At 29.5% G+C, this 113,853-nt stretch overlaps 10 protein-coding genes and 1 pseudogene across 13 annotated transcripts; 10 read left to right on the forward strand and 1 right to left on the reverse strand.

The window, feature by feature from the left end:
• The first annotated feature begins 11,915 nt into the window (after nucleotides 1-11,915).
• LOC107013056 lies at nucleotides 11,916-13,527 on the forward strand (annotated as a pseudogene).
• Nucleotides 13,528-14,133: 606 nt separating this feature from the next.
• Nucleotides 14,134-18,910, reverse strand: LOC107012844 (ribosomal RNA small subunit methyltransferase G). 2 transcript variants are annotated; one of them, XM_015212788.2, is made up of 7 exons: nucleotides 18,615-18,908; nucleotides 18,342-18,534; nucleotides 17,854-17,963; nucleotides 16,789-16,867; nucleotides 16,634-16,701; nucleotides 15,274-15,340; nucleotides 14,134-14,798 (listed from the first exon to the last, which is right to left on the reverse strand). In XM_015212788.2, exons 1-7 carry the CDS (start codon nucleotides 18,849-18,851, stop codon nucleotides 14,686-14,688), a joined length of 867 nt encoding a protein of 288 aa, XP_015068274.1. In that variant the 5' UTR covers nucleotides 18,852-18,908; the 3' UTR covers nucleotides 14,134-14,685. The 2 variants fall into 2 exon arrangements, with proteins under 2 accessions (XP_015068274.1, XP_027771133.1); XM_027915332.1 differs by lacking the exons at nucleotides 14,134-14,798; nucleotides 15,274-15,340 and adding an exon at nucleotides 15,377-16,298 and having other exon boundaries at nucleotides 18,615-18,910.
• Nucleotides 18,911-32,466: 13,556 nt separating this feature from the next.
• Nucleotides 32,467-34,597, forward strand: LOC107015440 (U-box domain-containing protein 38-like). Its single transcript, XM_015215705.2, has one exon. The coding sequence runs from the start codon at nucleotides 32,658-32,660 to the stop codon at nucleotides 34,272-34,274; it is 1,617 nt and encodes a 538-aa protein (XP_015071191.1). The 5' UTR covers nucleotides 32,467-32,657; the 3' UTR covers nucleotides 34,275-34,597.
• Nucleotides 34,598-37,506: 2,909 nt separating this feature from the next.
• Nucleotides 37,507-42,084, forward strand: LOC107012202 (putative DNA glycosylase At3g47830). 2 transcript variants are annotated; one of them, XM_027915896.1, is made up of 6 exons: nucleotides 37,508-38,011; nucleotides 38,447-38,647; nucleotides 39,510-39,566; nucleotides 39,665-39,794; nucleotides 41,141-41,740; nucleotides 41,824-42,084. In XM_027915896.1, exons 1-6 carry the CDS (start codon nucleotides 37,598-37,600, stop codon nucleotides 41,829-41,831), a joined length of 1,410 nt encoding a protein of 469 aa, XP_027771697.1. In that variant the 5' UTR covers nucleotides 37,508-37,597; the 3' UTR covers nucleotides 41,832-42,084. The 2 variants fall into 2 exon arrangements, with proteins under 2 accessions (XP_015067463.1, XP_027771697.1); XM_015211977.2 differs by having other exon boundaries at nucleotides 37,507-38,011; nucleotides 41,141-42,084.
• A 1,660-nt stretch (nucleotides 42,085-43,744) lies between these two features.
• Nucleotides 43,745-49,449, forward strand: LOC107012723 (alpha-mannosidase I MNS5). Its single transcript, XM_015212636.2, has 15 exons — nucleotides 43,745-43,957; nucleotides 44,273-44,315; nucleotides 44,402-44,467; nucleotides 44,549-44,610; nucleotides 44,704-44,803; nucleotides 45,022-45,204; nucleotides 46,334-46,382; nucleotides 46,517-46,696; nucleotides 46,900-47,020; nucleotides 47,330-47,411; nucleotides 47,599-47,684; nucleotides 47,841-47,941; nucleotides 48,079-48,220; nucleotides 48,340-48,490; nucleotides 48,994-49,449. The coding sequence occupies exons 1-15, from the start codon at nucleotides 43,815-43,817 to the stop codon at nucleotides 49,219-49,221; spliced, it is 1,737 nt and encodes a 578-aa protein (XP_015068122.1). The 5' UTR covers nucleotides 43,745-43,814; the 3' UTR covers nucleotides 49,222-49,449.
• Nucleotides 49,450-52,736: 3,287 nt separating this feature from the next.
• Nucleotides 52,737-55,192, forward strand: LOC107012695 (gibberellin-regulated protein 10-like). The gene is made up of 4 exons (XM_015212604.2): nucleotides 52,737-52,864; nucleotides 53,018-53,089; nucleotides 53,331-53,373; nucleotides 54,659-55,192. The coding sequence occupies exons 1-4, from the start codon at nucleotides 52,802-52,804 to the stop codon at nucleotides 54,919-54,921; spliced, it is 441 nt and encodes a 146-aa protein (XP_015068090.1). The 5' UTR covers nucleotides 52,737-52,801; the 3' UTR covers nucleotides 54,922-55,192.
• Nucleotides 55,193-73,677: 18,485 nt separating this feature from the next.
• On the forward strand, nucleotides 73,678-79,923 carry LOC107014583 (calmodulin-binding protein 60 A). Its single transcript, XM_015214551.2, has 7 exons — nucleotides 73,678-74,180; nucleotides 74,594-74,672; nucleotides 75,698-75,750; nucleotides 75,848-76,335; nucleotides 78,131-78,291; nucleotides 78,705-78,911; nucleotides 79,055-79,923. Exons 1-7 carry the CDS (start codon nucleotides 74,083-74,085, stop codon nucleotides 79,652-79,654), a joined length of 1,686 nt encoding a protein of 561 aa, XP_015070037.1. The 5' UTR covers nucleotides 73,678-74,082; the 3' UTR covers nucleotides 79,655-79,923.
• A 1,894-nt stretch (nucleotides 79,924-81,817) lies between these two features.
• Nucleotides 81,818-82,706, forward strand: LOC107013837 (22.0 kDa class IV heat shock protein-like). The gene has a single exon (XM_015213715.2). The coding sequence runs from the start codon at nucleotides 81,926-81,928 to the stop codon at nucleotides 82,499-82,501; it is 576 nt and encodes a 191-aa protein (XP_015069201.1). The 5' UTR covers nucleotides 81,818-81,925; the 3' UTR covers nucleotides 82,502-82,706.
• Nucleotides 82,707-88,687: 5,981 nt separating this feature from the next.
• On the forward strand, nucleotides 88,688-91,549 carry LOC107012837 (calmodulin-binding protein 60 A-like). Its single transcript, XM_015212781.2, has 7 exons — nucleotides 88,688-88,824; nucleotides 89,020-89,089; nucleotides 89,779-89,804; nucleotides 89,888-90,309; nucleotides 90,385-90,545; nucleotides 90,643-90,840; nucleotides 90,945-91,549. Exons 1-7 carry the CDS (start codon nucleotides 88,757-88,759, stop codon nucleotides 91,248-91,250), a joined length of 1,251 nt encoding a protein of 416 aa, XP_015068267.1. The 5' UTR covers nucleotides 88,688-88,756; the 3' UTR covers nucleotides 91,251-91,549.
• Nucleotides 91,550-94,913: 3,364 nt separating this feature from the next.
• On the forward strand, nucleotides 94,914-97,973 carry LOC107012836 (calmodulin-binding protein 60 B-like). Of its 2 annotated transcripts, XM_015212779.2 has the most exons (7): nucleotides 94,914-95,066; nucleotides 95,148-95,217; nucleotides 95,824-95,870; nucleotides 95,997-96,436; nucleotides 96,510-96,670; nucleotides 97,219-97,416; nucleotides 97,504-97,973. In XM_015212779.2, the coding sequence occupies exons 1-7, from the start codon at nucleotides 95,008-95,010 to the stop codon at nucleotides 97,765-97,767; spliced, it is 1,239 nt and encodes a 412-aa protein (XP_015068265.1). In that variant the 5' UTR covers nucleotides 94,914-95,007; the 3' UTR covers nucleotides 97,768-97,973. The 2 variants fall into 2 exon arrangements, with proteins under 2 accessions (XP_015068265.1, XP_015068266.1); XM_015212780.2 differs by lacking the exons at nucleotides 94,914-95,066; nucleotides 95,148-95,217 and adding an exon at nucleotides 95,246-95,416.
• An 11,102-nt stretch (nucleotides 97,974-109,075) lies between these two features.
• On the forward strand, nucleotides 109,076-112,654 carry LOC107013889 (calmodulin-binding protein 60 D-like). The gene is made up of 7 exons (XM_015213767.2): nucleotides 109,076-109,194; nucleotides 109,572-109,623; nucleotides 110,772-110,824; nucleotides 111,411-111,835; nucleotides 111,906-112,066; nucleotides 112,233-112,370; nucleotides 112,484-112,654. The coding sequence occupies exons 1-7, from the start codon at nucleotides 109,109-109,111 to the stop codon at nucleotides 112,634-112,636; spliced, it is 1,068 nt and encodes a 355-aa protein (XP_015069253.2). The 5' UTR covers nucleotides 109,076-109,108; the 3' UTR covers nucleotides 112,637-112,654.
• The last annotated feature ends 1,199 nt before the right edge of the window (nucleotides 112,655-113,853 follow it).

Raw genomic sequence — 113,853 nt, forward strand, 5'->3', positions numbered from 1 at the left:
TGCGAACGGCGGCGGCACACTCCTTCCTGCACACAGTTCTTCACACAAGAACCCTAGGTGACAATTTCTCACAATTTGTGTTACAGTGTTGTTGAAACCTCGCTCTGATACCAATTGTTGGGAATTAAACACACAACACACACAAATAATCTAGAGAAAAGAGAAACGGAACACAAACGGGACACACAAGAATTTAACGTGGTTCGGTTTCCCTACTCCACGACTGTAACAGGAGGATTTTTATTTCACTTGTGCTACTACTTGGAATTACAAATACAAGGATCATATTTATAGGAAAACCAAATGGTTAACCTAGGGTTTCAGTAATGGGTCGGGCCGGCTCACAAGCCTCCACAAAGCCCAACACAAGTACCCTTCAAATGTTAACAAAAATATTCAAGCAATTTTCAATAAAATCTCTTCAAATTTTTACACTTTAAAAACCCAAAAGGCTAAAAATGTCTTACCAACAAACTTTCAAATGTGTTGCTATTTTAAGTTTCAACACACAAAGAATGACTCAAGAATTTTTTATAATTATTCAACTTTGAAATAAAAAGTTCATCCTCAAATTCGATGACCCTAAATTCCAAACAATGAGCTAGATCCTTCAACACGACAGCTACAACCTCAAACAAATTTCAGCACACTTCAAAATTGGAATTTTGAAATCCAGACAACAACTTAAATAAGAACAATGAAAGAACTATTTTGATTAATTTTTTTTGTGATAGGGCTCACCAAGAAAGAACAACATTATTAAAAGAGAAGAGATTTTTGCTATGATGGACTAGCCAGGTGAACTACCATGTCAGGTTCATCGATAATATAACGTTTAAAAGACAGTTGTCTAAAATATGAATGCATCACTAGTTTTGATCTAAAAAATAAATGAAAGATAAATATGCGTTATTTCAAATAATATGAGGGTAATTTTAACAAATTTTCTTTTTTAAATATATCTCTTAAATTGTTAATTATGATGACTTGTAATAATAATTGAATAATTTTCAAATATTACGTATACCTCCCTTAATACTCTTAAGCATCATTACTGCTTTTCTCCTTGTTGCTTTAAAAAATATTTACACAATTAGAAATTGCGATAAGCTAGTAGTTGAATATGGTTTATAAATGGTCCTCCATAATCATTTTTTTTCCTGGAAAACTGGTAGAAGCAAAATTGACATTGCCATAAACTGAGCTACTGAAAAATATTTTAAGTGACGTTGAATTCTACGAAGATTTTAGTTTGCAGAACTCATATTATCATCCTAAAAGGAAACATATCGTTGATTTTGTGTACCAAAAATCGAAATTGTTTTCTTAACCTGTTGCTAAAAGTTTTGCCATTCAGTATTTTCACATTGTGAACTAAAATGGAAAAACTATTTGAGAATTTTGAATCTGCAGTATCTTTCAACATTTCATACATTGATACATACATCCGAGATTTATATTTGAGTAGTTGATTGAGGGCTTCTTTACTTTCAACTACCTAAAAGAGTAAGTGTTGGAAAACAAAGTATAAAACGCAGTCATCGAATTATTCTTTATTTATTTATTAGTTTTTAGAGAGTTTCATCCTAAAATATAATTCATTTATCTATTTTGGTTATTCGAAGAAAAAAAATTAATATAGTGATGCTTCGATACTCTTTCAATTTCTGAATTTCTTGATTGGATGTTAGCTTTCTTTTCATTTCTTATCATACGTTTACATATAAACCTATAGATAATACATCTCTTTCTAATCATTTTTATCATGCATTTACTTATAAATCTATAGATAATTCATCTCCTTTTAAAAAAATTATCTAATTTTTTCATTTTTTCATCAAATTCTTTTTAAATAGTTTAGTAAGCACCGAGATCTTACAAATATAATTGAAAATTGTTATTAAAATCAATTATGTGTCGAATCCACAAAGATACGAATTTGTGTAGGGTGTATGTGTTTGGTATAAATGGAGAAAAATAGTTTTTATATGTCATATACCACTTGTTCTAGTTCATTTGTTTGTAGGCCTCTCTTTTCGCAAACTTCATGTAACCGTCACTCAATTTTTTTTGTAATTATTAAAATATTAGTTAATTTACTCGCACTTCATGCGATAAAAAACATAATGTTTGGGCAACGAAATTAATGGGAAACATCGAAAAAAAATTAAGATTTCAATTATAATAGTACCGTCATCTTTCTTTTTTGGTGGCTTTTTTCTAGAACATACCTACTTTAATTTATCAATCAAGTTGTTTTAGTGCTAGATTTTTCTTTATTATATTCTGAATTTGATTGTTAAGTGCATGCTTCTCAACATCCCTTTTCTCTGATGTAATGTAGGGAACAATTACCTTAATTACATACTCCACTATTAATGTAGATTCAATCTGTCTCCATATCTTTATTTTATGTGGAAATTAAGATTAATTTCTAAAATTAGTGTATTTCGTGCTTATCAAAACAACGCTATCCTGTTTTTTCTTACACTCAATCGGCAATTTTCTTTTTTCTATATGATTTGACTTATTTCATTTTTGCAAACTTAGCTAGAAAAAGTGAATCATCCCAAGACGAAGATTAAACATAAAAAGATGGTGGATTAAATTCATTAATCTCTCTCACTCACTCTTTCAAAATAGAATAAAATAAAAGATAATATGCATTCATACGATTCGACTCTTTTAGGCTAGAATATAAAAGACTTGATGGCCCACATTAGAGGTGGGAAGAAGAAAATGAGGGATTAGCTTTACAAAATATTTCCCTTGAGATAATAAATATAGTGGTTATGGTAATTTTTTAGGAAAAATGATAGAAATCCTGCTTTTAATTTCTCTAATTACTATTATCTCTTATTAGTTTTATATATCTCTAAGTTTCTTATTTTTACGCATCAGATTAATGTATCATGATATCAAATTAATGTATCTCGCTCATCAAATTAATGTATCTCGCACATCAGATTAGTGTATAATGTATAAAATGTACATTATAGTGTGTATCATATATAAAATGTAATGTATCTTACTTAATGACTAATGTATCTCGCTTATCAGATTAATGTATCAACTTTTATATTATTGTATCAGTTTGAGGGATTTCTATAATTATTAACTTATAAGGGACAAATGATAATTTTACCTTAAAAGTTTTATACTTGTGTTGGTGAGAAAAATTGAAATTAGGGTACTTATGTTACCACAAAGAGAAAAAAAAACATAGGCAATTTTTTTCATTTATTTAAGTTTGGTGGATATGGTACGATAAAATGTTTATTTTTTCTTCATTTTATAAAAGTAATAAATGAAATAAAGAAATATATTTTTAAAATAGTAGACAAATAAAATTAAACGGAAGGAGCAATATAGTAATTTCAACAATAAATGAGATGACACAAGAGTTACTTATAAATCGTAATTAATGAATGCATTTTATGTCTTATCTCCTCACCTCTTTGTATTTAGGTATCTCAAAAGCGTTTTTCAAGTTTTTAACGATATGCAATTTTTTAATAGATACAATATTTATCTTTTCTTCATTTTGTGAAAGTAATAAATGAAATAAATAAATAGATTTTAAAATAGTAAACAAATAAAATTAAAAAGAAAGGGTAATATAGTAATTTTAATAATAAATGAGACGACACAAAAATCTACTCATAAATCGCGAACGCGTTTTACGTTTTATCTACTCATAAATCGCGAAACGTTTTTCAAAATCTCAACGATATGACCTTTTTTTAAAAGATAAAATATTTATCTTTTCTTCATTTTATAAATGTAATAAATGAAATAAATAAATATATTTAAGAATTGTAGACAAAAAGTAAACGGAATGGGTAATATAGTAATTTTAACAATAAATGAGATGACACAAAATATAAATCGCATTTGGTGCCTTATCTTCTAAATTCTTTTTATTTAGGTATCTGATAAGCGTTTTTCAAGTTTTCAACGATATGACATTTTTTTAAAAGATAAAATACTTATCTTTTTTTCATTTTACAAAAGTAATAATGAAATAAATAAATATATTTTTAAAATGATGGACAAATAAAATTAAACGGAAGAGATAATACAGTAATTTCAACAATAAATGAGATGACACAAAAGTTTACTCATAAAGCACATTTGGTGAACACGTTTGAGCTCTTTGGTTTTAGGTATCTCAAAAGCGTTTTTCAACTTTTCAATGATATGACATTTTTTAAAAAGATAAAACATTTATCTTTTCTTCATATTATAAAAATAATAAATAAAATAAATAAATAAATTTTAAAAATAGTAGACAAATACAATTAAACGGAATGGGTGATATAGTAATTTCGATAATAAATGGGATGACACAAAATATTACTCATAACTCGCATTTAGTAAATGCAATTTATGCCTTATATTCTCAACTCATTCTATTTAGGTATTTGAGAAGAGTTTTTCAAGTTTTTAATGATATGACATTTTTTTAAAAGATAAAATATTTATCTTTTCTTCATTTTACAAAAGTAATAAATAAATATATTTATAGAATAATGGACAAAGAAAATTAAACAGAAGGGATAATATGGTAATTTCAACAATAAATGAGATGACAAAAGTTTACTCATAAATCGCATTTGGTGAACGTCTTTTATGCCTTATCTTCTTAGCTATTTATATTTAGGTATCTCAAAAGTGTTTTTCAACGACATTTTTTCAAAGATAAATATTTATCTTTTCTTCTCAACTTTTTCTATTTTAGTATTTGAGAAGCATTTTTTTAAATTTTCAACGAACTTGTATTAATAAGAAATTTTGAAAATAATAGCATTCAGATCTAAATAGTTGAAGTATATGCAAGCTTAGCTCTTCACACCATCTCTAGAAAAAAATTATTATTACTTCGAGATTTAAGTCGAGTAATTTTACTCTTTTATATCTGATTATTTTTCCACACCATCGCGCGTAGCCTTCTTTAATTTGAAAAAGAAAATAAAATGAATAGTACGATGAACGAAGAAAAAGTTGTGCCCCTACCACAAAGAGGAAGCATGACTCACCCAGCTATCACAAAAAGAAGAGATTGGTCAATACCATAAATGATAAGAGACTTTTGGGGTCCTTTGGGTGCCCTAGCCTCCTAGTGCATAAAATGGCAATATCGATCATGTCACATTTTATAGGTATGTTGATAAAAAAAATGTATATGAATATATTATCACTATCACGCATGTTTCATTTATTTATCAATGGTTAGATATATTTGCGAATCTTTTAAATTTATCAGAATGTTTCATTTTAGACATGGAAATCAAGTCATGTTTTAGTTGAAAATAAGAATTTTTTATTTAAATTGCGCTATAATTTTTTTGTATATTTTCATTCGTCTCATTGATAGTTAATTTAAATACATAATAATATATAAGTTATAATTCTAGTTTGCTTGACCAAACTTTTGGACATTCAAAAATATATATATGTGCCTTTTCGAAATCACTTAATTTAGGAAATTGAGATTGACCAAGCTTTTAGGGGGAGAAAAATGTTTATGAACAGCAGAGAAACAATTTAAACAATATTTTAGAAGTTACAAAAAGTATTTTTTTTTTTGAAAACCACTTTTGAATATTGGTCAGGCACAAATTAAGTAATGCCTCTAATATCGATAAAAAAATGTATTTCAAAATTGATTAGTCAAACATAAATTGCTATTCTCAAGAAATATTTTTTTTAAAAAAAATTCCAAACAAAAACAATTTTTGAAAATTTAACTAGACATACTAGAAAACATTGACACCTAATGTCATCCAAATTTTGGGAGTGGATTATTTGAAAACTAATTATGAAATCCTCTTCTTTCCAATGAAATAACTGTATAATTAGTCCACGTAACAATGATTAATTAATAGGTTTACGTATGCCTTCATTATCTAACACTAATATACTTATCTAATTTTACCCAAGATAACAAAACCAGGGGCAGACCTATATAGGTCAAGTTAATTTATATGAATCTATTTTGTTGAAAAATAACATTGTACATATATATGTACGTTGTCAATCAGTTTTTGAAATTATATAGCTATATATTAAATTTCATTTCACTCACACAATTGCAACGTTAGCCTACCGGTAAAGGGGTTCAATTTTTTCCATTAGAAATATTTAAAAAGTTGCATTTATTTTTCATATCTTGAATTCAGTGAAAATTCTAGATCTGTCACTGAGACAGAGAAAAAGAATTGCTCCGATAATTGTATAATCTACTTGTATACTACTTGGAACAATTAGTGCTGTGTTTTCGGTAAAAAAATAAAATAAAATAAATATAAGCAATAATATAGAGTGTTAAAGAATGACAAAAGTCCCACATCGGTGATTAATGAGATGGGTGGACTCCTCATAAGGTTTGGGCAATCCTCCTCCCTTTGAGCTAGCTTTTGGGGTGTGAGTTAGGCCTAAGACCTAATTTTACATGGTATCAGAACAGGGTCCGTTTCACCCGATGTTGAGATCCCCAAAATCAAATTGCCCACGCACCAGATGCTAAGAAGTCCCGGGGTGTTAAAAAATGACAAAAGTCCCACATTGGTGATTAATGAGATGAGTGGACTCATTATAAGGCTTAAGCAATTGAACAAAGCTTATTAAACAATTGAAAAGACAAAAAAGAAAAAAAAAGTTTCGTATGAATATTCAATTTTATTTAGTTTCCTGAAGTTGTGCAATTTTAATTGTTTAGTATAAGTAGAAAAATAGTGTTCCGTCTATCGTGGAAGGAATTTATACAATTGTGAGCAAATTAAATAATTTTTTTAAAAAACACAATTTTTTATGGATCAAAATAATAATTATTTGTTGTTTGATTTTATTTCTCTTTGTACCAAGATCTGCAGGAATAACATTTAACACCAACAATACAATACGGACTCAAGGGCCCTAGAAATGTTTATAAATAGTGTGACATAAAGCTAATAATAGAGGACAGGTGTTTGGCTAATTCCAATGGAATAATCATATCGATCCACCCTATGAATGAAAATAATGAGCCTGGGGTGATACAGGCATAATTTTTTGTACTATTAAAGAAACCTAACCTAAGACTTAACAAAGTAGAAACAAATTGAGAGGCAAGTGTTGTTTTTTGTCAACCTATCTCTTGATAGCTAGGTTACTTGTCAAGACCTCATCAATTCATTCATATCTTCTTGTCCGTTTGTCAACTACTTGCCAGGCCGGTGCGTTTCATCATCAAGTGAGCGAATTTCGCTGAATATGAACGAATTAAAATGAATTGTACATCAATTATAAAATAGGGAAAAAGGTTAATTATATTTTTAAATTATTTGAAAAGGTCTAGATATATTTTTCGTTTAAAGTTTGGTTCACTCATGCCCTTACCGTCCAACTTTTGATCTGAATATGCCCTTATGAGCGTTAGTTGCCATGTTGAAAATATGCAACTCATTTTTTTATTTCTTTAAATGTCAGATGAAATTGCCATGTCATTTTAACCTTATTACATGACATTTATATGAAAATGGAAAGATATTCGGACTCATAAATATCTAATCCAACCCATAAATCAACTCCTTTTAAATTTACTATCCGACCCATTTTTAACAATTTTGTTTAATTTTTATTTTTTCGGTAAATCTCGAAATGAGTAATTGATTAATAAAAAATAAGAAAAATATAAAATTAACGCCAAAAATTCACAAATAAATATAGTAACCTTAAATCTAACATTTTAATATTTTTTTAAATTTTTTATTTTTTTCGGTAAATCTCGAAAATGAATAATTTGATTAATAAAAAAAATATGAAAAGTATGAAAAAAATATAAATTAATGCCAAAAGTTCACAAATAAATATAGTAACATTTCATTCTATAATTTTTTAAAAATTTTTATTTTTTCGATAATTCCCGAAAATGAGTATTTTATTAATAAAAAGGGGAAAATATGAAAACAAAATAAAAAATTTACGTCAAAATTCACAAATAAATATAGTTACCTTAAATTCAATAATTTCAACAGTTTTTTTATTTTATATTTATTTCATATTTTCCTATTTTTTATTTTGTGAATTTTTTATGTAATTTTTATATTTTTTCATATTTTTTGTTAATAAACTCATTTTTGGAATTTGCCGAAAAAATAAAAAATTAATAAAATGTTGAAATTGTTGAATTTAAGGTTAATGTATTTACTTTTTAATTTTTGGCGTTAATTTATATTTTTTTCATATTTTTTATTAATAAATTACTCATTTTCGGGATTTCTCGAAAAAAATAAAAAATTTTAAAAAAGTGTTTAAATTGAATTTAAGGTTACTAAAATTATTTGTGAATTTTTGTTAAATTTATCTTTTTTTCATATTCTTCCTACTTTTTATTAATCAATTACTCATTTTCGGAATTTATCGAAAAAATAAAAATTAAATAGAATTGTTGAAAATCGATCGGATAATTTATTTAAAAGTGGGTTGATTTATGGGTCGGATTAGGTGCTTATGAGTCCAAATATCTTTCCATTTTCATATAAATGTCATGTGGTAAGGTCAAAATGACATGACAATTCCATGTGACATTTAAATAAATGAAAAATGAGTTGGATATGTCCAACATGTCAACTAACGCCCATAAGGGCATATTTGGACCAAAAGTTGGACGGCGAGAGCATGAGTGAACCAAACTTTAAACGGAGGGTATATTTAGACCTTTTCGAATAGTTTAGGGGTATATTTGATCCTTTTCCCTATAAAATATTACTTGAATCGAAAGGTACTGAAATATATATTGTTCTAGATAGAATTCATTCCAATTTTTATTAAGTTTTATAAATTACTTTGTTTATTCTTTTATAATTGTTTAGTATCAATTAAAACTATTTCTTTATTCGTCAATTATGGTTTTCGTGGATTAATTTTGTTACGTTTATTTTATTAGTTTTTTTTTTTTTTTAATTTTCGTTTGGATAAGATAGGCATAATTTCGTACCGTTAAAGCAAATAACTGTTGAAGATGTCTAATTTGTGCAATACAATATTACTAAATTAATCCCACTTTTATATTTAGCTAGCTAAGATGCCTAATTTTTGTGGAATACAATACCAATCTGTTAAGTATTATATCCTATAAAAGTATAAATCATGCTAAATTAGATCCTGACCAGTCATCTCATATAAATCACTTACTTTTTTGTAAAACATAATATATTTGTTTGTACCTAATACACCCCTATAGTATTGATTCTATAATTTTTTTTTTCATTCGCATTGAAGTTTCAACTAAATTGGTATCGCACGGTAAGATCATTTGGGGGTGACTCTTCCAACTGAAATTCTTCATATTCAAGATTCAAATCGAAGATTTTTGATTAATAGTGAAGAAATACTACACCACAATGTAGATGACTCTATAATACCAGTCTTACATGTTACTTTTTTGTATTATTGGTTTCACAAAAAAAAATTAAAATAGTTCCGACGACGTTTAAATGCTTACTACTACTAATAATAAATGTGTTATTTCAGAGAATCTGTTAATGTGGTACGGTTAAGCAAAAGTTTACTTTTTCTTTGATGAGTCAATCTTCATGTTTGTCGCATAAGCAGAGAATCCTAATCCATTTTCTTTGGAAAAAGAAGCTTACGTGTGAAGTCAAGATTTCGATTCCAGGATTAATTATTATTATTAACGTTCGATATTCATATTAAATTACGAATAATTTAGATTAGCACCTGCACGGTATAAGCTCACTCATAGGAACTATTCTAGTAAAAAAAATCAAATACATCAAAGACACGAAATCGATATCTCTGAATAAAGGAATGGTTTAGTATTCCTAATACAAAAATACTTTTTACGGTGTGTTTAGTATAGAGTTTTTAATTATTATTTTTTTGTGTTTAATTAGTCGATTTTTTTTATTTTCTTTCTTTTGCTAGAAAAGAAACTTTTTATTTCTTAAAAGGGACGAGGAAAATTACTCTCCTAATAAAAATAAGAAAAACAAGTTCCACAAATAACATTTCACATTTGATTATATCTTTTTCGTCCTCCAACACACCTCATCTTTATCTTCGTCACCCTTTGCCACTTCTCGTAGCATTTATCTAGATTATAAATAAATATTATTATGATAATTGGTGATTTATATATGTTACTTAATTCAAACAATCAATTCTCTATATTCCTGCAAACAAGTGAACACAGATCCATAATAATTCCAATTATTACAATTCATGTTTGATAAATATAATCTAAACAAGAAATTTTAGTAGTAGTGTAGTAGTTTTCCTTAGGAGGTCCTTTAGGTAAGAGACATAGTCCCATAGAAATTATTGTCCTGTATTTTTAAAGCAAAAACCCAATTTGGCAGGTAGGTTTCCTTCATTGTCGTATATTTTGAATCATATTCAATTCCATGCCTTCTATTATTATATATATACTACTACTATCCTATAGTTAGCTATTCATTGACTTCTTGCTTCTGTCTAGCCAAGCTTTTGAGAGGCAAAAAAAAACTTAAATTCTTTAAAAAGCAAGTTTTTGAGGAAAAATATCTGTTTATGTGGAATAACGGGAACGTTTGAGAATCATTTTTGAGTAACGTACGCTTAGAAACACTTTTAAAAGTTTGGTCAAGTACGTACTAATTATTGCTCTTTAGTATTTTTAAGATTTACTCGTTGAACACTTTACTCCTCGTTGAAAGTATTTTTTTAATAACACTTTTAAAAGATTGATCAAATTTTTTCAGAAATTCCAAAAATAAATAAAAACCATTTTCTCTCCAAATTACTCACAAAATCCAAAAGCAAACTCTAATTCATTTCTTATATAGTTAAGCACAACTCCAATTTTTAAATTATAACATTTTTTTATTTTAAAAAGAAAAACCATTTTTTTTTACTTTTACAATGAAACATGATCAAACGATTTTTTGGAACTGAGTAAATCATGTGATATGTTAGAAAGAAAATATTTTTAATACAGAAAAGGTAAAACTAGAAAAATAAGATAATGTAGGTGGGTTCATGTTCCAGGATTATGATTTAATTAAATGCCACTTGAGAAGCTGGCAAATTTTAGTGCCTAGCTAGGCACATCCAGATAAGCAGAACTGTCCTCCATAATTAAAATCAGATGCTGAGCAGAAACACTCTTATGGAAAACTTTTCACATAATAATTTATCATGACAACTAAGTTGGCAAATTCTCCATATATTTTGTTTGTTATAAAAGATTAAAAAAATTAATGAAAAAGAGAACAGAAAGATTGGTGGATTAATAAGAGTACCTAACTTTGCTGCTTTTACCAATCACTTTTTTTAAAAATGAAAGGCAACTAGCTAAGTCCCTTTCATTGAATAGACACTAATATTACCTTTGAATTCTGCTGGACGGAGTCGAATTCAGGATATGAACATTATGAGTTTAAGTACGCATTTTAACACATTACATTTGATTTGCTAGGTTCGAAATTTATTATTTGAATCAAAGTTATTGAGCTCGAGTGAATACTATATTCGCCCGTGTTTCTAGAAGTACACATTTTGACCTTGTTTTGGCACACCAGCATTCTAGATACAAAAGACAACAATCATCATCCAAATTAGAGGGAAAATAATAATGAAATGGCTAAATGGTTTAGCTTTAAAAATTTGCCAGTCAGCTATTTGATTGTACCTAATTCATACTATATATATTTTTGTTGAGACTATACTGTTTCTTGTTCCAACAAACCTTGCTTCATGCAAGTTGAGAACTTTTGTTAAGACAATTAAAGAAGTAACTTTTGTATAGTTTATTTTTTGTGGGCCAATTCTTTTAAGTGTCATTGATGTAGACAAAACATTTCTCAATCAACAAAAGTTACACAATATATAGAACTTTTTCAAGAAACAAATAGTAACAGTACCTTTCCATTTTCTATTAAAGAAGCCTATTTTAATTTCTCTACTCCTCACTCCTCACAATTCACAAAGTAAGATACACCAAATATGTATATTTTATGATCAACCAAACCTTATTGCTTACATAAAATCGAACTCATATACTATAGTTTAGGGGAATGAAGAATGATGCCTTTTTACCAAACATCATGTTCAAGAAGTAGCTCAAAAGCAGAACAAGAAAAGCCAACTTCTTTAGATTCACAGTTGAGTTTTCGTTCAGTTCCTTCAATCAAGTCACTATGTCATGATCAGAGTTTTTCGCGTAATCTTGAAACTCAACATCAATGCATAGCTAATCTTAAGGGACAGAATTCCTATACATCTTCCCTTGTACTTGGTGGGAAATTCCTTTTTACTGGCTCTTCTGATAAAGAAATTTGTATGTGGGAGCAAAAAGCTTTAACTTCCACAATAGATGCTAGTATAATCGACACGGTTATAGCAGGGGAAGGTGCAGTGAAGTCTCTAGTAATTTTGGCTGATAAGGTCTTTAGTGCTCATCAAGATCACAAAATCAGAGTCTGGAGAATCGAAAACCATGATACGGATACTCCTAAAATAGTTCATTTGGCCACTCTACCAATACTTAGTGACAGAGCCTTTAAGTTTATGTTACCAAAAAACCATGTTCAGATCAGGCGCCACAAGAAGTCTACATGGGTGCACCATGTTGACACAGTGTCAGCACTAGCCCTTTCGAACAACGAGTCATTCCTCTACTCTGTTTCATGGGATCGAACACTTAAAATCTGGCGAACCAGTGATTTTAAGTGCCTGGAATCAATAGCAAATGCACATGATGACGCGATCAACGCACTAGAAATATCACAAGATGGGGATGTTTTCACCGGATCAGCTGACAAGAGAATCAAGATTTGGAGAAAGGAAGAGAAAAAACATTTACTAGTTTGTACACTAGAGAAACACAGATCAGGTGTAAATGCACTAGCAGTGGGGAGAAGTAGTACTAGTACTCATTCTGTTTTATATTCGGGTGCTTGTGATAGGTCGATATTAGTATGGGAGAAGGATGAAAATGGTGAAATGGTGCTGGTGGGTGCACTCAGGGGTCATAAGAAGTCCATACTATGTCTTGCTGTCGTCGCAGATTTGGTGTGCAGTGGTTCAGAAGATAAAACAGTAAGAGTATGGAGAGGGGTTGAGAGATGCTACTCTTGTCTTAGTGTTATTTCAGGGCACAGTGGACCAGTGAAATGCCTAACTGTGACTAGTGATCAACAAATTCCATCTGATACAACTTCTTCATATGTCCTATACACTGCTAGTTTAGATGGTGAAACTAAGGTTTGGAAGATTTTTGTTCCTTTTCTCTAAAGCTGTTTGCATGATGAACATGGTCAAGATTTGCCAGTTAACATATCTGTATACTATATTTTGCATTATAGATTGTTGGGCAAGTGACCTAGAGAAGAAAATATCTGCAAAAATTTCAACTTTTTTTTCTTCTTTAGTTGGATTGTATTGCAGGTTTATTCTATTGAAAAAGGCTACCATTATGAAATGATTATGCTTCTTAAACTGGAAACCACTTTGATTGATCTACTCTATAAAGTACCCCACATTAAGTCCTATATTTTGTGATCATTTTTTAGCTTAAGATTCAAAAAAACCCTCCGTGCCTAATAACTTTTCTTTTTGGCCTAATTCTGCTGCTGGTCATCCTAATATTAAGTTTTTCTATACTTGAATTTTAGAATTTCGAGAGAGACCAAAAGTACATGTACCATCTTTTCAATATGGTTTAATCAAATGTTGGCATAGACTAAGATATTCATGCTTTGACGTGACTATACAAAACTAACCATAGAAAATAAAAAGAAAATGCAACTAACATGTCTTTTTCTCAGATTGAAAGTTGAAACCCTCTCCCAATTCAATCCACACGGCTGGGTAGGTAAAACCTCTTTGCCACAATTTCAACCTTAATTATCTTATTGATGGGACATTGATATCTTTGCACCTACATAACGGCAGTCCCTTTTTTACACCAACCTAGCACTGTATTCAGGAATAAATTAAAAGAGTTTCCTCCAAAGACACAAACAAATACACCATTCGTATTGAAAGGGCGAATAATATTTTAAATAAGCAGAACGAGCAAAGGTTTTTTTAATACAAGTGGGGAAGAATGTTAGGTAAAATACATAGTTAAATTTAAGGACAACAATATCCAAATTCCAACTACAGGTCCACATGCTCCACAATGTGATGCAACAAAATTCTAACAAAGTACACAAATTATATTCTTAGCGACAGTAACACAATTTCCTATGAGCTGAGACTTGTTCAATTCTTTACATAATTACCGCAGCCACAAGTCAGGTAACCTACTGTGAAATATTTGAGTCCTGAATATGTCAAACTGAAGCTATCTCAGCTTACATCACAAAAGAAAAAGCAACAAAAATGTATGACATTGAATCACCAACTGGAACATGGCAACTGTTAATGCCTTTATTTGGCTACAAAATAATAGAAGTATTATGTGGTTGTAATATACATTCATCTTAATGGATGGAATTTAAGCCAAATCTGTGTGGTGTACCTTCTCAAATAATGAGGTAAGCAATTGACAAAGGAACTAGTAGTACTGTGTCTAGCCATCCATGAGTATAGTGTTTCTGCATCTAAACTCAAGAGAAAGGATACTAAAAAACAAACTTCCCTCTATCATACATTAACTGTACAATTGGGAGATACGGAGCCATGACAACATTCCTCTCAAAGTGGAATCTTAGCTGGAGTTCCTGGATCTCGAGGATATTTCTTGGGGGTAGGTTTAACTTTCAAACAAATTATGGCAGTTCTCTGTCCATGTTTACTGTGGGAATCAACTGTATTACAAAATAAACAAACAAATGAACGAAGTGAGAAATGAGAGGACATTTTAGAATGTAATTGCTCATCTGGAAAACTACCCAAAGCAAGTTAACCTAGGTCAAGTGTAAGACCAGGACCAACCATACTGAGAAATAACAACATGATATCAGATGTCTTCACTTTCAAAGTGATAATTAAGAAGATGAGAAATTGCTTATAATTGAGAAAGCCCGACACATTGACCTCAAACTTTGAAAATGATCAATTTTCAGAAACAGAAAGATTTGGATCTGGAATCCCAACAATCACAAGTTAGAAATAGTTCACTTTCTTTAAACAGAAACTCATCGGCCATTATGTAGTTCTTCTATAATTTCTTTTAAGAAGCTTATTTTATCACATATAATTACATGAAAATTCATAAACTTAGGAACCAGTCTGAACCATGGTCACATCCTTTTGTAACTACAATGTGAAAGAGAACAATACCACAACTAATGTGCAATAGAGATGCTCCCATCAGTTGTATTGCTCTCTCTGCTCTTTGCACTTCCTCCTGTCAATGAGTAGGAAAGTCAGAGAGCAATTATCGTAAATACATGCCAATCGTTTCTCTTCTCAAATGCAAATACATCCTACAAATTTATACTGAGTTATATTTCTTCAATGATACACATTGCAGTTCAGTAGATTGCCACCGCAGATCCACTCTAGGTCTTAAGAAGAAAAAATAACATTTTTGAACCCTCAAGTGTAGTGTTCTGCGTTTTGGTACATCAACCATATATTCTTGATCATTTGGTCTCTAAAATTATAGGCATTAGGAAAATTTCATCCTTTAATCTTTATGGGGCAAAAACTGGACATAGATAAGTGAAATATAGTGCGTCCTGAAAATTTTGTTATAAATGCATATGATATGATATACCACTACAATCATTCAAATTGAACAAAATCCCACTACCGATTTGCAGCAAAACCCATACCATGACATGATGGCTAGAGACATCCATTCACTTTGTAAATTAACCAGAAACAATAGGTTTGACATATTCAGAACGGATTACGCTCGAGAGTTTTCAGAAAACATTTCACAAAAATTTTCAAAATGCCTTTTAGCCAAAGAACCAAAAGAACACAATACTCAATGTCCAAAAAATGCAGAACATGTCAGAGTCAAGGAGCCAAAAATGTCATTTTTGCTATGGGACTGTGATATGATTCTCTAATATGGCAAACCCATCTAAACAACATATATTTTTAAATGTGTGTTAGTACTTGTATCTGGTATTAAGCAGCAGACCTAAGTTAAATAGTTTTTGGGTTAGAAAACACTGCAGCAAAAGGCTCATTTAAGGCCTAAAATCTTGACTTCGTGAGCCTGTAATGCAAGAATATTAATTTCTGAACTAGCACAAAAATTAACATTTACCTGCTTCTTTTTTCTGTAAACCAGTAAATGTTACATGCCTTATTTGGGTTTCAACTTTCAAGGAAGACAAAGTAAACAGGGACTACAAAAAAAATGCAGAGTATATAAATACAACGAAACATGGAAAGATATCAAAAGACCCTCTACTTAAAAAAAAATACTTTAAATCACATACAAGTCTTGCAGAATTTTTTTATATAGGGAGAACAGAAAGAAGAAAGAGATGAACAAAGTACAATCATACGTTCTCAATAGCACCAAAGGGTGTGGCCTACTAGTCAACAAAGTGGGAGGAGAACCATGAGGTATCATGTTTGAATCCCAGCAACACATTATTTTATTAGAGCTAAGCCTTTTGCTCATCTGTCTCAGACAAAGTAACTAAAACTATTACTATAAATCATAAGAGAGACAAACCTGAGGATCATGACCTTTCGCAGCTACAAAGATACCACCAGTTCGGACTAGAGGAAGGCAATACTCAGCTGCAAAATGACAGAAACAGATAACCGTCTCAAGGAATATTGAAGAACATAAAGCACAGAGGAAGAAACAAATATGTACCCATTTACCTAAAACTCTCATTTCTGCAACTGCTCGGGCAACTGCAACATCAAAAGACTCTCTGAAGCATACGTCTTGGCCTAGCTTCTGTCCTATTCCAATGTTCAGAATGTGCATCATGTCCACAAGTTACTGAATATTTAAAAACTGTACTACCTGAAGAAAATCTAAAAGATATACTAGTTTATAATAGGAGGAACAACAGGCATGAAATTCCAGCAAATTTTAATTTGTCATGCATCACAAAATCACAACATAAACTAAGGGAATGCATAGCTAGCAGGAGGCAGGAAGAGCAAGAATGTAGAACTTTTCTCCCAAGACATTGATACGTTATGTATCGTACACAAGGAAATAAACCCATTAGATGTTGTCACTAGACAACAGAACATATGGACTGAATAAAAGAATGGACTCTGCTGTACATATTTGACACAAGAATGCATGTTATACCAGAATTTAGCCTATTGTACTGTGCACAACCTAATTTGAGGAGAGAATTAGATCATGTGAGAATTCAACTCCTTAAGAGAAGAATACAAAAAACAGTTCGGTAAATGTGTCGATATTTGACAGGAGTAGATCATACATTAGTTCCCTAAAGTTTAACGATTCAGATAAGCTACAGTATAAGGAAGTTAAATGAGGGATCAGTTGCTCTTTTTTCTTTTTTTATTAGAATGGTAAGATTTAAAGGATCAATAGCTCCTGATGAGTTGGAAAAGAAAAACGATCAGGGAGAACAGGAAACTACTCAAATTTGACGAAAAGTATACCTTCTGTACTTTTTTAAAACATATTAGCATTAAAGAGAAATAGAGATAGGAGTCGAAGAACGTAATGATTAAACCGAGCCCATGGAACTTAACATCCATCTGGTTTCAGGAAATAAAATAAATGTGACCTTGCAAGGAATACATACAGCTGATGTTGCAACAATGAAACTTTGAACTCAATATGGACCAAAACATCTTATACATATTGACTAAATTAAGGAAGACAAATATTTTTGACAAAATTACTAAATGAATAGTTAAAAAGACATGTTAACTGATGATTGGAGTTTTACTAACCTCAGCTCTTTCTCTTTTAACTTGAACATTTGATAGACCAATCTGACTAACCACATGCTCCAAAAAGGAACAACGCTTATTCATAGACTCCAGAAGGGTCACTTTCCAACCTGCACATACAACTTCATTAAGGAATCATACTAAAGTTCTACATCGATGGGAAATTAAGGAAGATAGTGAGAGAAGTATGGAAAGAATAGAATGAGATGAATTTAAACAGGCAAACCTTAACGTTTATAACCCTGTAAATCAATTTCTTAACAAACTACTCGAGCAGTAAAAGCAACTTGTTCCATTCCACAAAATGAAACCTCACATTTTTTATTTCTTCATTTGATGATCCATCTCTTTTTCTTTTCTTCCTTTGCTTGTTTAGTACCAAATAAGTGAATATCCAGAAATATAACATATTCTACATAGCTAATTTCAGTTTATTTTTGAGAAGTTGATACTTCACATTTTGATTAAAAAAAAAAGTGAATAGCTACCTGGCGAAGCAATGGCCAAAATTACTCCAGGAAGCCCGGCACCACTTCCAACATCAACGAGATTGAGATTCTCAGACGAAGGTCCACAATGTGAGAGATACGAAGTCCGAATCGGTTCAATGATTGAAAGCGAGTCTTCAACGTGCCTTTCCATAACCTCGCTCTCCTCCTTTACGGCAGTCAGATTCATTTTCTGGTATAAAACACTTAATATGACTAAACACAATATGGTAACACAAAAGTATACATAAAACACGACGGATAATGACGAACCTGGTTCCATTCAAGGAGGGAATCAATGTAGAGATGCACTTGTTCTTTCTGACGCGAACTTAGCGCTTCAAAACGGGAGGAACAGAAGACTTCTGAGCTTGCGCTGGCGGTAAACGATTTTGCGGTCAGTGAAAGACTGGAGGATTTTGAAGCTGCAAGGTGTTTGATGAAAGTCCCAAATGAGAGTGAGATTGTTGGCGCCAATAAATTGAATCTACGGCCTCCGCAAAGTAACATTTTCGAAATGCTTACTTGGAGGGACCTAGACAGGAAGCGACTAATTTTATGCGTTTCAGCCAGATTTGGACTATATGCCAGTGAAGCTTATCTTCACTAGCAATACTCATTTCCTATCTTGCCCCTTCCCGTCTCGATGTTTTAAAAAGATTGATTCAAATTAACAAGTCATATGATTACAAGACGGAATCGCTCGAACGATAAATATTTTTCACTTCTAACTCAAGCTCTAATTGTGAGTTTAAGCTAGGAGGAGTTAAAAGATTATTTGACTCTTTTTCTCAATTTTTTTCTTAATACATATTTAGTACTTAATTTAATATATAAATTTAATATATATATATATATAAAGGGTATTTTAGTCAAGGTTCCTTTTACTCCTCATATCCAAAATGAATAAATTAGTTAATGACATTAATTAAGATATATTATGAAAATATAATTATTATTTTTTCTTATTTTTTTAAAAATTAATTATTTATTTCTCAAAATCTAAGATTATACATTAACTAGTGTACTTAGCCGCGTTTTGCGCGGTTATGAAAAAGATTAAAATAAAATTACATATTTAATATCAATAATTACTTTAATAAAAAGAATTTTTTGTTAATCACATAATTTTATAGAAGAGAAATTATGAAAAATATTTAGATTAAATATGAAATTTATTAAGAAATCAATATATGTGAACTTCAAAAAGTTAAATATTAGAAATAAATTTTATAGAGAAAAAGGGAAGGTAATAAGAATTGGGTAATATTAGAACTACTTAAATGTAAACTTGTGATCATTTTTTTTTATTTGAGATTTTCTTAGTATAATTTATATATATTTATGTAAACTTGAAATCTAATCGTTCTTTTATGCTTATTTGTAATTTGATAAATTATATTCTTAGTATAATTTTTTGGCCATGTATAACTCAGATTGCTATTAATAGTTAGTATTCATAACTATATAGTTAGCCAACACTATTATAAATCATTATCCACAATTACTATTACTTGTCCTCGTCATGACCCAATCATCACATGTTTTAATTATTTTTATTGTACAATATTAGATTAATTTAATATTTGTATTAATAACTTGTTAATAATTAAATTTTAAATAAAAAAAGTTTAAAAATCTTAATTAGTTAAATTTCATTATTATTATTATTATTATTATTATTATAATTATTATCATTATACTTAGGTTTAGATATCCAATTATTTTTGGGATAACTTATATTGGGAAAAAATATAAAATTTAAAAATAACATAAAAGAGAATAAAAGAGAGAATTAACTACGAAAAAAAGATTCAAGAAAATGACACATACACTATTCCTATTTCTTTTAATTTTGTTTGGCTTAAACACAAAAAATTAAAAAATATATTTCACATTTTAAATAAATATTACATTTAACATAATAAATTCCTAAGAATAAAAAGTCACAGTAATTAAGAGGATTAATAATATGACTTTGAACTTTTGTAACATAATAAGAGTAATATTTGTACATTATTACACTAATAAAGAACATTAATTATAGAAAATGAAAAACAAACAAATTACAGTTATTGAGACAAATATTTTATTATAAGTAAATAGAAAGGTAAGAAACCAACTAAATGTTTAAAATTATAAATTAACCATAATTTTGAAATAACTTTAAAACTCCTGAAAAATAACAAAAATGAAAATATAAAAGACTTATTAATAAACAACTTGAAATATTTTAAGAAAAACAACAAAAATTTAAAATTTAAGAATTGTAATTTTACATATTAATAAATAATTTATTTTTAATAAAACCATGTGTATTTTAAAAACAATAAATTAACTTTACATTCTTATGTTCTATCATTTTTGTTAATAAAAATTGTTTCACCGGATTATAAAAGTATATGTACATATTTCTTTAAGTAGCATATCGATTAGGAGTGGACATTCGGCATTTCGATTCGGTCTCGTGTTTTTTCGATTTTTGGTTTTTGTAAATTGTGTACCGAATATCAAATCAAAATATTTCGGTTCGATTCGGTTCGGTTTTTATTAATTCGGTTCGGTTTTTTTATTTGTTTTTTTAAATGGGCCTGCTTAGTGGGCTTTTTAAAATTTTAAACTTTACAATTTTTTTGTTTAATTTTTAAACTTTACAATTTTGGTTTTGTTTTTTTTTGCTGGCGGCGGCTGCTGCTGCTACTGCCTGAAAGAGGAAGAGGAAGAACAGGAAGAGTTGTTGTCTGCAAGGGGAAGAGGAGGCTGCAGATGAATATTAAAAATTAAATTAGGAATAGGGACATTACATAGGGTTTCACATTCTTTTTTCTTTTTTTAAAAGATTATTTAACATTAATAATTATTAATTAACATAACATAAATATAATATAAATTATAGTATAATATTTCGGTTTATACCGAAATACCAAAATCAAAGTAATACGTATCGAAAACCGAAATAACGAAATCGAAATTCTGAAAAAATTCGGTTCGGTGTTTCGGCTTTCCGATGTTTATGCCCACCCTTAATATCGATTTCTACTTCTATGTTTTAAAATATTATAAGCCACAAACACAATAAACCAATATTATCAATAAAAAAGTGAGAGATGAATTTACCTAAACAAATAATTATTTTTGAAGGTGTTATCATTATATATAGTTAAATTATCTAAGAATCATATAGAGGTCTAAGGAGAATAACTTAGATGTTTTTTTAAAAAAAACTCAGGATTTCTATCTTCATGAACATAAACAAATAATATCAAATGTATGATTCAACAAAGAAAGAGTTGTAATTAGATTAGACATATCAAATTATTTTTCCTTGTAAACTCAAATTATGCAAGAATGTCTAACCATTTTCATTATAGATATATCTTCTATAATCGGCAAATCTGATTAAAAGTTAAAAAATTATCTACCAAAAGAAGAAAAGGATAAAGAATAAGGAGAAAATTATTTAAACACATATAATCATTTTTGACAAAACATAAATAATTCAAAAGGAAATAATATAATAGAAACATTATTTCTTAAGGACCTAAAAAAATAAAGAATAATCACTATATATCTCAAAATCCATTAATCTCCATCTCTAAATGTTTTCATTTCATTCTATATACAAGAGTCAAGAAAAATAATAACAAATAAATTATTAGTCCTAAAATGAATCTCAAAGTTAACAAAATAAAATATTATATCTCATAAAGAATAAGGAAAATTACATTTAATCATAAATTCTCCTACATAATCATTTTGGACAAATAATCGATATATATAACTCAAAATCCACTAATCTTCATGCTTGATGTTATCATATTCATCCTATATACAAGAGTCAAGAAAAATAATAACAAATACATTATAGTCATAAAATAAATCTCAAAGATAACAAAACAAAATAATTTATCTAGAAGAAATAAAAATATGATGACATATTAGCCTTACTTGCTAATTAAAAGTAATATATGAAATAATATTTGAAAAAATAATGCACCTCAAAGCTTACAAATATTGTAACATTTCTTCCACTAATTCTCTACCCAAAGATGATTACAAAATAACACACAATTTTAGTGTGATTTTATAGTGTTAATATAACCTTTCACATTAAATAATTAGAAGTTATGAATATGAAAGGTTTAAGAGGTTATGAATATGAAAGGTTTGAGGGATATGAATATAATTAATACTAATTTAAGAATAGAATTTATATAATTAAAGAGGTATAAGTTTATAAGAAAAAACAATTGAAAAAAAAAAGAAAAAATGTCAAGTAAAAGAAGAAAAATAAGAAAAATGAATGGAGGTCATAGAGAGGTGCCACATCACCTCCTCTATGATCCTCATTTATATATATATATAGATTAGCATGGGAATTATGGTAAAAGTATTTGTATTAATTATTGCTTTTAAGAACATATAAAGTTCAAAATGAACAAGTAAAAGTAAACGGAGAGAGTAACAGATAATTACGACTCCTCTTACTAGATCTAATTAAAGAAAAATCAGTAACTTGCATTCCTCAATCTATCTCAATGTTGATAATCAATGTCTTCACGAAAAAATTGCACAATCGAAAACATATGGGATCTTCTCCAACCTTTTTGAACAACAATTTGTAAAGCATCAAATCACTAATCGACATTGTTTCAACAATGTATGGCGCCATAACATACAATCGTCTACCACTTGTATAAATATAAATACTATACTCGTAACTTTTCAAAATTAATATGTTTTTGAGCGCACACAAGAAATTAAAACTCAATGATTGGTCATGTATTCATAACAAAAAAGAGTTAGGCCTCCCTTGTTCTTTTAATTTAAAGATTAAGTTGTGTCAGTTAAAATATATATATATATATAGGTATGATTATTAAAATATTCGTAGTACTTGATAATCGGGTTTAATTGTTTATTGTTATAGAAAGAATAAACAAAAACATTATTTTTTTCACAATTTCAATTAATTGAGTGACCTTGTGGATAATCAACTCAGCAATATTGCATCTTAAAGTTAACTTTGGTTAGACACTACAACGATTAATTAAAAAAATGAGCTAAAATTAGCAATGCGCTTGATTAGGAAAAATGCATGATCGTATCAAAAAGATCAAAAGTCTGAGTTCTCTTAAATATATTTGAAGTTCATTCGAGGTGAACCAAATCAAAAGTTCATTTCTTAATTATTATGGCATGAGAGATCGACGTATTTATTTATATTTTTAATTTGCTCGATATTAAGCTTTAATATTATATTATTTATATTCAAGATATTTTATCAAACAAACGTACAAAAGACAAAATTTTGAATTTGAATTAGGATAAGATTTACTTCTTTATTACATTGTTTCAACTTTTGAATAGTTGAAATTATGGAGTGCAAAATATTAGTAAAACAGTAGAAATTCTAAAATAGAGACTTCGCTAGTTATCATTTTTAGTTACAGTTTCAAGATCGACTTATGTTTTGATGGCCCTCATCTAGAAATTTGTGAAGGGAATGTTGGTGGAGAATAATTACTTCTATTTAGAGGCGAAATCAGGTTTTATAAAATACACATTTACAAAATGTAAATTTTTATAATTTCTTGATATATATTTTTATATATTTTCGAACCTCTTAATAAAAATTTGAATTCTATCACTATTAAATGTCAAATGCACTACCAATTTTAAACTACACTTCCTATTCCATATCACGTGACACAAGTTTCATTAGTTTCGTTCTCGTGACTCAAATACATGTTATACTCTCCTCAGATTTTTTTTTTTTAAGTAAGCATTTTTAGAGTTAATCTTTTAATATTATACTAAATTTAGACATAAAATCGTTAAATTGAAATAAAATTTATATATGTAGAAATTACATAACAAATATCACAAGTCATATATTTCTTCCTTCCCATTTTATGTGACACTTTTCGCATTTTGAGATTCAAACAAGTTTATTTTTTACCATAATTTTTTCATACAACCTTTGAACATTTTGAATTATAATAATTATTGTGATTTATAGTACTCTTTATGTAGTTTACAAATATTTAAATTTCATTTCAAAAATTTTAAAAATTGCGTAGGAAAATTTCCAATCAAAGTTAAACTGTTTGACTCCCGAAAAACGAAAAATGAAAATGCCACATAAAATGGAACAGAGAGAGTAATTAATAATTCAAAGTAAATAAAAGTTGTATAAATCTTATCGATTATTTTAAATAAAATGAGACCGAAAACCAGTTAATTACTACAAATCAAGGTCCCTATTGGCGCTTTCCCACCATTAAGATAATCAAAAGAAAATGATCGGACAGGGATGCACATCAGGAACTTGAAAAGCAAAAATAAAAAAAAAATCAATAATCAACAAAAAATTAATTGTTTGATTCTCAAAATTAGAAGATCATATTTTGGAGCTGCTTATTCCTTGCTGTTTCTGAAGAATATAATAAAAAAAAGTTTCAAAGCAATGTTTGATATACATTGGTTTGATTTGTTTTTTTTTTTCAAAGATAGATCAGTTTTTCAAGAGATCTTTTGCATTCACAATTTTTTTTCTAAAAAAAAAAGTTAAATGCATGTTCAAACACAATTTAACTAATATTCAACCATATACCTTCGCAATTTAATTTTAAAATATCACATTTTCTAAGTCCAAAAATTACAAATAAAATTCCATAAGTCTTGATCTTCATTTGATTATAGATTTTGAAGTTGAAATTTGAAATTTAAGTCTTTAAAATTGCGATATTTGAAACTTGAAGTTGTTTGAATGAACAAGTATTTTATTTGAAAAAATAAATAAAAAGAATTAAGTCGAAAGTGAAATCTCTATCAAAAATTTGAAGATTAGATTGTCAAAATCTATGATCAAACACATATTTTGACGATAAATTTTTAAAAAATTTAGATCAAACACTAGTTTATGTAGTCTCAGAAAAATTAAACTATGACATATTTAAAGTTACAAAAAAAAAAAACTCTTTTGCACCCTGGCCTAGGAAAAAAGAGAAGAATAAGAATAGAAAGTTATAGTAGTATAGTACTGAATATTCAGATAAAAGAAACAAATATTCTCTACAATCTCTGTCCATGAAAAGGAAAACTCATTTTTTTTTTGAAGGGATGAGAGAATATAGACACAGTGAAATTAACAGTTTACATATAAAAGCCATGCTAACGGTGCCAAATATAAAGTACAAAACAATACGTTTTCTTGTTTTACCATATGAAAACATGTAATATATTTAATTTTAATTACTAATATCATAGTTTCTCAAATCTCAAACAGATCGATACGAATACAAGAAAGGGACTTTAATTTTTACATGTTACTAAAACCCTAATAAGTAACATGGCAACTAGATCCGTAGGTTGCTCAGATGGTAAGTATAAGTAAAATAAGATTTTCATTAATTACTAGGTTTAATGAAATAACAAGATACTCATGATGAATTATGTTTTTGCTCTCAATCTAACAATAATCCAAAATTAATAAGAATAACAAAAGAAAAGGAAGAAAATTTTTGGAAACAAAACAAAAAAAAGGAATACTAATAAATTGCTTAATTAAAATTAAAGAGTTGAAGGAACACACATATGTTATCAATCGGACCATGATGCTTGATTCCCCATAAATAGGAAGATCTATTTTGGAGAAGATTTAAGAGTACTTGATTAGGGTTTTCCAACTAGGAAAGTAGTAGTACTCTTGTTCATTGTCAACTTCAACTACATCTTCATCTTCATCTTCGTCTTCGTCTTCGTCTTGGTCTTGGTCTTGGTCTTGTAATGTTGTTGATGATATGAAATGATCATGGTGATGAGGTTGGTGAATGATAAAGAAAGAGTAGCAATGATGGTGGGGAAGAGTCAGAAGAGAGAGCAAGCTGGAATAATAAGACATTATGATTGCTCTTTATGTTGTTGCCTGCCTTTCTAAGCATGATGAAGAGAATTCCAATGTATTATTAATAATATATACTCCTTCTCTTTCAAACCTAGCTACGGCCTCCTTCCGCTTCAATTTATATGACATATATAATTTAAGTTCTTAATATTTGGGGTAGTCGTGAAAATATATACATAACAATAGTAAGGTATGTATATACTCTATTTTATGGGATTTCACTTCTATGATGTTGTTGTGGTTTTAATAATAAGCCATAGTATTTGTGTGGTCATAAAAGAAATAGTTCGAAATATATTCGAACTTTGATGGAAATTTCTGTAACAATATGAAATTTTGGGCAGGGACTTATTACCTCCTGCATTATTTAAGTAGTGTATTTTAAAGATATATAGATGCACACGTGAACATCATAAATAGTGCATCATTATAATAGTAACTTGATCAGCTAAACACTTGTATCTTTAAAATACAATATTAAATAGTGCAAGGGTAATAGGTCCTTCCAAAAGCTTGAAATTATTACCGTAATTTCGATCAAAATTCAGATATCAGACATTTTACCCTAAGAAAATCTCATTAAGAATAAATGAAAAATCAAGATAGTAATGTTATTTTAACCAAAGTGTGTATAGATATCATTCATTTACAAGCTCTCACCATGCATTGAGCATTATATTATTAAAAAGAAATGGTTAAAATTTTGTAGTCTTAATTAGTTAGAAATTTCAAACTCAAAATTTAGAAATTAAATATGGTGTGAGTAGATTTAGTTGATGCAAATAAATCCAACTTTAGCAAAAAACATAAAAACAAAACCCAAATGGTGGAGGTCCCTCTTTCTCAAAAATAGAAAATAATCAGAGTGCACATGCATATTTTGACCCTAGCCAGACACTATACCATCAAGAGATGTAACATCTCTATGCAATTATTCCTTAGAAATTGCAGCACAAGGACACATTTTTTTCACAGGGGAATCAGACAACTACTCATGCAAATATTTCCACTATATATAGTACAGTTGAATTTGTAATGAGATCAAAAACACGTATTTTGATTTAATTTTATTAAATAGCAGCTAAATATGATCGCGAAAAGATGTAAGACGAAATTTTTTGAGCAAGTAAAGAGAATCATATGTGCTAATTTATGTTCGACTGATCTTGGCTTTAGATCCGGAATCATTATAATAAGTAAATGCTATATAAAGTAAAGACTTGGAAAAATTTTAATTAAGACTAACGAATTTAAGTATATTGCTATTTATGTATTGTTTGTGTTAGATTTCTCATAAACTATTTATAGCCTATACGTTGTGAAGATAACACATTAACCAATAAAAAATCTCCACTCAAATCTAAAAAAAATTCAACTAATAATTATTATTCATGTAAAAATATCGTTAGTAATGTCAATTAATATTTTTTATTTATATGATTATATCGGATGTATCTGTTCTTTTTATCCTTCTTGACACGTCATTTAGCCCAATACATTACTTATTTGACTGCTGCACAAGCCAAGTAGCACAAGGTACAACCACACGAGTTTTTTCTTTATTTTTTTAAAGAAAAAATTAACAACATAATTGGGTGTTGAACATGACTGGATATATATCAAAAAGCTATTTCAATTTTTGAAAAGATAATACTAGTAATTATTTTATTATTTTATGTATAATATATGATAGGCAACACAGAAAAAGGCTGTTTCTGGACTGTATATGAATATGCTCTAATACTAACTTTATTGGGTTTTGATAAAGATTTTAGCATTTCGAATAATAAATAAGAAAGGAATCATTGAACTTCGTAATAACAGAAATAAGAGAATCAATGGATTTATTTATCAATTTAATTGCCTCAGCTCTGTGACTTGTGACAGATTAAGCATTTCCACAAGTATAACGTACATTTTTTTCATTTTTACCCAAGAAATTATTCAAAGTGTATTAGGGAAAATACTTACACTACTCTTGTTACTTTGCTAGTTTGAATTGTATCAAAGCGTTCACTCAATTTTCAAATATGAAAATTCTAAACAAAATCTAAAATGAATTTAAGTGAAGGTTTTTTTTTCTTCTCAAGGTGCACAAAATAGTTCATTAAAATATTAAAGGGTAAAGACATAAATTTCACCACAAAAAGCTGGGGATGAACAATAATTAATGACTAGGGAAGGGCATGAATACAATGAGAGTGGCCCTAGTAATGTACAACGTACAAAATGAGAAAGGTCAGATTGAGATAATTCGTACATGTAAAGAGTAAATGTATAAAAGTATCTTAATAAAGAGGTTTGCTATCGTGATTATTTTTATAACAAGTAGAAGTAGGCCGAAGAAGTAATGCAGATTGAGAAGTGATTAGACAGGAATTGGCACATCCACTGAACATGATCACATAAGATTTCATAGAAGTCAAGGATTAAGATAGAAGATTAGTAGATAGTTACGTGTTCTCTAATTAATTTCCCTTCTCGATAAGACAATAGAATAAGACTTGTGGGTGGTGAAAAAAAAAACCTGTGTTTTGACCGTGATAAAGTTAGGTCTACTTTAGGCAGCCATCTTTTATTCCACTTTCTTCTACCTTTACAGTGGATTATTTTTGTGGCAAACATGTTCGTTGAACCACGAGAGATGAAGCATATTTTTCTTTTGCAGATTCCAATCTTGTTTTTTATACAAATATACTTATATCCCTGCCAACACAAGTTCTTTCTATATTATATATTATTATAACTGTTTAATGTTCATATGTTTATATATATATATATATATATATATATATATATATATACCCCTAACATCAAAACCGTTACACCATCGGTATCCCTAGCTGTTTATACAATTTATACTAGCTTAAATGCATGAATTCGAACATATTATTGTGGTTTGAATTTGAAAATAGGTCAGAGTTGTAGTGACATATATTACAGTATTATTATTGTACTTGAATTCGATCGTAGGTCCATCTCTTTATATATATATGTATATTTTTATTTTTTTTGCAATATTATTGTATGTTTAAGGCGTAAATATCTCAAAAGGTCACTCAACTCTGAGAAATAATGTGACATCAATAACTGAAAATATCGAGTTGGGTATGCTTGGAGTCAGAAGTTTTATATATTCTTCCCAACCAAATAAGCTCTTTTACAAAGTTCACCTTCCTGCAGTAAAAAAACAAGACTTACGGATAAAATCTCTAGAAGGAAGGCCTTGGTTTGACTTGTTTAATTGATTCGTACATATGTGGGATTTTTTTGGGATTCAAAACGAAATAAATTTCGATCATAGATTCTCAAACAAAATGAAATAGGAAAAAATGAGCATTCGTAGCATTCATTCCTTTTCCTTGCTTTCTGGAAACCTTTTTGAAGTGGGCAAACCAAGTCAAAGAAAGAAGCAACGCTCCCTGGACTCTTCTCTTTGAATTGCCTATTGAGTCGGGGTCGATGCTTACAAAAATGTCGAGCTGCCAAGTTCAACAATAGGTAGTCGCCCTCTCTCATCACGCCTCAACAAAACGGAAAATATTCTTTCTTCCCGTTAGTGGGGGTGAAACTATTATAAGTTCTGACAACCAGGTTTAGAAGATAATTTCTTTGAAAAAAGCAGTTCAAAATCATTCAATTTAACGTTGTATCAATAAAGTCATTCAACTTAAGACTTTTATTTTACAAAATCACTCACCTAATTTATAATGAAAAGAATCCGATGTAACAATATAAATTAGTATTTTTTAATCTCCTCTAGACATGAATCTCACTTGACCAACCATCCCATCTAAAATTTGATTTCAACTAAAATAGAATTGAAGATATTTTTTTTTTCTTCAAATAGAGACGAAGATTTGCAAACTATACACACTTCCAAAGCGGAAACCGGAGCAAAACTCATGAGAAAGTCTTGATGATTAAATTGGCTTACTTTTTTTAATTAAAAAGATGAAGTCAAAATGATGTTGAATGAATGGGCTGATAAACTTATTTTACACATCACTAACATATATTATACTTACTGAATTGAATCGTGAACAATTCTAATGGAGCAATCTTAGGATAATTAAAAAAAGAAGATAGTTGAAAGGAGATAAGATACAAGAACATAAAAGGGAGATGAGATGATATTACTGGATAGTGTGACGAAGGTAAAAGAAGAGCAAAATATAAATTTCAACATGATAATATAAATTTAAGTCCAATGACCTTAGAAATGACTAGTCTTGATCATTTGACTCCTCTTTTTTCATGGGAAGGTCAAAAAAATCAAAATTTGTCCATAAAGAAAGTAGGTCAAAAAGTTTGACCACCCTATTTCTACATTTTTGTTAAGCACCATTCAAAATGGGCTATATGTGCACTTGCCCAGTAACTTTTAACCAACAAAGCCCACCAATTGGAGATAGCATGTTAAAAAAGGTCCAAATTGTTTGTAAATCTCTTATAGCCTGTAGGGGCATGGAGTAGCACATGAATACAACTACAAGGACTTGTGAGTCCAGACACCTAACTTCGACTAAAAAAACAAGAAATTAGTCAGACTGTTACATTATAATATAATTCTAATAATAAGTTATAAGAACAAGATTACCTATATTATAATCCAAACAAACAATAATTATTATCCCAGAATAATAGTCACTTCTTAAACAAATATTATTAGCGGTAACTGAGTTAATTGTCATTAATTATATATTTTTAGCGGCAATTAGTATATATTCCTAAAGTCTTTAGCGATATTGGTTCTAATGACACTTAACTAATGCCGGTAAAAACTTTAACACCCTTTATTAATATCAATATTTATCGCCGCTAAAAGTTGTTTTTATTGTAGTGAATTTAGCTCCCTTTGACCTCTGAGAGTAAGAGGCCGTTTGGATTGATTAATAAAAGTAGTTTTAAGTCAAAAATAAAAAGTACGGGAGATCTACTTTTGGTTTCTAACTTATTTTAAGTCATTTTTTACTTTGTACATAACTTATTTTAAGTCATTTTTTTTATTTTAAGTTATTTTTTATATTTGTCAAAAACTTCTTAAAAGTCAAAAACTGACTTAAAAATAGATTTGACCGACTTTTAATCCAATTCAAACAGATTCTAAGAGCTAACACACTTCTTAAAAGTTGTATCATTCAATCTGATGACTGACACAATATATATCGTCATTTTAATAATGTATTAACCCGTACTTTGAAATCATTAGCACTCTAAACATGCTCTAAATATATCAATTTAATTACTTCAAAATACATTTAAACTTTTCTATGAACTCTTTTCTGATTTTTTCCTCACATCTACATACATTCCTTCCCCGCAAATTTTATTTATGAAATTGCTTTGAGTTTATTTCTGTTGTATCCTTTATTTGAATTTTCTTAATAATTATAGTAAAATTTTATTCTAACATACATATAATATAAAAAATTATTTATTATTATGAAATATAGTTATTATATAGTGGATAAGTACCATAGAAAGTTTAAATTAAGGATATGCGATATGGTTGATCCATTTAGAGGGAAAAAGGAAAAGCATACGTCCATCAGCAGCGGGAAACCAATTATTGGATCACAGGATAAAACTTCCCACTTAGCCCTTCAACTTTTCTAAATATGCAATCTTAAACTATCTATTCTTTTGACTTCATTATTTTTTGGCATAATAATAAATATATTTTTTAATTTTTAATTTTTCATAAATAAAATTAAATCTATAGAAAATTAACAAAGTAAATACATGTATTTTATATGATATGATACACATAAAATACTGTGTCGAATATATGTGTTTACTTATATTTAATTTTATATAAATTTAAGTATTTATTTGTGCATATTTAAATTGAAGTTTATAGATATTAGCTGAAATCAAATTCAATAACATGTTTATGTATTATATTTTATTTAATTCCTCAAATCCATTTTACTACAAGAAGATATTTATTTCATATTAAAATGTGAATAATATTGGATATCATTTAATTTAACAACATGTAAAATATTTTTATTTCTTATATAATCATTAATTAATTATATAGAATTTAACTTGTGATCTAGAAGCATTAAGAATGATTCAAAGAGAAGTAGTAGTGGTGGAAAGCTACCAAAACAAAAAGATGGGTGGTAAAAGGACTGAAATGGCACAAGTGAGCTGTCAATGTTAGACCAAATCTTAAGTGGTAACTTAAGTAAATAACTAAAGAAGAAAGCCCTTAAAACTAAAACCATAGAATACCAAGACTCAGTTTGTTTATCCTCTGTCCTACTGAAATCTGACTCTGTGAATCTCTTTCAAAAATATGAATCTCCGACTTTTTCTCTTTTCTTTCATCATCGTCATCCTTACCTGAATAAAATCGATTTTACAGCAAATCTTATCTGTGTTTTCGCTTCGCCACCATGTATTCCCCTTTCAGAAAAGCTAATGGGGATACAGGTAGACATGGCAGAAGCAAATCCGTCTGGAATATCTTTGTTTACAGGTCATCTTCTAAATTTGATAAAAGGGATCCTCCAAAAGAACTAATCTGCCCCATTTATGGATGTTTGATGTTTGATCCAGTTGTGGTGTCTACTGGCCAGAGTTTTGAGCGGACTTCTGTTCAAGTTTGTAAGGATTTGGGGTTTATACCCCAACTTCCAAACGGTTTAAACCCGGATTTCACTAACGTGATACCGAATTTAGCTTTGAGGACGACAATTCTTACCTGGTGTGAAAAGTCAGGGGCGGAGAAGCCGCAGCAGCCGGATTATTACGCTGTTGAGTCTGTTGTTCGGGCTTCGATGGCTTCGATGGCTTCGACTTCTTCTTCTTCGATCTCTAGAGAAGATTCTACAATACGGAGAGAAGATTCTAGTATACGGGTGTCAGAGAGGGATTTGTTCAAGGGGGGAACGGAGAATTCACCTATGCTTCTCTCTCACGACGCATCGGAAATGAAATCGAGGGATAGTCATTTCTACTCTTCTTCGAGCTCTGAAGAATCTGTTATCGCTAACAACTCGCCGCTACTCCCATTTAAGACTCGTCTCTCCAGCTACTCTTCTTCGTCGTCGCAATCGACTTCGTCGGAGATAGTCTCCGGTGAAGTCCCGTCGTCTGCTTCCACGTCATCGGAAGATGATTATTACGTTGTTCAATTTAAGAAATCGGACGTTTATGAACAGGAACAAGCTGTAATTTCACTGAGAAAAAGTACCAGAACGGATGAGGAAGCTAGGGTTTCACTGTGCACGCCGCGGATTTTATCGGCTCTCAAGCCGTTACTGCTCTCGAGATACGCCGGAGTTCAGCCAAACGCCGTGGCGGCATTGGTCAACCTCTCGTTGGCAGATATCAACAAAGTGAAAATTGTTCGAGCCGGAATGACCTCTATGCTAATTGATCTTCTCAAAAGCGGCTCCGAGGAGACCAAAGAGCACGCAGCCGGTGCTATATTCAGCTTAGCTCTGGAAGATGACAACAAGACAGCAATTGGAGTGTTGGGCGCATTGCAGCCGCTTTTACATGCTCTGAGGTCGGGGACGGAGCGGACTCGTCACGACTCCGCATTAGCCCTTTATCATTTGACCTTAGTGCAGAGTAACCGAGTTAAGCTCATCAAACTCGGAGCTGCAAATACACTCCTGGGATTGCTGAAAGCCAGCGATATGGCGGGTAAAGTAATGCTGGTGATATGCAATTTAGCAGTGAGTGAAGAGGGTAAATCAGCATTACTGGACGCCAATGCAGTGGATGTACTGTTGGGGATACTGAGAAATTCGAATAAATTGGATGAGTGGACTCGGGAGAATTGCGTGGGGGCTTTGTACTCACTGAGTCAGGGGAGTTTAAGGTTCAAGAGTATGGCGAAAGAGGCGAAGGCGGGTGAAGTATTGCAAGTGGTGATGGAGCGAGGAAGCGAACGGGCGAGGGAGAAGGCAAAGAAGATGTTGATCGCTATGCAAACAAGGGTTAAGGAGGAGTATGAGGATGAAGAAGATGAAGTAAACTGGGAAGGAATACTGGAAGGATGATTGAGTCGAATTCACCTCTGAATTTTGGGTTGATTAGTAAAAAGTGTAATTATAATTATTTGGGGTTCTGGGACTGTTTATCATGTTCATGATTATAGTTAACTTGTTTATTTAGCGTTTGATTTTGCTTAATTTGGGTCCTAACCTTCTTTTCTTTGTTCTAGGTGTTGTTGTTAGTGATTTAAGAATGTAATTTGGAGTACAATTGTGTATATAATTAGGACTGAAAATGCAGTTTGAAGGTTTGTTTTATTAGTATATAGTTTTATACTTTTGTTGGCAAGTTGCCATGTTAGGAGAAATCAAGAGGCGTTTGTGTCTGACAATGTGATAAAGAATGACCAAGTTGACTCTACTTTTCTGCCAAACCAAGCTGTATGGATTATAATGAAACTTTTTTGGTACTATTTAATTATAACTTCAATTATTATGATTTTTAATTATAGCTTCAACTAGGTTGGATTATTTTTTTAGTGGGACATAAATTTGCCCTACCACTTAATCTAGTGTTCTGTGGACGTAATTGTCCCTATAATCCAAATAGAAAAAAGTGTGTTGATTTGGATGATTAGATCTGTTTTTGGAGTCCTCACCTTAAAGTATAAAACAGAATATGCTAAATTGCTAGAACCATTAAATTTTGTTGTCTTTATCGCTTTTCTGGAATTAAATATCAAAGATTATTTTGGGAAAATTGCCATAAGATATGGAGTGTGTTTGGTACGAAGGAAAATATTTTCATGTTTGGTTTGGACAAAAGTTATGGAAAATGTTTTCCAAATCAACTCATTTTCCTCAAAATTAAGGAAAATGACTTCCCTTCGAAAATTAAGGAAAACATTTTCCAAAACTCTTCTCCAATTTCAAATTATATTTTTTTTTGGAAAAACATCGATTTAAAAAAAAAATATTTTCAATTTCAAAATTTTATTTTTTCACCTGATCCCTGACCCCCACCCCCTCACCCTCACCCGAACCCCTCCCCAAAAAATTAACCCACTACCCCCACCCCACCCCTAAAAAATAATAATTTTGATTTTAAAAAATATTTTCAATTTCATAAATTATTTTTTATTCTAGTAAAAATAAAAGATGTTCTCAAAAATATTTTTATTCATAAATCAAACACTAAAAATCATTTCCGAAAAATATTTTCTACTCACCAACCAAACATGAGAAAATAAGTTCAAAATCTATTTGTTTTCCAGAAAAACATTTTTTAGGAAAACATATTTTTCATGGAAAACATTTTCCTTCGTACCAAACACACCTATGGTGTTTTCTTTATTTGCTTAAGCAATATTGTGCTAAATTGATGAAATATTTATTACATTGTTGCTGAAAAAAAAAAAGATGTTAGTGGTCACCCTTTAAATGAATTTTACCAAGTCAGAATTGTACCGGGTGAAAATAAGCTTTCTCACGTGACTAACATTCATTAGTTTTGTCAATATTGAATAGAACTTTCTTATTAAATGATGTTTTCTCGTAAGGACTTCTAATTTTGAACATTAAAAGAATACGATATTTACATTCTTGACCTCCAAAATTCCATTATTCAATAAGTCTTTATCCTAGAAGTTTTATTATTGAAAATCATAATTGGATTTAAGGCTAGCATTTGCAGACTCGGTGTTGATAATGTTATCGAGGCCAAAAGCTTAACATGGGCCTCTCTCTCTTTATTTGTTTAACATTACAATATTTAACGATTGAATTATGTAACTAAAACTAAGACTCATGTCCTCTTGATCGATATCATGCAAATTAAACTGTATTCAATCATGTAAATAAGTTTATTAAAAAATACCATATAGTTATTAGTTTGTGTACTAGCAAATACACTAGAAAGATGGACTACTCTCTCTCTTTTTCTTTCTAAAAGCATTATGGATATATTCTAAAAAATACTTGTTTGGCTTGTGGTTGCTACTTTACTTTTTGTTGCGACGGCAAATAAGTTTAGTAGAGAGTGGTTTTCTTAAAAGTTTCATCTTGATAGATGAATTAAACACACCAAAAAAAGTTCATGAAAACTTCAGAAATAATGTTATGTTTTTTTTTTAACTTGAAATATAAAATAAATTTTCGAACCACGTTATTGGAAATGAGTAATATGATAATATAGATATAAAAAAAATACAATTGTGATCCAAAATTGTCACTGCAGTACAAGCTAAGGTGTATGATGAAGCTTTGGATGTTTCAAGAAGAACCACGAAAAGATGTCCAAGCAAGAAAATTTTAACACAAACTCAATGAACTAAAATTATAATGTGGAGAAAGTGTAAAAATACATACGTACCCCACCCCACTATGTTTTGTCATCAGTATTATTTTTATCTCTTTTTACAGAATTATTTTCGCTTCAATAGCTCCCTTTTTCATATTGTACATAGAAGGTCCCAGTAATGAATAGTTCTTATCCAATTTCTTCAACAATGTACATTTTCCAGAATTCATAGTGGACTTAATATGTAATATCCAGACCTAATTCACTTTTATACGGCTCGTGAAAAGAAGATTGTCAAAGTTCACATAAGCTAATGTTAGTTTATTCCGAAGACAATATAGTACTTTAACTCACCCTAACAACCTTTTCATGTTTAGGCTCAATTGGAGCATGAATCAAAAGCTCAAACAGACTAAACGTGACTCTGATACTTTATAAAAATCTGACATTTGGACTTAACTGAAGCTACATTTTCACCTTATTGGTGATGTTTTTGATTTTTCCATACGGTAATCACCACACTTGTTTACCTTTCGCTATGTTGTTCAAAATCGATAATTCGAACTGAAAAAAAGTAATTGGTCTATCAGTATTGGTTATTGGTTTAGCGATTTTGATAACGATTTTGATTTTTTTCTTATCGAGTTATCGATTCCTAATGATTTGAGGTTTTTTCTTCGCGACTTAACCGATAACCCTATAGAAAATTGAATAATTTATTTATACCATTTTGTATATAAAGTCTTTGATTTATAGTTTGATTTCTGGTTATCTCAAACACTTGATTATTCTACAATATATTATTTTTTAGCAAAATGTAACTTGTGAACTTATGTGCGTCATTTGATTTGTGACCTTATTTCCAAGTGATTTTCAATGTCTTTTTTATATCAAATTTAACGATTAAATCGATAACCAAATCATAAAAGATAAAAAATCGCTTATATAAACATACCAATAATTAATAAATCAAATAGATAAACTTTACTATCAAACTGAACCGATACACAGCCGTGCTCTTGCCCTACCCCGTTTTATTGAAACCATAATAATATTGGGGGCCTTTGGCACGGCTTCACTGTCGAAGAAAATGACCAAACTGACAAAGACGCGAAAAACCCCAAAGAGGAAAAAAACCGACGGCCGTTGTTCTCCTTTTCCATGTCCACCATCCAAATCGTCGAGAAAGGCAAATGTCACCGCTGGTTCCTCCAATGACTCTGAGCCATTCCCCGATTATTCTCAACCCACGCCGGAGGAATGCCGAGCCGTACGGGATGATCTTTTGGCTCTCCATGGTTTCCCCAAAGAATTCATTAAGTACCGCAAGCAAAGATCACTCGATCACATTGAATACGAAGAAGATGATATTAGTGGTGCTGAGCCTTGTAAAGAGAGTGTACTGGACGGTCTGATAAACACAATTTTGTCCCAGAACACCACCGAAGCTAACTCTCAGAAGGCTTTTGCTTCCCTCATATCCTCTTTCCCAACCTGGGAATGTGTATGTTTTTTTTGTAAATTAATTATATTTCTTCATATGTGCTTGCTTTAGTATGGCTAAAATTAACTCAAAAAGCTATTTTGTTAAGTTTATTGTATTATAGTAACTGCTTTTCGTCTATTTTAGGGTTTTAGCGTTTATTATAGACTGTTATTTCGGCTGATGGCGTTTATCTGTCAAGTGTTACCTTTCAAGTAGTGACTGATTCATTATATGTGGTGTTTTCTTGCAAGTGATGAACAAGACTGATATTGATATTTGCTTGTGATCAAAGTTCAATGGCTTTTTTTGGGCAGGATTTTGGTCGCAAACCTTGTTTAAAACCAAGAATGTCTATGGATTTTCACAATTTACTCTGTAATCGATTTGTTGTTGACTGATGATATGGATAGACTCGACCAACTTATTCATGTAATTTTATCTTCAAATGCTTAGGTTCTAGCTGCTGATGCAAAACTTGTTGAAGATACCATAAGATGTGGAGGTTTAGCACCCACCAAAACTTCTTGTATCAAGGGAATATTAAGTTCATTGTTACAGAAAAAAGGAAACCTGTGCTTGGAGTATTTGAGAGAGCTATCTATAGAGGAAATCAAAAGGGAGCTCTCTTGTTTCAGAGGAATTGGTCCCAAAACGGTAAATTGTTTTCAGACCGTGTTTAAGTCTAACATGCGTTGAGTTTGGAATTTGGATATTGATAATTGATATGCGTGCTTGTCACATATCAATAAGTGTTAGTAATTTTTTTGATATACTTGTCTGTAAGAGATATTGCGAGTTTCTATTGCATATTGATTGAACAACAAAGCCTGGATTCAAATTAAAAATACCATATTCAGATTTGTTCTATTCATGTTGATAACCAGTCAGAAGTATCTCAGTAAACAGAAAAGGAGGATATCATGCCTCTTTGTTATTAGCTCTCATCTGTAAAAAATTACTATGACATTCTGTTGTATTACAAGGAAATATTATATTTAGTCGGACACTATTTGACATACCCTATTTGTGCTCTGTTCTTTTCATGGTAAAGAAGAAGAGCATGAGGGAGGAAGATAAGAAGAGAACCTGAAGCAGCTGAGAGCAATAGCAAAACTTAGTGTTTATTTAGTTTCCAATTCTAGTGCACATGCGCCTATTCATGGAAGATATGTTCTTCCCTTAAATTGAGGACATGGGTGCTATTGCCTTACTTTTATTTTTAAAATTATGTGTGTGCGGAAAGACATAGGAAATAGCAGATCACAAAATGCTTAAGACGCGTGATAAAGGTTTACCCAACATTTCCTGAGAAAGTCCAGACTCCCATACCTGAATTTTAAAATGTAGATTGTACTTGCCTGAGATGGGGAAGAAATTAACCTATTATCTGAAAGATGTCATTAAAAGGAATAAGGCTTATGGTGGTGCTTGCAGATTGAAAGATCTTATCACCAACAACCTTTATAATTGGCATTTTACTAGCTTCTATGATTCTAATAATATGCAATGGATGCAGGTGGCATGTGTCTTGATGTTCCAACTTCAGCGAGATGATTTTCCGGTGGATACACACGTGAGTTTCACTTTAAAGGGCATAGTGCCTGTTCAAAGTACTTGGCTAACATCTTTCTCAAAAAGAAGTACTTGGCTAACATGCAACACTTATTACAGATTTTTCAGATTGCAAAGACTCTTCATTGGGTACCTGCTGCAGCTGATGTGAAAAAGACATATATTCATCTGAATCGACGAATTCCAGATGAACTAAAGTTTGACCTAAATTGTCTCATATATACCCATGGTAAGGTCTGTAGAGAATGCTCTGGAAAAGGTTCTAACAAACCCAAAAAGGAACAATGTGACAAACTTTGCCCATTACTGGGCCAAAGTTCTAATGCAATATGAAATCAAATTATGAACTCTGTATCTTTTCATGTACATGAGGTCTTTGCTTTCTTTTTGTTCTCTTTCATGATCCATGAACTCTACGTATCTATTTGTGTACATGAAGTTTTTGCATTTTTTTTGTTCTCTTTCATGATCCCTTCACTTTTGGTGCTGCATTTGGGTCTTGTACACAAAGATGAAACAAAAATGTGGTGGATTGAGAACAAAATTAATTACTTCATGTCTTTGGATCACTTCTTAGAGAAAACCGGCTACATCTTATCTATTTTCACTAGTCATTTGTAACGCATCTATGCATAGTGTAGGCTTAATTATTTCCTTTTGGTTGTGCTTTTGTTGTGTTTTTCACCCCCTTATTGAGGAATAATCTTTTTGTTAATTGAGTTAGAAGAATGAAAATGGGGTTTGAGATGATTGGAGATAAGCACCAAATGACAATGTGGTATTACAACACATTCCATTATGCTTCTGAATTGGCAAAAAAGCTTTAAAAATGTGGTCCAATGAGCCAACTTGGGTAGATGGAAACAAAGAACCTTAGCTGGTTAATGCCAGTACATGCCAATGATTTGTTTTAGCTTAAAGTTATCTTCCTAGGTGCTGGATACAAACTTATTATGCCGAAACTAGATCTGCTCAGATCTAATTGGTGGACCTTTAATTAAAAGATTTGCTCGTCTCATTATCCACTTCTAATTTTATTTTATTTTTCTTGTAATCAACAAATAACATTTGCTTTTGACAAGGATTAATAACCATATTTTACAGTAGAAATTTGAATTTATTCTAATCTTAAGTTAGGATGGGAGTTCAGATGAAAACTGTTACAGCTGCTTAGCAGCTGTGGTGCTGGTTTCTTTTTCAAGGATGTGGTCCACACTAGTATGAGCCTATAAGTAACGACGATTAACAAGTTTGCTACGTTCTGGTGCAAGTTTTTGTGCTGTTAAGGTAACTTAAAGAGGTGATATTTCTGAGTGAAGAAACAGATTTTCTTCGCGAGCTTAACTGATGTCTTGGGGAAAAAACAGAAAGAAGGAACTAATGAGATGTACTCGAAATTAAAGATAAAGTGGAAAAAGTCCCAATTTAGTAATGCACTAGGCTCCCTGTTCTGGCTTTATGTGAACCTTTTTATTAAATAATGATATAGTTGGATATGATGTTGGCTATGCATGACTGTGCCATTTTCTTTTGGTGGTGCTACTATAATAATTTTGCATCTCCTATAAAATGTAGCATTTCAAACCATTTGGCATGCCAGGATGGATGAGGCACTGTACCAAAAATCTACCTACTTAAATCTCCTTTCAACTGGACTAAATGGAACAGATAATGTCTGTTGCAAAACTACTACTTCAGATAAAAAGCTTAGAATTTTTGGCTTTGAGGTAAGTCCTTGTTCAAATGATATCATTTGTTCAAAATCTGAAAGTGATGAGAGTATTAGCTCCTCTGAAACATTTGCAGATGGAAGACTAGTGGAAAAAACATCCATCTCTATGAGTTCCTCTAGCATAGTCCTTCCGAACCCAAATGAAAACCTCAGAAACTTGAGCTCCTCAGTTGTCAGTAAGTTTAAATACGAGTGCCACTTCTGTTTAAAGAAGTTTGCAAACTCACGGGCACTGGGAGGTCATCAGAATGCCCATCGAAAAGAGAGGCTGAAGAAGAAAAGAATGGATCTTGAAGCAAAGAGAGCTAGCTCCATGCTCCATTTTTTCTCTTTAATCAGAAACGCTGGAGTTATCTACCCTTACTATTCTCTAAGTCATCAAAACCTCTTTGTTTCTGGAAGTTCAACCATCAATTTCAGCTCCGTATATCACTGTCAGAATGGTACACATCCCCTATATGTTGCTGTTGATGCTCATCCCCAAGGTGAACTACAATTGCAGAATAACTGTTCTACCTTGTTGCAGGGTGGTGAGTCCAGAAAAAGAGACCTGTTGTCATGAGCAGTAGTTCTTTTGCTGGAAATTGTCTTGTCATCTAAACATAGGTGCTAGTATCCCTGGAAACGAATTGAGTATTTATTTCACTTATCAGACAAGGATATATCATTTATTTCGACTAATACTGCTTATTTGAATATCTCCAGTTTTGGATCTAATATGTTCTTAATTATTTTAGAGCATGTTTGGATGAACTTATTAGTCAAGTCATAAATTAGGATTTCTAAGTATGACTTGTTTTTGTTATTTTGGCTTGAAACATGTATTTTGAATGTGTTTTTAAGTACTTGTTTTGGCTCAAAAACAAGTCAATCCAGACACGCTCATGGTTGAGACCACACCTTCAAAGTTACACTTCCAGAAAATCCTCTGTTATAGAGTCTATTTGGATGAGCTTATAGTTAAAAGTTAAGCACTTAAAATGAGTTAATCCAGGCTCACAATAGCTTACGACTATCGAGCTTTCCTTTTGCTTTTTTTTTTTAATAAAAAATATTATTTAATTTTTACGAGCAGTGCACGATAGCTGACATAATACTTAGGTTGTAAGTTTTTACGATGCTTAAGTATGTATGTGAATTAGTTTAGTTTTTGTTGTGTTTATGTTAAATTGATAAAGGCGTATTTTTTACATTAATCATGTTTTGAAAAAACTAAGAATGTATCAGAAATAATTTCTACCTCGAAAAAATAGAAATAAAATCGAGTACATCGTACATTTGACCTCACAAATTTTGTGTGATAATATTTGATATGTTTTTTACTTTATATGGTTAATTAATAAGTTTGTTCTATATGTGTCTTAGTAGTTAAGAAGTCTGAATTAAAAGCACCTTGATTAGTAGAAGCAGCTCGTCTCATATATCAATTATACTCACCTTATTCATAGTCAAGCTAGTCGTGAAACATTACTGATGCTTCTGACTAGTCATTTTAGAGTAATATATTACTAATCATGAATCGATAGTTATAAGGCATGATGCGTAAGTTTTAAGAAATTTTATTAAATATTTTACAGGTAGTAAGTAATATATGCACGTGAAAATATACTATGAAGTCCAAAAATTAGAATTATCAAAGTATATCATAACAAGACATAATCAAAGAGTTTAAAACAATGTTCCATGATGCATAATTCAAACAATTCAAGATAAAATAATTACATTTTTTAAACTACACAAGACAAATATAACTACAAATAAATGCACGAAACAAGTAATTAGAGATTTAATCGCATGAACATTCTATCTATAATGACATAATAGTCATAACACCTTCCATTTGGGCGAACCCCAAATAATTCATCCTCTTTAAAGATAATTATATTATATTATTTATTATTTTAAAAGTTTAAAATAAAAATCAATTATTATATTTCTATTATAATATTTATTAATAATTATTCATAAAGACTATATATTCTTTATTATGGAATAATTTTATATTTATCAATAATTATTCATCAAGTGAATTCTTAGGCTTTTTTTTTAATTATTTAAATAATTAAATTATCAAAGTTTAAAATAAATATTTAAATTTTTTTCTATATTTAACGTTTCTTTTAATATTATTTATGTTTTCTAGAAAATGAATTAAATTAATTATAGAATTATTTCGATGAAATGTTTTGAATTATGTCTTTTTTTAGACAAAGGGAGTAATATTTTTAAAAAGGTATAAAAACGAATAAGGACAAATGATTAGACTATTTAGCAAAGAGTTTGACCGTTTGTATAAATAATTTGGATTCGACAAGAAAGGAAACAAAATGAATTAGTGATATGTGGGCTTATGATTGGTTCATCCAGCGAATAAATGCTGACGTGGACATTCAACACAGCTCAGATTTGATCCCTAATCCCAACCTTCATAAAACTTCAATTCCCCTTTTCTTCTTCTTCTCCAATTTTCCCTCCATTATTTTTCTCTCATATCTCAAAAAAAAAAAAACATAAAAAATGTTTCAATCAACTGTTGTGAAATGGATTCTGCTATATCTTGTTATCTCTCCCACCATTTTTATCATCTGTTTATCAGACCTCCACTCCAACAATCTCTTGGCAGCTAAAAGGAAGCGAATGAGCGAAAGAGTTCGCAAGATGTAAGCTATCATTCTTTTTGATTTTACAAAATGCTATGCAAAAACTTGAAAAATGCTGTTCATGAACTTTGATTTCCTTGAAATTGATCCTTTTGATTAAATTCTGATAATTTAATCGCCGAGTTGATATCTTGTGATCGTTTGTGTATTCCATTGTCATTGATGAGTATATATAAGAGGGTAAAGTTACTAGGAGTGTTGTTTATGTTTTGTGTTTTGGTGGATTATGAAGTAGAGGTGATAACATTTGGAAATTACTTGAATGAGATTAGTGAGATGGTTTAAGGGAATATGTTTTTTTTTTTGTTGTGACAGGTTTTATCATGCTTATGATAACTACATGATGTATGCTTTTCCGGTAAGAATTAGCTTCTACTATTGAATAAAGGTCCGGAGAATACCAACTCAATGTGTTCACTTTTTTATGTCTAATCTCTGTTGCAGCATGATGAGCTAAAACCTCTGACCAAAACCTTTACAGATTCTTTAAGTGAACTTGGAAATTTGAAGGTAACTATGTCTTAATTTAGAAGAATCATCATTGAAGAAAACAGGTCTTATTATCTTTGTATAACGGTTGCCATATTTTAGCTCGAACATCTGCCACAGCAGTACAATGGATCAGCTCTTACTCTAATTGAATCATTGTCCAGGTTGGTTACATTGGTTGTTCTTCTTGCAACTCAGAACCAATTTAATACGAATGTTTATTTTGCACTACTTATCTTTTTACCTTATTTTTCCAGCCTTGTAATATTGGGTAACTACACTGAGTTTGAGAAGGCTATTATTTGGCTATCTGAAAATCTATCATTTGATGTGGATGCAAGGGTAAATCTATTTGAGGTAATATATACGTTGTTACGTTTACATTTCTGTGTGTGATCTAATTGGGTGATTGTGCTTGCCTATGTGCATCGTCAAATTGTTCTCTCAATAAATGCTTTCAATGACCACATTTTAGTAGGATTTCTCAGCGCTCAATCAAGGGAAATCTTACTTTGGGTCACATTTTATTCAAATTCACTATATAATTTTTCTTTTTTCCTGATCACCAATTGTAGTGCAACATAAGAGTTCTTGGAGGACTTGTTTCTGCTCATATTCTTGCCACTGATTCTACAAACAGGTTGGTTCAACTAATTTATAAGAATCAACTCCTTGACTTGGCTGAGGATTTGGGACGACGCTTTCTGCCTGCTTTCAAAACCCCAACCGGATTACCTTATGCTTGGATCAACTTAAAGGTATAATATATCGTATAATATATCATTTGCTGCTTTTGTAAGTGATTTTGGTCACAATGTATGCAAGAGAATCTCCTCCCTGAGAGGTAATCCTAGACAACAGAAATAGAAAGCCAGGAAATGTTTGATGGAACTACATTCAGTTGAAGAGATCCTTCTTTGGGTTCATAAATTAGTTTATGCTTTTAATGGAATTGAAAGTCAAGGAATGATATTGTAGATTGCTATTTTAGCAAGATATTCAATATCATGATGGCTGTCTTGTCAGGAAGGAAATAATAGTACGAAAATGTACCCCTCAATTATAATGTTTGGCATCTTAACTAACTACAATGAGCATAATGAAGGCATACTATTATTGGAAAACGAAAAATGCAACGTTTGGTCAGAAAAAGAAAACCAACCTTTTGTGTAAATTTACTGTTGCTAATAGGTCAGCCACTGGAGTTTGGACAAGTTCTTCATCAAGTCACTTAATTTTGTTATTTCTTAATTGAGTTCATTAACTTCTTGATGTGTTAATTTATCCTGCAACTCATAGTTCTTTATTATTCTGGCGTCCTAATTAACTACAGTTTAGTTCCTGCCAGATGTCAGTTGTGTGTGATGCTATGAAGTTACAATTTTCATGATAAAAACTCCCATTTTAGAATTTGTGTTCCAACTTTAGATCAACTCATCCAATTTAGATGTGCTATGAATTAACCTGATATCCGAATTTTTGCGGGGCTGAGAACCAGTTAATAAACTGTTGGAGTTTTTAGATTCAACATGAAATAATCCATTAGCTTGGCGGGACGATTTATGTTATTCACTTGAGTTGGTCTTGCCTGCATAATCCCTTCAATATTTGAAATAAGAAATTAATATATTGCTACACTCTGACAGAAATATGAGGATAAAATTCTATTGATTTGTGGGAAAATTTTTCTTGCACCTTATTTGTTTTAGAATAGTTTTAGTAAAGATTTTCAAAACTCACATGCCACTGCTCGGTTCATGAATTGCTCTCCTGGTATGCCGCATCAGTTTTTGCATACCAAGTAGAACCCTTTTTTGGTAGTATCATATGTTGCATTGACATATTTGGAAGAGGATTTTATGTCTCATTAAATGCAAAATGTGACAGCATGGTGTAATTGTGGACGAGACAACAGAAACAAGCACATCTGGATGCGGTAAATTACTTCTTCTTTCCTAACTTACCTTTTTATCTATTTCCTTGAATTTTGATACTTCCATCAAATAGATTCCACTAGCCTTCAATGAAGTCTTATAAAATATTATCTGGATCATTTTCTCATGTAATCAGGTTCTTTAATCCTTGAAATGGGTGCACTATCACGTTTAACTGGTGATACAAGATTTGAGACGGCAGCTTTGCGTGCTCTACGTAAGTTATGGAGCATGCGGAGTTCTCTAAATCTTCTAGGAACTACGCTAGATGTAGCAACTGGAGACTGGATTGAATATTCTTCTGGCATTGGAGCTGGTATGTTTCTATTGTTTGAGAACATTTAGGAACTCCACAACAATTTTCTCGATTTAGTCACGTATACTTTGTCTAAATGTCTTCTGATTCCATGGTTCTCATTTGCCTAGATGAATAATGTCTCTACCCTTCCTTGATTATTTGTTTCTCTTCACAACATGCAGTCTCTTGATATTTTTTAATTTTTTATTTGCTGTTTACAGGTGTGGATTCTTTCTATGAATATCTAATGAAAGCCTACGTTCTTTTTGGAAGAGATGAAATTTGGAAGATGTTTCAATCTGCTTACATTGGTGTGCAGAAATATTTTAGACACGGCCCATGGTACTATAATCACACCTTATTTTGTATGTGTACCCATCATATTTAGCAGTTAAACTGATTCTTGGTGTCTTGGCCTCGGTAATCCCATTTCTGGTTGTGGCAAACTGGCAATTGCCTAGAACCGGAATGTAAAGTGCTGGAACCATATCTTTTGATCTCGTCCTTTTATTTTTCATCTGTCTCCTCACTCTAATTCTTCTATTCTAGTCTGTGCTTCACCAAATTTACTGTCAAGAATTATGTATGATGCATTAGTTTGTCCTAGTTTTTAGCAATCAGAACAAGATCAGAACATCTTATTTGATGTAGGTATCATGAAGCTGACATGAGAACAGGAACAGCAACATACTGGCAGCTGACTAGTCTTCAAGCATTCTGGCCTGGTCTGCAGGTAAGAAGGAAATCTGTAGTTTATAAGTTCTTCCTGAAACTGATATAATTTTTACTCTAGAATGAGGACATTTTGTCCTCTTCTGTATATCCTTTTTCTTTTACATGCTACTGTTGCCTACGTATCTAAAAGAATAACCCTAAGGGAAACTGTAAAGTGGCAACCAACTTGATTCTTTTGGTTTCAGGTTCTTGTTGGTGATATCGAGGCAGCTAACTCATCGCATCGTGAGTTTTTCAAGGTGTGGAAGAAATATGGAGTTCTTCCAGAGAGGTAAATATGTTTTCCTCCATTCTTTCCTTTGTTCTCCAAGTCTTATTTCTTACTGCCGCCTCTGCTTCCATGCAATAAGCTAGCTTTAGTATAATTGGTTTTTACCTGTGATGGTGTTTTTCACTTTTTCTTATAGGACCCTTTTCAATAATTTAGGTATCTGCTGGATCATCAGGTGTTGCATCCTACTGAAAAATACTATCCTTTACGTCCTGAATTGGCAGAGTCCACATTTTACCTATATCAAGCAACCAAAGGTGTGCGACTCTTCTTTTTAGATTTTTCCTGGTCATAATTCTGGCACCTTCAAAATAGCTATTGTTTAGCTTTTAAATTTTTTGAAAACCATCCTTTTCTTGTACCTTGAATAATATTGTAGTATTCTCGTTAACAGATCCATGGTATATGGAAGTGGGTGAATCAATAATGAATTCTCTGAATGCACATACAAGAGTTAAAGGTGGCTTTGCCAGCATTCGGGATGTGACTACAATGCAATTAGAAGACCATCAGCATAGTTTCTTCCTTGCAGAAACGTAAGACCGTTGCTTCTTCATCTTAAGGAAGCTGACTGCTGTTTGATAAAGTCTCCCTCCTAATATGACTGATCATCCATGCACTTATAGCAATATAATTTTTCGTATGATTTCTACAGGTGCAAATATTTGTATCTACTTTTTGATGACTCATTTCTACGTAATCAAAATTACATATTTACAACTGAGGGTCATCCCCTGCCGGTGAGAATCAATTGGCATGAGAAGCTTCCCAGGGTGTATAATCTAAGTGACGGAAGTTCTATCAAGGTACATTTCCCTTTCCGTTAACAATTGTGATTAGTTTTTGTTCACTAGTTCTAAGTGAAGTTGTTTCTTCTTTCAAGGCCTTATGCCTTTTCCTTTCGATGCGCTTTTTCTTCATTCCCGACGACAAGTAAGTCCATCCTGAGTTATCCATAAAGAGAACTAGTTTTATCTGCTGTATCAGATCAAATACTTGCACATATTAGTGCTGCCCCTTCAGTGTTCATACTCTGTCTGTACCTGTATCTTTGTGATTTTTCTTTTTCAGTTTCTTAAGTATTACCTAGAGATGGAAAAAGAGTAAAGACTCGATAAACCATCCTATGCCAATCATTTTAAAATGAAATTCGATGGTTAAGATTTTGTAAGTTTGGCATTTTCTTAAATGAAGACCATTAAAAGCTTCCCTTTTTTCCTTTTACATTAGACAATACTTTCTAAACATTATTAGGCTGTATCATCTTAGATATGAGTTCAAGGGATGACGAATTATTCAATTTGTGCAGACTGGTAAGCAGAGAAAACGAAGCAGTGCCATGTCGCTTCAAATTTGTCCGGCTTCTATGATTCACCATGAACCGAATGCAAGGCGACTTGAAAGTGCTTGCCACATCCCTGATACTGGTGCTGATCATAGATGTTTCAGTGATGATGATTGTGGTGTTGATGCCAACACCTGTAGGCGGAGATCATGCAGTCTGGCGGGATATTGTGGCCTCTGGTCGTTGATATAGAAAGATGTATATCCTCAAATTCATTTGCAACAGATCAGATATACAGGTTTTAGGTAAACGGTACATTTTTGTATACTATATCTTAGAGTTAAAAGGTATTTTAAGAGCATTCTCATGAGATATAGGTCAAGATGGAAATGTAAAATACACATGAAAAGCTTTTGTTATATGCTTACGAGCATACCATAGTGAAATTAATCAAGCACTTTGCTGGTGATTTCTTTCTCATCTCCCCTAGCGTTTGTTCTATTAGCAATACTTTGATAAGATAACTTTCATATTGCTCACTTGGATAAATAGATACAACGCATTCATGTTTATTTATACCAAAAATACCTACAAGGTGCTTTTTATCTTATAAGCATTACATTAATTATGTATCAACGTAAATGGACTAATTAAATTCATGTTTTTATAATCAATTCTATCGGGAAAAACACTCATAATTTTATTGACTGACCCGAGATTTATTAAATATCGAATCAACGGATAAGATTGTGTCACGTGTTCCTATTTAGTCTTCGAAAAGGACATATATATTTTTTGGTTTTAGGACGTCAGGAGCATCAATGTCGCTAAAGTATGATGAAGTGTATTTGCATATCATTTATTATAGTTTAAAATATATTTTTCCTTTTTCCCTTCTTTAAAGAGTAAATTTCGAAAAATACCTTTTTGACATTGAACAAATCTATATATTCGTATTATCATATTCTACCAGTTTGATAAAAGGCATAACAAATATTGTTGTATGTCATAATGTATAATCTAAAACAAAAAGAAAAGCACAAACTCAAATTTGTTTCTTATTAAAAGGATAGAGGACATATAGCTCGTAAAAAAAAAAAAAGGAGCATAATTCCAGATTCTAAACATGTGTACAAACATATTTGAATCCACCAAATTTTCATTAAACAAACTATAAAGATAAAACTAAGGAAAGAGAGTCAAAAATATTTTTAACAACGTAAAAAGAATAAAAATATTTTCTATTTATAATTTGATTCAAAAATATTGTTATAAATAATATCTTATTTAAAAAATACTGTTAAATAATATGAAACTAACAAAATACTATCAGTTTTTATTAAGAAATGCCGTAAAAAAACTAGAGCGGTAAGCAGTGGGCCGTATGTGCACGATAGAGTGTCGTAACAGGTAAATACAGCTGGACTCCAATGAACTGTATGATAGGATAGTGAAATGACAATTCTCTACCTAACCTCATCCTATCTGACATTTGTTTTTTTTCTCTCTCTTTTGAGGTTAAAAAGAGTATCTACACGATAAAGAGTTGTGATAAAATGATAAGTATTTCTTCGTTTTTAATTAAAATATCTCAAATTTGAATTCTTTTAGATACAAAGTCCAATTCTAATATATAATTTTGAATTTAATTAATTTATAATATGGATATAGAATACTAGACGGAAAATTAAAAAAAAAACAGAATAGCTACATTTAGACCCTCATTTTAAAAACAAAGAACCACCTTTAGTCCCTATTTATTGGGCTCCATTGTCGTTTTCATTGATCTCTCTGTTGTCCTTACGTGATATCAAGACTAGTAAAGGCCCAATTGTACGGCCCATAATAGGACGAAGTGACCGCATATTTTTGGATCCAAAGATGATGACTCTCACTGCAACTTGCTTGCTGCCTCTAATTTTTTAAGTTTTTTATTAGTTTGTAAATATATTATTTTTATATTGTCATTGTTTTAGTGTAAATATTAAATTTGAATGAAGTTAAACTGAATTTCGACAGACATGTAATTAGAAAAAAAAAGCTTTTGCCTTGCATGGGATACTAATCTTTCTCTATTCAAAAGAGTTTAACTTATATTCATTATCATTATAGTAGTATAGGATAATGTTTTTATTATAATCATGTGATGTTTGAATGTTAAAGTAGATAATTTGTTTCACTTTTAAAGATTATATGTTTTATATTTTAAGAAAGCAATAGATAATATGGCAATGTAAAGATGTTCTTATACTGATTGTGAAATTTAATTAAATTTTATATTCAAATTTTGATTGATCAATGTAACGCTCATCTCGGAAATTTCATATTTACGTTTTCTTTTATCACAAGGAAAATGAAAATGAAATGACATTAGAAAAATTTCCGTTATTACTTTTTCTTTTTTTTTGGGGAATTTGTATCGATATTCAAAAAACACATTGAAACTGACTCCGTTTTTACTTTTTCCTTTGATCACGAGAACACATGTTTTCTCATATAGTATGTATACAAAAACACTCTTATTGCAAATAGATAAAAGGAGAAGATAATTTTTTAAAAAATTCAATATATTAAGAGGATCATTGGTAATTAGAGCTATATGCATATATTAATTCAGCATTATTTATTAAGTTACCAAGAATTCAGCTATTTATACATTAATAATTTAATTTTTTATCTAATATAAAATAATATCTAAATCAAATAGTGCCTTTTTGGTATACATAGAAAAACATATATTATCAAACATTAGTATTAGCAATGCTTAACTACAGTTTGTGACTGAACGAACACATGTTTTCTCATATTTCTTACTAAATCGCAATTGTTATTTTTAGTACATGTTATTATTTTTTAAAAGTACTTAGCAAATTATGTTTTGCTTTCTACACCTACTACAAAGAATTGAGAAGGTACGTACTTAGAGGTGACACAAAAAGAGGAGCAAATATCACATGACTAGATAGCTAAATTTTATTTAATTAATGTGATAGAAATATTGTCGTCCCTAAAGCCGTCTCTAAGTAAGTGAGAAATTGAAATTAATTTTAGGCGGTTTTTTTTTTTTTGGGCAAACTTTTAGTTTTTTATTTATTCAAAGATCAGTACAAACTCAAGTTTTCAATTAAAGAATTTGAATTAATTTATTTTGCTTTACTAAATTAACTAATAAACATAAATCATTTACTTAATTTTTATAAGTTGGTAAAATATAAATTTTCAAAGTTAATACTCTCTCCGTCCGGTATTATATGTCATGATTTTTATTTTTAGAGTCAAATTATAAAAATTTTGATTAACATTTTAAGATGTATTTTTTCATCATATTAATATGCAAAAAATTGTAATTTATAGTACTTTTCATATAGTTTTAGAATATCTAATTTTTTTGTTTAAAATATCGAATTAATGTGATTCAATTTACCTTTGAAAATTAGTCAAATTGACTTTCGACAAGCGCAACATGACATACAACTCCAAAATGAGGAAGTAATTCACAAGGATTAAAAATATTTATTTATTAACTTTATGAAACAAAAAATATTATAAACCAACTATTTATAAAAAAAAATAACAAATATAAAATGAACGTAGATTTTCGTTCTAAGTTTAAGAGGTATGGAATTATAAGTAGCTCGAAATTCGAAAAGAGGTACAGAGGAAGAAACAGCTGTATATTAGTAATGCACACAGCTAGATCATCCTCAGAGTTTACTATTAACCAGGGTCCCCCGCCCATACATTTTTCAACTATAAAATTAAACATGGACCTCAAAATTTCATTAACTAGACTTAAGCTAAGTTTTAAGCAGGAGCTGCGGTTATAATACTCATGCCGATGGCGCTTCGTGTACTGCTTCTTTTAGTTTTATTTTTCCTTACTGTTAAGGCACAGGTAAATATTTCAGTCTTCGTCGATTTCAATCAAATGATTACTCAACTAATAGTATATATTTAAGTTAGATTTTTTATTTATTTATACTTTTACTTGTTCATATTTTGAATCTGATAATAAAAAAGTAGTTATTATTTCTATGTATGTGCGCAGGATTCTATTATTGATCTCAAGGAAGTTGAAGAAGACAGACAACAACATGTTGGTCTCAGCCAGGCACTTCGTGTTCGTCTCTGTTCATTTTTTTCTTTTAATGTATTAAAATAATATAATTTTTCCGTTGCTATTGAATTTAAATATGTCATAATATTTGTGCGACATAATTTTTTTCTAGAATGGACTGATAATGATATATTTGTCGAATGTACTTAGACTTTGTTATTTTTGATGATTTCAGTATGGTATTATAGGAGAACTGTTTACTCGTTACCTGAATTTATTTTTATTTTATTTTTAACCTTTTCAGGTTTTCACCAGAGGAGCCAATAGAAGGCTAGTTCAAGACATAGGTAAGTTATAGAATGCTTATTTGTTTTGTGTATTGTTTATATTCATGAGATATATCTTTCTCTTTTTTTTTTATGTTATTTTACTTTAATTTATGAATTTATCACTGGATTTTGAATTTATTTTTCAGTTAATTAAGCGCTATAAACACCATCTATTAAATGATAACACATTTTTCAAGTCAGTGGCCGTAATCAGTAATTATTATTTTAATTAAATAAACGCACCTCTGGTGGTTTGGTTGACCGTCACATTAATTGAATCTGCAACACAGAAATTTAATTTGCGGTTAAATTAAATCATATTAATTCGATATTTTTGATTAAAAAATTAAATATTTTAAAACTATATAAAAAATACTATAAATTTCAATCTTTTGCATATTAGTATGATGAAAAACTATAACTTAAAATGTTAGTCAAAATTTTTATAATTTAATTTTAAAAATAGAAAATATGACAAATAATTTCGAACCGAGAGAACATCCTATTCATATTACTAGCTCTTTTTATTTTGACAAGTATTTTAAATCATATTTTTCTTTTAGTAATTTGAACAAAGTAACATGGGATGGACGGAGGGATTGTGTGTTAAATTTGCTATTGAAGTGAAGAAATGTAGACAGAATAATTTATTTTATTTTAATTTATATATACAGTTTAATTTGGTAGAATGTCTAAGAAAAAGAAGTACTCTTTAACTATTTGTGTATTTATAATTCAATTTATTAATGATAAATTAGTAATTTCTAGTTAAAATTGTTTCATATGTTCAAAATTGACAATCATTTTAAGACGATTTGTACAAAAATAAAAAAAGTAAGTTATATAAATGATTATTAATTTTAATCAGTTCTATCTTTTATCATTAAATACTTCAAAAAACTGTTTATTTAATTGTATACAAATTTAAATATTAAAATATAATCAAAAGATTAAATTGATAAAGTGATCTCTAAATTTTTTTTCTCTCTTTTAGGATGTGTTTGCCAGATATTATCCGATAAATATATATATCAGTCGCTGAAAAAGAATAGCTATGACTCTAAAAGAGACTAGTCAAAGTCATTACTAGTGATCATGTCTTTTTATATACACACCATGCTTTTATATCAACTTAAAATACTCAAATTCTTTTTGAAGTGTGATCTTTTTTAGTTAAGGTTAGTTGTGGTACAATATAATGACATAACGTTTCAATCTTGATTCTTGACCATGTAGTTTTTCGTCGACCACTTTAATTTAGAGTGTTAGATATAAATATTCATATTTATTATTATCGTTGCAGTTTTAAAGGTTGCGAAATACTTGAACAATGGGGATATTGCTCTAGCTCCAGCACCAGCTCCACCTCCAAGTCCATTGGATTGTGGAGGATTGTGCAAATACAGATGCAGTTTACACTCGAGGCCCAATGTGTGTTTTAGGGCATGTGGAACATGTTGTGTTAGGTGCAAATGTGTGCCACCAGGGACCTTTGGGAACAGAGAGAAGTGTGGCAAATGTTACACTGAAATGACTACCCATGGCAACAAGACCAAGTGCCCTTAATTTATTACTAGTAATTATTTCACAAGTGTGTATGTGGACCTTAGCATATATATTTTAATCATATCTTTATGAGATATTACTAGCAAATCATGTCTGGCTACATTGCAGTATATATCTTGCTGCTTAGCCATGTGCAAGTTGCTGTGGTTTGAAAAATATTGTATGATTATGTTTTACCCATGTTTACGTTGATATGTTATCACTTGGTTGCTATTTGTTCCGGTGGCAGAGTCAGGAATTTAATAAAAGATGTTTAGAAATAACAATTTGTTATGTTAAGTGTGTCCAAAATATGTTATTTAATCAAGGGAAATTTACATAAATATACTATTATAAAAAAATATTTACCGTTTATAACAATAACATTTTTTTCACTTGACCACTTTTAATTCACTTATAATACAAGTTTAATACATATTACAAAGATAAATTTATTATTCAAATATAATGCAAGTTTTACTGATGGATAGATAAATTTATTATTCACATATAATACAGGTTTTAATCATGGATAATACATTTATCAAATATTTTAATACACTAATTATACAATGTGACAATTTTTTACCAAACAAACATAATATATTTCAAAAACAATTATAATTCAAATATCTTGCATACATAATTCACTTTTAATACTTATTATAGATTTATCACAATATTGCTATAAATGGTAATAAACAAAAAGTATCACTAAAATCAATAATTATTTTTAAAAATATATTTATTCATGTAATTTTTTCATTAATCAATGCGTATATATTCATTTATATATATGATATTTTTTCCGACGAAGGGTGTCCAATTGGACACTCCACTCTATATGTGGCTACGCCACTGATTTGTTCTACGTATTTTCCCGAATTGAAACTTAACACCTTGTGTTATTGGATCAACGTATAACATAAGTTTAAACGTATCCTTAACATCTATAATTATCTAATTTGGGAAAAACTCTCCGACGCTTTCTACAACAAATAAATTAAAATCTTAACTTAAATTAGTTATTATGTTCAAACTAATAGTAATATATATAAATTTGACTTGATTTAACATAATGCTAGAAAGAACTTTCAAATATGATGACACATCGCCTCTATTTCCTGTGAAGTAGTCACTCGTTTTATTTCATTATAATATAAAGTCCTAAGAGTTCCTTTAACACTATGGATCATTGTTATCCATTGTATTGTATTGTATTTGTTACTATACCTACAGTATTTGTTTTGATTGTTACTTAAAATGTATTGTATTTTATTGTTAAATTTCGTTGTTACGTAACAATGAAAATTCCTATTTTATAGAACAACCAATTTGGTGTGTTTCCATTGTTATTTAATTTTTTTTCCAATTAGATATTTACATAATATTTCAAAATATTATTTTACCCTTTATCTTAATTATTATAATCTAGTTAAACCTCCTGCCCTAGAATAATTAGGATATTTTAGTAAATTTATAAATTACAATGCAGTACGATACGATCAAACCAAACAATTAGATGTTATTAAACAACAACAAACAATATAGTCTAGTCAAACATTATATCTACTATACAATACAGTACAATAGAAAACAATACAATATAATATATTATCAAACAATGGATAACAATGATCCAAACAAAGTGTAAGAGTTCGTCACACGAGAGTGTAGATAATGTAGAGGAGCAGCAATAGTGTTCGTCAATACTGGCTACCAGTTAAATATTATCAAATAATTGATTATAACTTAAATAATACATACTTATATCAACAATTGGCTATGGGATGCAATTCTTACCATTTCTTCAAGGCTTCTGGCAGAGTAGTGCCTGTGCTAGACTTCTTCAGCCCAAAAGATTTAATGGCCCAAGTTCTGTTTGTAGCTGATTGGTACCCCTTTAAATTTTCCAAATCCAACCTTTTCATTGATGAAAAGAAATGCATCAAATTCCAAAAATATCAACAAAACTTTTGTTGAGTAAAACTATCAAGATTAACCTATACCACACTATTTCTCAAGTTAAATAATTAACTCTTGTGATTAGCAGTTAATATTTTAATTCATATCTACAATTTTTGTTTTAAAGTATTATATTCGTTCTAGACATCAATAAATGAGGAATTATTATAGTTCAATGACTTGTGGTGATATAGTTTTTACAAAATAGTCCACAAATGCAAGAGTTATATAGATTAAAAAGTGTATACATATACTATACATTTAATATACATAATAAGTAATCGGTAAATAAGTATGACCGAACAGTAGATATTGGTAAGTTTCCGGTGCTATATTTGCTATTATTGCATGAGGCGCCTTATTCAAATGGAGAGAGGCGCAGCGAGGATTAGGAATTTGAAAGTTTTAAATTTCGTTATTAGCCATTAATCAATTTTTTTAGGGTTCACAAATTAATATACATGAATATTTAACTAAGTTTCTAGTACAAATTAGGGTCTAACTAAAGCTACTGGGTTCGTCCAAAACCATAAACCCCCACCTAGCTCTGCCTCTGCCTATAGACACAGAGGTTAATATGTATGTAAGCAGGTGTGAACATAGAGGTTGCCAAGGGGTTTACCTGAACCCCTCGGTAAAAAATTATATTGTATATTTAAGGATACATTTATTTTGAACCTCGTTAACTTAGAGGTTGGCTTAGTTGTTGAGGGTTCCAAACACAACCTTAAGGTTCCAAGATCAAATTTTTAGCACTACTCTTCTTTCTCAAACTCCCCTTGATGGAAATCCTGGAGCCGCTACTCTGTACGTAACTATGTAAGGATTATGTAAGGAAAAGTAAGTCGTACGTCAAGAATCATGACACTTTCTGTTTTATGGAGATACGTAACACTATAGTACATTGTTTTGTTCTCCATTTTTGTTTTTGTCAGTACTAGATAGTTCATGAATCACGGCTCTAACCCCCCTCATGAACCATGCCACACATTGTCTTACTATATATTTAACATCACACATCATCGAAGTTGACATATATATTAGACATATATTTTGCCAATCGCATGATTGCATATGCATCATCTCTATGCAAGAAATTCGTCTTCCATAGCACGAGTGCATTTTACTAAAGAAAAGAGGAGAAAAAAATACATATAGTACTAATAAGGAATCAACCTCTATTTATTTCAGTAATATAAATAACTTAACATTCAATCAATTATAATGTTCAATCATTTTATAGTTCAAGTGACAGGTGCTAATAAATCATACTAGATCAATTTTAGGGAATATATAATTTTACTTAAAAGCGTGATGATACCTAAAAACACCCTAACCTTGATTTATTATTTCGCTAAAACTTTTTATTTCACTAAAAAAAAAGATCACTAATCATTTTCTTTTTAATATTTATAGGTTTCGCCTAAAAATAGATAAAAGTTACCGTTGAAATAAATTATTATTTAATCTAAAGAAAGAAGTACACAATTGCAATTTCGTTATTTTGGATTAATCTTTTTATGTGACTCAAAATGAAGGAACTCAACTTTTTAAATTGTTTTTGGCTTGAAAAGTGAATACATCGTTAAAATAAATAGTCATTGCATCTTAAACATATTCATAGTCCGTATTTTCATTATTTTTTACAGTTCTATTTGACTAAAATAGTAGAGTTTGTACATGTTTTTTTTAGTTGTCCTTTAAAAGACCATTGATAATTTACGATAGAAAAATCTAAAAGAAAAGAATGTTTCTTCTTAATTATCTCATCTTCGTTGTGCAAAATTAATTAATTTGTTTTGTCAAGTTAATAGGGATTAATACTCAGACGATCACATGAAATTATTTGTGGGAAATATACCGTACGATCGTACTAATATTTAAATCGAGACATATAATAAAGAATATATAACAGCCACAGGATATTCTGAAAAAGATAGGGAGAATTATTAAGACACAGAATACAATGTAATTAATTGTTAATTAATTATTCATTCATTCAGATTCAGGTATAGTATTTTGTTTAGTTGTAAAATAATTGGTAGCACAGAAACATTCTTTTAGGATGAGATCAGATAATTAATTTGATATGAAAATTGAGTGACAAGTAGAAGCCAATGAACATGTTCCATACAATATTCTGCCCATGCACATGCAAAGATAGACACTTCTTTATATTTAGTGTCACAGACTCACAGTACCAGCTAGTTAATATCCCTGATAGGCCTCTTTCAAAAGCCATGCATAATATATGCAATAGTGAAGCAATATCTGATTAAATTCGATATGTTAGTTGTATAATTTTTAAAATATATATAGTATAGTATTATCCGATGACACATCAAAACACTGCTGATATGTTTTGTGATAATATATAATTAATTATCTTTTGCTCGTTAAGTTATTATTACTATAAATATTTATATGTTATATTTTTAAAAAAAATGACATATCTTTCGTTTTGAAATCCTGAATTCAACTCTGACTAGACGTATACCTGTATGAATTATGCAAGTATGGGGACCTCTTAGCACATGCACAATGAAGACAATATGTAATGTAGGCTCCAGAAGACCAACGATTTTTTCAAGATTATTTTCATTAGGAAGATGCCTCTCACCTTCCTAGGTAACGACATCCTTCACAAACCCTAACTTTATATATCTACCTTCTCTACTTTTCTATTCTATATATTAAGACAAATTATTATAATAATAAATTCATATTTGATACTGTTAGAAGTTCAAGTTATGTATTCCATAATTTAGGATATATAAGGACTATGATCGAGTTCTGAATAAATTATTTATACATGTTTAGTCATTAGTGGATCATATTTTTAAAGATATAAGTATATTAGCTAATTTGAACTAAAATTACTGAATTTCATCGAATTTGTTATTTGTGTTTTAAATATGCGGCCATGATACTGCCATTATTTTAGCGTGTAAATATGTGATGTATATAGTTAAGCTATAAAATTGGCGTAAACGCAATGAACATAATTAGTAACATACCTTTCTCCTTATTAGTTGATTTTATAACAACAATGGAGGCAATTAAAATAATACTCTCTCCATTTCATACAAATTGAGTTATTGAGGTGTTTCACACGCTTTATTAAAAGAAGATTAAGACATAAATTAGATTTAACTTTCCATTTTTATTCTTGTTATGATTACAATAACTAAACATTAATTAATAACTAATTCTCATACTAACTAATAAAGGGTAAAATTGGAAAACCATTCTAAAAGTAATACTGAAAATTGAATAATTAAATTAATTTAAAAAATAAAAAATATTTTAACAATTCAATTAATATGAAAAGAAAGAGTATTAATACTGGAATTTCAAATTATAGCTAAGAAGGAAGCTATCATTATTAAATAGGTTGATGGACTAGTGATTTGTGTTTAAATATGTAATCATCTCAAACTGTATTATTAGTTAGCGACTATGTTTAAATACTTATCATTAATTAAGCAGAACTTATTTAGGGCCCGTTTGGATGGGCTTAATAAAAGTAGCTTTAAAAAAGTACTTTTGAAAGTGCTGAAACTTATTTTTAAAATAAGCAGTTATGCGTTTTGGATAAAATTGCTGAAGTTGCTATGTCAAACGTGAAAAGAGAAAAATGGAAGAAAGAGATGTTAGGTTATGTGGGTAATTTGGAGATTGTATAAAAACATTAAGGGCAAAAAGATAAAAATATGGTCAACTTAAAACAGCTTATAAGCTAAAAAAAAAAGCACCTCTACCCCAGCTTTTAACTTTTGGCTTAAAATAAGTTTTTTTTAACTTAAAATAAGTTATTTTGAGTATTGCCAAACAGCTAAATAAGTCAAAAATCAGCTTTTAAGTCAGTTTGACCAGCTTTTAAGCTGAGCCAAACAGGCTCTTAATTATTTTTGGTTACTAAATATAAAAATTTACGTACTTAAATATGGTAAATTTGGAAGAAAATAATTACAAATATCTTTTTAATGTGTGAAACATCACTTGAGTTGGATCAAAAACGAAAAAGTAAAAGCACCATTCACAAGGATCAGAGTCATTCACTTTTACGTGTTCATTTTAGATTTTACCTTTTCATTAAGAAATAATTATCAATATAAATATTTTGTCATAATATTCTTATACATTTATTTATAGTTTTAATTTTTTCTCACTAACCAAGTGACAACTCAGATAGCCAATCAATTAAGCTATTATATTCCAATTAATTATTCTACTTTAAAATAGAACAGTTTGCCATTTAGAAGTATCTTTGGTTTAAAGTTACAAGTTACAACCAATTAAAAGGAGAAATCAATGGAAGTTGGATGAAACAAACTAGTGTAATTATTTACGAGCAGTACTAGTTTGTCAATTATAATTGTTTTGACAACTTGAGCAGTACTTTATGGTGTGTAGTGATTATCCTCGTGATGAAAAGATAGGAATCATTTTATACTTTTTGATTATCAATAGTAGCATTTATTTTTACGGTTTCTAAGTTAATATAATTTTTGATAATTCGAATTTATAATCTTAATAACGTTAGAAGTGGATGATGCTTATTATCTCAGTTGCAACCGGAAACTCTATAGGCAACCATTAGTGTAGCTAGGTTGAAGCTTCAAAATTTGAAAATTGTTTTTTTAAAAAAAAAAAAAAAGAATCTATGTTTCAAGTGAATTTTGTTATAAAATATCGAATTGTATTGAGGAAACTAAATATGAAATTTAGGTGATTTAATGTAATTTTGTAATGTTTTTGATGGATCTAAAGACGAAAACAAATTTTTATATAATAATATATAATCTTGTAAAGTATATTATATACGTCCGTTTTTATAAATATCTCTTGTAATTTTGTATAAATATTATATATTGGTATATAACATTGTATATTGAATTTTTAACATCATTATAAAAAAATTACATCAAAACGTTGTAAATTATAATATATATATATATATATATATATATATAATATTAGATATCGAATTTTTTAAATATCATTATACGAAAATGGTGAAAGAAAAATTGTATAACGTATAGTATTTACTCTAAATCAGGATAACAACATGACTCACAAAACAAATAAAAAAAAAAAACTAACTTGTTTTTGCAATGTGTCAATATTTTTAATATTTATTTTAGGGGGAAAACCTAACTTGTTTTTGTTTAATATATCAAAAACTTTGAGTCAACAAAACCCATCAACAATGGGAGTGGAAATGTGCTGCACAATTAGGAGGCATGTGATGCTTGTACTGTGTCTGTACTGTTTTTTTTCTTATTTTGTTAGGAGCTTATATTAAAATTTTAATTAAATTTAAATCGTGTATTATTGAAGTTGTTTTGTATTTGCATAAAGATACTTTAACTTTAAAAATGTCCTATTACGTTATTAAATTATTTAATATCTTTGTAAATTGGTCATTTTGACCCATTTTCTCGTCTGGATTGTTATCGCGAAAATGGGGCGCGTGACCCAATCTTTTCACTGTTATAGCCAACTATAAAGTGCTAAGTGTCTTTTTATTTCTTTAATATTAATTATTTAATTAATTTACGTTATATTCTTCACCCAAATTCAAAAATCCAACTTTTTCTTCATCTTCTTCAATTTAGAAGATCCATTTACTTCATTCATTTTTATCACTTTTTTTTCTTGTCTCTTGCTTTTCTTTGTTTCTTTTTCTTCTTTTATCTTTTTCTTTTTTTTAAAAAAAAGAAGTTCATTGATTAGAGAATATTATGAAACTCCATCTTTTTTTTAGTCTCATTACTTTACTTTAGTAACTTGAGAGTTGAATTGATTTTATTTAGTGATGTTTTAGTGAGGAAAATAGTGTTACATGGAAGCATCATGGAGGTTACATTGAAGGTGACTATGGCTGCTACTTTTGAAGGATTTACAACAAGGAACAAATGATTTGAGTAATGAAGATTTAAGAAGAAACAGGGAAAAAATGAAAATAAAGTTATAAAATACAAATAATAAAATGAAAATGAAAATGATATTAAAAATTAAAAATTAAAAATTAAAAGAACTTATTACGTGTCAAACAATTATTCGTGCGTGATTTCACCTCTTTTGTTGCAATTAAGGTTGGACGAAAAATGAGATATTTATAACACTCTTAAATTGTTCAATAGGGAAATAGGACACCCACAAAATTAAGATGCCTTTTTAAAAATTCAAAATAATTTCAACGATAATTTTACTTTTCTCCTTATTTTATAAAAATGCTCATGTGATGAATGTACTGTGCAAAAACTGTCGCACATTTGCATCATTCCAATAACTGAACAGCCCCTTCGCTTACTCAAGATACCTCTGTTTTACATAATATACGTATCTTTTTAAAACCTTTTCATTTTTATTTTATCTCTCACGGGCCAATTTTTTTTTTTGTTACATGACAAATGGGTCGATGTTAGTGTATTCACCGAAATTACGTGGAATTACATAAGATAATTCAGTTTCACTTTAGGTTTTAAAAGCTATTCCACCCGAAATTCTAGTTAACACTTATATAAAGTGTAATAAGAAATATTTATACAAAGATTAATAAGACATACTTATCGGGATAACTCTTCTTGACAATCAAATATTTTAAGATTATCCATAAATCATTTCAGGAGATTAAAGAGATTTCAAGAATATGTCTACGTGGTTTTAATTCGAAAAATACATAAATACTGATCCTCAAAACACAGTAAAATCTCAAGTGAGAAGAATAACAACATTAGCGACGGATAAATTTCGTAGCTAAATACATAAATTCCATGCTAATCCCATTAAGCAACGGATTAGCAAGGAATTGTGGATAAATTCAATAATTAAATCTGTATTTTCTTAAATGGGAAAAATAAATTTGTTCTCACAATCTTGATGAATAAAATAAATGTAAAACATACATTAAGTTAGCTAACCTGTAATCATGTTTACGAGTCATCAGTAAATTTTGTAACTTATTATAACAATTTTTTTTTAATTTCACATCAAAATTTACATTATAGATGCATAAAACGATCCATAAAATAAGTATAAATTAATTTCATAGCTGCATACCCAAATTATATATATTCACTTGAATACTAACAAAGTGTTTGAAAAATCTTACTGCAAATTACTTAAATATCAAACAGCCTAACTTGCTAGTAACTTAAACAGGCATCTCGTAGAATAATGCTTAACAAAACTTTAATATATTGTCATATAAAATACATTTTCAAACTAGTTCTTCAAATATTATTTTTTAAAGCTAAAAAAAAAAGGAAAAATAACTTAAATACACAACTATAAGTTTTATATTTTCTAATTTTCCCTTCTTTTTTTAAATATTACATAATTCCCTTTTTTTTAATTTTAGTGTAAGTTTATAGATACATTACATTCTCTCTCCTATAATACACAATTACCCATTTTAATGCCTATTTTTTCTCCATTAAAACACTCAACCTTTTAAATCAGTTTTTGAATTTTGAATTTTCTCCATTTAAACACTCAACCTTTTAAATCATTTTTTTGATTTTTGAATTATTAATTTTAATTAATTTTAAATAAAAGACCCAATTTTAAAATTTTGAATTTCAAAATTCAAAAATTTTGAAATTTCAAAAATCAGGACAACTTCTCTTAACTTCTCCCGTTTTGTTCTTACTCCATCAAGTTTCAGTTCTTTTTTTTCCATAATCATCTTCCTTCTCTTAAAGATTAATTACTCCGCCATTGCAACTTCAACGTAAACCCACATGCTTAACAACTCCCAAAAATAAAAACCCTAAACCCCCAAGTTCAGTTACCGAAGAAACAAATTCCAATCAGAGGAAAGATTAAACGAACAACCAAAAAGCAGATGAATTTGGTAATCTTCTTGTTCTTGGAGGCAAGCAGATGAAAATGAACGGTCACCTTACAAAAGGTTCAAATGATATATATATATATATATATATATATATATGATATTCACTTTCATAAATCAGTAAGGTATTAGTTGTTTAGTTGATGTACTGATACATGTTTTGAAAATTGTTATAATGTATCATTCACTAAGTTTAATAAATGTGTCATCCACTGTACTTGATGATACATATAAAATTGTTTAGTCGATGTTTCTGATACATGTATTAGATATGTATCACATGTTATAATGTTTTAGTTAATTCACTGATACATGTAGTAGACATGTATCACATGTTTTTCATGTAGTATGAATTTCTGAAAACTGAAACCATGTATCAGTAAGTTATTAGTTGTTTTATTTAGTATTTATATTTCAATATCGTTATAATTTGCTGTTTTATTTTCAAATTGCAGCCACTGAAGTACAAGATTAAAAAGATACCAACACACCATAAGGTTTGCTGTCAATTTTAACAACAATTTCCTAAAGGACTTTGAAAAATATATAGGGGAGAATGTTATCCAAATGTTTAATGATCTGTTACCTTATACATAGGGGAGAATGTTATCCAATTACGTGCTGATTTTATGGTGATTAATGATCTGTTACCTTAAATTAAGCTGTTTTAGTAACAACATTAATTGTACCGTTTTTTCCCCATTTTTTTCTCAACAGTTTAAACTTACCATGTATCATTTACCATGTATCACTAGAGTCTAAAGTATCACGGAACAACAAATTTAAGGGATTTTTTGTAAATACTAATTTTGTCGGGACAAAATGTAATTATTGAATTAAACTATGGGATTCCTTAAACTTTTACAAAAAAAAATGCTTGCCCAATATCTCCCTTGGGCCCAGTTAACCCTAGCTACAGTAAAGATATTCATGGATTTAAAGAAATTGTTGGACCATATTTTTTTTTGTTTTATGAAAATGATTATGACACTTTACGTAAATAATGGCTTGTCTTGTCTTTATCAATATGCAAAAATCATTTAAATACAAGGAAGTTTCGCAGAACCCTAGTTTTTTTGTTTCTTTCTTTGATTTATTCTTCAACAAGCTACGTGTCAAATTAAATCAGTGGCCTTCGTCCTTTGTTGCTTTTGTTCAATTGTTCATTAAAGAGGGAATGTGATATATATACGATCCGATCCGATTCGATTCGTGTCCTTTTCATTTTTTCTTTCATTTTTCCTAAGTTCTTATTCGGACGGAACATATGACATATTGACATATGAGATTTAATATCATATTACTATAATTGAATTTTACATATGACACGTGTCTTCAATCTAAGCAAGAACTTGAAAAAAATAAAGAGGAGTGAAATTCATGTATGTTAAAAAAAATAAAATCGAGAGGACTTGGAATGCATTTTGAAGGAAATAAATTAAACTTGTAATTTGGTATTATATTAATTGATGTATGTTGTTGATTAGTTTGAAGTGTAATTTGCAAACCCTTCTAACTCATTGTTAGATTTGGAAAATACGTTACTTTAATGAGATGTTGATGAACATTATATCATATTCTTAATTCTTAAATAAAATATTTAAATTGTTCAATGAATTGATATATACGAAAGATAATGCTCTCAATTAGGAACCTAATAGTCTAGTATAATTCAACGAGAGAATGTTAACATCAAATCAAATAATTGAATTATTAATTAGATAAAGTAAATACGCGGTTTCACATAGTCTATATCTATGAAAAGTATCTTTGAATACAATTCTTATGATCTTGATTGATATACGTGAGACATACATGAGCAATTTGATCCCATTATGTTGTGCGGAAAGAGAATATCAGTTTGCGTGTGTTATCACGATAATCCATTAGAGATGAGAAGATCTTTCTTTATATGATTTTGAACCATTAATTTTTAAAATTGAATTCGGCGAATTGGCGCAACTCCATTCCTTTTTAACACTGTGAAAATTAGTCCACACGTTGTACTTTCAAGATAGTACGTGAGTTGTATGCTAACAAGAGAAATTTAGTACGAAAAAATTATATGGAATGTGTTGTTCCACTCTACATTTAAAGATTTTTTTTTAAAAAAAAAAACTCTACCTTTAAAATTTTAAATTGTGTGACTTGTGCTAAAATCTAGAATGGAGCCCTCTAAGATATGGAATTCTACACTTTAAACGTACTAGGTGATATATATAATTCACGAAAAGCTTATAGTATAAAAAGTTTGATGAGAAAGGCATATTTTGAGTTTGAAAATAATTAATGATGAGTAGAAGATTAAAGTTTTATAATCCACTAATTAATAACAGGCTAACAGCCACACGTGTATTTACACAATCTAACTTATATCTGAAAAAATGAAAAAGTGGAAAAGAAATAAAAAAAAGGTAGGTGCTATTTTTTTTTATGTTAGTACTATTACTTATGAAATTCTCATGAGTCATAATTAGCTTTTTTGTTTATTACTAATTGTATTCCTTGATGTTACTTTTACCCTATTAGGTAGCTTTTGTTACTACCCCAGTTCTTTTTTTATATATATAAAAAATTGAATCTCAAAATATAAGTGGGGCCATAATCTTTTGAGAATGCAACATGGAAACCATAGAAGAATCCAATGTCCATGGTTAGGCCAACGAAATGAAAACAAGACCTAACTTTGTATGATTGTGAGAGGTAGAGTTACGAATATATCTATATCTAGGGAGTGATTAATAATGATTTGATTTTGTTATGATTGAATTGTGAAAAACTTTTCTACGCTTTATATTTGAGCCGATATTTAGTATTACATTATTATTATGAAACAATTAGGAGATTTTTTAGAGATATAATTAACATACTTGATTATAGTGTTAACTAATTCTAAATATTCTTCCACAATGATGATCTTTTCAAAGAATTTACTCTCTTTTCCTTTTTATAGTTGTTTCAAATGTGAAATTGGTAAATGAAAAAAAAAAAGATGCAAACTTGAGCCTTAATTTTCCTTAAATTTGAGCTCTTATAATTTGAATTCAATTAATGTTGAAATTCGTAAACGTGATAGATATTTCCCTACAAACTTAAATACTTTACTATCGAAGACATTTTTCATTTCGGATAAAATGATAATACCGTACTTAAATGATATGATACACTCGTACAAGAAACGTATGGTGAGAAAATATGTTAAATATCTCTATCAACATCTCAATGTTTTTTTTTTTGGGTAATAATAATTAGAGGCGGTACCAATATTAGAAATTTGGAGGTTCTAAATTTCCTTTTCTTTCTTATCATTGAACTGTCAATTGATTTTTAGAGCTTTGCAAGTTATATACTTAATTCTTTAATATAAATATATGATCGTCCAAACCCACGAATCCCTACCTACCCCAGATAATAATGTGGCACTTGCAGCTTACCTTCTTAAAAACAATGACTAACGCTTGAGACATTCACAAGAATGAAAGGTTCCAAAAAAGAGTGAAGCTGGCCTAGTGCTTTAATAAACAATATTTATCGATCAACCTCGAATATAGTTATATACTATGATATACGTATCTTTGTTTGTTTCTGATTGTCGATTTCTGTATTTAAAACATTCCTTTTCAAATATTTGTTCTTATTCTGACTCTTGCAGAGGTGGGGGTCAAAATTATTTTTTTTATCACAAGTTATCAAAATATAGACAACAACAACGGCTATTTATTTATTTATTTATTTATTTTTACTACATAAGTTTGTGGAAGGTAGACAAAGTCTATATCTAATGTATCTCATAAGGAGATTTTTCAAGTTTACGTGACTTTATACTTCTCTTAGATGACAACAATTGTTGCATATTTATTAAGATTTTTACAAAATAAGGTTGAGAAAGGTAGAAAAAGTCTATAAGGAGAGATTTTTCAAGTTCCCGTAAATTTACGTTTTTCACTAAAATTATATATAATATTGTTATATCTTCTTCAAAAGATTAATTAAATATAGAGAATAAAATTTATTTATTTTTTCCTTCTAAAATCAGGCAATAACTTTTTGTGTAGTTATTAGTAGTACTTTTGAATTTTGACATTCTAATGAATGTAGTATTTTAAAATTTTTTATTCATACTTCAATTTTTAGATTTTCCCAAGTTTGTCACATTGAAATTTCAAAAAGAAAAAGATTACGCTATGATTAGTTTATATATCTAAATCAAATATGTAATATCTTTTTTTAGTTTTTATTTATACATTTTACTTTCAATTTTTCCAAGTCTGTCGCATTGAAATTTCAATACATAAAAAAAGCGCTATGATCTATTCATATATTTAAACCAAATATGCAAATTAAAACTAATAGTACTAGCTGATATAGTATACAGTCGATAATTTTAATCGTGTATTGAATAGATAAGATAATTAATATCTTTTTATCTATAATTTTGAAAGTTTAATGGTATAGTGATAAGAAATTAAAGGTAAAATAATTTAACTTTATATCTTAGATCCACATTTTTATAATATATTATTCCATGCCTCAAAGGACATAGAGTACGTAAATATTACGTTTATCTAGGAAAATTGATTTTAAAATGATAACGAAAAAAAAATAACAATGAAGAAACACAAAACCTAATAGAAAATCAGTATAAAGTGTATGAGCAAGAAATGATAACATCAGCAAAATTGCATGATCACCTAAATATAATAAACATCGGATAATATCATATAATAAAAGCAAGAAACAATATGAATAAGACATACTATCACAATTCTAACCCTGTCGAAGAAATAGACAACACTCAACTACCTACTAACTTTTATCCTAAACTACAATCTCCATACCTTCTTGTATATGTAAGATCATATATTTGGTACGTTAAATTACGACATATTTTAAAGTTGAATCAACTAAATTATTTTAAAAAGTAATAAGCTAAAGTGATGACACATTCTAAAGTGGAATCAGCTAAAAAAAAAAGAAAAGGAAATTATTAACACACACAGAGAAAGACATATAATAATAATAATTAAAATTTGATCTATTTAAAACAAATAATTATATAATAATAACTAAAATTTGATCTATTTAAAACAATATAATTTTTTCATAGCATAAGGTGCCTCTACCACAATATTCAATTTTGCTTGGTTAAATTTTTAAAAAGTATTTTGTCTTAAAATAATTTAATAAAAATGAATAAATAACTTTCCTGTGAAAACAATTTTCACATTAATTATGTCCTCTTCATCATTCTTGGCTTAATAAAGCTGTTTTAAAAAAGTACTTTTTGAAAGTGTTGAAACTTATTTTTAAAATAAGCAGTTATGTATTTGGATAAAAGTGCTGAAGTTGCTATGCCAAACGTGAAAAGAGAAAAATGAAAGAAAGAGATGTTAGGGTTATGTTGTAATTTGGAGATTGTATAAAAATATTAAGGGCAAAAAGATAAAAATGTGGTCAACTTTAAACAGCTTATAAGCTAAAAAAAAAAAGCACTCCTACCCCAACTTTTAACTTTTGGCTTAAAATAAGTTTTTTTAAACTTAAAATAAGTTATTTTAAGTATTGCCAAACAGCTAAATAAATCAAAAATCAACTTTTAATTCAGTTTGATCAGCTTTTAAGCTGAGCCAAACAGGCTCTAATTCTATTCCAGTAGCCTCAATCTTCACCACTCCTGTCTCAGTACCTTTTTATTTCTCACCTCATCTTTCATAATGTGGTCTAGATTGCATTAAACATACAACAAAATAAAATAAAAAAATCATATATAATTTCTTTTAGGCAAAAAAAAATAAAATTCTTTCTTCATACCACAAATAAAGTTTAAACTTTATATAGTAGTAATATATATATACAATTTTTTAATTTTTTTTTTAGGAAAAAAACATTCTTCTTCCTACCACAAATAAAGTTTAAACTTCCTTCAGTTTTCACCCCTTCCCCCCTCTTTTTTGTTTTTTTGGACTTTTTCAATAGAAAATGAGTTGTCAGTTGGAACGTTCGATGCCTTTTACGGCTAATGCCCTAGTGTATTATTTTAATAGTATTATGCCTTGAAAAACACCGTAACCTTAATATTTCATATCTCATAAAAGAATTTATTGCTTAAATTGTAATTATTTTTCTTTTTAAAAATATTATTTTTTAAGAAAATGACACATAAATTAAAATTAGAAAGAAGTCTTTTAGTTTAAATTGGATAAAAATCTATCTGACACAATACCTAACCCATAGAATCTAATTTTATATGTTACACCTTATTTAAAATGAGAACCTTATTTGGTCAAGTCCTAACTACGTATAAAATATTTTTGAGACGCATGCTATCCATCGTTTGCATTTTGCGTTTTATTATATAATACTCCTTCTATTATTAATTGTTACACTTTTTATTTTTAAAGTAAATTATAAGAATTTTAGCTAATATTTTACAATTTATATTTTTAACATATATGATATGTAAAAAATTATAATATATAGTATTTTTCGTATAATTTTTGAATATCTAATTTTTTTGTTAAAACAACGAATCAATATAATTAAATTTAACTTTAAGTCTCGAATGTAATACTAATAGGAGATAGTGCATAGTTTAACCCTTCCTAGTGGTTGCGTAAACTATGCACTCTACTAGTAGTTGTAGATTGAAATTGTAATTTATAATACAAATTTAAATAAATTAAATTGATATTTTTTAATTTTTGTAATTGTTTTATCTTTATTTTTATTTAATTTTTAAAAGGAAAAATTACATAAATTAATACATTTTAAAAAATAATTACTGATTTTAGCTATACTTTTTGTTTATTACCATTTATAGCAATACTGTGATAAATATGTAATATGTATTAAAAGTGAATTATTTATGCAATATATTTGAATTATAATTATTTTTGAAATATATTGTGTTTGTTTGGTAAAAAATGGTCATATTGTATTATAAGTGTATTAAAATGTGTGATAAATGTATTATCCATCATTAAAACTTGTATTATATGTGAATAATAAATTGTTCTTTGTAATATGTATTAAAATTGTATTATAAATGAATTAAAAGCGATCAAGTGAAAAAAGAATATTGTTGCTATAAATGGTAAATATTTTATTATTATAGCACATTTATGTAAGTTTCCCTTTTTTAAAATTACAAATTTAATTTATTTAAATTACAAGTTATAAATATTCCTTATAAATTATAACATATTAATAAATAATAAGTAATAACTTATAAACTTCAAAAGATTTAAATCTTGAAAATTTAATTAGACTTAACTTGAAAACTTAATAAGTAAAATTTTATAAAAAAAATATCTTTAAAATAACTTAAGTAAAAAATTACATTATAAATTTAAAAACTATTAATTTAAACTTAGATAAATAAAAAAATATTCATAAACATTTTTTGAAATAACTAGATGTGTTATTCCGTTTAATTCTTGTCGTTCCGATTTCATCCGGATATATAATGAGATGAGATGGAACCGAGTATCCGTTCATCCCGATACCGATCAACTCATCTCGCTCCGATTCATTACCAATTTGTTCCGGTTCATTGCCCAATCTTAATAAAGACCGCTCAAATTTATTATCGACATGCTTAAAAAAAAGAGTATTTAAAAATTCATTGAAATTTTCACTTTTTATCACTTTTTAAAAATTTTGAATTTTGGAATAAATAATAACTATTCCACTCACTTTGTTGCTACACATAATAAAAGAAAACTAGTTACCCAATTAACAATTTATATGAAAATATAGTAGCAATACGTTCGTTATTCGTACAGGCTTAATAAAGTCTTTCCTTACAAGTATTAAAAACAATGGGTGCTAACTTAATTTAAATGAAATTTATCAGGACTAGACGTTGTACCTAACTACTTCTAATTTGTCATTAGATAAACATACTTTTTTTTCAAGAATAAGAAAAAGGAAAAAAGCAAACCCAACTCGACAATGAACGAATATTTAGTACAAACCACTAGGTGTACTTTTAAAATAAAATTAAAATAATTTTTCTGTCTCAATTTACATAATATATTTTATTTATTAGTTTGTTTTAAATATAATTATCTAAATAAATTGTATGATCTTTTTATTGTTGATGAAATAATATTCTTCAGCCCATATTATCTGTTATGATGTGCTTTTTGCTAGTCAAATTATTTGACTTTTGATCAATATTTTTTTTATCATACTAACGTGAAAAGAATAGTAATTTATATTATTTTTTAATATATAAGTTTGAAGTTGTGAAGTTCATATAATTTAATTTAATAGAAAAAAATAATTAAGTTAATTTTTGAGTTCGAATTAGAAATTAAAATTGAAAAGAGTTATCACACAAAAGTCCACTACACATTTAAATTATCAATTTTAAAAATATGCTTTCTGTTCTTAAATTTTATGCTTATGTCATATAAAGTGAGACTCCATTAGTGTTTCACCTTCCCTATCAGAATTTTCAATATAAAAAAAGAGACATATTTTTGTATTTAATACATAATTTAATTTTTAAAAATCCATATTACTTTTAATAAAATGATTCATAATCATTACAAATAATTATAATTTATCTTAAATCATAACAAGACTTTTTTAAAAAATGATTTTTTAATTATTAATTAATTTATTTATATAAATTGAAACTGAGGATATTAAGTAATTAAGTGAGGTGGAAAACATACTTATATTACTAATAAACCCACTATTGCAAACGTAGCCCATATATTTTTATGCAATAGTGACACATAACGTCAATATATATAGAAAACCCACAATTCTTCTAAGTACAAAGTATGGGCCCACGCGTTTTCTAATGGGCCCACACCACAAAACAACCTTTCCTCCGCCTCCATCGCCGGAGCCCAATTGTTTTATCCAAATTTTTTTTCCATTTTACCGTCTTTCTTTTTCTTTCTTCTACTCTCAAGTCTTTTTCACCATTAATCTCAGTAAAAAACAGTAGCAGAATCGCTGTATATCCACACAATCTCTCACCCCATGCCAAAAAAATTTTCTGGCATATTACTAAAAGTTTTTCATTTTTTGTTACTATATAATCATACGTATCAATCACTCCTTCTTCTCTTTCTTTATATAGGGAGGTGTTATCCTGAACTTAGGTCTTAGCTGTTGAAGATTATCATTATTATTCTTTTATCTTCTTCGATCGGTTGATGCATGTTGTTTTTTTTTGTTTTGTTTTGAACCATTCCAGTATTTCATGTTTATCTTCTCAATTTTCGATTCCACCGCTATCATAACATCACCTTTTTTGGATTTTTTGTTATTCCAATCTATCGATTGCGCCACTATAATAACATCACCTTTTTGGAATTTTTATTCCAATCTAAAAAATGTCGATGAAACGGCAATCGCAAGACGATTCCAAGTCTACACTCGATGCAGGTTCTTCTGAGGATAAACGTCGCCGGAGTCTGCCTTCTTTCAGCAGGTTAATATTTGTTATTTTAAGTTTTTTATTACGAATATTCGGAAATCGGTAATGGTTTTTTTTTTTTTTTAGTCCTTCAGTGGGAGAATGAATTTAGTTGTTTGGTTGTTAGTTTTCGTTTTACAAAGTAGCGTTACTATTAATGCGGTGGAGGTTGGTGGAGGTTTGAATTTGTGAGATGTGATGCGAGTCATGAAGACAGAAAAAATGGATGTAAGGTTGCTTTCAGTTCATCAATGGTGCTAGTTTTAGTAAACTAGAGTTGCTGATAATTTGAATACTGAATAAATGCGTCGTCCAGTACTCATCTATGTGTGCATTTAATAAAGGCGACCAAATGGGTAAACAATATTTGTTCTCTTCTGCTGCAATTCTTTATTGCTGACAGTACTTTTTGTTATTATTTCATGTAGTGTAATTACAGAAGTAATGAATATGAGTAAAGTGCAACATTTTATGGAGCCAGTTTTGGAGCCACTTATTCGTAAAGTGGTAAGGCTATGTTCATTCCTCTTGAATGTGATTTTGCTAATTTTTGTATGAACTTGTATCGTTAAATTCAAAAATTGTCATCTAGGAGTATTATTTAAGCCTGGTCTTGCTGCTTTTCCCAAAATAAAGCGTGTTTAAATTTTGAAACGAACAAGGAGCAAGTGCTTTTTCAAAAGAAAATTGGGAATCCAATGAGTGACACAATATTTTGTTACCTTTTAAATTGGTGATGTTCACATTCCACTTTCCCTATTCTTGATTCCTACTTGTAACGAAAAGCGGTTAGTACCATTAGCAAGAATTCAGTGGATAGTTTCTATGACGACAATTGCTTGTTGTTGTACTTTGTTGTTATCCTTGTTCTAATTTCTTGCCAATATTTATTACCAAGGCTCATCAAATTTAGGCAGTTCTATGGTGTGCATATGTTTAATAAATATTATTTTATATGTTGAGTTAAAAAGTTAGAGACCTTTATGAAAATCTCTGGAAATTAAAGGATCATAAAAACTTTTCAGTAAAATTATCGCTTAGTTTGGTAGTCTCTAGATGCAAAATATGATAAGCATGTTGCCAAAAGGGGGTTTGGATGAAATTTTAGTGGTTGAAAGAAATTATGCTAATGATTTCAGCTTTTGTATAATAATGAATACATCATATTCTAATGGTTACCTAATATACTTAACAATACTTCATTGATCTCAAAAGAAATGTCCAGGTTGCTAATTTAGTTCCAAGATAATGGCACCCTCTATAAAACTGAAATTTCATTTTATATTTTATCATCTAGAAAGTGACACAGGACTTGACCCCTCACCACTCTAAAGAACAAGTAACAGGAAGTCAGTTTTATAAGAAATATATAATCTTTCATCACGAAAAGCAGGGAAGCTTATTGGGATGAAGTGAAGACTATTAATTCTTGCTTTATTGAGGATCTAAATTGTCTTTTTTTGGTTTTCCTAAAATATTTAGATTAATTAAGCTAATCGGGAGATGAATGCATTTTCAACTTGAACTTATAGGTAAAAGAGGAAGTTGAATTGGCTCTCAGGAAGTACATGACCACCATTAAACGGTAGGCAATTGGACTCCATCATTCAAATGCTACATCGGCTTTTTAGTTTCTTGTTATGACTTGGTCTTACAGTTTTTTCGTATTTGCACCTTTTTAGGAATTGTGGGAAAGATGTGTTTGCTTGTGAACTTCGAAGCCTGAAACTGAAGTTTTTAGATCTCATCTCTCCCCCAGTATTTACTGGAACTCGCATAGAAGGAGAGGAATCTAGTTTGAAAGTAGCGCTGGTTGATGTTCTTACTGGGGAAGTTGTCTGTAGTGGTCCTGAATCCTGTGCAAAAGTTGAAATAGTAGTACTTGAGGGAGACTTTGACGGTGATGATGGGGACAATTGGACTGCAGATGAATTTAAGAACAACATTGTGAGAGAAAGGGAAGGAAAGAAACCTCTCCTTACTGGGGATGCATTTTTGTATCTTAAGGAGGGCATTGGCTGGGTGAGTGATATTTCATTTACTGATAACTCAAGCTGGACAAGAAGTCGTAAATTCAGGCTGGGTGCTAGGCTTGTTGATAGCTTTGAAGGGATCAGTGTACGAGAGGCGAAGACGGAATCCTTCATTGTCAGGGATCACCGAGGAGAGTGTGAGTTCCGATTGATCTCTTCTTTTCTACAATGCTATTAGTTTTATTAAACGACATATTTTTCTTTTCAGAAGCTGTGAGCTCTTATCATTATGTTCCATTACAGACACTACTTGACTTGAATGGTGTTAGACAGTGTCTATCTTTATTTATCGATCTGTAGTGTCTATCTTTAGGATTTATCATTTGAGATTCTAATTATGATTTTGAATCTCAAAGCAATTGTTTTCTGAATAATCAAGTCTACTGGTGTGGAACTGATTGCTCAATATTTTATAATCATGAGTAAGCTGAAAAATTGTTTTTATTGATGAATGATAGCAATAACTATCTTCTATCACCATAACTTAATTTAATCGTTAATTCTCACTAGAAATGACTTCCAATTAGGGGGTATTATCTTGGCACCAAACATGGTTGAAAGTGATTGTTCTGAATAGAAGCAAAACTGTGTAGTGTAATATGTGAAACTTCCCATCATTGTTTAGGATTGAAATTGTTTTGATCCCTTGAAGGGAAGAGTGTGGTAGGAATATTTTTAGAAAGCGTGTTTAATGTCTTGGGTTGCCTAAAACAAAAAGTGGGTCATATAAAATTTGACAGGGGAAGTAGATGATATCGTGTTATGTGTATGACTTAAATCCTTAATACAACATACTTACAGAGAATAAGATGTATAATATATAGGCAGACAATGCTGAAATATTGACACTGGGAAAAAGCACATTGTTTATATGAGTGAAAAAGAAGTAAAATAATAGTAAGTTCTTTTAGGCAATTATTTAATTTACAAGGTATGGTAATGATGATGTTCTTTTCTATTTGTCTGAGTCTCTGAGTTGTGTTTCCTTTATGCTTCATCTCGAGGTTTGGTACCTTAAATGAAGTGCTCAGTGTTACCATCAATATCGCATTCTTATCCTTGTTTGACATCAACCATCATTGTTGTGGGGTATCTAAAATATCTACTGCAGTTGGTCAAAATCCTTATTTAGTTAATTATACTTTCCATTATTAAAGTTTTTCTCTGGAAATTGTTAGATTTACGCTCCTTATTGTTTGGTGAGACGGAAGTGATACTGAGACCTGAGTTGCTCAAGTACTAGATTTTGATCTTTTTCCTCATGTAATTCACCTAGAATTAGTGATTTTAAAGACAGAAAGGTCGGTCAAAGACAAAAGCCTTGAGACAGGAGGTGATCTCTTATGAGCTTTTTACTTTGCCTTATTTTTAAAAAACAGCCATTCCAGAGTAGGAAAGTTGATATTTTTAAACACTGGTTAAGGAGAGTGTAAGCGACTACTGTAGTTATGAAGATATAAACATAGAAGTGAAAGAATCAAGGAGTAGGAAGATAATCGTTCTTGACTTCTAAAACCTTAGGCACCATGAAAATGGGAAAAATTACAGAAGAAGACACTGAAAGTATTAACGGTTCCATCTTAAAGGAGAATAAAGTGTCTTTCACCTTTGTATGATTTAAGCATCTTATTGAAATTTTTATTTGGAGGTGGACTTATTGTAGAACTTTTAGTCAAAATGTATAATGAATTTGTAACATATTTGGAAACAAAAGCCAAATTAGAATTCATTTCACTGAACTTAATCCTTTGGTTGGTTTCTTGAGGATTAACTTGATAATGATCTGTGCATAACTTGGGTGTTCGAGCTAATGGGTAGTTGGTTCTGCAAAAATACAATGAATGAAATTGTGGTTAGAACTTAGAAGTTTTGGAATAATTCTTAAGTCTAATATTCAATAGAACGTTATTTAACTTATTGCTTTATATGCAGTGTACAAGAAGCACCATCCCCCTTCTCTTTCAGATGAGGTATGGAGGCTGGAAAAGATTGGCAAAGATGGAGCTTTCCACCGACGTTTAAGCAAGGAAAGAGTCAATACTGTGAAAGATTTTCTGACTCTACTCTATCTAGATCCTACAAGGCTTCGGAATGTGAGTGCACTGCATTCTCTTACATATATAAATGGACTTAATGGACATGTCACTTAAAATGATAAAAGCTATTTCTGCCTTGTTGAATAGCAACAAAGATAACGGTGATAATAATGGGCATATTTCCAAATGTTTGTGATTCTTTATGAGCCTGATTAATTCATTCACTGGAATCTTTGATTTTAGTTGACACCTTTGTTTTTCTTTGGCTATGCTTGCTAAAAATTTCTTTTCTTTGATTAACTTGGTTGACTAGTAACCTCTTTGAGCATCCTCTGTATTCCTTAGGTGTTCTTTAACAGAATTTGGCTTGGTTTGGTTAAACTGTGTTGACGTCATGATTAAGAAATTTTATAAATCTATATAAAATATTGAGGTCTCTTGTGTTCCCCTTTTCCTGGGAAATCTTGCAGGTTCTTGGGACGGGTATGTCTACCAAAATGTGGGAAGTCACAGTGGAACATGCTCGAACTTGCTTACTTGACAAGAAAGTGTACTTATACTACACATCTGTATCTGGTCCAAAAACCGGTGTTGTTTTTAACATTGTTGGACAAGTGATGGGGCTTTTTCCAGACTGCCAGTTTGTTTCTGCTGATAAATTGTCCGAAACTCAAAAGGCATGTATTCATAATAAATATGAACAAATTTGTTTTATTGATCTGTTCTTTTTCTTCACATATCAAAGCTAGTATTATAGATATTTATACATTCCATTGCTTCTTATGGATTGCCCAATGACTTCAATTATTTATTTTTGCAGGATGATGCTCGTAATTTGGTGATTTGTGCCTTCAGACACTGGGAAGAAGTAGTCTCTTTTGAGGATGAGTCGTCTCTTATGGATTGGGTTATGCAAATTTCCACTGTTCAGTTCCCCTCAACCTCACCCATGGTGGGTACCAGTGATGATGTTTTAGCTTCCCAGAAGGTTAGCAGAAGTGAATATCAGTCACTAAGTGCGTCAACGCCTGATATCATGCCATCTTTCTGTTCAATTGCCGGTTTCAGCAGCTTGGATGACTATGTCTTGCATGGTATAGACAGCATGGATGTTACGTTTGACCAACCATTAAATTTCCCCGGGCAAGAGACTAACTCCTTGATGGCTGATACTGATTCTATAACTCCCCCATCATTTTGTGATGATGATCATCTGCCTTTCTTTGATACCGACTATTCCCTTCCCAGTTCAAGCTTTGCTCCATCACCGGATCTACAATGTGCTGTCAACAGCTTTCTTGCTCATAGCAGTTCAATTGTTCCTCTGGATAAAGCTCAAAGGAGATGGAAGATGCTATTTAGTGTTCTCAGATGGTTCTCTGTAAGGAGGATCGTGAACAAAAGAACCATCATATCTTGAAGACAGATGTTCTCCTTAGGAAATTGCTGCCCGATGCAATATTGTGTGCAGTCGTAGAATTTTCTTTAGATATATGTAAAATTGTTCAGTTAGCACAAATCTTGCTTTCCAGTTTTCATTTTTTTAATCTTTGATCAAAATTTGAGTCTTGTGAATGGTATACAGTCCTTGGTGCCAATAAACGTTTGTACATATTAGGTCGATGCGTGTAGATACAGCAGCAGCCTTTGCTGCATTATTTATTTTGTGCATGTGCATATTTCCAATTTTATCTTGTGTTTAATTACAAATTATCACCATTATAACACACTAATGAACTTGATAAATAGGGTAGTTGTGTCTTAGATTTCATAATATTATTGTGAAATAAAGAATAACTTAGTCTTGTGAGAAACTGGAAGTTCTATGCATAATGAACCTGGATGTAAACCAAAAGAAAACACTGTACAATTGACTTATGTAATCCAGCATCATAGTTAATCAACTAGTGTTTACTGCATATGGTGTGCTGTCAACATATATTTCTTCTGGTATACATGTTGTTTCTTAAGAAGTGTAGTTAGAATTGACGAGTGAGTAATCTAATAGAAGTGATGACTGATCATCAAGCTGCCAGAAATCATCTGTTTTCTGGACTTAGTTGAGGTCCGATGCGGTGAAAATAACTGCTCTTTGCTGGACATATTTGCTTGAGTTAGAGCTTTGGACCATTTATTTATTTTCACTAACAGTATTTATTCGATAAATGATATAACAAGCTTGCAACTTATTTAATTGAAAAAAGATGAAGTACTTGTATATTTTCATTAAGCGAGCTATTCAGCTGAAACATAAACAGAAAATATAGCAAATGATTACATTAAAAAAAAATGCATATGGCTACAGCATTTCAGTATTCCATTTATCGTTTTATAGAGATAATTGCTTCCAATTATATCATCAATTACTTTAAAGGAAATTGTAACAATTCAGCCTTTAATTTATGTATGCTATTCTTATTTGCTTGTATTTTTTTATAAGAAAGAAATTTGTTGAATATCAGAAAGTTATACTACCAAGTTTCCAAATAAGTTACTTTTCTAAATATAATTGTCATTACTAAAATTTTAGAAAGGTTGAGTGATAGAAAACTTGTCCAGGTAAAATACTTCTTACGTTTCACATTAATTTAATTTTTAATGTACTTTTTTTATTTTCAAATTAATTAAATTGTTTAGCTTTCAAATTTCTTTTAAAAGTATTCTTCTCTAATTTACCCTTCATTATTTATAGATTTATTTAGCTATTGTTGAGATGTGTTATATGATGTTATAGTAGTGATGGCGCGAAAGAAATGTCGCTACCAGCAAAAAGAACCGCTATGTTGAATTATTTTTGAAGATGAAAAAAACAAATTATTTATTTTATAAGAAATATAACATATATGAAAATTAAAATTTTAAATTAATCTAATTGACACGTGGCAATAATTGATTGTTGTGTGTATGCATTTTCTTTTTTATATTTAGGCTTGATCAAAAAATTAAATACATTTACTACTTTTAAATTGTTCAAGGGGCAGTAGAATCTCTGTAAAATTCAAATGTCATTTTAAATAAAATGTTAGAGCTAAAGGGATTATTGATGTATTTTTCTTTTAAAAATAATAATTTAATAGACAATATAATATTGCTTGGAACAATTCATAAGACAAGAATATGAATATATAAATTATTGTATATTATATAACACCACAAATGTCAATATTTTAGATAAATATATTATTAATTATAGTTTTTATAAACTTCATGAATTGAGTCAATTGTTTCACAAATTATCAAATGAAAGTCAAATATTACATAAACTATCAAAAGTATTTTAGATTTAATGCCAGTTAAAGCATAATCTTTATTTTTATAATATGTAATATTTCGTATATAGTCTATATCATTAATATTGCAGTAATTTTAACACATTCAAAACTAAAACAATGTCTTTTAAAAATTAATTATTTGATAAATCTTATTAGTTATAATTGAATTTTTTTTTTCATATACAGATTGATACTTACACAATCCGTGGAACATTCAAGAGGAGAAATGAATATTCGAGTCTCAGCAAACTTTCTCCAGAAACTTGTAGACTTCTAAAGAACATGTCAGCTTCTTTTCTATATAAACTTTCGCTCTGTTATCATCAACCCCACACAAAAAATAAAAATAAAAATACAGCCAAGAAAATTTCCACAAAGAAAACACAAAGCAGTTTATTACTGATAGAAGCAAACAAAAAATGGCGAAAACAAGAGTTAGCTTTATGAAGTTTCTTGTTTTAGCAATGGTTTTCGTCTTATTTCCATCCCAAATTAAGGCATTAATGCCATACACACGCCCCTTTTGGGACATAGCATTTCCTCCCGAAGATCCTTTCAGAATTCTTGAACAAACCCCATTGACTATCCCAAAAGGGGTTGAATCAATCGCTTTAACTCGATCAGATTGGAAGGAAACAGCAACAGAGCATGTAATTACACTTGACATTCCAGGGATGAAGAAGGAAGACATTAAAATTGAGGTGGAAGAAAACAGAGTGTTGAGAGTCAGTGGAGAAAGGAAAACAGAGCAAGAAATTGAAGGGGAGAAATGGCACAGAGCTGAAAGAACTTGTGGGAAATTCTGGAGACAGTTTAGATTACCTGGAAATGCTGATTTGGAACACATTAAGGCAAATTTGGAAAATGGGGTTCTGAAAATTACTGTACCAAAATTGGCTGAAGAGAAGAAGAAACAGAGTAAGGTGATTAGTATTGCAGAAGAAAGAAAAGCTGTTGGTGGTGAGGATATTAAAGCTAATAAAGCTGAGATGTAAAATTTAACAATTTTCTAGTTTTGTTTGTTCATTGTCTTTTTTTTTTCTTTTTTTTTTTGTGTGTGTAATAAAGTTGTTGAATATGTAACTAAGCTTATGATTTTTGGTTATTAGTATTATGAATCTCCTTGTGATGAAAATTATTTAAGAATAAAGAGTAGGGACTTCTTCTGTGTAATCTGCAAATAAAGTCCAAAATTTATTACGAACAGCATTAAGTGAATTAGCTGCGACCTTATTAAGGCTATTTGTTAATATCTACTTAATTACTTTCTAAATGTTGTATGCCAATGAAATTCATTTCTCTTTACTATTAGAATATAAATCCAATTTACTAACAATAAAAATAATGCAACTACACAAATTTATATTCATAGTAACATCCGGTATGAAGAAATAAATAGTAAAATCTCTAGACAGAGATTGTTTTACATGTCTTACTAAGATCGGAAAAGATCTTTAAAAAAAGATGTAGTTCAGTGAATGATACAGTGGATAAAATTATTTTTAAATAAAAAACAATGTGTTCGATGCAAATGATAATGATATGGTCTTATTGTTTAAATTTTGGGTATGAGAAATTTTTTTGTGGGAGCATTTCCTTCCACCAAGTAGGGCTCTAAGGAATTTGAAATCGTCTTCTTCATTGGTTAAAAAATACAAATTACCAATATTTGTTTGGCAGATATCTCATATGGGCCTCTCTTATATGTCAACTGGTGGAACAGACACTACAATTTAGCCCAGAAGATCATATCAATCATCATATCGGCCCTATCTATATAAAAAGAAGGTTTTAAGGGAAGTTTTCTTTTTCTTGGGATGACACATATATAATATAAGATTAATTATGAAAATTTCATCTTTTAATTTACTTATTATCATTATCCCATATACGTTTTACAAAATTCTAAAATTCCTCGTTTTCGCGCTTCACATTAATGTATTTCGCGCATCAGATTAGCTTATCATGTATAAAATGTACCTCACGCATCAGAATAGTGTATCTTACGCATCATATTAGTGTATCTCGCATATCAAATTAATGTATCTCGCACATCAAATTAGTGTATCATATATAAAATGTATGTACTTCGCGCATTAGATTAGTGTATCTCGCGCATCAGACTAATGTATCTCGTGCATTAAATAAATGTATCTCGCGCATAAAATTAATGTATCAACGCTTATATTTTTGTATCCGTTTTGAGAAATTTTTGTAATTATAATTTTCAAGGAATAAATTGTAATTTTACCTTAAAAGTATGTGATTTCTGTAATTTAGCCATATATATAATGCTATTTAAACAAAACAGGCTTAATCAGTGGAACTAATTTAGTAAGAGGAACTCCTTCCCCTCCCTATATTTATTTTCATCTTTCATGCTACACTTGATTAGTCAGAATAACTTGATTTCCCATATTTAGTATGGATAATATGTGTAATATTTAAATAATATAGGGGTTCATAAGTTTTTATCTTTAAAATGAAAAAATAAGCAAATAAATAAGAACATCTTTTTCCACCTATAGGACAAGGGTCAAAGGCCCAATATGAAGATAATACCTTCGATTTCCTAGACATTTTTTGGGCTTGAATTGAAGATTTGAATTGGTCGCAGGGAAACTTTCACATATAGCCACTAAAAAATAGCCTAATTGCTATTCATAGTTATAGTTTGATAATTCCAATTCGTAGCTACATGTTATAGGGAGGAAAAAGGCGAGCGAGACTGGGAGAGAGAGAAGAGAGGCGAGAGAGAGGGCAAAAAGTGGGAGAGAGGTGAAATGTATATGCATATTGGTTAGATAATTATATATTATACATATATATTTGTATATATAGCGAGCGAGATTGGGAGAAAGAGGAGAGAGGCGAGAGAGAGGGCAAAAAGTGGGAGAGAGGTGAAATGTATATGCATATTGGTTAGATAATTATATATTATACAGATATATTTGTATATATAGCGAGCGAGATTGGGAGAAAGAGGAGAGAGGCGAGCGAGATTGGGAGAGAGGAGAGAGGCGAGCCAGAGAGTGGGAGAGAGTGAATTGTATATGTATATCGGTTAGATAATTGTACACTATACATATACATTTGTCTAAAAAGCAAGCGATATTGGGAGAGAGGAGAGAGACGCGATTGAGAGAGAGGTGAATTGTATATGTATATTGATTAAATAATTGTATATTATACATATGTATTTGTATATTCTGGCGAACTACATATACAAATGTGAATTATTATACAAACTCGATGTCAAAAAACCACATAATTAATGTATAATATTAGTCGTGAGTGATAATTATAACAAATTATAGTTATGATGAGTAATTAAGTAAAATAAATTTGCTTAACCATATAATTTCCCTTGTTGGTATTAGGTTTGTGATGGATTGGCATTGGCCCAACTTTCATTAGTCCTTTTGTCATTTTTATTGGGTTAATTTTCATAAATTTCACTATTTTAGACAATCTCCAACACAATACCAAATGTTATTTCGTGTAAAATTTAATGTTTTGGAGCTCATATATAATATTAAATTTTACACTATTTTGATACATGAATAGTGTTACACTAAATTTGATGTAACATTATTAATCTCATCAATTCACTTTATTGAATATTTTAAAATTATTCACTATATAAAAATTTTAATTAAATATTGTATAAATGATATATTTTAATTAAATCTCAAGTATATTTAATTATTTTTATGTAAGATTTTTATAATATTAATTTTAAATATAAAATTATTATTTTTATAAATTAATTTTTCTATGTATAAGTTTTTAAAACATTAAATTTATGTTAATTTCATTAAAAATTATAATTGGATATAATTGCAATTAACCTTCTCAAAAATTGAAAATGCAAACATATAAATATTTGAAAAAGAATTTGTTTTGTGAAATAAGATAATATAAATGAAATAAATAAATAAATAAATAATAATAATAATAATAATAATAATAATAATAATAATAATAATAATAATAATAATAATAATAATAATAATAATAATAATAATAAGGAGAGAGAAAAATATTCCTTTTTTGTGTAAAATTTGATACATTGGGTTGGAGTTAATTTACACTAAAATAGTGTTGACATCAAATTTAGTGTAAAATTTAGTGCTTGCGTTGGAGATGCCCTTAGTATCTAATTACTTGGATATCACAGTAGTTTGTAATATTACACTCCTCACCATATTTTGGATCTCGTATACATGTATGGTCTTTTTCAAATACATATCTCGTACCAATTAATGTGTCTAATTAAAGATATAATTGAAAATCATTAATTAAAAAGTGTGCTTAATTAAGAAATATGAGTGGAAGTCATTAATTAAAGAGAAAATATGTTTGCAACAACTTTAAAGGATATGGTATATCACAACTCCTAAAAAAATCAAAACAAACAAAATTCTTCTTTTCTTTTTTGGCGATTCAACAAAGTTCAAACTTTTTATTTGGATTGACGAACTATTATTTAGTTACACGCGTATATTTTGTTAGATACATTTACACTTAATAAGATACACTGATTAAAAATTAGATACATGTAATCATAATTCAATAATGTGTCAATAAGTTAATAATGTGTCAAATACATGCGTAAATCTCCAATACATACAGGAATTAATTCAAATAGATATACACTTAATTAATACAATGATATAAAAAATAGATACATATAATTTTAACTCAATAATGTGTCAGATACATCAATAATTTCAATACGATCCAAAAAGTCCTTTCTTATCTTCTTCCTCATTTAAGTTTATCACAATTACTGCATAAACTCTCTTTCCATTTTCAACAAAGTATATACTATCATTCTCTTTTGTTCGTCAAAGTTGTTGCATTTTTGAATTTCCAAATTTAAGCGGATGAAATTTAAAAAAATGCAATGGTAATTCTAAATCAATGGAGTTTCATTTTAAAATTTAAAATCTAGAAGACTTGAAATCTAAGATACATGATTTTAAAAATGATAAATAAACACAAACCTCAAATTGTTATATTTTTGTTTCAGATTTCAATTTTTAAAGTGTAGTAGTGGAATTCATGGCGGAGAGAAGAAAGAAAGAAAGAAAATAGTGAGAGAAATGTAAAACTGATTAACATAAAAGCTTGAATTGTGAATGATTTAATTGTGCATATAACTAATTTTAAGAAATATGAGAATCTAATGGTATCTTCAATAATATATGGTATATGATAATTCTTAAAAGTAAAAGTAAGAATAATATACTTAATAATGATATATGTCTAATAAATAATTCATCTTTTTAAATACAAACATATACCTTACCTTTTTCGCTTAATATGTATAGTTATTTGTCTTCAATTTTCTATTAAGGTTGTGTACGATCAATTTTCTCATGTTATATACATCAAAACCTTAAATTTCTTATAAGATACTCCACCACCTCAATGTGTTGTATGCTCAATTTAACTTGCATTTAATTGTTAGAATATAACACTCCAATCTAATTATAGTATTAAAATTTTCCTAAGTACTATGCCCTCTCCAGATATAAAATATAGTACGTATAACGTAATATTCACTCACGGTATGAAATAACAATAATAACGGCCAACCACACAATAATCAGCTAGAACAAAAGAGTAGTAAGGACACGTACCAAAGGATTTTACTGCAGAAAAACTTAAGGGGCGTTTGGTAGGTTGTATTTAAAAAAATAATCCATGTATTAGATGTGGTATAATTTAGTACTGTGTTTGATAGAAATGTAAGCCTATGTATAATTAATCCATGAATTAATTAATACATCCTACACGTACTACAGGATTTTAAAACTTTCTAAATAAGGAGGAAAAATCCTAATCAGAAAGAGGTACAATTAGTATCACTCTCTTCTATCTATTCTAATCTATATTATACTTTTATTTTTTTTTAACTATTTTGAAAAACACACACATATTTTTGTATATAGTAACAATTCAATTTTGAAAATGTCTATTTTACTATTTATGATATATGTTTTATGGTTTTATAAATATTTATGACTTACTTGAGGTTACATATTTAAAAATTGACTTTTTTTCTTAAATTTTCTATCAAGTTAAATAACATTACACATTAAATTGAGACAGAGAGAATCGCACTTGATGGACCCTAGTAAAGTTTGCTTCAAAAATCACTACGAGCTTAAAAGAAAATGCTCTCTCTTTTCTTATTTATATGTCGTTCTTACTAAAAATAGTTGTTCCTTAATACTAGTCATTTCACAAAGTCAACACTTAAATAAGTATTATCCTTTCTCTTTTACACTTTAAAATTATTAATCTTGAAAGTAACAATTTGACCAATATAGTTTAAATAATTAATACATGTTCATTAATCAATTTATTAATCAAAATAAATTAATATATATTCATTTATTAAAAATTTAACTTTAAGAAAATACTAAATAAGGATAGAATAGTAAACTTATTTAATTTTACTAAGAGACATGAAAACTAAGACGATAACCTATAAATAAGAACGGAGAAAATAACTTTTTCTCTCTATGATTTTTCCTCCAAACTATAATATAACGCACATCTTCTGTTTTTTCTCACACTATATCGATATTTATGGCTCCAATAATTAGTTTGCTACAGTAAGAGAGTATTTTTCTCAAATGACACGGAGAGTGAAAGATATGTAAATATCTCTTATGTAAATTGCATCGGGGCTTCACAGACGTTTCTTTGTAATTTTGGGGAAACATGCTTATGGAAAGTGGTGGAGCTACTTCAAAGCTGACACTTCTTCGTCGAAAAATTATATACTTTTTAAGTTCAATTTAAATTTTAGTTTTACATATATATATATTATACGTTGACTTCTCTTTTCTCTTACATGTATTTCTTTTTGATATTTTTTTTATTAAAATTTCTAACGCTGTCACTACTCTATATCGGCTCTCCAGTTTCATTGATTTTATTAGTTCACAGGACCTTTTTACAGGATAACCGAAAAGAAGACTGAACTGTTTACAAAATTCTTTTAATTAATTTCTCAACGCAAAATTCAATTTGTAATACCTTCTAAAGGAAGATTCAGTGGAAAATTCCTAGCAGCTACGTAGGAGTAGTTGAAATTCACTTTTAAACTGAAGAAATTTTCTTATAAATAGAATGATACCTCTCAGTTTAATTAGTGAAAAAAACTAAAAAGTTACAGTACATATAAGAGTCTATTTTATATATTTTTCCTAAAGTAAATTAAATAGGCATATATGGATCTGGGAGAACATTCTGCTAATAATTCTGTTCCTGTCTCATCTTCATGTCGCAAACTAAGAAAGTTTGTCACCTCTCTCTTTTACTTGGTTTTATACTATAAATTTCACAAATCTAAAACTCTATCTTTTGTAAAAGATATAATCGAACACAATTTTTACTTGATAATTAAATTTCAAATTAAGCGAAAAAATATTTGAAATCTATATTACCGTCAAATGCCTTGTTAATACTCTATTTTATCTTGGGCTTTGATCAGGTTTTTTAATGCTGTGCTGCCGATCGTGCGTTTACGGAAGTTAATGAAGCGGCTTTGCGTCAATCCAGCTGTGAGCACCAAACTCATTAATTTAAATGCTTTTGTTTTTTTTATTAAAGAAACATGTGCTAAAAGGTACTACTGGTGGACTCCACCTAAGTAGAACAGTAGAACAAAGACGGTTTACGCGATCCATCTAGTACGTGAGAGTAAGTTAGGTTCGAAATTTATTTATTTTCAAAAATCGTAACAAATTTTTTTTTTGGTGTCGAGCAAAAGTCTTCACAACACGTGATTCTATCATAATGGATTGATTGGTTTTGTTCTACTCGGTCTATGAACAAATTATATCCAGATTTTGTGTTTGTAGAGTTTATAGTATTGATATGTGTTGAGATTATTATTTTTTTATGTTAATGTCTAGATTAGTTTCTAGATCTATGTCTCTACCAATAAATAATGGACAAAGCCAAAATAAAGATGTTGGAGTACCGTTTTATGTGTCCCCTTTATGCAACTTGTTAGTTGTTGGTTCTGCATTCATTCTCTCTTTCTGTCAATATAGTAATGACTACTTTAATGCAGAAATATTTGACGACTTTAATTTGTGCCCTAGAATATCATTTGACACTCTTATCTCTTTTTAAATTTGATATAATTAAGGATTTAATTAATTTAGCATTTTAATCTATTGTATATATAAAAGAATAAAAGGTCTTGTACGATGTTCATTTAATTAATTTGCTTGTTCAAATACAGGCTGTAGAGATTTCAACCATCCCAAGGCAATGATAAGCTTCTCTATTCATTTTTAATTTAATTCATAGTTATTACTATATTGTTTTGAGACCTTTATATGTTATTTCAGAAAACTGCAGGAAAAATTGAATCCAGAGAATTTAAAATTACAGTTTTCGAACAACGTATGTGGTCCAATATATACTGGGCTCCCCATAGGAGATCAAGAGGGAAACCCCTTAGATCTACATTTAATTGACTGCAGTAATCAAAATATTATGAATTGTGGGGCAGAAGCATCAGCAGAAGTGGAAATACTTGTCCTTGAGAAAGATTTTACTAGGTATATTGGTGGCGAAAAATCGCTGATTCGTGGAAATCCTCAAGTTAGCTTGAAAAATGGGAGTGTTTCTGTAAGTCATATTTCATTCAAACATACTAGAAATTCTTTGAAAAAACGTGAATTGAGACTGTGTGCAAGAGTTGTGTATCCCTTTAACAGAATCGTGGACGCAGTCACTAAACCATTCTTCGTCAAAGATCGTCGTTCCAGTACGTTACTTAATTCATTTAAATTGTGTACTATGTCATTTCTGATTTGATTTCACTAATTTAATTAATCTGCAGTGGGAAAGAGCCTGAAGCCCCTAATACTTGATGATCAAGTTTGGAAACTGCAAACGATTCGCAAAGACGGTCCTTTCCATAAACGTTTGATGAAGGAAAACATTGAAACAGTCCAGGACTTCTTAACTCACTACTTTTTGAACCGTGAAAACCTACTCAGTGTAAGACAATTGTCGTTAAATATGTATGTTTAAAGTGACAATATAGAATATATTAATTTTTTCTTTTTAAATATCTGAAACATTTGTATGTATTAAGATCCTTGGCAGGCATATGAACGTGAAGAAATTGGATGCAGCAGTAAATCAGGCAAAGAGTAAACTTGAGTTGAAAAGATATGTGTATCGTCAGGAAAATCTACGAGTGGTATTTACTGATGTGGGGGAATTGATTGGAGTACAGTTTTGTAAAGAGGGTCATTCTTTCTCTTTCCAACAGCTCGTTCAAGAACTAAAGGTTCCAATTTTACCCTTTTTCTCATTTTTTAAAATATTTTTTTCACTATTTCAATGAGAATCTGTTTTCACGAATACTTATTTTCTGACTTCATTTGGTGATAGGCTTTTGCAACGCAAATGGTTAAAAACGCATTTCAAAATGGCCGACAGAATTTCAAGGTTTTATTGGATGATGATAGTTTTTATAATGGATTCACTTCTGAGGAGGCTTATAATTATGTAATTGACACACAGCAGCGGCAACCAGTGCCTAATAATAATAATGTTGCTAATTACATGCCAAACACAAGTTTGAAAGTGAATAATTATGACAATATAAGCCAACTCAATGGTGCATTACCACATCAATTTCATCCAGATGACAACGACATAATCGACCAATATCTTCCCTCAATCATCTGGGACTAATTATTACATCAGGATCGTTTTCATTGGTTAACTATTGTAGGCGTGGTGGAGTCATGATTTTCATCAAAAGTTTCAAAATATGAACCAGTATACATACGAAGATGAAAGGTTTCAAAATATGAACAAGTATACATACGAAGAAATTATAGACATATGAAAAAATTACTAGCTAGGTCTGTCCTTGGTGGTGGATTATAGTGAATGATAATTATAAGTAGACTTGAAGATCAAAAGTCTCAAATGGAAACTGTGATTGTAAGGGGAACTGTATTACTTTTTATATTAGATAATTTCTCAAACATCTTTCTCAATTCTTTGCATTATCTAGACAAATGTAATTTAGCTTATTTTTAAACTAGCACGTTTTACCTAAATACTATGGTATGATAAATAAATGTTTTGGCCTCCAAATTAAATTCATCAAAAATTATAAGATTCCTTTAAAACAAATATTACTCTATGAAAAGGCATTAATTTAATTTACTATCTTCCCCACTGTTTATTTATCCAATAAAACGTTAGCCGCCAGGGTTGAAAATATATATATGAATATGACCAACAGACCAAGCAATTTGGAAATTGGAGCAATAGATAGGTCATGTTAAAATCAACATTGATGTGTTATAGATATGGACATATTATAGTATAAAGTCCATTCAAAACTCTGGTCACTAATTGACTGTCACCATTTTCTCTTTCTTATTTGTCCTCTAATTAAAAAAAAAATAGGCATATGACATGACTCGATCATGTAAATCCAATATTAAACATTGTCCAGCATGTTAACTTTTACGAAAATTACGTTCTTTTTACTTTAAAGATGCTCCCGTGCAATTTATGTGATGTTTGGCTTGATAAGGAGTTAAAAGAAAAAAAAAATGGCTTTTAAAAGTCATGCAAAGGCCCCCTCTATAAATAAAAAGTTAAAAAAATTAAACGAGAAAGAGAGTCATATAAATTGAGATTAAAAAAATTCTTTAGAATTTTTAGATCAGATATAAATCACATATTAGATCTGTTTCAGCATGCACATAAACAAATTATTGTCTGTCCGTATAAAAAGCCATTAATAATGAACTTTAGTTCTATTTATCAGTACTATAATAACTAATAATAAACATAACTCTCCACCAAAGCATATAAATACACAATGTATTAAAGGCTTTACATCTAAATGTTGAAGGCAGTCAGATATTACGACAGAAAGCGCGTGACCCCAACTTCAAAAGTCAAAACTATGTTGTAAGTTAGTAAAAGCAAACTTCTATCTTATAGAAAAATCTAAATCTAACTTAACGTGTTCAAGCTAAAAGCATCATTTATTAAGCAACGAAGGAAGTATTATATATTTGGAAAATTTCAATTCTAGTATTATTCCTTAAATATAAATCGTATATAGTAATAACCAATTGATGTAGAATTTGTTCACTGCCCTATCCATTTCAATGATAAGAAGATGCTGGGTTGTTACACAATTTAACTTTTTTTTTTCTTAATTTTTTTTTTGTGCTGCACAACTAAATAGAGTTTAATATCTTGGGAAAATACCCAAGTACCCCCTCAACCTATGCCCGAAATCCCAGAGACACACTTATACTATACTAAGGTCCTATTACCCCACTGAACTTATTTTATATGTAATTTTCTACCCCTTTTTAGCCTACGTGGCACTAGTTCGAAAAAAAAAAGTCAACCATCATTGGGCCCACAAGATAGTGCCACGTAAGCTAAAAAGGGGTAAAAAATTATTAATAAAATAAGTTCAGGGGGTAATAGGACCTTAGTATAGTATAAGTGTGTCTCTGAGATTTCGGGCATAGGTTGAGGGGGTACTTGGGCATTATCCCTAATATCTTTAATTACTTGTAGCGCAACTAAGTAAGCTTACCATCACTTTCAAACAATTTGGCTATAATTTTTTTTTTTAATTAATTTTAAAAAAAAATATTGTATGTTTTGGGTGTTATTATTTATCAAAACTCTACTTTAGTCTTGCTGCTGGTAATAAATTTTTTATTTTTTTCTTACACATTATATTCCGGATTCTCCGACGATTATCATATCATAAGATCCTGAACGTTAAGTTATTTCTTACCCTTTTTGTAGTTGAATACTTTACTTCAATGACGATAAGTTATTTTTTTTATTTTAATTTTTTTATAAACTGTTTTTTATAGTTTATCAACTAAATATGTAAAAATAAACGAAAAATGTTTTTCCCTCGTACCAAATACACCTTATATGCAACTTATTATTCTCTATTTCTTGAAACAATATTTTTGTGATTGAAAATAATAGTAATTGTACTAGGTATTGAATGTATTCATTACTTCACTAATTAACGTAACTAGAAAAGGACAAGTAGAGAGTACTGAACCAAATTCAACCTTAATTAATCCCTTATAAGCGACTTCCCTTAAATGTTCACCATCTTCAACTATAAATAAAGATAATTTTAGAGACTTCTACGGTATTACTAAAGTTTAGGCTTATAAATTATAACATATTTTTTTAATATGTTAAAACTAACAAGTAAAAATAAATAATTATTTTTTAAAAACAATAAACAAATAAAAACAACTGTCTAAATAATAACTTTTTCACTGACGGAGAGAAACGACTTTCGAACTATTCTGGAACTTGGAAAGTGCAGTGTCAACTACTTCCGCGCGCCTATAATATATTAATCATAATTTTGATAAACAAAAGGAAGAGGACAAATTGGAAGCAAATAATATGATTTTTCCTTTACAATAAGAAAAATTTTAATATATAAAACACAATTCACCTACCCTACTACTTTTTTTATCCGGTATAATTTATCACGTTATGTTTTCTAAAAGTCAATTTGCTAATTTTTGAAGTTAAATTAGATCATTAATTCGATATTTAAACAAAAAAAATATATATTCTAAAACTATATGAAAAATACAATAAATTGTAATTTTTTGCATATTAATATGTTGAAAAAACATATACCTCAAAATAATAACCAAAGTTTTTTTTAATTTAACTCTAAAAATAGTGTTAAAGAATGAAAAAAGTCCCACATCGGTGGTTAATGAGATGAGTGGCCTCCTTATAAGGCTTGGGCAATCCTCCTCCCTTTGAGCTAGCTTTTGGGGTTTGAGTTAGGCGTAAGACCTAATTTCACAAATAGAAATCATGGTAATTAATAATCGGACGAAAAAAAAATATTTTATTCAAAAAAGTATAACTAAATAAATACAATAATTTTTCTAGATAAGTTTTTGTTTTGAAAATACTCATTAAAAATAATTAAGCACCAAAAGAAGTGAGGTGATAGGGATTCGACCTCACGTCGCTCACACGTGGGAATACCTCACTTATCCATCTAAGCTGTGCACACATAAATGTTAAGGCATGTCACTTTATTATTTAATTTTGCTATCTTTCAATTATATATACCAGCGTAATTTGACTTGACACCAAATTTAAGAAAATAAGAGAAAAGGATTAATATTATAATTCTAAATTAAGTTACAATAAATATATAAAAATATTTTTATATTTTGTAATTTAAATAAAAATTTTATATGAAAAATAGAAATTAAAATATTGTCAAAAAATACCATTCATTTTTAAGATGAGAGTGAGTAGTAAATTACATTTGGTTTTCAGTGATGTTTCTCCGTGTACATAAAGTGTTTTACGCGTTTCGTGGATCCTTCCCAAATTATAATGTATATATATATAAATACACGCTAGATTTTAGATTAACAAACAACACTTTCTCATGGATCTGAAAAAGAATTCTCCTACTCATTCAGCACCTCAAGGAGCCTCATTTCACAGGTTTTTTTTAGTTAATTTTGTATGGCGTTCAGTATATATTCCTGATTAACTTTACTTTATTTTGGGGTTGTTGATGATCAGGTCTGTTATGGTTGTGCTCCAAATCAAGCGTTTACTCAAGTCAATGAGGCGGCTAAGCATTCATCCAGCTGTGAGTAGCATCACCATCAAATCTATATTTTATCGCTTGTGATTGCTTTCACATATTGTTTTTAATTTATTTGTAATGCAGAAAAAGTTAAAATGACTTAGTAGCGTGTTAATCAAATGTGTTAACATATACTACAATTACTTTCGCTGGAACGGAGGATGTTGAACATAATATGAAGCAAATACCACAGGAAATCAAAGTAATTATGTCGTTGCTGCAACTTGTTTTGTGTACGAGCCAAAATAGTTTTGACATCTTTAATTCTAGAGATGGAGAGTCCTGTCCACTTGCTTTTACCCATAGCTCTTGTCTTACTGTTTGTTCTTCTTCATTTCTAGATTTATTTTTTTCCTTTTTAAGAACACAACATAGATTTTTCATTTGTCAATATATTAGATCTGCCTAGATTTGATCAGTAATTCTTCGCGATAGAGAAGTTATGTGACAATATGGATGCATAGCCCAACTCGATCTGTCCGTTGGACCAGCTAATAGATTATGAGATTCTCGATTGATTTGATTGAATGAATGAATCTTCCTTTTTTCTGGGTAACGCCTTGGTGTTTTATTTCAACCTCAATCGAATTTCTTTGTGAAACTATACAGGTCGTACGAGTTGAACTTAAACCTGGCGAGATTTCAACCGGCCCAAGGCAAGATAAGCGTCCTTTATATATATATTTCATTTCTATTATCATTGTTGCGATGTTCATTAATCTTGTTCCAGCCTGTGTTTGATACATAGATTTATGATAGTGGAACTTGTATAAATTGCACAGGAAAGAGGAGGAAAACTTCAATCCTTTTGAATTACGGCATTTAAAATTAAAGTTTTCAAACAACATGATAAAAGGTCCAGTTTATACTGGGGTACCCATAGGTGAAGATGTGGGCGATACCTTAAATCTAGATTTAGTTGATTGCGGTACTGAAAATATGGTTAAATTTGGGCCTGAAGCGTCAAGTAAGGTGGAAATAGTTGTTTTCGAGAAAGAACAACTGAAACCAGTTACAAATTGGCTGGATGGAAAATCACTGATTCGAGGAGATCCTCTTGTTAAGTTGAAAGACGGTAGAGTTTCTGTCAGTCATATATCATTCAAACATACTAATGTATCGATGAGAAAGCGCGAGTTCAGATTAGGTGCAAGAGCTGTGGATAATTGTGATATTATTGAAGCAGTTACTGAACCATTCTTCGTTGTGGATTATCGTTCCAGTAAGTATCTCGCTTTCCAATGAATCACATATTTGTTCCTTTAAATTCTAAAATATCAAATCGAATTTTGCAGTGCCCAAGAGCAAGAAGCCCCTAAAACTTGATGATCAAGTTTGGAAATTGCCAACGATTGGCAGAGGCGGTCCTTATCATCATTGTTTAATCAACGAAAACATTAAAACTGTCCAGGATTTTTTAACTCTCTACTTTTTGAACCGTGAAAAGCTACTTACCGTAAGATTTTTATTTTTTATTGAAATCGTTTCAAAATCTATCTATCGTTGAGCTAGTATGTATAATTACTTTTACAGCATAATCTTTACTAAAAGAATTTGGATGAAGGGTTCATCCAAATTTTTCATGATAATATACTGTGTTGCTAATTCTGTCCATCATATCTAATGTGGACCATTATATAGTTGCCTTAGTAAGGACTAAGGAGGCAACTTATGTCTCTCTCAGCTGCACCCAGGCTTTCACTTTCCAGCGCGATTCAAATTATAGCTTGTATTGAGCAGGAGACCACTGAAATAGTCCAGACCGGATCGGATCTGATTTCATGATTTTACCTACTGGCTGGTAGGTTAATATATATATTTTTCTTGTGGGTAGTTAAAGAGTTATGAACTGAAACTTCTTGCTAGCTGTTTTATTATCTTAATTTTTATAATAAGCCAATGGTTATTTATACTAAAGAAGAAAAAAAATCTAAGTGCGTTTTCTATTCTTTGTTGTTACATTATGAACTAATACTGAATCATATTTGCATTTATGTGTAAAAGATCCTTGGCAGGAGCAGTTTACAGGTAAGGAAACTGGATGAAACAGTAAATCAGGCAAAGAGTAAACTTGAGTTGAAAAGATATGTGTATCGTCAGGAAAATCTACGAGTGGTATTTACTGATGTGGGAGAATTGATTGGACTAATCAATGAAGGGGGTCACTTCTTTTCTGTCCAACAGCTCACCCCTACTGATAAGGTTTCCTATTTTACCCCTCATATCTGATGGAAATATGTATTTCCAAAAAGAAGGTAGACTAATATTTTGACTTGCTTTTTGACTTAGACTTTTGGCATGGAAATGGTGAAAAGAGGTTTTGAAGATGAGCATCAGAATTCAAAAGTTTTATTGGATGATGATAGTTTTAAAATGCTTTGCACAGCTTCCACTTCACCAGATGACTTCAATAATTATCCACAGCAGCTCCAACCAAGCACAAGTATAAGCCAAATCAATTGCGCAACTTTTAGTACTGTTGCATTACAACATCAATTTGATCCATATGATTACAACTTTAACTACCAACATCACCCAAGCATCTGGGAATAATTGTTTCTTTCTATGAGTGATAATTATAAGGGTAACTACGTCATTTTATATTTTTTTAGAATTACGCCTAGTTTTGACAATTTATTTACCCAACGCACATGACATGTATTGATTCATACACACATTTTAGATAAACTAATTGTTACATCATCTCCTCTTTTGAGATACCAGTAGTATATATATAGCCACAAATTTGACGGTCTCTATTTCTTTGTATTATCTAGACAAATGAATGTTTGTTTTAGACTGTGAAATTAGGTCTTATAAGGAGTCCACCCATCTCATTAATCACCGATGTGGTCCACCCATCTCATTAATCACCGATGTGGGATTTTTGTCACTCTTTAACACCCCACCTCACGCCCACCCCAACATCGAGTGAGACGGGCCCTGCTTTGATACCATGTGAAATTAGGTCTTAGGCCTAACTCACACCCCAAAAGCTAGCTCAAAGGGAGGAGGATTGCCCAAGCCTTATAAGGAGTCCACCCATCTCATTAATCACCGATGTGGGACTTTTGTCACTCTTTAACATAGATTCGCACATTTTAACAAATAACTATAGTATAATAAATAAGTACATGAAAAATTATAAGCGTCATTAAAAACAAAAATTACTCTATGAAGAGACATCAATATAATTTACTTGTCTCCCCCATTGTTTATTTGTCCAACAAAGCCTTAGCCGCCATGGTTGAAACTTGAACATATATATGACCACAAGACCAGGCAATTTGGAGCAATAGATAGGTCATGTTAACATCATCATTAATGCCTAGACAAGTCCATATTACAGTTTCGAGTCAATTAATTATTAGTGGCTAACTGACTGCTAATCAATATATAGTCTGTATATATAAAAAGGGACGAGGTATTATTCCTAAATGAGACAAATTTTCATATATTATTGACCTTCGTAATAGCATAATAACGATATTTCTGGGAAAAGAACAGTGAGATGAGAGTCCATATTATTATTATTATTATTATTGTTTGTTTTAAAAGAAAAAAAAAAGGAGACTTGCCATAAAGGTAAAGTAAAAAAGACATAAAAGTTAAAGTCCTCATTTTTTTTTGTAACTTTTTACTTCCTCTATTCATAAGCACGACCCACTTAATAATTAGATTTTAAAATGTCATCCAAAAATGAAATTGAAGCTTTGACAACCCAAAAATGGATATATCATTCTTTTTTCACCCGTAGTTGCGGATTTATTCCAATTTACTTGATATGTCAAGAATCTCTCCATGGATTGTAACAGTTGAGGGCTGAATTATTTGACAAAAAAAGATCATTTAATTTTGAGCGGACAAAATGAATGAACTGATCTAATTAGGGTTTAATAAATATAACGCCAAGGGGCAGAATATATCCCTGTGCTATATGAAATAGTTTGAATATACTCTTAATTATATTTTTGGGCTAAATATATCCCTTATGTTATACTTTTTGGCTAAATATATCCTTATGAGTTATGACTAACAGATGACAAGTAGAAGATTGAGATTAAGTGAACTATTTAATTTTAAATAAAGCAAATTCGAATCCGCTCCGCCCCAATAATTTGATCCGACCTAATATGTAAAATTAACCCACTCAATTTGTCTTTCAAACAGAAAAAACTAATGGGCAATTGAATTCTTCCTCTCCAGCAATGTCTGCAACTTAGAAATGTCCTTAAAGAGTCTGCAACTTAGAAATGTCCTTAAAGAGAGTGAGATATTTACGCTAATCTTATATTTTTGTTATTTTGCATTTTTCACTAACATGTCATGTGCAAGATGATTTGACATTTTCATCCTAGAGTTGAACACAATTTGAATGTAGGTCTCAACACTTTTCTTTTGTACATAAATGTTAAAGGTGGTAGTAACAGATTATTACGACAAAAAAACGCGTGATCACAGCCCCAAAAAGTCAAAACTATGAATTACTATATCTGGGTTAGTTGGTTAATTGTTTTTCTTATCTTTTAGTAAATAAGTAGTTTCTAGTAATGTTCTAGTTAAAAGATATCACTTATTTCGAAATGAGGTGAGTTATATTTGAAATTTGTTTATTTTAATACACAAGTACCCCTCAACCTATGCCCGAAATCTCAAATATACTTAAACAATACTAAAGTCTTATTACCTCTAAACTTATTTTATAAATACTTTTCTACTCCTTTTTGACCTATGTGGCACTATCTTGTGAGTCCAGCGTGTGTTGATATTTTCTTTCAAACTAGTACCATGTAGGCTAAAAAGAGTAGAAAACTATTTATAAGTTGAAGGGATACATTTTCCATTTAAAAATAATAACTAGTTGTGATGATGAATAAATAAATAATGACTCATGAATTAAGAGAGGTATTTAAATATCGTATAATAATTGTGATAATGAATAAATAAAAAATGACTCGTGAAATAAGAGTGGATTAAATAAATCACCTAAAACATAATGTTTGATGAAATAGCTCCCAGAATTGCAACAAAAGGATCGATTTATCACGATAACAAAAATAACGATTAGCGGCAATACAATTGATATATTAACAATAACAAAAATAATGTTTAGCGGCAATAAATAGACATATTAGAAAAGAGTTTTAAATTTTTTTCCAAAATTAGTTAATATCATTAGATTCAATGTCGCTAAAAATTTTAAGAACATATATAAAAAGTGTTAATTATCAATATATATACATATATATATATATATATTCATGACAATTGCTATTAATTTGTAACTCATTTTTTATGTAGTGTACCATTCGATTAAAGTTAATGATGCTTTCGCATTAACTTCCAACCTCTCCCGTCAGTTCCAGGAAATAGAATAAAAAATCGTCTTTAACTTTATTTTGGGGTGAATTTATGTGAAATTCAATATTAAAATATGAAATTAACTTAGTTACTTTTAGATAAGCTTATAAACTAGCATACAAGTGTGATAATTTATTCTCTGTGTTTAATTATATCATTTTGAAGAAGAAGAAAGACTTGGTATAAAAGTAAAGCAAATAAGAGAAAAAAGTTAGGGTATTCATTTTTCTAAGTACTTTATTTTACTCCCTCTATATATTCATAAGTATACCACCACTTAGTAATTAAATTATAAAAAGTCATCCGATCAATAATGGTTTCGTTAAGACAATCATATCAAATTATGTGGATTCATGTACTTTGATTGATGATTCTTTTTAATCATATGTCGTAACATCGAATTGAAGCTCTTGGACAACCTAATTCAAAGAGATATATTATTATGGCCAAACGTCTTATTCCATTCTAACCCAATTTCATAGTACTTGTTATTTTGAAGAAGAATAATTTCAAAATTCAACCATAATTTATGATTATGAGTGTGTATATAATTTATGGTTTACATACGGAAGACGTAAGTCATAAATTCAGAATTGTAAACATACAAATTATGGGGATAAATATTTTGAAAATTTAAGTTTGAATATATTTTTAAACATTAAATTTCATGGTATTTTGAAAATCCGATTTGCAAACATTTAAGTTTCCAAAGACTTCCATTTGACTACTATTCTTAAAAATATCAAGTAACATGCATATTTTAATAGAACTTTCCATAGCCTCTTTGTAGATGACAAATAGGATTGTCTTTTAAAAAAGACAATTTGTGGGTGTGTGGGTTGGTGGTATATTAATAATAAATATATTTTATAATTTTATTTATTTGTGGGACATGAGTACATGGGATAAGATACATTTTATTTTGCTATGTCGAATTTATTTGATTGAAAAAAATAATTTAAAATTTTTAAAAGAAAAAATATTAAGTTGAATAAAATAATTTTATTAGATAATCTTTAATGGTACAGTGATCTTTTGAAGATATTAACTCAAGAAGTAGCATAAGGCAAGGACTACTGATGATTGATTACATTAAAACTTGTTGATTTACCATTTTTTTTGCTTTTAGAGAACTTAATTAATTTGAGTTTAGAGACTAAAGGTATAAAATATTCATAAAAATTTTAAAATGGTATATTAAATTTAATATTAATTAAAATAGTAAAATCGCTGAAATAACAGCAATTTACTTCATCGAAAAAAGCAAAATCGCTGCCACCACAGCGATTTTACAAAATATGAATTTTTTTAATTGTCATAATTTATTTTTCTTAAAAAAAATTATATTGTTAGAACTTTAATTGACATTTTATGATATATTTTTTGATTTTCAGGAAACTATAATTTTTGAAATATATATAAAATAAATTATATTGTTAGAAGTGACAAGCTAAATGACAAGTTTTGGCTTCTATGAGTGCCTAAATTATGAAGGGACATACATTCCTTTGGGGTTTGACTATCAAACCAAAGAAAGTGAGGAGTAATAATTTTCACTTATAATTTCATAGGGATAAACGACGCGTATCTAAGAGTTTGTCATTATAGGCGTACCAAATGTTAAAACTTAAAAAACTAATGATACCCAAAACTTGTCATTTAAAAAGTGGATATTTATTAGTAAGCCTTTTATGACATGATTATTTCAGTGTAAGCATATATTTTCAAGGAAAAGAGTCAGATATACCCCTTAACTTTGTCATTTGGAGCTGATATACCCCTTCTTATGAAAGTGGCTTATATATACCCCTACTTATAAATAAATGACTCATATATACCCTTTTCCTCTAACAGAAATGGAAAAAAAAGATAATTTTAATCTAACTTTTTATTATTTTTTTCTACAATATATAATTTCATATGAGTAAATTTAATCCTCGTCAAACATATTCTTTTGACTTTTTTTTTGTTTCAATGACTAATTTAAAATTATTATTTTGATAATCAAATTTATTTATCTTTCACTAATATCCTTGTAAAACTTATTAAGATGACCAAATTTTTTTTCTTCGAATACAAAAATCAAAGTACAATATAGACAAAAAAATAGTTTAATTTTTTTTTTAAACAAAGGATTGAAAGAAAAAAACAAAATAAGAATAAGAAACTCAAATAATTATAATAAAAGAAGTCAAAAAATAATTTATGTGTTAAAAAAATTAAAATATACCTTGAACTTTGATAGAAGAATCATATATACCCCTAAATAATTTTTTAAAAAATTAAAAAGTGATAAATATAAATTTAAAACTAATTTTTTAAACTTCCGTTAAATGAAGGGTATATGTGAGCCATTTTGTAACGGCAGGGGTATATGTGAGCCGTTTGTATAACGGTAAGGGCATATATGAGCCACTTTCATAACGAGAGATATATCAACTCCAAATAACAAAGTTGAGGGGTATATCAGACCCTTTTCCCAATTTTTAAAGAAAAATGTTGGTTGGTTTCACACTTTATTGTTACAACTTAACGTAACGGCGTTTATTTAAGCCGTCAACACGCCTTTTTTTTTTCTAAGCAATACATAGGAAAAAGAGAGGAACATGCACAATAAAAATGTGGGATCATACATCTTCTTTTCTTTTTTATTTTTTCACATTATAAACAGATTGTAATTTATCAAATCCCAAATACGTTGTTCATATACAATTTGTTTTCAAAGTTCATTTTTCGTATAGTAAAATGTATCTAGAAGCCTCATTTTTGTATAGTTTAAGAAAAGAAAAAACTTATATGTTAGTCGCTATATATCTCTATTATGTGGGATCACAACCAAACAAGTTATACGTGTGATGCATCTGTTTTTATAGAAATATTTAATAAATATAGTTGACGTTGACTTAGTTATTTTCTGGTGTTTTATTGGATTCCATATTTTATCTTCTTTAGAGCCATTGTTTTTTCAGCAGGTCGATTTTTTCGGTGAATTATAAATTCGTTATAAAAAAAATCATTTCTTTTAGTGGATTTGCTTTCTTTTTGATCCGTTGTACTTCTTACTTTGGCTTTTAACATATTATTACTTTAGTCTTATGCTTGTTTTTTCTTTCTTTCACCAATTAAATTTGGTGTAATCTTAATTAATTAGCACAAATGGCCGGTTTGGACTTCAGATTTGTGCATCTGGTGGTATAAATACAATTAAGCCAAATCTACAAAATCTACAAACAGCTAAAAGCTGAAATAGACTGACGCATCCCTTTATAAACATTCATAGGGCAATGCATAATTGAGGATATGAATTTTAGAGTTGCATTTGTTTTTATTAAGATTAAGATGTACATCAAAATTTAATGTTTAGATCAAAATATATGTATACATCAGTTAAGTTTTTTAATCTCAAAATTTGAAATATATAAAATATTATCTTTATTAAAAAATTAATATGTAAATAAATAATTAAATTTATAAAAATTAATATGCTTGGTGAGTTAGTTGTTTATAGTAATTAATGGCGATGATAGTTAATAATAATGGTTAAGGTGAGTGATAGAACAGATTTATGGTGATGGTTGACATGGTAAATGGCAGTTGCAATAGATAATTATAGTGAATGGCTGTAAATAGGGGTGGCGAATTACGATGGAGGTTCGCAATATATTGTGATAGCTAATAGAGATGATTGTAGATAGTGATTAAGGATTATTGTGGTAAAGATGGTAAGTGGCACTACATCAAAACTTTGCCGTTAAAGTAATTTTTAGTGGCAATTAGTGCTCTTCATATATGTTTTTAAAGTTTTTAATGAAATTAATTTCCAAATGAGCCACAGCCAAAACAAGAACCACTGGCTTTGTCCCATTTAGTTTGTGGTATGTTTATATGTCTCTCTCTCAATTTTATGTCTTCTTTTATTTTGGATAGCAAAATGGAGTTTCGGATAGAATTATGTCATTAATTATTGAACAATTTTTATTTTTAAATATATTCGTATTCACTAAGTATTTTACCTATCTTATTGTTATTGTTATTATTATTATTAAAAAAAAATTTAAAAAGTGTAACCAAGAAATAAGAGCGAGTTATTTTTATTTTGAAATTTTAAAAATAATAGGGAGTTATTTTTATTATAATTTTTTAAAATTATTTAACTTTTATTCATTGAAAATGGTTGATTCACAACCTCTTTTGGTTTTCTTTTTCCTTTATACTTTTTCAATTTATAAATTAATTATTAGAATGATTTTTACATATATTAATGAGTGGCCATTTTTGCTTTTTATCTATTATCAATAAGAGTTAAAACCTTTAATATTTATTTTTTGAAAATGGTTGATCCACCACTGTTTTTTATTTAATTTCATTTTCTTATTTTTCTAAACCTTTGTTATTTAAATATTAAAAATTATTTTTTGTGGTGCTGACACATGCCACTAATTTAAAATCATTTTAAAATTAATTAATAATTTATTATTTAATCATGTTACATATAATTAATTTTAATTATATAAAAAAATCGTTTTTCATGATACTGACACGTATCACCTATCTTTATTCTTATGTGCCAATTGCGAGATGGTGTTAGTCATCAAATACCACTTGAAATTTACACAAATCCAACAACCTAAATGGGTAAAGATAAATCTTTTAATTTTTTGGTCAAATTTAGTAGCATTCTTTATATATATATAATCTTGTTATGTGGAGGATAACGTGCAATTACAAAATAAATTGACTTATCGGTACCTATCAGTACCTGCCCCATTTTACATGCTGAAAAAAATAGAACATGTCTTATTAATTAGATTTCATGTCATAATCTAAACATGCATTAAACAACGTATGAGAATTGTGATAATGAATAAATAAATAAATAATGACTCATAAATTAAGAGTAAATTAAAGAAATCACCTAAAACGTAATGTTTGAAGAAATAACTTGAAGAATTACAAGGAAAGGAACAATTGAGAGTAAATTAAACTCAATAGTGTTCTCCCCCAACTTCCAATCCTCTCGTTGTCACTTTAAAAAACATAGAACAAAATTCGTATGTTAATTTTATTTAGTGATGAATTTTATGATAGCTACGAGGATATTAACATAATGATAAATTGTAGCTAAATCTTTTTTTTCCCCAAGTGCGTTAGTGTGCGCATTGTCACACTCCTTTTTCACGCAGTGACGTAAGGGTTTTTTCAATTTAAGTGACGTTATTAATTAGGGGATTATTTTAGTTTTTTTCGGAGTCGCCACTTGGAATTGAGTTACGGTGTTCCAAGTCACCTTTTATTTAATCCCTTAATCAAAAGGAAATGACTCTTTGTTTGGTCTGCTAACCAGTTCGGGTAAGGAATTCTATTGACCGAGGGGAAGGTATTAGGCATCCCTCGAGTCCCGTGGTTCTAGCACGGTCAGTTTATGGACTTTTATAACTTAACCTAATTTTTGAATATTATATTATTAAAACAAATGTATTTACCCTCACTCTTTGATATATATTAACATATTTAAAACTGTACTATTTTATAAACATGTGAAGTTTTTACACATTTTTATTAATTATTTATTTATTTTTTCCGGCTTTCAACATTTGCCTGCTTCTTAATTTCTCTCTTTTATTTTATTTTTTGTTATTTGTTTTTTTTTATTGTATTTTTGTTTCTCTCTTCTTATTTCTTTTGTACTAATTTTCACGTTTTTTTTTTGTTTAACTTTCCTTATTTTATATTTTTGGTTTTTACATTGATTTTTCTTCTTTTTCTTTTCTTACCCCCTTTTTTTTTTAAATAATTGTGTTTTTTTTAATTGATCATACTAAAATATTTTATTATTTTTTTTAACACTATACTTTTGTTTCTTTTCATTTTTTGCAGTATTTTTATTTAATTTATTTTTTCATGTACATTGTCTCCAATCTTTTAATTATACTTTTTTTTTAATTATTTATTCTATTATTCTTTTTCTGATGATGTTCTTTCATCACGTATTCTACCTCTTTTCTTTATTCCATTTTATTGTTATTATTTTTTTTCTTTTTTCTTTCAATTTATTATCCTCTCCTTATCCTAACAAATTTACTATTATTATTTTTAATAGAATCTAAAAATAATAATGTAAGACAACACACATAATATAATATAAAATATAATTTAATACATTTCTAAACACAACCAAACAAAGAATTCATTCAACTTAGTAAGACATGAATATAAAAATTTGGATAACTATGCATATTATCATTAGAATCATAATAACTACACATATTATCATTAAAAACTAAACATGAAAAATAGGAATAGACTTGGACAATAATTTTACTTAAGCATGAAATAAACTATGAGTTATTTAATATGAAATAAACGACGGTTTGTTATAGCAATTTCAGACAAAATATAACTATATAATGATCTAATCATAAAGTTGATATGAAATATTTGAACAAACTTCATATAATAACATAACGGTTTAACCACATGTGAAATTTGACAACTTCAATATATTGCAATCAATGCTTGTATAACATGATATAAATTATTTTAAAAAAAATTAAATGGTACCTCTTGCGAAAATTCCACCAAAAGAAAACAATTCAAATAAGGAACCGCGAAAGTAAACCTCAACTTCAACTTTTGTTTGTGAGTCAAATTAAAATATGTGAATATATTTACTGATTTTTTGTTTGTGGGAGAGTCTCTTTCTTTTTGTGTGTATTTTTTCTTTTCACGTTTTTTCTCTCTTTTTTTCTTTCTCCCCTTTTTGTTTGTGTTTTGTATATGTGTGTACGTGGGGTGTGAATGGTGAATGGGGAGTGGGGAGTGGGTCATGGGATCGTGGCTTTATTTTTTTTATTTTTATTTTTTTAATATTAAATATATATATAAAATGATAATTATATAATTATTAGTTGCTTTGAGTAAATAAATAAATAAAGCTAAATGGGTAATTAAAACAAAAAAAAATAATTAAGAAATATTAGTTTAATATATGAAATATATATATATATATATATATATATATATATATATATTTTTTTNAATTATATTTATGTTGTTTATTCTTATATCTTTTAAATAAACTTAATGAAAATAATTTAAAAAAAGTCAAAATATATTGATAAAATTATTTATGCTCTAAAAATTGGTGTTAAACTTAAATTCGATCAAAATTACATGTCTACACGCATGATTTTTTAATTTAAAAGAAACACGGTGATAATTAATGAAGATTGAAGGGACATAGATTCCTATGACTGTCAAACAAACAATTTCAACGAAAGTGTAGGGATAACACCGTGTCTAAGTGTATATCCTTTGTACGTGTACCAAATTCATTTACATCGCTATTTCAGATTTATTAATGCCTACTAAAATACACTTAGAGTCCATTTGCATTGACTAAAAAAAAATGAAAAATAAAGAATCAAATTGAAATGATTTTGGTTTTTATTTAAAAATCAAAATAACTTATTTTTGGTTTTTTACTTATTTCAAGTCATTTTTTATCTAGTCAAACGGCAAACACTTACTAACTTATTTTATGTTAGTTTTTTATATATATATGTGCCTAACATTTTTAGAAGTTAAAATTTAAAAGTAGATTGGACAACCTTTAATAAAATCTAAACACCCTCATAAAGAGAAAGAGGAGGTTATAAGTGTTCATTGTGTCAACTTTCCAAAAGAAAGTTGTAAAACAAAGAACTTAATTTTTAAGTACTTTTTACTCTCTCTATTCATAAGGATACCACCACTTAGTAATTAAATTTTAAAAAGTCATCCAATTAATAATGGTTTCGTTGTGAAAATCATATCAAATTATGTGGGTTCATGTACTTTGATTGATAATTCTTTTTGAACATATCTCCTAATAATGAATTGAAGCTTTGACAACCCAAAAATGGATAAACGTCTTATTCCACTTCATTTTCTCGTACGTAATATTGGAGAATAACATGAGTTTCAACTTATTTTAGTACGTCTTATTCCTCACTTTGGAGAATTGTCTTAAATATATTCCGCCACGAAAAACGCTTCTTTTCTGAGAAATTTACCATCTTCCCCTCTAATTATTTTTGCTTGATAAGAGAAATAGAACGTGTCAGTGTCACGTCGATTGAATTTTTTCTATCAGATTTAAAACTTAAAACTAATACTCAATCCTGCCCAAAACATGTCATTTAATTAGCGCCTAAAAGGAGGACAGTAATAATTTATAAGCCTCTAATTATGACTTGATTATTCCACTTTAAGCATGGATATATTTTCAAAGAAAAATGTGGGATTGGCCACCGCAATCTATAGTTGTAACTTAACGTAAATGGAGTTTATTTAAGCCGTCAACACGCGGCTTTCTAAGCAATACATAGGAAAAGAAGAGGTACATGCACAATAGTAACCTAGCTCCCTCTAAAAAAACATTTTAGTGACTACGACTCCTGTCTCCTACTATATATATTTCAATTCGTTTGCCCTACACGAAATTATTATAGCATTTGTTTTGTTGTTTCTCTTTATAAACCAAAAAGACTAGATGATGGAGGCACATAATATAGACATGTTTGAACAAGGAAATTCGATCGAAACAACAAACTCTATTAGTACCCGTCATTTTACCATGTAAGAAAATTAAATCATAGTATATCTTTGTTTTTCCACGTTAAATCATATCAAAACGGCGATTCTTATTTCTTGTTGTAATTCATCAAATTCCAAATACGTTGTTGTATGATTTGGTTTCGAAAATTCATTTTTCGTATAGTAAAATGTACTATAGCTAGCAGCCTTTTTTTTTTTTAAAAAAAAAAAACGAAACACTTATATATTAGTCGTTATATCATGTGGGATCATAACTGACAAGTTGTACATGTGATGCATCTGCTTTCATAGACATATTGAACAATATATATATATATATATGGTTGACGTTGACTAAAGTCATTTTAATTTATGGTGTTTTATTGGATCTCCTTTTGAGCCATTGTTTCTTTCTTCAGATCCCGGCAGATCGTGACTACCTTTCCACCAGCTTTATGGTCGACTTTTCCGGTGAGTTATAAATTCGTTTTTAAAGATAATTGGATTTGCTTTCTTTTTGGTTCGTTGTACTTGTTATATTGTCTTTCACATATTTTTACTTGCTTAACTTTTGGTCATATGCTTGTTTTTTCTTTCTTTCGCCGATTAGATCTGATGTAATCTTAATTACCATATATAAATGGCCGATTTGGACTTCAGCTTCGTGCAGATGGTGTAAATATAATAATTAACCTGACGATTCTGTAAATCATTGGCCAGTTTTCACCTAAAGTTGTGGATCTATTCCAATTTACTTCATTTGAGTAAAATTTATTACATTTGAGAGCTCAAAAGAATATCATATAATTTTGAGCGGACAAAATGAATGAACTCTTGAACAATTCAAGATCTAATTAGGTTGGTAGGCATATATGTCTAATTGTCAATAATTACAAGGGCTTTTTTTGGTAATTGATTGGAAAGAAATTAATCTTTTTCAGGAAAACAATATCTATATTTTTGGATATGTACTAGATTTTTTTTCTTTGGGATGAAAAAAGGGCTTTAATTATGTGAAAAAAATTAAAAGCCACTTAATTAATCGCCAAAATCTACTAAAAGCTGCAATAGACTGAAGCCTTCCTTTCCAAACATTCCTAGAATAATGCATAATTGAGAATATGAATATTAAAGTTAGATTTTATTTATTTTTATTAAAATTAAGATGAATGAATATTAAGATGTACATTAAAATTTGAATGTTTAAATCAAGATATACTTTTCAAAGGTTGAATTAAGAAAATATTAATTATTTTTTTCCCATCAAAATCTGAATATACAGTTGTGTGTGTGGGATAATGCATGGTAGTTGACTATAGTACGATCTCAGCTATGGGCTTGATGTTTGTGCACAGGCCAAACACAAGTAAACGATTCTTTTGGCGACGAGATTTGAATTTGGGATCTATGTTCTATTCTGTCTGATATATATATATATATATCAATTACATGTTGAAGGACGATGGCTATCTTTATCTAAAAGCATAAAGTTATTATAGATAATAAAGTTTTAACGACGTAATTGTATTATGTCTAAATACACGAAAACTCATTGGTTCATTAGAACAAATGTATGTATATCAATACCGGACTATTTAATCAACATTTTATATATCCAGGTGCGTGATGAATTTAACTCTGACTTGGAAGAAATTCTAACTGATCAGGACAGGTGAGAAACAAAGTGATAATTGGAATGTTTTTCAGAATCATGGTTACCAATGCTTTTCTTTATATATGTTGAATTATTAGCGGTAGGATGTGTAATGAATTTTTAAAATATTGGTGTGATTGAACATGTTATTGCAAATTACTTACTCCCTCATCCCATTTTTGGGTGAGGTAGTTTGATTCGATCCAGAGTTTTAAGAAAGAAACGAAGATTTTTAAAACTTGTGGACTAAAATGAATGATAGAAATTTGTGAGTAAAAAAAATATTTATAGTTAAATTGTTACTTTATATAGAAATGACGGAATAAAAAACAAAGTAAGTCACATAAATTGAGACAAAAAAAGTACCAGATCTTATTATCAATATAATTTTAAGTAATGCATTGGTGGTGGAGAAAAAAATTACAATCACATCACTTTGTACAATAATTTTGAAGTAAAACATTATGTTAAGCATTTAGTATTAATGTTGTATAAACAGTTTGTTAAATCAACTTAGACTCTTAGAACTTTCATTGCCTCTGTAATTAATTTCATGTTATATCTAAGACTAAAGTACATTCCACATTGTACACATATAAAACAGGATCAATTCCGAGAAGAAACTCGATCCTTATGAATGGAGATGTTTATGTTTAAGGTTTTCACAGGAGGTTGCCCCAGTGATATTTACTGGAGAGTGTATATTTTCCAAAGGAACCAAATTGGAATTGGTTGATGATGTTACTGGACAACAAGTGAGACATGGGCCTCTAGCCTCAGCACAAGTTGAAATATTTGTACATAATGACGACGAACTAAACAGTCATATGAAGATTCAAACAAGAGGTGACCAAAATCCATATCTGAGGTTGGAAGGAGGTGTTGTTTCGGTTAACAAAATTATATTCAAATACTCTCCAAATCATATGAAGAAGTCGACTGGGGTAAAGCTAAGAGCAAGGGTTGTCGATCAACCTCAAGTGATAGAGGCCGTCACAGGACCCTTTACTCTCAAGGATAAACGTTCAAGTGAGTATTATATTATATTTCTACTTAAATAAACTAAATAGTGAGTCGATTTGAGTTTTGATTTTCACAGAAAGCAAGAAACGGTACCCTCCATCACCAAGGGATCATGTATGGAGACTAGACCATATTTACAAAAATGGTCCCTTCCATAAGCGGTTGACTGAAAACGGTATAAAAACAGTGGAGGATTTCCTAGTTGAACTCCAAAACAATCCTCAGAGGCTACGTCATGTAAGTAGCTAGTCTCTAATTCCCTGTCTATAAATATTCAAAGTTGATTGAGTGATTGACTTTATGAGAAAAGAGTGACATTATTTATGGCGCAACTTGTGATATTTTGTGGTGCACCAACACGTTCGTTAACCTCCTGCATCTGGATTACTTTGTGTGCGTGTAGATCCTTGGCAAAAGCATGTACGAAAATTGTTGGAAAAAAGTCACAACGCATGCTAAGACTTGCAATCTTGACGGAAGAAAGTACCATCACTTGGTCGCGGTTGACGAATGCCGGTCTTTAGAGTTAGAAAATACTTCAGTGAGTACCAAATTTATTTGGTTCGTAATAATATACCCTGTTTGAGCTTTGAAAATCATATATCTCTGATTTTGCAATGAACTATATATAATTTGTCACATTTGATGATTCAGGGAGCAGCTGAAAGTAACCAGTGGTTAGAGAGTGCTGAATCTTATGCAATGGTTGACCGGCAATACGAGTCAGATGAGATGTCTCTTGATATCACATCTGTGATTTCAGAATCAGAATATTGGGAGAAAATTATGCAATTTCTTGATTCATAGTTACACTACGTACGTTCATTTCACAGCACTACTTTTCTTTCCTTTCCAGCTCGTGTATCTGCACTTAAGAATTAGTAGATTGGTAAGATAACGCCTAGCCGTCCTTGTTTGTACTTATTCATATTAAGGTTTTTATCTTATTATTAATAAAATACCGCTAGACGGTATGAATTTGTTTAAAAAGAAAAAAAAAGGGCACTTAAGTACTAAATTATTTTGGATGTAAATTCGGTGTTAGTTAAGACTTAAGGCTGAAAGAGCAAAGAAAAGAAAGTGGTCTTTAAGTGCTCTTGACGACGACGAGACTTTGGAAGGGTATCAATATTCTATTATGGTATCATGCATTTGAAGTGTGATGATCGATTTTATCTAAAAAAAAATTAATTAATAAAAATAATATATTTTTAATACGTTATTATATTATATGTCTAAAGATACGATTACACAAAAATTCATTAGTCCAGAACATGTGTAATTTTTGGGCTATTCATTTACGCAAATTTACCATCCCATAATCTTTTTATACATTGTAAGGACGAATTTCTCACTTAAAAATAGTGTGATCTTACTTTGTATTGGGAGGAAGGAAAAAGAATGGAAGAAAAAATGAGAAGATAAAAGATTGGAAGAAAGGATGAGAAGTATTATATTATGTATATATTGAGTTAATATAGTGAAAGAGAGAGTTAAGACAAAAGAAAAATAATTGAAGTCTTCAACTATATTTACTGTATAAAAATGAGCATTTATATATTGAAGGAAGGCTTTTTTTTTGGAGTGTTCGATCCTTCAACTAATCCGAAATTGCTTGATTTGTAAATATTGTTGGGATGTTATATCGAGGAGGGTACAAGTCAAGAATATTACTGTTGGATCGGTTTAGATAATGTCAGTTGGGCTCGATTCTCTTTAAAGAGTACGAGATATCCATGTCTCAACCTAAAAATTTGTCTATTTATCCTTGTCATTTTATTTCCAACTGCGCTATATTGTATATATGGTATATTACACCAACAATGACATTTCCTTCAGAATTTTCTTTTAAAAAAAAAAGAGAAAATGAGTTATATAAATTAAACAGAATAATATTTTTGTGTTATATAGCATATTAGGGTGAAATAGTTTCAAAAATTCATATTTTAGAAGATAATTAAGACTTCAGTTTACGGGAGAAAATAGTTTCAAACATCTATGTTTTTTTTTTTTTTGGGGGGGGG

Source organism: Solanum pennellii, chromosome 3 (assembly GCF_001406875.1).
Source record: "Solanum pennellii chromosome 3, SPENNV200".
Classification (NCBI taxonomy): Eukaryota; Viridiplantae; Streptophyta; class Magnoliopsida; order Solanales; family Solanaceae; genus Solanum; species Solanum pennellii.

What these genes read in the sequence shown, in the direction of transcription:
- LOC107012844 (XM_015212788.2), bottom strand. Translation starts at nt 18,851, where the DNA reads ATGTTACTTTGCGGAGGCCGTAGATTCAATTTATTGGCGCCAACAATC. An exon ending in TTTGGCCATTGCTTCGCCAG is followed by an intron (nt 17,964 to 18,341) that starts GTAGCTATTCAC and finishes TTGTATGTGCAG; the next exon opens with GTTGGAAAGTGACCCTTCTG. An exon ending in CGAAAGGTCATGATCCTCAG is followed by an intron (nt 15,341 to 16,633) that starts GTTTGTCTCTCT and finishes ACTCATTGACAG; the next exon opens with GAGGAAGTGCAAAGAGCAGA.
- LOC107012695 (XM_015212604.2), top strand. Translation starts at nt 52,802, where the DNA reads ATGCCGATGGCGCTTCGTGTACTGCTTCTTTTAGTTTTATTTTTCCTT. An exon ending in GTCTCAGCCAGGCACTTCGT is followed by an intron (nt 53,090 to 53,330) that starts GTTCGTCTCTGT and finishes TAACCTTTTCAG; the next exon opens with GTTTTCACCAGAGGAGCCAA. An exon ending in AAGGCTAGTTCAAGACATAG is followed by an intron (nt 53,374 to 54,658) that starts GTAAGTTATAGA and finishes TTATCGTTGCAG; the next exon opens with TTTTAAAGGTTGCGAAATAC.
- LOC107013889 (XM_015213767.2), top strand. Translation starts at nt 109,109, where the DNA reads ATGATGGAGGCACATAATATAGACATGTTTGAACAAGGAAATTCGATC. An exon ending in AGTACCCGTCATTTTACCAT is followed by an intron (nt 109,195 to 109,571) that starts GTAAGAAAATTA and finishes TTCTTTCTTCAG; the next exon opens with ATCCCGGCAGATCGTGACTA. An exon ending in CTTTATGGTCGACTTTTCCG is followed by an intron (nt 109,624 to 110,771) that starts GTGAGTTATAAA and finishes TTATATATCCAG; the next exon opens with GTGCGTGATGAATTTAACTC.
- LOC107012837 (XM_015212781.2), top strand. Translation starts at nt 88,757, where the DNA reads ATGGATCTGGGAGAACATTCTGCTAATAATTCTGTTCCTGTCTCATCT. An exon ending in GGCTTTGCGTCAATCCAGCT is followed by an intron (nt 89,090 to 89,778) that starts GTGAGCACCAAA and finishes GTTCAAATACAG; the next exon opens with GCTGTAGAGATTTCAACCAT. An exon ending in CGTCAAAGATCGTCGTTCCA is followed by an intron (nt 90,310 to 90,384) that starts GTACGTTACTTA and finishes ATTAATCTGCAG; the next exon opens with TGGGAAAGAGCCTGAAGCCC.
- LOC107014583 (XM_015214551.2), top strand. Translation starts at nt 74,083, where the DNA reads ATGTCGATGAAACGGCAATCGCAAGACGATTCCAAGTCTACACTCGAT. An exon ending in AGTCTGCCTTCTTTCAGCAG is followed by an intron (nt 74,181 to 74,593) that starts GTTAATATTTGT and finishes TATTTCATGTAG; the next exon opens with TGTAATTACAGAAGTAATGA. An exon ending in AATTGTCCGAAACTCAAAAG is followed by an intron (nt 78,912 to 79,054) that starts GCATGTATTCAT and finishes TTATTTTTGCAG; the next exon opens with GATGATGCTCGTAATTTGGT.
- LOC107015440 (XM_015215705.2), top strand. Translation starts at nt 32,658, where the DNA reads ATGTATTCCCCTTTCAGAAAAGCTAATGGGGATACAGGTAGACATGGC.
- LOC107012723 (XM_015212636.2), top strand. Translation starts at nt 43,815, where the DNA reads ATGTTTCAATCAACTGTTGTGAAATGGATTCTGCTATATCTTGTTATC. An exon ending in AGTTTCTTCCTTGCAGAAAC is followed by an intron (nt 48,221 to 48,339) that starts GTAAGACCGTTG and finishes TGATTTCTACAG; the next exon opens with GTGCAAATATTTGTATCTAC. An exon ending in GTGACGGAAGTTCTATCAAG is followed by an intron (nt 48,491 to 48,993) that starts GTACATTTCCCT and finishes CAATTTGTGCAG; the next exon opens with ACTGGTAAGCAGAGAAAACG.
- LOC107012202 (XM_015211977.2), top strand. Translation starts at nt 37,598, where the DNA reads ATGACCAAACTGACAAAGACGCGAAAAACCCCAAAGAGGAAAAAAACC. An exon ending in ATTTTCCGGTGGATACACAC is followed by an intron (nt 39,567 to 39,664) that starts GTGAGTTTCACT and finishes CACTTATTACAG; the next exon opens with ATTTTTCAGATTGCAAAGAC. An exon ending in TTGTCTCATATATACCCATG is followed by an intron (nt 39,795 to 41,140) that starts GTAAGGTCTGTA and finishes TATAAAATGTAG; the next exon opens with CATTTCAAACCATTTGGCAT.
- LOC107013837 (XM_015213715.2), top strand. Translation starts at nt 81,926, where the DNA reads ATGGCGAAAACAAGAGTTAGCTTTATGAAGTTTCTTGTTTTAGCAATG.
- LOC107012836 (XM_015212779.2), top strand. Translation starts at nt 95,008, where the DNA reads ATGGATCTGAAAAAGAATTCTCCTACTCATTCAGCACCTCAAGGAGCC. An exon ending in GGCTAAGCATTCATCCAGCT is followed by an intron (nt 95,218 to 95,823) that starts GTGAGTAGCATC and finishes GAAACTATACAG; the next exon opens with GTCGTACGAGTTGAACTTAA. An exon ending in ACCGTGAAAAGCTACTTACC is followed by an intron (nt 96,671 to 97,218) that starts GTAAGATTTTTA and finishes TATGTGTAAAAG; the next exon opens with ATCCTTGGCAGGAGCAGTTT.